At 36.1% G+C, this 144,179-nt stretch overlaps 1 protein-coding gene across 1 annotated transcript; it reads right to left on the bottom strand.

Annotated features, from left to right (window-relative positions):
- Window positions 1-43,333: 43,333 nt before the first annotated feature.
- Window positions 43,334-122,479, bottom strand: VWDE (von Willebrand factor D and EGF domains). Its single transcript, XM_064380360.1, has 31 exons — window positions 122,412-122,479; window positions 111,117-111,301; window positions 106,962-107,193; window positions 97,681-97,746; window positions 94,392-94,639; window positions 93,736-93,825; window positions 91,132-91,276; window positions 88,531-88,748; window positions 88,216-88,289; window positions 86,504-86,774; window positions 83,833-84,041; window positions 82,722-83,689; window positions 80,520-80,656; window positions 74,552-74,707; window positions 74,341-74,445; window positions 72,727-72,841; window positions 70,428-70,678; window positions 69,233-69,452; window positions 67,424-67,561; window positions 63,767-63,907; window positions 58,750-59,316; window positions 57,275-57,370; window positions 57,096-57,191; window positions 55,962-56,057; window positions 55,285-55,380; window positions 53,048-53,143; window positions 49,947-50,042; window positions 49,758-49,853; window positions 48,908-49,003; window positions 46,293-46,396; window positions 43,334-43,749 (listed from the first exon to the last, which is right to left on the bottom strand). The coding sequence occupies exons 1-31, from the start codon at window positions 122,440-122,442 to the stop codon at window positions 43,735-43,737; spliced, it is 5,454 nt and encodes a 1,817-aa protein (XP_064236430.1). The 5' UTR covers window positions 122,443-122,479; the 3' UTR covers window positions 43,334-43,734.
- Between the last annotated feature and the right edge of the window lie 21,700 nt (window positions 122,480-144,179).

The following is a 144,179-nucleotide window of genomic DNA, read 5'->3' as shown; positions in this document are numbered from 1 at the left end:
GTACTTTAAGTGAAAAACAGTTGTATGGATACTCGACGTACAGTTTCTACTGAACGTGTATTGCTTCTGTATCATCATCAATTTGAGGAACTGAACCATCGTAAATTACAGCCCATCTATATAATGACTTAAGTTCATTAGAATTTTTGAAATAAAAAACAAATAAATGTTAAGTTTGTGTTGTGCCTCTTGGTTTGTTATTAACAAAGAATTTGGGTTGTGACCTCAATTTAATGAATATTTAGGTATCAGAACTAGTTCTAGTGCTAGATTTAACAACATTTGTTACCCACCCCTAGCACTGGTGCATTTTTTTAAATATATAACTTTATGTTACTTTGATATTTCTATGAGTTGTATAGAAAAATATTATCATTAAAAACATTCTAGAATAGCAGTAAAGATCCCATAATCACTGGCGTGTTAGTATTTTATACAGTCAGTTCGATGGGTCAAATATATTGCCCTTTATATGTGACTAGAAACGCTACTGGATCCTACTATGAAGTACTCAAAATGAGGTGAGTTTAAATAACTTCCAATCTGAGCACATTCATAGAAACTGAGCTTCTATCCTATTACTTACATATCATGTATAAAATAAGTTACTCTGAATTTATGTTATCTTTATTACTTGACATTTTTGCATGTCAGTGTCTGTATAACACATTTACCATGCACACATTTTAACGTACATATAATATAGATTACATTTACTTTTATCATTTACTTCAAGAATCTCTCGTTTTCTCAATATAGCCAGGTTTTAAATTATTAGAGCAGTTCATATATGTCAATTTAAGATTTAAGAAGCTTACTTAAAGTTTAAAAGACCATTCTAAGGAATCATAAACAGATAAACAGGAACTCAGAAATAACTTTTACCTTTTTTTTTTTTTTTTGAGAGAGAGAGAGGAGGGGTCTCGCTCTGTTGCCCAGGCTGGAGTGCAGTGGAGCAATCCTGGCTCACAGCTCATGGAAGCTCCAGCTCCCAAGTTCAAGCGCTTCTCATGCCTCAGCCTCCAAAGTAGCTGGGATTACCAGCACGTGCCATGACACTCAGTTAATTTTTGTATTTTTTTGTGGAGACTATTTCGCCATGTTGATCAGGGTAGTCTTAAACTCCTGATCTCAAGCAATCCACCCGCTTCGGTTTTCCAAAGTGCTGGGATTACAGGCACAAGCCACCATGGATAGTCAACTTTTTCAAATTTAGTTAAATTCTTTTTTTTTTAATTGTGACAGAGTCACTCTGTTACCCAGGCTGCAGCGCAGCAGCACAATCTCGGCTCACTGCAACCTCTGCCTCCCAGGTTCAAGGAATTCTCCTGCCTCAGCCTCCAAAATAGCTGGGATTATAGCATATACCACCCCTCCCGGCTAATTTCTTGTATTTTTGGTAAAGACCGGGTTTTGCTGTGTTGGCCAGGCTGTTCTCGAGCTCCGGTCCTCAAGTGATCTGCCTACCTTGGCCTCACAAAGTGCTGTGATTACAGGCATGGGCCACTGCACCCAGCCAGGGTTTCTTAATCTGTGAAATTAGCTTTATACTCCAAATTTCTGACATATTTAGTATAAAGCTAAGAGTATGTTTCTTGACTGATTACTTTTTATCTATTTGATAAGTTCTTACACAATGCTTTTCAAGGAACATTCAGAAGACTAAATGACAGTGACACAATTGGCTTTCTCTTATGACCAATATTAATACAAGTCAGAAACATATTGCTTTGATATTATTCTATTTTGAATGCTTTAATATATACAGTAAATCAATTGATTTGTTTCAACTTATTAAATAAAAACTTTGATTAAAATTATATTTAATGATGCTGAAAGATTGCATTTTTTTCTTCTTGCTTTCTATGTATAATTATCTATGTGTATTCATCATTTCTGACTGTGTGTGTATAAAGGAGATGCACCTGACAGCAATAATTTAAGCATACCCTATAGTCTAAGAAGCGTGTTGGTTCAAAGTCCTAAGCTAAGGAACCCAGGAGCGGCCAATCTAGAGGTTTACTCTATGAAGGACATCTGAACCCCTGGTCCATTTTGTGGACTGCAGGATATACAAGGAATCAAGGGACCCCCTTGTTTTGAGCTAGGCGTGGATGTTGCTAGGTAGAGGGTACTAAATGAAAATCGCTATGCAAACTGAGTGCTTTTTATAAATAGTAGCAGTCTTCCTGTCTAGCCCACCACTCCTTGACTGCCCCGCTATGTAAGGCCTTAATAAACCTTACGTGTTTGTTCTCTGGCTCTGGGTCTCCCCTTTGGCCTCTTGGACATAGTGCCATCCCTACTGGAGGCAATAGGGGTTAGGCACAACCATGTGATGTTTAATTCATATTTAGATATAGTTTTCCATATTTCTCAATTAAATATATTTATAAACTAAATATTAAAAAATTATTAATCAGTAGAAATTAAAAGTAAAAAAAAAGCTATTAAAACACATTTTAAAGCTAAATACTAAGGTTACCATTTTTAATATAAAGATACTGCTTTTAAATATAAAATTTGATGAATTTATACAAAAATATTCAAAGCTTAATAAAACAAAAAGTTAACAAAAGTTATGTTCTATTAGAAAGCACAGCATAATTTAACAAAAATAACTGTCGTAAGTTTCTGAAAACTTTTCTAGGATTTTGAAACTTAATCATCAGATAGGGCTTCAAAATACAGAGCTTTGTATATGAAGTAGAAATTTATCCTGTAGATGAAGAGAACATCTGGGCAGACTCAGATGAAAACAGAATGCCACAATCAGCTTATAATACAAGCCAATTCAAATGGAAAGAGGCTATTCTCAAAAAAGAAAACCCATTTTGAGAATAAAGGAACATACTCAAAACCTACAATTTATTCTTAATGATGCTTCATTTTTCATTTGCTTTATAGCAGCCTTCCACCCCGGGGCAAAGACTGACAGTCTGTTCCTTGGTTCCTTAATTTTAGCTGTCCCCTTAACTATGACTCTGGGGCTGAAATACATAAACAGGACAATAAATCAGAAGGAACAAAGAACCTTTAAGACTATAAGGCAGAGAGGGGGGAGGGAAAGTATGCTGAACAGTTCCCTTTACATGCATCCTTAATAATTGATAACAGGTATCTAGTTTACTGAGTCGAGTTATACATTTTTTAAGACAGATCCATTGTTCATGTTTTTCCCTGTCTATCTTTAAGCATACAGAGTGCTGTTTCACATTCCCTTCATATTATACTCTAGTCAACTCACTTAAAATTAGAATAAATTGCATTTGGTTTTAGAAATATTCATACTTGCTATTTCCTCTGCACATTGAAAACAATATGTAATTTTGTTGGTTTGAAGTGTTGAGGCTCAAACAGAAAATGCCAATGCAAAAAAGAAAATTTTGACAGTGAAAGAGGTCTGACTTAACCGGCTTCATCGTGCTTCTAACCTTCAAGCTGTCCTTATTCATTCCTGGGTATAGGACAAACGAACTTTTGGAGGGACGTAGTTTATAGATTAACTTTGAAACAATGACAATAACAGCTTTTTCTCAAAACAAATCCCCTTCCTGACTGGGAACAAAACTGCCTTTGCAGGACTAACAAATTAGCTACAAGATTAGAAGTTATGATATAGGAGTCATGCAGCTCCAGGCTGCAAGGTTTTCAACCTCACTAAATTGCCGCTGGGGGTAGCATCACTATTGCTAAACCTAAGATCAGTGCTTGAGATGTTTTGCAGACTCTGAATTAGATGGATCAGCTGGCACCACTCAGATTGATAAACTGTCTCATCTGGTCTTGTGACCCCCACCCACGAATCGACTTATCACAAGAGGACAGCATTGACTCCCTTTGATGTCATCTCTGACCTGATCAATCAGCAGTTCCCACTTTCCATCCCCCTACCCACCAAATTATCCTTAAAAATCCTGAGAGCTGAGCTTTTGGAAGACTGATTTGTGCTGGGTGATGTACCAGAGCCCCAGCAATGGAAAGTGGCTGACTTACATTGTGGGTAAAAAGAATTTACCCACAATGATATAGGTTTGGGAAAAAAAAGTCTTATTAAAAAGAAAGAAAGAACACTGCAGAAGAGTGCAGCAGGGTGTCTCAGCAAGAGAGGACTGAGTGTACCACAGTGGATTTTTACCTGGTGGTATTTATGGACCTTAAAGTGAGAGCTTTAGGGCAATTTATACCCTATAAGCAGCAATGTAGGCCATGATAAGTGATTACACTTGTAGACATGTTAGTGCCTCAATGATAGCAATGGCAGAAAGATAAATTCCTAGGCAGATAAGCATGTTCCTGTTGAACCCTGACCTTCAAGCCAAAGACAGCCTGATGCCTAAAAACTGAGCTTCCAATTCTGGGTAGAGTCCACGACCAGAATAAGAACTTCCTTGATGTCTTTTAGCCAGTAGAATGGTGCTTTTTCCAGGCCTGCCCATGGACCAATCAGCATGCACTCCCCCATTCTGAGCCCATAAAATCCCCAGACTCAGGCTCACAGGCAGCTACCTGCTTTTGGGTCCCCTCTCACACACAGGGGTACCCACTTCCGGTCCTTCTTGTGTCAAGAACTTTCCTGTAACTCAGCAAAATTTTTCTCAGCCTTGCTCACTCTCTGATGTCCACATACTTCATCCCTCTTCATCATGGGGAAAGAACCCAGAACCCACCAAATGGTAGGTGTGAAAAGAGCTGTAACATGCACTCCCACTCACCAAGCTATGGGAGTGAAAAAAACTGTTGGGTGCCATATGCCTCCATTCCCTGAGCTGTGCAGGTAATGGGATTGAATGAGCTGTGGCACACCCCCATTCACTGATCAGCAGGCAGCAGGACCAAAGGACCTGTGATATGCCCCCATTCCCTGAGCTGCAGGCAGTGGGAACGAGAGAAAGCTGTAACATTTCTTGGAGACTCAGACCTCAGGACTCCTGTGACCAGAGCTGTAACACCCCTTGAAGCTCTAAGGTTGGCATATCCAAATTTGGGGGAACTACCACATTTCTCTCATCCAGATTCCAGTGTTCAAGGCAGAAGCTGGTCACAGCCTGCCCCATCCAGCTGTAGGCTGAATGTGGATCTCACAGCAAGCACAAGATCCCGGCCGGTGCATGAGTCAAGCTCAGCCTCCTGGGCTGAGTGGTTGGAGTGGGCCGGTAAGCCCCAGAGAGCCTCCAGGCAGAGGTCATGGCAGCTGCAGAGATTTGTGTGGCAAAGCACTGAAAAAAATCCTGTAACATTTCTGGGGGCTTATCTGGGATCGGCAGATAAGAGTGAAAAAGAGTGGACCTCTTTCACTTTCATCTGAAGTCTTCTTGTCCTCAGATTTTTTTCCCAAAGACAGATGAAGCACTGGGCCTCTGTTGGCCAGTTAAGAGCGAATGGCATGGCTTCAGAGGACAGGCTTGCTGGGGAGGACTTTTGTCAGTCACCCATCACCCTTGGGTGTTGGGAATGTTAGCTTTGTTTCAATCCAGTTTTCCTTCTTGGAGGTCTAGCCATTGCATGGAATTGGAAGAAAGTCCTGGGACAATTATCTGGCTGAGGCTACACTTTGATGTTACCCAAAAGGCCCCTGGACTGACCCCAGTCCCCAACATCCCATTAGGGTGTTGGCATTCAGACCTCCATTCTTTCTTATGGCATTATCCTTCTTTCTTTCATGGCTTCCATGGATTTTTATCTCTTCATTTTATATTAATACAATGTTAAGGGTATTGTTGCAAAGCACAGAGATAATATAAGTAAGCAGAATGTCCATTTGGCTTAGTCGTCAGGTGTGTAATTCAGAACACCGTGTTTTCTGTCTATTCTTACAAGCAAGGAGGATGTAACAATTAACAGTTTTCTTTCCCCTGTAGAAGAAACCCTTTAGTATAGGACAAGAGGCTACTCTCCCCCAGATACCTTCCCTCCCCTGAATTTAATGATTTTTTTTTTCCCACCACATCAGCAGTCAGCATAGTCCTGTGAATAGAGGGAGCTTTTCTATGTGAGTGATTATTTTTTCCCTCTTGGGAGGTATCTTATTAGGCCAGGTCCTCTATTCCTAGGACTTGCTTGCTGTCCCTTGTTTGAGGAGGATCTGGTTTCCCAGCTTCACTTTAGATCACTCCAGTGTATTTTCCAAGCTTCGGTTTGGAGCTCTAGAAAGGAAACTACATCTGAGGAACTCAGAGGCAGTCAACAGGAACAGACTAGAGCACAGTACAGGTGAGCATAACTATTCATGCCAACTAGGCCTTACCACTTCATAGGTGAAGAAATTGCAAACATCCATAACACAGATGAAGTCTAGAGAAACCAAAGGTTACTGACAGCAGAAGGCTAGGGCACAGCATAGGTAAGTGTGACTACCCCTACCAACTATGCATTCCCGCTTCATGGATGGAGGTCACACTTGCATTCATGAGTGGCACCTGTAGAAGCTGCCAAGACTCAGGGAAGGAAATAGTAGCACCTATAGAGGCTGCCAAGACTTGGGGAAGGAAAGAACACTTACTTTCCCTCACATACCCTGGGTATTCACTGAAAGACAGAAAGGAGCTAAGGGATGCCATTTCCCCTCTCTTTCAGATGAGTAACAAACTGTCTTCAGCCTGCCCTCCTTTTGAGTGCATCCTGAATTACTGGGACTCCTTTGACCCTCAGACTCTGGAGGAAAAAATATGCCTTATAATTCTTTGCAGAAGAGCCTGGCTAGGTTTTAAGTTGCAAAGGGCAGTTCCAAGAGACCATGGAAGCAAACCCCAGAGGTGCCTCCAGCTGGGGAGTCAGCTAAAGCCTTTAACTTAGTATTTTTTCCTCACCTCTTAGTTGTAGTTGAGGAGACCTCATGTTGACTGAAGCCTTTTAAATCATGCCTGAAAGCCCAACTCTTCTGCTAAGCAGGGATATCTTAGCTCATATGGGAACCACCATCCTTATGGCTCCAGGACAGACTCTTTGTCTCCTCCTAGTGGAGACCAATATTATAACTCAAGGGAAAATTGGCAGAGCCACAACTGCCATACTGGTCTGGATCCACCTTAAAGACCCTACCTCCTTCCCTAATCCGAGACAATATCCCTAAAACCAGAAAATAAAAATGGGCTAGAAGCAAACATTGATAATTTAAGGATGCAGGGCTTCCTCAAACCCTGCAACAGCCCTTGTAATACCCCAGTATTGGAAGTACATTAACCCAACAGGGAATGGAGATTGGTCCAGAACCTCTGCCTCGTTAATGAGGCTGTGGTTCCAGTTCACCTGGTGGTTCCCAAACCCTATGCCATGCTTACTTAAATACCTAAAGGAACTAGTGGTTCACAGTCTGGGACGTAAAGAATGTCTTTTTATGCATACTGTTACACCCCAACTCCCAATATTTGTTTGCATTAAAGGATCCCTTCAACCAGACCATTCAGCTAACCTGGACAGTGTTACCTCAGCAATTCCGAGACAGCACCCACTTGTTTGGGCAGAAGTTGTCAAGATATCTGAGTTCCTTTATTCTCAGGTTAAAGGAGATTTTGCAATACGTAGATGACATTCTCTTTTCTGCCCCAATTGAGGAAATCTCTCAGGAGGGCAGTAAGGCTGTTTTTAATTTTCTGGCTAACAGAGAATGTAAGGTCTCAAAATCTAAGGCTCAGCTATCTCAGACTTCAGTGAAGTACCTAGGTCTAGTCTTGTTAGAGGGGACCAAGGCAGTAGGGAAGTAAAGGATTATGCCCATCTCCTTTTATTCCCTTCCTCAAAACCCTCAAGCAACTAAAGGGATTCTTGGGCATTACAGGATTCTGCAGATTATAGATACCTGAATATGGTGAAATAGCTCATCTCTTATACCACCAAATAAGGGAGGCCCAGACAGCTGAGACTCACGCCCTAATTTGGGAACCAGAGACAAAAAGGGTCTTTGACCAATTGAAACAAGCCTTGCTTGAGGCTTCTATCCTTAGTCTTCCCATAGAAAAGATTTTTAATCTTTCTGTATCACAAATGAAGGAAATGGCCCTGGGAGTTCTAACCCACGCCTGAGGTCCAGCCTAGCAGCCCATAAGCTACCTAAACAAGGAGCTTGATCTGGTAGCTTAAGGATGGCCGCCCTACCTCTGGGCAGTTGCAGCAGTAGACTTGCTGGTATCAGAGGCTACTAAGTTAACCATGGGGAATAACTTAGCTGTATATACACCATGTAAGGTAGCAGGACCACTGTCTTCTAAGGGGAGTCTCTGGCTGATTGACAACTGCCTCCTCAAATATCTAGCTCTGTTATTAGAGGGCTTTGCAGTACAGTTAAGAACCTGTCCATCCCTAAACCCAGCCACCTTCCTCCCAAAGGAAGCTGGGGCGCTTGTACATGACTGCAAACAGATAGTAGTGCAAACCTATGTGGCCAAGCAGGACCTCAAAGAAGCCCTGTGAGAGAACTCAAACTGGACTCTCTTTATGAATGGAAGTTCTTTTGTAGAACAAGGAATCCATAAAGCAGGTCACCGTGAATGACATTACTGAAACTGCACCTCTCTCCTCAGGCTCAACTAGCTGAGCTAATTGCTCGCCTGAGGGTGCTTGAATTAAGCAAAGGGAAAGCAGTTAACATTTATGCTGATTCTAACTATGCTTTCCTAGTCCTCCATGCCCATGCCACTATCTGCAAAAAGAGGGATTTCCTCATGGCAAATGGGTCTTCCATTAAATACCATCAGGACATTAACAGATTATTATTCTCAGTTTTCCTCCTATGGGAAGTGGCCGTAACACATTATAAAGGCCACCAAAAGGGGACAAATGAAACAGCTAAGGGAAATAAGTTGGCAGACCAAGCAGATAAATTGGCAGTGAGAGGGCCCCAGATTTCTGATCCACTTGAGGTCCCTCTGATCTGGGAGGACTCCGTAAGAGAAACAAACCTCAATGTTACCCTGTGGAAACAGAACGAGCCACCTCATGGGGATACACCTCTCAGTCCTCAGGAAGCTACAGTCAGAAGATGGCAAACTTCATCTTCAGCTTCCAGCCAATGGAAAGTTCTTAAAATCTTTCACAAGCCTTCTACCTAGGTAAGGATAAAACCTATCAATTGGCCCAGAGGTTGTTCTCAGGTAACAGTCTGCTAAAACTAGTGAAGTAAGTCATTAATGCTTGTGAGACTTGCCTTAAAAATAATCTCAATTGACAGCTTCCCACTAGAACCCAAAGAATAGGAGGCTACCCAGGGGAAGACTGGCAGATGGATTTCACGTATATGACAAAAATAAGGGACATTCAGTATGTCCTGGTATGGGTGGATACCTTTACTAACTAGGTAGAAGCATTTATATGTCGAACAGAGAAAGCCACTGTGGTGATAAAAGCACTAGTTAATGTGACAATTTCCCATTTTGGACTCCCTGCATGCCTCCAGAGCGATAATGGCTCCTTGTTCAAGGTAGCTGTAAGCCAGGGGGTCTCAAAGGCACTAGGCATACAATACCACCTTCATTGTGCTTGGAGACCACAATCCTTAGGAAAGGTAGAAAAGACAAATGATACTATCAAAAGACAATTCAGGAAATTATCTCAAGACACTCATCTCCCCTGGGTTACTTTTCTTTCCAGAAACATTTCTTTGAAGCTAGGATTCAGCCTCTTATAAAAGATATATAGATGGTCTTTTCTTACGAATAATTTTTTACTAGATCAAGAATCTTCTGATTCAATTAAACATGTAATTTTGGTCCATTTCAAACAGGAACTGAAACAGCTGTCAGAGGCCCAACCACATGAACTAGGGCCACCTCTATTTAGCCCATGGGACTTGGTACTGATCCAGGTACTTCCTTCCCTTTCTCCCTCTCTGGGCCCTGAGATTGGGAAGGATCTTAGACTATACTTCTTTCTATTCCTTCAACAGTGAAAGTCACTGGAATAGATTCTTGGATTCACTATACTTGAGTAAAGACCTTGGAAAGTGACAGGTTTTTCTCTGTTGACCCAGAGGAACACTGGAAGCACCAGTGTGAAGAAATTGGAGACCTCAAGCTAAAGATTATAAAACATAAGTATCAAAAATTAACATTTTGTGGATATCCTCTTTGTAGTCTCACCTATGCTTGTTGTTCTTGCCTTCATTGTATTCTTCACCATGAAGCATCTTTGCCAAAGACCCCTTAATCCTGAATGCCTATGGGATTATCTACTCCCCTAAACAGCTATCTTTTTTATAAAGTTTAATTTCCCACCCCCCATTAAAGACTTAATTTCTTTCACCAGGGTGAAACAGTTCTGGCCTCAACCTTGTTTTCAGAATGATTAGTCTATTTTATTTCTTATTTCTGTTATCTTTGGCATTCGGTTTTTTCCTTCTAGCTCCTCTTTGTGTAATATTCTTTTTTGATCCATGCATACTTAACCTCCTTGTAAAATTTGTTTCTTTTCACCTAGAGACCATGAAACTCCAAATGGTCATGGAAATGGAGCCTCAGACAATGGCTCCTTTTACTGGGGACCCTTAGATACACCACTGAGAGACATCTGACTGCTCTTTTCCCAGAACAACACACCCTGTCAGCATGAAGCAGTTAGAGCTGGCACCATCCCTATCATAATGGCAGTTAGATGTACCTCTTCAAAGCGGGGATTGATAGTGACAGGAAACACAAATTCCTAGGCAGACAGATCATCCCCAGTGAAACATGACCTTCAAGCCAAGGACAGTAGAAAGTCTGAAATTTGAGCTTCCAATTCTGGGTGGAGTCCACAAGAGTTAGGACTTCCTCAATGTCTTTTAGCCAGTTGAATGCTACTTCTTCCAGGCCCAGTCATGAACCAATCTGCAAGCACTCCCTCATACAAACCCTGGACTCAGGTGGCTACCCACTACTGATTCCCTTCTCACCCAGAGGGCTACCCACTTCTGGTCCCCTCTCATGTCCAGCGCTTTTCTGTCACTTAAAATTCTCTGCCTTGCTCACTTTCCACTGTCCATGTACTTCATTCCTCTTGGTCACGAGACAAGAACCCACAATCCACTGAACAGGGGGTGTGAAAAGAGCTAGAACATACATTCTTGCTTGCTGAACTACTGGGATGAAAAAACTGCTGGGTGCCACATGCCCCCATTCTCCAACCTGCAGTGGCAAGTCCAAATGAGCTGTGATATGTCACCCTTCACTGAGCTGTGAGCAGTGGGACTGAACATGCTGTGACATGCCCCTGTTTGCTAAGCTGTGGGAATAAGAGAGAGCTGTAACACTTCTTAGACCTTCAGACCTTGGGAGTCCCTGGGCAAGAGCTGCAGCACTCCTCAGGGCTCTACAATTGCTGGCATCTTTGACATTTCAATTGCCACTGCATTCCCCTCATCTAAATGCTGGTGCTCAAGGTGGAAGCTGGTTGTGGCATGACCGGTCCAGCTGTAGGCAGAGTGACGATCCCATGGCGGGTGTGGGATCTGAGCCAGGGCACAAACCAAATGCAGCCAGCTAGGCCAAGTGGGCAGAGGCCAGACAGCTAGGCCAAGTGGGCAGGGGTCAGCCAGCTAGGCCAAGTGGGCAAAGGCCAGCCAGCTAGGCCAAGTGAGCCTGATGGGTCCAAGCAAGGCCCCAGGCAGAGGTCACAATGGCCACAGAGATTTTCAGCTGGCAAAAGCAGCACCCAAAGAATGCCATAACACTAATGTCAGCAAGGGTTGCATTATGAGTCTCAATGTACATGCATTCCAGAGATGTTTAGAAACTCTGGTTACTCACAAATTATTGGGAAAGAAGCCTGGTACCAGTTGCTGGCTTTAGATAATAGGGAAGTCTAATTACTGCTAAATTTTTCAGATAGGAGTTTTGACTTGGGGTGGTCTGCTTGATGGCCACCATGTAATTTTTGCTTTCCTAAATTTGAGTAATAATAAAACTAATTTTGTCTTTGGTACAGCTGGCTCTGAACGAATTAAACTTGTTCTCTATTGTAAATTTATGGTCTTGGTAAATCAGCTGTGTCTAGGCAGCGGGCAAGGAGAACCTGTTGGGTAGTTACAAAACCAATACCACAAAAAACGATGTTCTGACACACTGAACTGAAGAAGCCTCAAGGCGTCTCTGACCTCCCCCATTATTTAATCAATCGTCCTCATGTCAGTGACTTTCAGTGAAACTTCAGGGGGCCAAAGGCCATGGCCCCCACAGAAGCAAAGCTTCATTTAAACATTATCTTTTCCAAAGAAATACACTGGTGCTGTAGCCAACAATACCCAGAATTTAACGTTTCTCCTTAAATTTAAAACTTCTAAGACAAGCTTAATTTACCAACTCCAAAACATAGATACTAACTCTTTTTAGCCTCTTGGATTGTTAGAGTCAAGGTCTTAACTGGATTTTTTTCTTCCCTGATTTAAATGTTCTATAATTTAATAGCTGAACTATATGTTATGTGTGATAAAATATTGATAATTTAAGACACCTTCGACCTAACAACTAGAAACATGAATGTTAAGATAAACAATTGTCACATCAGCATTTATTATTATTTTATTTCTGGTCATTTTATTTATTTAAAAGTACAGTGAGGTCAGAAGGAAAGCTAGAGGATGGGGGGCTGGGTACAGTGGATTTTGGAGTGTGAAGGAAATAAAACTATTTTACCCCCAAACATATCCATTTGGCTTATTTTAAATGGCCCTGCAAAGCTGTCTTCTGTGGGGGAAATTTGCATTTGTATATCTGCAGAGAATGTACATTAATGCAGCCAGCCCTTCTCTTGTCCAGTTTAACTGAGAAAGATTAACTGAGAGTCTGACACTTTCAAAGATCTGAAAAAAGACTTCTACCATCCATTTTCTCAGAGGGCTGCTGCCTGTGAAGCTTCATCTGTGTAACAAGGCCACCTTTACTGGCTAAGCTGCTTCTTTACTCCCTCCAAGAATCTGTCTTGCCAGTGAGACTTGATTTACCAGCATAACCTGTTGTGGGCCATGTTCTCAGCCCACATTCTTTCTGCAACCTCAGGATGATACATAAGTATCTGTACCACACTAGGGAAAGGTCTTCATTCTGAATCCTCCTATGTATACATATTAAATAAATTGACATGCCTTTTTTAAATTTGCCCTTTGCAAGTGGGTTTTTTCAGCAAAGCTTCAGAGGGCCAAGGGTGAAGCCATCTTTACAAAAATTCTAACTGAGGAAATTATGACAATGAAAGAGTTCAGACCTAACCAACTCCATCTTGCTTCTGACCTTTAAGCTGCCCTTGTTCGTTCCTGGGCATAGGCTGAACTAACCTTGGGAACGAATTTAGTTTATAGTTTAACTCTGAAACAAAATCGCTAATAGCCCTTTCATGAAAAAAAAAAAAAAAAGAAAAAAAGAAAAAACTCTTCTTGCCTTCTTGTCTGGGGACCAGTCTTGTAGCTAGTAGGACTAACAAATTAGCTGCAAGATTAGAAATGAAGGTTTAGGGGTCACACAGCCTCCAGCTGCAACAGTCTGAACAGCCCCAAATTGCCTCTAGGAATAACACCACTACTGTAAACCCTAAGATCAGTGCTTGAGATATTTTGCAGCCCCTGCACTTGATGGATCAACTGACCACCCAGGAGGGCAATCTAGTTCAGCCAGTTCTATGATCCCACCTGAGAACAGAAGAATCAAGAAAAACTCACTTCAAACTCTGTATCTCCAATCTGACCAATTGGCATGCCCCGCTTCCTGAGCCCCTACCCACCAGATCATCCTTAAAAACTCTGATTCCCAATGCTTGGGGAGACCAATTTGAGTAATAACAAAACTCTGTTCTCCCACACAGCCAGCTCTGCGTGAATTACTTTTTCTTCATTGCAATTTTGCCGTCTTGATAAATCAGCTCTGTCTAGGCACTGGGCAAAGTAAACCCATTGGGTAGTTACAAGGCTTCCTTTTGGTCCCTACAATTGGACAAACTGACCTACTTATTTGCTATTTCCCCTCAAAAAGATTATTAAGTAAAACGTATAGGAAGCTATTCATTTGAGTTGGGCCTCCACACTACACCCAACAGGCCAAACCAAAATGAAGTTACTTATGCTGAAGTTCCAAGCCACCAAGCCAAAACTAAGTTGCTTATCTGATCTGCCAAGAAATCAGGAGAGAGATTATAGCTGCAGGGACCAGGGGAAAACTTCCCCTTCACCTTTTGAAGTTTCACTGAAAAATCAACTTACAAAAGACAGATTAAAGAAAAAACATACAGATTTCTTACCAATCATACAGGGGAGAACTACAGCATAATCACCCTACCCTGGAATGGCATCCAGACAGTTTTATATCATCTTGAGGTTTCAGAAATAACAGGGGCTTGGATTGATGGCAAAACAGGTTAAGGCAGTGATAGTGTGGCCCTGTGTCCCCACTCAAATCTCATCTAGTAGCTTCCATAATTCCAATGTGTAATGGGAGGGACCTAGGGGGAGGTAACCGAATTATGGGGGCAGGTCTTTCCCATGCTATTCTTGTGATAGTGGATAAGTCTTACAAGATCTGATGGTTTTAAAAATGAGTTTTCCTGCACAAACTCTCTTTCTCTTTGCCTGCTGCCATCCATGTAAGATGTGACTTGCTTCTCCTTGCTTTCTGCCATTATTGTGAGGCCTTCCTGGTCAGGCACAACTGTAAGATGATTAAAACTCTTTTTCTTCCCAGTCTCAGGTATGTTTTTATCAGCAGCATGAAAACAGACTAATGCTGGTGGGAAAACAGGTTATAAGAGGGGGAGAAAAAGAGGCCTGGCCAGCAAAGATGGCCTTCTTATGTAAATGAAACCTACCGTCTCTGAGGATAGCAGCCCTGAGAAAGGATAGATAGTACGTGCTTTAAAATTCTTTAAAGGTGTTGAACTCTCAGTTAATTTTTCTTAGATCCAGACAAGGAGAGGCCTCAGAGAAAGCCTGGATTCACTAATGTAGATATTCTACAGATGCAAATCTCTCCCACAAAAGATAGCTTTTCAGGGTTATTTCAGTTTGCTGTCTCTCTGAACAGCCATCTCAAAATATGTCAAAGAAATGTATTTTGGGTAAAATATTTTTATTTCCTTCATAGCAAAATCTCCAAACAGGCCGGTTTTAGCCAGCATGATAAGGAAGTACCCTTTACAAGGAAGCAACTTCAAAACACCAATTCACTTTTTGTTCTCTGTTTGTGCTATCTTTAGCACTTTTCTGTCTATAAAGCCCAACAACTTTGCTCAACTCATCAGTACATTCGTTTTATTTTATAGAATAATGTGTTGTCTGATTCTAAAATTGTAAATAAAAGCCAATTTAGGATATTTAAACTAAGTTTGTTGTAATTTTGTCTTTTGACAGTATCTGATTACCAGAAGAAGGGGAACCAAAATGCTGCTGAAAATTTATGAGACCTCTTGAGGAACACAGGAGAGATGCCACTGACCCCTTTATGGGTCCCCATTCTTCTTTATGAAGCCCTGAATGTTGCAACTTCCTTTTGGGTCAGCGTTTGACTATTTTGCATCGGGTGTCCCCCCTACTCAGATCTTTTTGACTTTTGAATCCAAGGTTAGATTGTGCTGTGAAAGTCAGTACCAACCTTGGGGTATGTTGTTGACAAGTAACTGACAACAGTGAAATTCACAACAGAAGCAGGACTGGGTTTCTGTAAGGAGGCCTCAGGTGTTTGACTAAGTCAGACAGAAACTAGCAGTAAATGGCAATCACCTCAGGAAGTGTGAACTTTGGCTTTTGAAAATTTTCAGAAATGTATTTTTTTTTCTTGCATTGTTGGGTAGACTATTATTAGCTATGTTGTTCAAGGCAATCTCAGAGCCAAGAAAAAAAGACTTGTTTTCAAAAGGCAAAGGAATTTACAAAGCCAAAGGGCACAGATTACAGTGAGCAACCTAGCTAATAATTGCTTGGGGCAATAATCAAGTAGTTCAATCAAGAAAGGGAAATGTCTTCCTTAACTCCTCATCTGCAATGAGTATAGCAGTCATTCTACCTGTTGCAAAAATTATACCTGAGGAAATTATGACAGTGAGGGCAATATGACATGCTTGACTCCAACTTGTCTTTAGCCTCATGGGTTGACTGTCTTCACTCATTCCTCGGGATGGGCCAAGCTAACTTTGGAATTAATTTATAGTTCAAATAATAGCCCTTTTGAAAATCAAAACTCTTCTTGTAAAACTAATCAACGGCCATCAGGCTAGGATAAGAGGGGCTGGAATTCTAAATAATTACTGGCCATTATTCTAGAAGTGATAAGATTTTCAACTTCCCCAATTATTCTTGAATATAACATCACTATTATAGAAGCTAAGATTGACCTTTTGAGATGTCTCTTCAGGGTTTTATATGTCTGACAACCAGATGGCTCCACCTGAACCTGCCAACCAGTCCTGTGGCTCCCAGCCAAGAACTGACTCAGCGTAAGAGGACAGCTTTGAGTCCCTGTGATTCATCCCCAAGCCAACCAATCAGCACTCCCAACTCACTGGCCCCCTACCCACCAAATTATCCTTAAAAAGGCTGATCTCTGAGAGAGATTGATTTGAATAATAATAAAACTCCAATCTCCCATACAGCTGGCCGTGTGTGAACTGAGCTCTTTATTGCAATTCCTCTATCTCAGTTAATCGGCTCTGTCTAGGCAGCAGGCAAGGAGAACCCATTGGGTGATTACAGCCAAGGATGAAACAGAGATTCTTAGAGTAAATAATTTTTGAAAAGACTGAATAGATTCTTAGAAGAATAGATGATGGCTTGTGACAAGGTCTTTCTGAGTGTGCTGAAGTCTCCTCTTGTATGATAACGTTAATCTCCCCTGGTTACTGGAATTCTCTGGTGAGAGAATTAATGACAACATAGTTCTTTTTAGAGGATTTGTCTTTCGGCAGGTGAGAGAAATTCAGAAAGTCCCACCCTGCATTTTGCTCAGAGACAGTGTGTATTCTGTTCTATGCTACAGAAATAAAGCAAGTATCACAATAATCAGTGATACAATTTTTTGGTTACGCAGTGTATATAAGTTATATTTATACTCTATTAAGTATACAGTATCATTATGTCTAGAAATAATGATACTATGTTCCTTAATTTAAAAATACTTTATTGTTGACAACATTTTAGCAATCATCTGAGTCTTCAGGAAGTCAATCTTTTTGCTGTTAGAGAGTCTTGGCTTGATGTTGATGGCTGCTGACTGCTCAGGATGGTAGAAGCTGAAGCTAAGATGGAGCAGAGACCCCATTTAGGGGTCTGCCAGTCCCCCACCAACCCCAAGCATGAAAATAAAGGAAAATTCTTGAATTCTTTCCAAGGAAATTCCAGCTAGCCTTGAGAAGTAAACAAAGAACCCAATAGAGAAGAAGATATGAATAGCTTAAACAAGCTATTTATAGTTTTTGAGAAGGGCTATTATTTAAACTATAAACTAAGTACCTTAAACAAGTCATCCAAGCAAGTCAAAGTCTCAGAGTGTTTTGGTTCTCTAGATAAACTAAAAGATACATTCATTCTTGAGTGATTCTTCAGAAAGCAGGATGTTCACCAGGTGGGAAACACTGACTGCTGTCACCTAGACCTCAGATAAGAGAAAACTGAGGCCTGGACTCCGGCTGCCATTTTTTGTTCTGAATTTCTTCTTGAGGGACCTTGAGAGAATCACAGCTTCAGGCTGTCAATGTTACTAACCTGCTCGCTCTGATCCAGTAAATTATGGCTTGCATTATGGCCTGACTCTGGCATGGCACCCTATAATGATTAACAGTTTCCCTTATCTTAACTAACCTATGTTAGGACCAAACCTTAACATTTCTTTCTGTCAATCACAAGTTTTTGAACAAAGCCTTGCTTTCTTAATCAATTGCAAATCAAAGAATCTCTAAATGAATCTTCCTGTAATCTATAAGCCCCTGCTTCACGATATCCTACTTTTTGGGACCAAGCCAACGTATAACCTAAATGTATTCAGTTATGATTTTGCCTATTACTTCTGCTCTCCTGAAATGTACACCTGCCTTAATAAACTGTTGCTTGTAATCCATCAGAGTTCTTCTCAAGCATTAGCTGCCTGTCTTTCTTGCTTAGCACGCTGAAGTAAATGCCCATCTTTCTCTAGCCGCAAACCTTGGTATCATTTAGCTTTATGGTGCCAGGGAAGCAAACACAAGTTCAGTTCAGTAACAAAGATTGGTGTGGCCGTGGAAATAAGACAACTATGAAGTCTGCCACTTTGATTGACCCTTTCATGCAATATTTCTCTGTAGCATATGCTGCTGTTTGACAGCATTTTACCTATAGCATAACTTCCTTCCAAATTGGAGTCAAGCCTCTCAAACTCTGCTTCTGCTTTATTAACGAAGATGTTGTAATATTCTAAATCTTTGTTGTTATTTCAATGTTTGCATCATCTTTACCAGGAGTAGATTTCCTCCTAAGAAGCCCCTTTATTTGCTCATCCTTACAAAGCAACTCCTATTTTTAAAAATATGTTTTATCATGAGATTGCTGCACATCTTCAGGTTCCACTTCTAATTCTAGTTATCTTGAGTGGATTTAGCACAATTCTTAAGGGCCCTAGGATTTTAAGAATGGGTAAAGAGCATTGGCTTCAACCTAAAGTCACCAGCTGCATTAGCTCCTAAGAAGAGAGTGCACCTATCCTCTGAAGCTATGAAGCCAGGCGTTGACTTCTCCTCTCTAGCTATCAAAGTCCTAGGTGGTATCTATTTTTAATAAAAGGCTGTTTAATCAACACTGAACATCTCTTGTTTAGTGTAGCCACCTTCACGAATGATCTTAACTAGATCTTCTAGATAACTAGATACAGCTTCTACCTCAGGGCTTGCTGCTTAACCTTGTCCTGTTATGCTATGGAAACAGCTTCTTTTCTTCAACAACATGAACTAACCGCTTCTACCTGGAAACATTTTGTTTTCAGTTTCCTCGCCTCTCTAAGCCTTGGAAGAATGAAAGAGAGTTAGGGTGTTGCTCTGGAGTAAGCTTTGGCTTAAGGGAATGTTGTAGCAGGTTTCATCTTCTATCTGACTCCTAAAACATTCTCACATCAGAAATAAGGCTTTGTCCTCTTCTCTTTATGCATGCATTTACCGGAGTGGCACTTTCAGTTTTCTTTAAAAACATCCTATGCAGTCACAACTTAACTGTTTGGCACAAGGCATCTAGTTTTTGGTCTATCCCAAGTTTCAACATGGCTTTCTCACCTATGCTTAATCATTTCTAGCTTTTGATTTAAGGTAAAAATAACTGCACCTCTTTCTTTCATTCAACATTAAAGGCCATCTTAGGGTTATTAATTGGCCTAATTTCAATATTACTGTGTCTCAGGGAAGACGGAGGCCTGAGAAAAGGTGGAGATGAGGAAACGGCCTGTCGTTGCAGCTGTCAGAATTGACATTTATGGATTAAATTTGCCATCTTATATTAGCGCAGTTTGTGGCACTCCAAAATAAATACAAGAGTAACATCAAAGATCACTGATTGCAGATCACCATAATAGATATAAAAATAATGAAATAGTTTCAATATTGCAAGAATTACCAAAATCTGACACAGAAACATGAAGTAAGCATATGCTGTTGGAAAAATTGTTGCTGATAGATTTGATGCAGGGTTAGCACAATCTTTCAATTGTTTTAAAAAAAAAAACTTTGTAAAGTTATATAGAGCAAAGTACAATAAAATGAGATATGCCCAAAAAACAGTATACCAAAATGACATATTTTGCATTGCACTTTCTACACTTCAATGGCTAGTTTTGTTGAAGAAGCAATTCAAGCATAATTGTTAAGAACAAGTAAATTAGGTTAATATAAATGGGGAAAAAGCTTATAAATGAAGTTGTCACAGTGGCAAACATCTTTTTCAGTAACTTGAAATCTTAAAGTTATGCTAATATATGTAACAGATATTCATGAAAAGTCCAAGTCATTTCTAAGTTAAACTGAAATATTAATTGCTGAATCTAAGTATAAAGTATATATTTTTTGGTGTTTTGCTTTTATATGATATAGAGAAGCTAAATATGTTTCAGTATGAAAATAAACATGAAAAAATTATTATGAGGAAGGATAAGAATTTTTATGGCTTTTAAAATTTGAAGTATTGCTGGTTCTTCTAACATTTTGTTTTTCAGATTTAAAAACCTTTTTTGAAAGCTATCTAGTCATGAAGTCTTTGCCCATGCCTCTGTCCTGAATAGTATAGCCTAGGCTTTCTTCTATAGTTTTTATGGTGTTACATCTAATGTTTAAATCTTTAATCCATCTAGAGTTAATTTTTGTATAAGATATAAGGAAGGGATTTAGTTTCAGCTTTCTGCATATGGCTAGCCAATTTCCCCAACACCATTTATTAAATAGGGAATCCTTTCCTGATTGCTTGTTTTTGTCAGGTTTGTCGAAAATCAGATAGTTGTAGCTTTGTGGTGTTCTTTCTGAGGTCTCTGTTCTGTTCCCTTGGTCTACAGCTCTGTTTTGGTACCAGTACCATTCTGTTTTGAGTACAGTAGCTGTGTAAGATAGTTTGAGGTCAGGTAGCATGACATCAATAATACATAATTTCCATCTTTGTTTTTTTTTTGTTTTGTTTTGTTTTGTTTGCTTAGGATTGTTTTGGCTATGCAGGCTCTCTTTTGAAGAAAGAGAGCCAAGACAATTTAGTCATGAAGTCCTTGCCACCTTAAACTTCCATATGACATTTAAGGTGGCAAGGACTTCATGATTAAAACACCAAAAGCAATGGCAACAAAATCCAAATAGACAAATGGGATCTAATTAAACTTAAGAGCGTCTGTACAGCAAAAGAAACTATTAGAGTGAACTGGCAACCAATAGAATGGGAAAAAGTTTTTGCAATCTACCCATCTGACAAAGGGCTAATATCCAGAATCTTTGAATAACTTAAACAAATTTACAAGAAAAAAAACAACCCCATCAAAAAGTGGGCAAAGGATATGAACAGACACTTTCAAAAAAAAGACATTTATGCAGCCAACAAATGTATGAAAAACAGGTATTCATCACTGGTCACTAGAGAAATGCAAATCAAAACCACATTGAGATATCACTACCTCAGGCCAGTTAGAAAAGCAATCATTAAAAATTCTGGAGACAACAGATGCTGGAGAAGATGTGGAGAAATAGGAATACTTTTATACTGTTAGTGGGAGTGTAAATTAATTCAACCATTGTGGAAGACAGAGTGGTGATTCCTTAAGGATCTAGAAATAGAAATGCCATTTGACCCAACAATCCTACTACTGAGTATATACCCAAAGAATTATAAATCATTGTATTATAAAGACACATGCACATGTATGTTTATTGTGGCACTGTTCACAATAGCAAAGACTTGGAACCAACTCCAATGCCCATCAATGATAGACTGGATAAAGAAAATGTGGCACATAAACACCATGAAATACCATGAAGCCATAAGAAAGGATGAATTCACGTCCTTTGTAGAGACATGGATGGAACTGGAAACCAACACTCTCAGCAAATTGACACAAAAACAGAAAACCAAAGACTGGATGTTCTTACTCATAAGTGGATGTTGAAGAATGAGAACACGCGGACACAGGGAAGGGAACATCACACACTGGGGTCTGGGGGATGGGGACTAGGGGAGGATTAGCAGAGGGTGGGGGGATTGGGGAGTGATAGTATTAGGTGAATTACCTAATGTAGATGACCAGGCTATGGATGCAGCAAACCAACACCATGGCATGTGTACACCTATGTAACAAGTCTGCACCATCTGCATCTGTACCCCAGAATTTAAAGTATAAGAAATTTTTAAAAATAATTAACAAATTAAAAGTTATCTATAGCTTATAGCAATTTGATGAGATATATCTTTGTGAACAAAAATAAAACCATTTACTTTTTCCTATCTAATCCCTCCAAAATCCAGAAACTGTTCATGAGTATTCTTACTTTATGGCAATGTATTTTCACAGGTTCAATTAAAAATATGCTTTTTTATAGTAAGATACAATTGGTAATATTGACTATATTTCTATGCCTTAGACCGGGATACCATATTTCAGAATATACATATAATAAATCTGTAGGTACTGCAGGAAAAGTCTCAAGTATGCATTGGTTTTGCTTTCTAGCCTCAAGAGGCCTTTAGAAGTCCAACCTGATACTGCTTATCAAAAGTTTAGCAAAGCAAACTTGAAGAAAAGGGTATGTTTTCAATTATTGTTCTTGGTGAACTTAAATAATTAGGCCACATTTGATTAAACTTATTTTGTAAACAAAATTAGTCTTACTCTAATTATGTCTGGTCTAAGTGAAGGAGATCACTGTTAAGAGAAATATTAAATTGATGAAGGAAAACTGTAGTGAACCTGTTATTAGATTGTATCCCTGTTTATTGTTTTTGAGTTTTTGTTAACTACCTGTAGACTAGACTGGATTCTGAATTCCATTTTCCTCCAATATCTAGCTACATCCGGTATCTGACTATATTTCCTCCAGTATCTGGCTACAACCCTACAAGAACTGCTCTGTTCCTGAATCCCTATAAATTGTAGTAGGACAACTTGATGTAAATTTCAAGGACACATCTCATGCTTGATGTGTGGACTACACAGATAATTTAACAATAACCACAGACATTCAGTCTGCAAACCAGGGTGAGATGTTGATGACTTCATGTTGTGGACAGCTTTTCCGAAGCCATGTTGAGACCAAAACCCAAAATGATGGTGATTGAGAGCAGCATTGATGACCTAAGTTTCAATCATGCTCTCACTGAGAATATGACAGAGGGAGGAGGTTTTAAGCAAAATTTATGGAAGGCAAATTGGGTGCAGTGGCTCACACCTATAATCCCAGCACTTTGGGAGGCTGAGGTGGGAGGAATGCTTGAGCCCAGGAGTTCAAGACCAGTCTGGGCAACATAGGGAGACCTTGTCTCTACAAAAAACAAAAAATTAGCCAGGCATGGTGGCTTGTGTCTGTGGTCCCAGCTTATCAGGAGACTGTGTAAGGAGGATTGCTTGAGCCCAGGAGTTCGAGGCTGCAATGAGCTATGATTCCACCACTGCATTTTAGCTTGGCCAATAGAAGGAGATCCTATCTCTAAAAAAGTAAATAAAATAAAATTATAGACGTCCATTTGGTTTGGACTAAGCTTCTACACTAGTCCCAACTCTGTTTGATTTGGGTCGAAGTTATGCTGAAGTTCCACCAAGCCAAAACTAAGTTGTTTATTTGACCTTTCAAGAAATCAGGAGAGTGAGAGGTAATAGCCAAATCCACAAATAAGCCAGTTTTAGTTGGGATATAAGAAAGTCCCTCTATTTAACCTGTATAAGAAAAATAAATTTGTAATGACCAATCATTTTTTGTTCTGTTTCTGCTTTTCTCAGCCCGTCTATAAAGCCAACTTCCTCTGCTCTTTCAACCATACTTACATACATATTAATATTATAGTAATTGCATGTAAGTCAACAAAGTATAAGGAAAAGTAACGTATTTGTCTGTTTTCACATTGCTACTGCTATACTTGAGACTGAATAATTTTTTTTAAAGAGGTTTAATTGGCTCACGGTTCTACAGGCTGTATAGGAAGCATATGACCTTCTAAGAAGGCCTCAGGAAACTTTCAATAACAGTGAAAGGTAAGGGAAAGCCAGCACTTTGCATGGCCTGAGCAGGAAGAAGACAGAAAGCGGGGAGGTGCTACACAATTTTAAACAACCAGATCTCTATTATAATAACAGCACTAGGGGGATGGTGCTAAACCATTAGAAACCACTCCATGGTCCAGTCATCTCCTACCAGGCCCCACCTCCAGCTCTGGGAATTATATTTCAATATGAAATTGGGTGGGGGGACATAGATTCAAACCGTATTAAGTAGCAATGCTTTTTTGTGATTATTATCCATCTCTATGTGACCAAGGGAAAATAACGCATTCACTCAAAAGTTCACTTTTTTCCTGACTGTATCTTTTTCCTTTTCTGAAAGCTTTTGATCACATTATATCAGTCTATAAATTTTTTCCTTTTTGCCATCAGATTCCACATCTTCAATCAATAAAAAAAAATACCAATTCTGTTACCAGATGTACTACATCTAAAAGAATTGCTCTGCCTCTCTTAGAGTAGAAAAGAATTCATTTATTAATTCTTTAACACTTTCGAAGCAATTTCACATAGAATACTCAGTGATGATGACCATGGCACTAATCAGAAGAAACAAAACTTATTATTTTTCATTTATTTAGGAATTGGTCTTGATTCTTCAGAATTACATTTCATCTTAGTTGAGGTAAGATATCCTTTTTATCTTTCATATATCAAAGAATAAATCCACCTTCACAAAGAAGTACAATGCTAACTCTATCAAAACGCGAGTGTCCTGCTAACACAGGGTGAGAGAAGGGACTAAACAGCCTGACGCCTTCCTCCCCCGGCTTTCGATTTGCTGTGGCTGACTCCTTTTGTTCTGGCCCTATCAGGGAGTCTAGAAGAGGCCCTCTATAAAGATCAGTGTGCAGGGCACAGCGTCAGGCAGAAAGTGGGCATGTGCATTCAAATGGCTAACCACCAGCACAGATGGGTTAAACAGCAGATTAGATACAAATTAAAAAGAGGATTAGTGTCTGAGGAAATTGCCCAGTAGCACAAAAAGACAGAGATTTAGAAAATAGGAAAGATTAGTGAATTGACATGAAGATTGGAATGAACAAATGTTTTATATTTCTAAGGCGCATTCTAGAGGAGAGACTACAAATAATGGGGGTGGTGGGGCAACATTAAAGGAGATGATAATACAAGTAATGATTGTTCAATAATAACGGTAAACACATACATAGTATTTACTGTGTGCCATGGCACTGGACATTAACTAATTTAATCTTTATAACAAACCTATGAATAGGTATGACATGAATCCATAGATACAGGAAATGCAATAATAATAGAGTATATAAATAATTGATACCTTGATGTCAAACTACAGAAAATCAAACAAGAAAAGAATGGAAAAATAGCTACAATAAAAGGTGGTAACAATGATTAGACTGATAACAGAATTTTCAACTGTAGACAATGGAATAATCACTTGGATGTATAGAAATAAAGAGCCATTGACCTAGAATTAGGTATCCAGCAAAACTCTTTTCGAATATGAAGGAATAATAGTAAGATTTTAAGATAAAAAATTGATTATTATCAATAAACTTTACCTAAAGGCACTTCAAAATGAATACACTCAAGGAGGAAGAAAAGTGATTCCAAAAAGTCAAGGGGCAGGAAGGAATGGTGAGAACATTGGATGACGCTGAACTAAATTTAAGCAAATTACTGCCTTTACAAAGTAATAGCAATAATTTCTAACTTAGGGTATAAATTACAACAATAGCATGTAACGTAGAAGAGGGTTGACAAGAGTTAAATGGTGAGTCATATTTTTGAAATAAAGAGAAACAGTGATTCACATTTGGTTTCTTAGTTATGAGAATTTCAAGAGTAATAACCAAAAGCCAGTTAAAGGAAAAAGATGAACCAAGAATCAAACAAATGTAACACCTCTATCAATCCAAAATAAAGCAAGAAAGGAGAAAACAGCAAAGGTGGAAAAGCAACACACAACAAAATGTCGGAAATAAAGTCAAAATGTATTTTTAACCACAATAATTTAATTATTTTCAGTTGAAGGACAGAACGCTCAGAACACAACAGCCCAAAGTAAGGTGTGTTGGCGTGCTAATAAGCACATTGAACAGAAAGGCTTTGGAAGGACCTCAGAAGCAAGGTTTCTCTGACCTTCTCACACTCTCCTGTCTCCAGCCCATCTTTATTCACCTAAGCAATTCATAGAAACCAGAATTCCTTTTCCTCAAAGTGAGTCATAGAAACTACAGCTCTTCTCCCCACACACAAACCATAAAACCCAGAAGGCTCACTCACACTTCTCCTTTCTCCTTTGAAGATCCTCATTTCAGAGGAGTCCTGTCCAATACTCAGAAGGAGGAAACGCCACACAGAGAGCTTAACCATCTGAACAGACAGGACTTGTTGAGCTTCTCCCTTCAGTTACCATGAGATTATACCCTTTTGTATTAGGTAAAACTCTTTTATCCAGTTACATTTCTACATTTCTGTTCATTTTTCATTGAACCTAAGTATAAAAATAGATAGTTTTTCTTGGGTCTTTGGGTCATCATTTCTGAAGTCTCCTGTGTCATGTAAACTGTAAATAACTTTATTTAATTAAAGTTATTATGCTTTTCTCTTGTTAACCTGTCTCTTGTTATAGGAATATTGGCTGTGACTTTTATGATTGGTTAGGAAAGGTATCACATCTTTCCATCCTAGTATTTACAAAGGAATTTCAGCTAGAAATTCAATTTAAGCGATACACATAAAACCTAAGATAAACAGGTTGAAAGTACAGTATAAAAAGATTAATTACAAAAATATTGTATGGAAAAAACAGGATAGCTATAGTAATATCAATCAAAATAACCTTTAAGCCAAAGTGTTATTAGGAATAAAGAGGTCAGAACATTTATTGATTTAGCAACAGCTTATATTAATATTAAATGCAGGTCAACCATTGTTGTAGGCCTACAAGCAGGCTTATAAGTATTAACTTATTTAATTCTCATTTCAATTTTATTAGGTAGTTATTATTTCTATCTACCTTTACATCTTTTCAGGGGAGGCAATGGATGAAGGAAGTTTAAGCAATTTGCTCACTCACACAGTTTATAAAGAGAGAAGCCTGGATTCAACCCAGAAGGCAATCTGGCTCCAGCGTCCTTGAACTTAACTGCTATGCAGTGCTACCTGAGAAGGGGCTTAGTTAACATACTATAAACTTGCATGTACATAATTTAATGGCCTAAAGCATATAAAGTAAAATTTGATAAAACTACAGGGAAAAGTAGACAAATATAAAATAATAAAGACCTATTTCAATACATTACTAAATTACTAAAAGGTTAGCCAGGCAAAAAAATTGCAAGATAAAGAGTTTTAAAAGTCCAAACTAGAGGAATCCAACAAGAGAAAGAAAGAGAGGAAATATTTCAAATTATCCTTGTTTGCAGATGAGATGATCTTATATTTAAAAAAAAAAAAAAAACCTAAAGACTCCATTAAAAAAAACTATTGGAACTATTAAATTCAGTAAAGTTGTAGGATACAAAAATCAACATAAAAATGAGTAGTACTTCTATATGCCAACAGTGAACAATCTGAAACAGAAATTAAGAAAATAGAGAGAGATCCAAGATGGCTGATGATTAGCAGCTCGGGCACGTACCTCCCAGTGAAAGCGCAAAGAACGAGAGGACGCCACACTTTCAGACGAATATTAGTTGCTCACGGACCACGAGATTCCCAGTGGAGGAGCTCCACGGGTCGCCAGGGCGACTCTTGTGGCCGGCGTGGCGGATTTGCTGGTGCCTTAGCACACCAGTTCTTGGTGCAGAGTCCGGAGATTCCGGGCAGAAAAGCACCATCAATCTTAACACCGCTGTTTTGGCCGGCTCAGTGGATTGCTCAGATTTCGGCGCAGGGAATCAACAAGTTGGACGTCAGAGACCCAGTTAGAAAGTCGGTAATTATAAAGACGACAGACGGACAAATATATAATGAAGGGAAGAAACCAGCGTAAAAAGGTAGAGAATACTCAAAATCAGAATGCCTCTCCCTCTACAGGGGATTGCAATTCCTCATCAGTAACCGAACAAGGCTTAATAGATTACACGTGTGTTCCAATAACAGAAGCAGGTTTCAAAACGTGGGTGATAAGAAACTTCTGTGAATTAAAAGAACTTGTTCTAACCCAATGCAAAGAAACTAAGAACCTTGAAAAAAGGTTTGACGAACTGTTAACGAGAATGGACAATTTAGAGAAGAATATAAGTGAATTGATGGAGCTGAAAAACACAACACGAGAACTTCGCGAAGCATGCACAAGTTTAAACAGTCGAATTGATCAAGCAGAAGGAAGGATATCAGAAGTCGAGGACCAGCTCAGTGAAATGAAACGAGAAGACAAGAATGCAGAAAAAAGGATGAAAAGGAATGAGCAAAGTCTCCAGGAAATATGGGACTATGTGAAAAGACCTAATTTACGTTTGATAGGTGTACCTGAATGTGATGAAGAGAATGAATCCAAGTTGGAAAATACTCTTCAGGATATCATTCAGGAAAATTTCCCCAACCTGGCAAGGCAGGGTAATATTCAACTCCAGGTAATACAGAGAACACCACAAAGATATTCTTCAAGAAGACCAACCCCAAGGCACATAATCGCCAGATTTATTAGGGTTGAAATGAAGGAGAAAATACTAAGGGCAGCCAGAGAGAAAGGTCAGATTACCCATAAAGGGAAACCTATCAGACTTACAGCAGATCACTCAGCAGAAACCCTACAAGCCAGAAAAGAGTGGGGACCAATATTTAACATCCTTAAAGAAAAGAACTTTCAACCCAGAATTTCCTATCCAGCCAAACTAAGCTTTATGAGTGAAGGAAAAATTAAATCTTTTGCGAACAAACAAGTACTTAGAGAGTTCACCACCACCAGGCCTGCTTTACAAGAGCTTCTGAAAGAAGCACTATACATATAAAGGAACAACCAATATCAGCCTTTCCAAAAATATATCAAAAAGCAAAGAACTTTAACACAATAAAAAATTTACATCAACTAATGGGCAAAACAGCCAGCTAGCATCAAACGCCGGTATTAAACTTATATATATTTTAATTGGATAAAAAGCCAAAACCCATCGGTATGCTGCATCCGGGCCCATCTTACATGCAACAATACACAAAGACTCAGAGAGAAGGAGGAAGATTTACCAATCGAACAGAGAGTAAAAATAAACTAATAAACAAAAAGCAGGAGATGCAATTCTCACCTCTGATAAAGTAGACTTTAAAGCTACAAAGATCAAAAGAGGCGAGGAATGACATTACATAATGGCAAAAGGATCAATGCAACAAGAAGAGCTAACGATTCTATAGATCAACGAGATAGAAAATTAACAAGGATATTCAGAACTTGAACTCAGACCCGGAACAAGTAAACTTAATAAACATTTATAGAACTCTCCACTTCAAATACACAAAACATACATTACCACCTCACACCTATTCCAAAGGTGACTATATAATTGGAAGTAAATCACTCCTCAGTAATCGCATAGCATTTCATAGGTTTAAATTAAATATTGGTTGGCTGTTTGTTTGTTATCTTCTTCCCTTATTCCTTCCTGACTACATCATTAAGTATAATCATCAGTATAAAAGAGGTTTTCAATACCCATTACTAAATTGCATTCTAGCCTGGGCAAGAAAGCAATACTCCCATTCTCTCTCCCTCTTTCTTTTCCTTCTCCCTCCTCCCCATTCTCTCTCTTTCTCTTCCTTTTTCCTCCTTCCTATTCTCTCTCTCTTTCTAAAAAAAAAAAAAAGAAAATAATCATATTTACAATTGCAACAAATAAAATAAAATACCTAGAAATAGATTTAACCAAAGAACTGAAAACTCTCTATATTGAAAACTATAAAATTTAATGAACAAAATCAAAGAGAACACCAAAAACATGGAAAGATATTTCATGGATTAGAAGAATCAATACTGTCAAAATGTCCATACTACCCCAGAAAATTTATAGGTTCAATGCCATCCCTATCAAAATACCAATGGTATTTTAATAGAAAAAATAATATGAAAATTTATATAACAAAAAAACCCAGAATTGTCAAAGCTATTGGCAAACAGGTGTATGAAAATGTGATTAACATCCTCAATCATCAGAGAAATGCAAAGCAAAACTACAATGAGATATTATCTCACCCCAGTTAAGATGGCTTTTATCCACAAGACAGTCGATAATGAATGCTGGTAACAAGGTGGAGAAAAAAAAAACCTTTGTACACTGTTGGTAGGAGTGTAAATTAATACAACCACTATGGACAACAGTTGAAGCAAAATAAGCACTCCTATGTTTATTATTGCAACACTATTCACAATAGCTAAGATTAAGAAGCAATCTCAGGGTCCATTAACGAATGAATAAAGAAAATGTGGCACATGTACACAATGGAGCACTATGCAGTCTTAAGGAATGAGATCCCATCGTTTGCAACAACACGGATGGAACTGGAGGTCATTATGTTAAGTGAAATAAGCCAGGCACAAAAAGACAAAATTTACATGTTGTCAATTACTTGTGGAAGCTAAAATTCAAAACAATGAAACTTACGGCGACAGAGTAGAATGATGGTTACCAGAAACCGGGAAAGGTTATGGGAGTAGGGGGAACAGGGATGGTAATGAGTACAAAAATATAGCTAGATAGCATGAATAAGATCTAGCATTTGACAGCACAACAGAGTACTGTCAACAATTTATTATGCATTTAAAAATAATTAAAAGAATATAATTGGATTGTAACACAAACGATAAAAATTTGAGGTGATGGCTACCCCATTTACCCTGATATGGTTATTACACATTATATGCCTGTATAAAAGTCTCTCATGTACCCCATAAATATATACACCTACTATGTATCCACAAATATTAAAAACAAAAGAATTGAGTGACACAATTTAAAGTTCTAATAACAATTAATACATTGTGCATTCTTTAACAAAACTTTATAAAAGGCAAGGATAATATATTGGCTATGTACTGCTGATGAACAAATTACTGCAAAATACAGTATCTTAGAACAACACACATTTATTATCTCACGATTCCTCTGGGTCAGGAATTCAGTATTGGCTTAACTGAGTGCCTCTGGCTCAAGCTCCCTCATGAGGTTGCAGTGAGCGTGTTGGCTGTGGTCTTATCTCAACATAAGACTTGGGTATGATCCACTGCAAAGTTACTTATGTGATTGTTGACCCGATTCTATTCTCTCAGGGTTGTTTGACTGAGGGTCTCATTTTTCCTGCCTGTTGGCTAGAGGACAGCCTCGGTCCCTTGCCTTGTAGGACTTTTATAGGACAACTTCAAACTCGCATCATGGCAACCGTTTTTCCTTAGAGCGAGCAAGAGAAAGAAGAAGTGAAAGTGAGGAGAGAGAGAGAGAAAAAAGAACGAGAGATGAAAGTTATAGTTATTTTATCATCTAATAGCAGTGGCATTCACTACTTTTGTTTCATTCTATTTGTGAGAAGTGAATCACTTCTAATAAGTCTAGTGTCTAGTTCACTCTGTAGGGAAGGAGATTACATAAGGCTGTCAATACTAGAAAGGGGGGTCATTTAGGACCATCTTAGAGGTTGCCTAGCACAGGTGATAAACACAAAACACAGCAGGACTCTAATAGAAACAAAGAAGTTATCGGTACAAGTGTATTGGCTTTGTCATATTTCTGAATTGGATGATTGAATTGTGGGTGTCCATTTTGTTATGCTTTATAAGTTTACAGATGGAATTCTTTTTTGTATATATAAAAATCACATATTTTTCCAAAAAGAAAGGTAGTTATTATCTTCTGAAATAAAACAGACCTCTACCTATATGAGACTCACCTCTTAACAACTATTTTTACTGAAAATTAACTATTGCATTTCATCTGATTTGTGAGTTGTTGGAAAAGTTGCATCATTCCCTGTGCACCTCAAATTACCTATATGAAGTGAACAGGGCATTTTAATTCTATCTTTAAAACAAAATGTTAATTCAGTTTGAACTCTCATAAACCTTTAAAAGTTTCAAAATTCAAGTCCTTTAAAAGTTTCAGAATTTTTATGTAAAAGACACTCTACAAACTTACAAGGAAGAATCATTATTTTTTGGTATATTTGTTCTCACAAATTTAGGCAAATGTGTGCTTTCTGCTTGAACTATTCAACTCTAAACTCAACTCTTTGTCATAAATGTGACCTGTAAATATTTAAATTAATGCAAACAAAAGAATTTGGTTTTACCATTTTGATACATTGTGTATATCTCTCTCCCCACCCTTGTCTGATGTTTTCAGAAATACAGTGTGATAACATGAATCAAGCTAATAACATTAGCTTATGACTGATTACCTGTCCAGTTTGGCCTGATATGAAAATTCTGTGTAATTAATTTTAATCTTACAATAACACTGGAGGGACTTCAGACCATTTCCCTTAATCTAAATACATAGTTCCCAACTTTAACGCATATGCAATAATGAGAAGTCAAAATCTTTTACTCTGAAAATACCATAATTATAAATACAACTAAAATTTTATACAAATAACATTAACTTTTGTATTAATTTTTATTGCCTCTTTTTACTTAAGAAAAAGAATGCAACGATTCTTTAATTTTCGACTCATTCTTAATGTCTCTAAACTGCTTTTTCCAGAAAGCTGAATTAAGGCTAACTGAAGATCTGCAAAAGATACATTATGAAAGTAATTTAACTATAAAAATTTTAAGTAGTAAAAACACATAGAAAGTAATATTAAAATCTACTTAAATCTGGCCAGGAGCGTTGGCTGATGCCTGTAATCCCAGCACTTTGGGAGGCTGAGGCAGGTGGATCACAAGGTCAAGAGATCGAGACCACCCTGGTCAACATGGTGAAACCCCGTCTCTACTAAAAATACAAAAAATTAGCTGGGCATGATGGCACGTGCCTGTAATCCCAGCTACTCAGGAGGCTGAGGCAGGAGAATTGCCTGAACCCAGGAGGCGGAGGTTGCAGTGAGCCGAGATCGCGCCATTGCACTCCAGCCTGGGTAACGAACGAAACTCGGTCTCAAAAAAAAAAAAAATCCACTTAAATCACCCCTAACCTCCCAATCCACTCCCTTGAGGTAACCAATTTTAAATGTTATCAGTCTTTTCAGAAATTTTCTATAATAATAAAAAGTTATGTGTATTTATATATGTATAGGGGCCAAAGACTCTTGGAAGTGTCTCTGAAAAATCAACTCAAAAAGGCAGATTTATAGAAGAAAAGGCATACAAACTCATTTAACATGTATACATGAGGGCTTTCAGAAGACTCAAGGACATGGAAGAAATTGTCCATGTTTATTTTAGGTTATGGATAGCCATGTAGAAACACGATTGGACAAAAACGGCAAGATGTAATGATGATGGACTGAGTGAGGAAACTGGCTGTCTAGATTCTTCTGAGCAGGCATTCCTTCCTTCCTGGTGTGGGGAAGAGCCTCTCTGGAATGGGAGTCTCATGATCTACAGTTAAACAAGGTACTTCAGATCATTTCTTTACAGCCAGTTTTTACACAGAAAGGCAAGGGGAAATTAATACTCTTAGGTTTTATGGCTGGTTTTGGAGAAAAGGGGTTCTGGTTTCTGTGACCTGCCTTGGGGAAGAGGCAATCTAGTATTTATGGCTAGCCTCCAGGGAGAACAGGACTGACAGACAGGGGACAAGAGACGGTCAGAGAAAAACTTTTGCTTCTTAGGCTGCTGCAAAGGCCTTCATTTTAAGATACTGTTTTCTGAGCACCATCATATGCAAACATATACATTTTTTTAATTAGAGTATACTCTATTTATTGTCTGTAAATACTGCTTTCATCTTTTTCATACAATGTAAGATATAGTTCTGCAGTATCATTGTTTTATTGGCTATATAGAAATCTCACGGCTGGAAATATAATGATGTAGCTATTTTCCTATTAATGATTACTTAACATATTTTATTATTAATTTATTTTATAATTGTTATAATTTATCATAATCATATCCTAGAATAATTTTACTATTAATTTTAAATTTTTAAAATTATTAAAAATTAATTAAAAATCATGCTACAGTAAATGTTGTTGGTGACAGAATCTTACTCTAATTAAGCATTTTCTCCCTTAATGGCCATCTCCAAATTTCCACTGATCCGTCTCCTTTTATAGCACTGCTCTTAAGGGAGAAATGATGACTCTTACTAAGTTTGGTCCTCAGTGAAAGGTTATACATCTTGATTTTATTCTGTATTTGTTAATCTAATTCAATTATCGTTAAATGGCAGCTGAAGTATTCAGGCCAACTTCAACTCAAATGAGCAGCTCAAAAGTAAGAAAAATGCTAAGAAGGTGGATGTTATGTGTTCTCACCATAAATACAACTCTGTGAAGTCATGCAGTCATTAGATTTAACCATTTCACAATGTATATATACTTTAAATCATGTTGTACATGGTAAATACATATACTTTTAAGTCAATTAAAATTTAATTTGAGAAAAAATAAAGTTGATCTTATAGTTTATTTCAGCACAAAAACTGTAAAATGGAAGTTTAAGCATTTTACTTTCTCTGACAGTTTTGTATAATAAAAAAATTTACCTTGTTTTTTAAAGAAAATGAGTAGCGGTCATTTTAATTAATCGCAATGTGCCTTTTAAAAAGAGCTTGAGGCCTAATTAGTTAAAATCTTACATGTGCACCTTCAGCATGTGTTCTATTAGAAGTAAAAACTGGTTTCTCATTTATCTTTCAACGATGCTCATCATTTTAGTATTCCCTGCTGGCGGGGAAATCTAACATCTAACATTCTTTTTCTAGCAGGTTGTGTTACTGGTGCTTACTAATAGGTACTGGCAGAGCCTGTAATCTGCCTGCCCACAAAGGTTGGAAATGAATTTTTGCATTTTTGTGGAAACTCAATATTTACTCACTTGGAAGACAATAATAGTGCTTCAAACAATTAGATCTAGAAATTTCCTCGTTTGGTTTAACAGTGGTCAAAGGTAAGTCATGCAAGCAGTGCTAACAGGTATTACTCTGAGATCCCTGTTCTCTCATCTGAAAAGAAAAAACAATCCTTGGCACCCTCTTCCTTTCTAGTGCAAATCTAAGATTGGAAGCTTTTTTGAACATATTACGCATCAGGATTTTATCATTAACTGGAATCTACCTTCCGTCCTCTCTAGTTCATTGCCTCTCTTGGTTCAACCACATGCAGCTAGAAAAATCCCACCCTTGCTCTACACACAGAGCCAGGCAAACAGCCCAGTGACAACCCTCAAAGTGAGCAATTTAGGTTTTGTTCTGGGAGCACAAAATTCCATTTCCTCTAGTTATTTTTTTCTTTTGTGGGAATAAAAATAAAACAAAAGTATATTTTTCAAAATATTTGCCTGTGATTCATGTGAGTAATTTTCTCTGTGAAACTGCCCACATATTAAAGCAAACTCTATTGCTGCCTTGCAGTATTTTCCTAGATTGAACCAGTCAGTGTCCTTCAAGTCTTTTACGTAGGCCACTCACTATTAGAAATGAGTGCTCAGAACAGATTTGTCTGTAATATTTAATTTATCTCCTCTGTAATGGTGCAGCCGCGGTATTTTATGGCCTTATACTGGAAATGGCTTGAATCCTTGATATGGGGAAGATAGATCGCAAGTCAAATCCAAGAAAGAATTCACTATTTTCACAAGAAGAGAGTTGAGAAATAATCTCCTCCCCTCCTACAGTCCTCAGAAAATATCAGCCAGCAGTAAGAATGTATCATCAGAGAATGCTGATGTAATAGGCAGAGTAGGGCGATGAGTATCAAACAGTCACCATCTCCATTAACTAATATAGGAGGAAGCATCAAAGGTGTCCACAAAAAATAATTGACAGGTCTTGGTGCCTAAAGATTTTGGGCCACGAAATAAGCAAGCCCTAAGAATTTCCTTTCATTTAGTAATCAGAGCCCTCAACTAAGAAAGGAACGTCTTAGCTCGGGTAGAATTGAAATGAAACAGTAAAGGAAGTACAGATAATTATACTGAGATCTTAGAAGAAGAAAGCAAACTAGACCTTAACGAGATCGCTTGACCATGTTAACAAGGATTATAAAATTCCGTGGTGAGGAAGATTAAAGTTTGATAACAGCATCTACTTTATATACATTGTCTCCATACCTACCTGTCTAATCTGTCATCACCTGCAGATCATCTGTCTATGATATTAGAAAATAAACTGAGATCATTCTTACTATAATGTATGTCTGGTAAGTTTTATTATTGTTCTGAAGCTCATAGTGCCTTAAAGTCTCTCTAGATACAGTCATGTACAGATACATAGTTGGGAGAAACATACTTATTTCAGACAAAACTATGGTGGCAAGAAGCAGCCACCAAGCATATTCAAGAGAGCGTTATCCCTTACAAACACTAATATCTGTCAGAGTGGGCTACATGCTGACTTATTTCTCAATGACAGGGGAAAAAGTATAATCTTGAAATACTTGAAAGTACTGGCTATTTTCACAGTTTGACTTTTTAAGTTCAATGTATACAGAAGTAAAAAACGTTTTCTGCCCAACCTAATACTACTCAGAAAAATTTTAATCTCAGACGGATTCAGTCAGTCACCAAATCTTTGAAGGAAAGCAGTATCTTTTACAAGCACAATGAGAATATTTAACTGCTCTCAGACAAGTGGCTCTAATTATTGGCAATTATCAGGTATACCTAAGACTCTAGGCTCACAGGAAAAACTGATGTCATGTTAATTATGGAGAATTTTATTTTCAAAAAATGTCACGTTTGCCTTAAATATTTAATATGTTCTCTTATCAAAATGTGTTACCTGGAACTGAGGATCTAGCACCATCTGCAGGCAAAATAAACTAATTTCATCTGGCAATAGAAACATTTTAAAGTTTAAAACAGCTTAAAATTCTTTCAACAATGATGTAGAAGTCTGTCTTTACAACTAAAAACAAACAAAAAAATGACATGTCATCTGCTTTGTCCTCCCTTTCTTTTATTCTCTCAAAGCATCTGCAGTGGCCGTTGAAAGAGCTCTGTAGTCTCTGAACTAGTATGCTTAAGAGTACAATACTCTTGCCAGAAAGGGCCCCATTTTGATCAGCGAGGGAGGTACATTGGCTATGGCCCACAGTACATTTAAAGGTCCACAAAAATGTTTTCGTGTGTTTTAAAATCAGTATTAAAAATGTTTAGGTCAAATAAACTATTTTAATATATGATACTAACATATTCATCTTTATATCAGCCCAGTTGTAAAATATACTCTCTGATATTTTTAAATGGAGAGAGGGATCTGTGAATACAAAAGCACCTAGGGCCCACTAAGGTCAGAGGGTCTTTTTTGGAGGCTGTTCGCTAGATGCTAAGGAACTACACAGCTGAGTACAGGGGGTAATCAGCTTAACCCTGGTGAACAACTCAGCACAGCTTGGCATGCATTCAGCTCTCAGTTTCAGTTATTCTATGCCAGCTGCCTTTAGCCTTCTTAGTCTGGTTGTTACTTCTTATATGCCAGAGTTCATTTAAAGTTTATGTTTGCATATTTTGTTTTGTTTTTAATCTCACTTCTTGTTTAACCAGTGCTTTCTAATTAGTGAACAAAAAATAGCAATATATAGTAATCACTGGAAAACTCTAAACTCCAAACACAGGAGTCCTCTTGTCATTTCTTCAGCTGGTGTGGCTGATACATTTTTAGCAATAACAAAAAATAATAAAACTCATGTGTTGGGGATTTAGGTAACAGTCACTGTGAAAAATTATTTACAACGGTATTAGTCCATTTTCACACCACTCTAAAGAACTACCTGAGACTGGGTAATTTATAAAGAAAAGAGGTTTAATTGACTCACAGTTTGGCATGGCTGGGGAGGCCTCAGGAAACAGACTCACGACAGAAGGCAGAGGAGAAGCAAGGACGCTCTTCTCAAGGCAGCAGGAAAATGTGGGGTGGGGGAAGTGCCACACTTTTAAACTGTGAGATCTCGTGAGAACCACCTCCACGAGCCAACTGCCTCCCACCAGGTGTTTCCCTCGACACCTGGGATTACAATTTGAGATGAAATTTGGGTCGGAACACAGAGCCAAACCATATCAATAATTATCTCATTTTAATTTCACATTACACAGTTCTCCTATGAAATAAGTATTTTTTATCCCCATTTTACTAATGAGGGAATTCATGTATAGAAGGAGGTAAAGCTCTCTGTACAAGTCCACACAACTGTGGTGAGGTGGAGCCACGATTTGGGATTGAATTAAAATTCAGGTGCACCTGACTCTGAAGCCTCAGATCAATTTGCCCTGCTGCTCACCTGCCTCCATTCTATTTCTACATGGTGATCTTAGCAGATGCCTCTCCATGTACAAATATATATCCACAGCTAGAACAAAACAAACTGGTAATTCACAAATTTTTCTTGAAGAGGGTTTTTTCAAAATATTTTTGTCCAACAAATTAAGAAATCAAATACCTCATTTTAACAGGCATATTTTAATTTCATCAACCCATAATATGGATCGAAAAGTGGACAGAAATATCTTTAGTAAATTATCAAGTGATCTTGAGCCATTAAAAGCTCTTGTTTTTTTCTAAAAATAGATAATATCACGCAGCTAACAGGCCTTGGTGTCAGATACGCATTCAAACACAGTCACGGCAAAGTGTAAGCAGCAGGGTATTTAAGAAACTATTGGGCTTTGGTGTTGTCATCTGTAAAATAGAAATCTCTTCTCTCAAAAGATTAATATTAATTAAAATCCCTAACATCATGCTCAATACATTTTGGTTTTTTTTTCTTCTAATTATCCTCACTTAGTTTATTAAATTGATAATCACATAAGTGATCTACTTCCACTCAGGAAAGCACTTCTGATTGTTATGGTGTGCTATTAAATAATTATGAAAATAAAGTGGAGGCTGAGTGAAGAGGTTATCATACCTAGCATTTCGACAGATATATTTCTCCATAGTTTTCATTTACCTGCCTTCAATAAATGAAATAAAGCAAAAATTTAAAAATCTTTGACAGCCAAGGTTTTTCTAGAATTACCATCATTTTATAAGAATAGAGGGCTATTCAAATTGGTCTAATTATTTACCTTGATCAATTTCAGTATCACAAAAGTCAAGCTCTGAGAACTTTCTGAATTTAGAACTGTTGCCTGTCCAACTCAGAACATGAATGATATGATTTGGCTGTGTCCCTATCCAAATTTCATCTTGAATTGTAGCTCCCATAATTCCCTAGTGTTGTGAAAGGGACCGAGTGGGAGATAGTTGAACCATGTGGATGGTTTCCCTCATACTGTTCTCATGGTAGTGAATAAGTCTCAAGAAATCTGATGATTTTATAAGGGGAAACCCCTTTTGCTTGGCTCTCATTCTCTGGTCTGCCACCCTGTGAGACAAGCTTCTCACCTGTGATTGTGAGGCCTCCTCAGCCATGTGGAACTGTGAGCCCATTAAACCTCTTTCTTTTGTAAACTTCTCAGTCTCAGGTATGTCTGTATGAGCAGTGTGAAAACTAACTAATACAATGAACTTCCCTGTAACTTAGCAAACAGCCAACTCCATCTGCCATGACTCTGCTGGCCCTGACCTGGGCTGATGGCCTGGGGACGGTCACTGTTTCACACCCATCCTGTAATACCAATCTCTCTGAGATTTTTCTCATTCAAGACCTTTGAACTAAATGACATGTTTTCTAGGCAACAGGTGGCAGTAATTGGAATAGAAAGATCATCACATTGATCTGGTGACCACATTGAATGCTGAGGAAAATCAATAAATAACAGCAATGAGCAAAGAGAATTAAAGATTTACAGAAAAACCAAAAAGAGACAATCCATGCAGCTCCAGAAAGAGAAAAGAATGAGTCTCTTGATTGCTTCCTGGCTCCCATTAGACCCAGCCTCACTTCTTGTCTTGATTGCTGTATCTTTTTAATCAACATATTTATTAAGTTGCATCAAAGAAAAAAATTCTTAATTTGATGGCTCCCACCCGGAAGAAGGGAGGCAATTTCCATTAAAGTGGGGGCTGTTAGAAGAAATATAGAAAAGGAGGAAAACTTAGGGTACTTTCCCACTCTTCATTGCCAGGGATAGGTAGCAATCCAACATACCTGTCTGCTGCAGACTTGTCCTGGCCATTACAAGCCTGATTGTTCCAAGGAAGCAGAGTGTTAAGGATGCTGCCCATAGTTTTCAGCATGAACAAAGAGTTTAACTGTTAGGTGATGAGGTCCTCATGAGGCAAATTGAAAACTGGAGGAAATAAACTTGACAAGAATTGTCAACAGGGTCAGTTTGTGCAGCTTGTTTTCTGAAATTAAGGGCTGAGTTCTGTGAAAAATAAAAGTCACCTGGGAATAAGTCTTACATCTTATTCAACTTTAAATATTAGTGATTTTAGCACACTTTACTGCTATTTACAAATATCTACTTCATAGACAAGGAAAATGTATTAAGACTTACGCAATTTCTTTTAAGAGATGGGATCTACGTTGCCCAGCTAGAATGCAGTAGCGATTCATAGCACTCACAGGTGGAATAATCAGTCACTACAAACTTCAACTCCTGGGCTCAAGTAATCCTCTTGTCTCCGCCTCCCAAGTAGCTGAGATTACAAGTACAGAACACTGCACCCACCTGACTTATGCAATCTTTAGGAATTTTATCAGACTTTTTTTTCTAGAAACAAGAATTGAGTTGATATTTTTAGTATCTTTTGCAAATGGTGATTGAGGAAATATCAGCTGCAGTGCTATGCAATATCCACTATATAAACATTGATGAACAAGTTCCACTTAGATTCCCTACTTTGCTTTCTGTGAACAAATAACCATTCTTCTCTTTTAGAAAGAACAGAATCTTTTAATGTTATTTATTATTTACTTCTTATTTATAGTTAATAACATTTTAGACACACAGTACAGTATATCTTCTTTTAGGTTTTCTGTAATGTATTTCTCCCCCTATTTAATATGTTGTTTAATATTTAGGCCACTGCCTCTCATTTTAGAAGTAACTGGCAAGCAAATTATAAGTCATAAACAAATTATTAAGTGGCATAAAGGCAAAATATTATACTAATTTGATTCATATAAAATAGTTGGTTTAAACTCTAGCACATAAGTTCATCAAAAATTACATAATTGTGATGGTTTTTATAAAATTGAAAAAAATACATGCAATATGTCTACATTGTCATTATGGGTTCCACATCTCCCCAAATAATTTTAACCTGAAATTTTAAATTTTATCATACATTTCATTTCAATGTTAGCATGAATAAATGCAAAACCATCAAACATATTAACTAAGCAAAGTCTATAGTCTGAATTCTTTATGAGAATTCAGTGTGAATAGACACTACACTCTAGCCTGGGCAATATAACAAGACTTTGTTCCAATTAAATAAATAAATAAAATTTATAAAATAAATATTGAAAGGTACATATTTTCAAGTACTTTTGCTTAATTTTTAAACACTCATTGTTTTCAAAGTATTTTCCAAATAGACTGTGAATAAAATATGTTTAAATTAATTGATGTGAAATATCACCAAGACATAAGCCAAAAGTTAAATCTCTAGCCATAAATTTATCAAATTATTTGCTTTTCTAAACTCACATTATATTTCTAACATTACTTTCATTTCCATGAGTCATTAGCTTTCATAAGGAGTGATTTTTACATGAAATCTGTAAACCATGGCATTTCTTCATTATTAACATAAACAGGTCCATTAAATTTATTATAAATGGTTAGTGTATTAATATTTTAATTTTATCAACATTTTTGATGTAGATCTAAAAACGTTTATGAAAAATTTAATGTACACTCATGCATCACTTGATGAAGGGTATATGTTCTGAGAAATCCATAATTAGGCAATTGTGTCTTTGTACTAACATCGTAGCATGTACTTAAACTTAGATGGTATAGCCTACTACACCTAGGCTATATGATACAGACTGTTGCTCCTAGGCTACAAACCTTTACAACATGTCACTGTAGTTCAATACTGTAGGTAATTTTAGCACAATGGTAAGTATTTGTAGATCTAAACATAGAAAAGGTACAGTAAAAATATGGTAATATAATCTGAGGGGACCAACATTATATATACAGTCCGTGATTAACTGAAACATCATTCATTATGTGGTGAATAACTGCATTAGTTTAGGTACCTCAGAATAAGCCTTTAAGCAGTTATAACTTTATAACCATAAAATGTTTATATTAAAAATCAATTTAATAAGGCTATTGATAAAATTGCTATGTGGTTGTGATATTGTGACATATATATTTGGTCTTCATCCCATTCCTGACATACAGCTCCTAAGATCCTTATAATCTCCAAGGTGTTAAGTGTCTTTTTGTATGTTCATGAGTTGACTGATGACTGGGGACTCCTGGATAGCCAGGTCATAGGAGGCTGGTCATAGGAAAGACCAAAACACCTTTAGGCATTTCATCCCAGCCCCTCCAACCTCTAGGGAGGGGAGAGAGGCTGAAGGTCAAGTCAATCACCAATGGACAATGATTCAATCAATCATGCCTATGTAATGAAGTCACCACAAAGGTCCAAGAACAAAGTTCAGATGAGCTTTCAGATAGCTGAATACACAGAGGTTCCTGGAGGAGCCCAGAGAGGGCATGGAAGTTCTGCACCCCTTCCCACATGCTTTGCCCTACTCACCTGTCCTCTTTGTAACATCCTTTATAATAAAGCAGTAAATATGTTTCACTGTGTTCTGTGAGCCGGTCTAGCAAATTAACCAAACCTGAGAGGAAGAGATTGTGGGAACTCCAATTTGTAGCCAGCCAGTCAGAAGCACAGGTAAAACAATGTACGGCATGTGACTGCCATCTGAAGTGGGGAAGTCTGAGGAATTGGGGGACAGAGCCCTCAACCTGAGGCATCTGATGCTGCTACAGGTAGATAGTCTCAGAACTGAATGGAATTAAGAGGACATCCAGCTTTTGTCTGCTGCAGAATTGATTAGTTATTGGGGAGAACTCCCCATAAACTTCTTGATGACCAGAGGTCACAGAAGTCTTCTGTGTTGACTGTTGTGCTGTGAGAGTATACTAGGAAGAAAATGAATTTGTTTTCCACTCATACAATTGTATACTGAGCAAAGCTGTCAAAATGATATAAAAGTTGTATCTATTTTCATAGTATTTTAATTCCAATAATTGTTTAAAAAGTATTCATTTTTATCTACAATACTCCTATTTTCACAAAAGCTGAAGAAACATTTAAGTATACACTAAGTGTTAACATTTATTTTGCATTTATATTTCTGAATGTCTGGTAACATAAAACAGAGTGAAGCAAGTTATTGTCAATGAAAAGAGTCAAACTCTGTAAAATATTTGAAGAGATTTATTTGGAGTGAAATATGAGTCATCATGTCCTACGACATGGCCGCAGGAGATGCTGAGACATGTGCCCAAAGAGGTCGTGCTACACCTGGGTTTTATATGTTTTAGGGAGGAGACATAATGGGTGAATTCAAGAATTTTCGGAATGGCAATTGGTTGAAAGAATTTATCTAAAGACCCAGAATCAAAAGAAGGAATGTCTGGGTTAAAATAAGGGGTTGGGGAGACCAAGTTGTTCTTATTATGCAGTTGTTCTTATTATGCAGTTCTTATTATATAAACATCATATATCAGGAAGATATCAAGTGGCTTCCATTATACTGACTGACTCCTGATGGTACAGACACAGTCACACTTAGGGCTGAGAAAATATTCAGTTTATTAAATATTGCAAATGGATGGAATATCAGATACATCATCTCAATATGTAAATATTCGATTCCATCTCAACATCCAATTTAGAATACCTGGATTTCTTCTTTGCTTTTCTCTAATAATTACAACTGGGATCATTATATATTTTATTAGTTTCTTCAGTCTTTAAGATATTTTTTAAATGATGGTCAAATAAACTTCAAGTTATCTCCAACTTTTTCTGAACAACACATTTCCGTTCTTAACATACAGGCTTTTAATTCACACACTTGATGCTACTCAGTGGCGTCTTATCTGCAGTAGGAAGAAGGAAATTGTGTTTCAATGAATAGTATAAAACCATTTAACTCTTACTCATTATTTATTACCTTCTTCTTGCTGACACAATATGTAAAGCTCTTTTGGTTCTGTTTGCCACTAGACTCAATACTATTTTCATAACATTGAAGTGTAATCAAGATATTTAAGGTCCAAGAAGTGATAACCAAATGGAGCTTGCATACCAGGTGACTCCATCTTGGCCAAGGGTTACACTTGAGAAACATCCATGCCCAATAAAGCTAATTAATTTTTTGATACCCCTCAGGAAAAAAAACTGTTGATATTCACAATGCATTACAACGTTTCTCTCATGTGCCTTTCCCCATCCTTTTTCTTCTCTACCTCCTACTATTCCTCTCTTCAGTGTAATTAGTTACAAACTCTTACATAGTGCTTGTTATATCCCAAGCACCATTCTAGGTACTTCACATATACTAACATATTGAATCCTTACAGTAAGCCTATGATTAGGTGCTACTATTAGTGCCATATTACAGATGAGAAAACTGAGACTCAGAGAGTTAAACTTGACCAAAATCACAGAGCAAATAAGTGGCAGGGTCAGAGTAAGTGCACTCAGCAGCAAGCAGGAGGTTACAACGCTTCCCAAAGCCTTTCATCAACTCATCCTCTTAGCACCTTTCCTTCCTTTGCTTATTTTCTCTTTCTCTGTGTTTCTTGTCGCTAGCCAGTAATTATCTTCTTCATTGAGATTCTAGCAATCCAATCAGTAACCTCCATTTCTTTTTTAACCCACTACCTCAGGATGCCTGAGTAAGAGCCAAGAGGTAGTTAGCCAGCCTGAACCCTCCTTTGGGGAAGGCAGGGAAGAGGGGAGCAAGGGATGGAGTTGGAGAAGGTTCTGTGGATACCCGTGGATTGTGGCTGCTTTCTTCCCCACTAAAAAGAAATTTATGTTTTAACCTGTGTGTGGGATCCAAAGAAATATCGAAAACAAATAATAATAATATCATCATAGAATACAGCCAGAATGAGATTGAAGTTATAAGCTTGGGAGGCCAGGTTGCACTAGAACAAGACATATTGTCCTCAAGCCTTCCCCCCAGTGGCCTTCTGACATTTTTTTCTTCTTAGTGTGATTTCAAATGCACTGTCAGAAGCAACATTAATGGGGATAAAGATGACTTGCTATTGATCATTTGAGGAAAGAATCAGATGGCAAATAAATACATAAAATAGAATACAGAGCAGCCACCTAAGTTTGGTACTGTCAAAGTGGAGTTAAAAAGCTTTGGAGGTCATAGGGTTTCCTGTGCCATAAAAATCTCACATCAAATCAAATAATGTATACTTAGGCTGCCTTCAAACCCAAGGGAGCTCAAGCTTTTATTTTTATTTTTCTCAAACAACATCTAATCAAATAAATAATAACTTTTGCTTTCCAGTTTTCAAACCATAGCCCTATTATGATCTGGTTATTTTCATAATGGGGGCCAATCATACAGGATGACACCAGTGCTTGGAGAATACTATACAAACATCCACTTTGTCTCTAAGTCAGATTGATCCATATCAAGCTACAAGAAGAAAATTTCTAATCAGTTGTCAAATTCTAGTACTCCAGTAGACTTTCATATTCATGACCTTGGGGCATTTTGAAGTGCTAAATAGCATATCATGACTTTTTACATTACAACTCTTATAGATTAAGAGATTTTTTAGAGGTTTGCTGCATTTATGTGTCTGTGTTTGTGAGAGAGATTATTAGAGCAACCCTTGTATATATAGGAATTAGGACTGAAATAATATCTCAGCTGTCAATATTTGGAAATTTAAGATTAGAGATCAAACAAAATGCACTTTAATCCTATATGAGGAAATAGTATCACAGAAACTTTTAAAAGATATGTTTTATAGCACTGGCCTTACAAATAAATGTCGGCAGTTTCAGAAACTCCAAGAAAGTTTATGATCTTTCTTCCCTTCCTTGATTTCTGAAATACAAAGAAATCCCAATTCTAATAATATCAAGAGTTTTCTACTGATTTCCTAGTAACGGATTTTAATAGGAAAAGAATACCTGTCAGGGAAAATGAATGAGAATAGACAAGGCCTTAGTGGCATGTGCCCCAGTGAAAATGATGAGAACCACCCTCAAGTAAATGAAGTGGTGATTCACTTATTTAAAAGTGGTGGATTTTTTGAGACAGGTGAGGGTAGTCTGCTGATCAAGTACTTGACCAAAACATAAATTAGTGGTGTCTTGAATTTATATTGTGGAATGTTTGCCGTCTCAACTCAAGTGTCATGAAATAGTGCATTACATTGGACAATTGTATCTATACATTGAAATTCCTTAACCACACATCAAAATTTTATATAATGACTCCACTGTAACATAAAAATGATATAATTTTTGATTTTAGAGGCAAATACTTTTATTCTTATTTTGGAAATAAAAGAAAATAAAACATTAATTGGTAACAATTACTAAGTAGAAGAGATATGCAAATGTCAATGTCTACTATTTATTTTCTTTTTAAACTTTGAAATACCTGTATTTTCTTCTCACATTTGACTCCAGCATATTCAGTGCGGCAGGAACACACATTGGGAAATATGCATCTGCCTCCATAAAGACATTTTGGGTTGCAAATTGCTGCAATACACAAAATTTTACAGTAACCATCTTTTGACATGAAATGCTTGTGATGTATTCTATTCCAGTTGTCTGAGGCTATGTGGTGACTGGACACTAATGCCATCACAAGAATCTATTAATGAACCATTGATGGATGGATCTAATCTATGCGCTCCCATCTTTCAGAACACATATACACATCAAAAACAAAACACCCAAAACTCAAACAATGCTTTTGGAATTTCATAAAGATATTATTAAAAGAAACAAAAATTTCATTGACTATATTTTAAAGTATTTGAAATACATCTCTTTTTTTTTGAGAAGCCCAAGTCATTAACAGAAGATAGCATTTATAATTTGCTTTTTAACATTTAGCAAACATTTAAAAGAGAAAACTCAATACTAGCTAGTGTATGGAAAAACTGACAATTTTTACACTACCATTAGAAGTTTAACGTAAAACAACTCTACTGGAAATTTCTGAAAAATACTCATACTGCCTATATCAGAAATTTCTTCCTTGAAATCTTTTCTAAGGCAATTAAAAATACCTATATCTATCTCAATATCTCAATTTATTTATCATCTATTTGTAGAAAGAAAATGTTTATAATACTTAATAATAACTTGTAAATAACTAAAATCTTAAACATAAGGGGGGAGGCTAAAGCAACTTTTGTAATATTTATATTGTGGAATTAATATATTGTTTAAAATTTTGTTTTTAAAGGACATAAATATTTTTAAGCAATATTGAGTGAAAATTAGCATATTAGCATACCATAAAATTATGTAATAGTTACTATTTCAATATCACATACTTGAAGCTTACACATTCAAGAATAATATGTCCTTTAAGATAAGTGCAACATTGACAGTATATGTTTTCATCAGGACTGCTGTATACAGTTGGGCAGGTTGTGTAATCAATCCACAAGGGCTCCACAGTGAAGGAAGCAGCATTCACATGATAGAAACCATAGATCTGAATATTCATTACAACAATTTTCCAGCAGATGGTAGTAACATATTTTGTTTAAGAAATATCAATATACTTTGGGAGGCCGAGGCGGGTGGATCACGAGGTCAAGAGATCGAGACCATCCTGGTCAACATGGTGAAACCCCGTCTCTACTAACACAAAAAATTAGCTGGGCATGGTGGCGCGTGCCTGTAATCCCAGCTACTCAGGAGGCTGAGGCAGGAGAATTGCCTGAACCCAGGAGGCGAAGGTTGCGGTGAGCCGAGATCGCGCCATTGCACTCCAGCCTGGGTAACGAGCGAAACTCCGTCTCAAAAAAAAAAAAAAAGAAAAAAAAGAAATATCAATATATTTGGACAGTTTCTCAATAGTTGGAAATAAAAAACTTGAAGTAGCATGACTTTTTAAATTCACATAAAAATGCTGCAGGGTACAGAAACAGGGCTCACAGCTTCAGGCTGTGCTCAGACAACCTCAATCTGCAACCACTGAAGCATATTTCTTCATTAATGTGTTTTTAACATCTTCTCATCCTTCTCTCTGAGGTCTACACAGAGCTCACTCCAGAACAAGCAGTCCACGTTGAGGTTGCTAATTCTTTTTTTTCTAGCATTTTATCACATCTAAATTCCAATTAGAATTATCAATTTTTGAGCATACATTTCTTATGTAAATACCAGCACTTAATAGTACTTTGATATGCCTTTCTAAGATAAGAATTGTATAAATTACAAGAGCATTTACTAGTAAAATAAGGTTTAAGTGTCACAAAAATTTCATGCAAAATTTCTGATGCATGGGAACAAGGGTGTGGTTCAAAAGACATTGAAATGGAAGGTACATTATTTCTAGTAAAAAAGCATGATCATAATAAAACTGTGTAATTTCAGTTTACAGTACACTTGGCCACCAATTTTGAAATTATATAATTATTAACCATTTGGAAATATTTTGAGGGACTTCCAGTTTTTCCCATTAAGTTAATCATTGTTAATATTTTAACATGTTATTTCAAGTTTCTACAAAAAATGTCAAAATTGCATAAAATTTGATCTTCCTCTACACCTTAAGATTTCATCTATGTAGAAATTTTTGACTAACATGGGATGGAAATATAATAACACTTTAAAAATGCAACAGAAATTAATTCTGGAAGGTGAAACTTAGAGTGAATAATTTTTAATACATTTCCATATTTTCTAAGGTGTCCATGATAAAGATGTATTCATCTTATAATATGAAATAATATTTAAACTTCTGTATATCAACACCTTCTTTGGTCTACCTGGGCAACTTTATTGGTAATCCACAGACCATAATTTGAAATTATCTCTGTCACACAAACTATTAATATATTACACTATACTTTTGCCTTTTAAATGGATATAAAATTTAGTAAGTTTTATTTCTAAAATCATTTTTTAAAACATATCAGCACGCTGGAGTTTTTTACCCCTATGGATTTGTCCTAAAGCTATACTTTAATTGTTATAATAGATTCCAATTCAGAACACATTAGTAAGAAAAATATCCTGTGGGCTTACGTATTTGACACTGCACTCCTTCCCAGGAGGAAGGACAATGACATATGCTGGGAGCAATGCATTCACCACCGTTTTTACATTTCTGCAAGCAGACAGCTGCCAATTGAAATAAAAACAAGTTAAAACTCTTCACTACTAGTCAAATCCTATCCATAACCCTTGAAATTTTTCGTTAGAGAAAGGAAAAGAAATAGTTAAAAGTCAGTGACTAAAGAAACTTTTTGACCCTAATATTTATCAAGAATATTCTTGAATGTCACTATATATTCTTGGAAAATGGAACCTTAACAGTTGCAAAATGTTCCATTGTTTGAATTCATCATGATTTAACTTTTCTCCAATTGTTGGACATCTAGGTTGCTTCTCATTTTTTCACTTTGATCAAAACACTCTAGTAATGACTAATTTAAAATAATTTACAGAAAGGAAAAAAAGAATGAAACATTTGAATGAAGACAGCCACCCTCAGGAGCTAACCAGCCTGAGTGGCACTGTCACCTCCTCTTGGAAAGGTTAGACCTGGATAGTTTGAGGTGGGGCCATGAAATCACTAATTTTTTAAAACCTTTCCCTGACCTCTACTTCAGGACTTAAGGACTTGTTATTTATCCCAGCAAGTGCAATAGAAAACCTGAAAAATATAATATATCCTCTTCTGCTAACCCAAAAGAATGAGTTCAGAAGAGGAGAAACTCTCTATTTCAAAAAGCTATCTCCTACAGTAGGATACATATGCCAAAATTTTAAAAAGACCAAGCAAAAGAAAGTGAAAAACAACATTCTCTGTTTTAAATTCTGCTTTATGTTCCCACGAAGGATGAAAGCTTTAGCATCTTAAGGTTCCTCTTACGTGTGTTGCATCGTTTCCCACTCCAACCAGAAGGACAAGAGCAAGTGTTTGGTCCCACGCATTTTCCTCCATTCATACACACAGGATCACAGATGCCTACAGGTAAAAGCATGAAAGGTCAGCCCTTACATTCCATAGTTTTGTCTTTGCTTTACCTGTAGTTGACAAATACCTTTAGCAATGTCTTACTTTTTTGGCATCTCCTACCAGTGTATCCTTCACGACAGACACACACATTATTTCTCATGCAGTGGCCACCATTCTTACAGGGAGGGTGACAGAAAGCTGAAAGAACACATGGCAGCAATCTGTGATTATTACACATTCAATTATTACATATGAGACATAACATCACGTGCTTGTTATCAATGAGGCCATAAGGCAGAGAAATGTGCTGTTCAAATAAAAGATCACCTATTAAACCTGTCCTTTCTAAATCATGAAATGTGATGCTTATACCTATAAGCTGCTATAGGGTTAGCACAATTTGAAATGTATTAAGTGTTCATAACAAATCGAGTCTTTGATATTACAATGAATATATTATAAATCTCATGTTTCACTATACAATAAGTAAAGCATGGAGTGATCTAGACAAAAACCCAGAAAATAAGTCAAAACCTAGCTCAAAATAAGAATGTACCTGTTCTTGTGGAAATCAGACAAATCTCAATAATTTCTACATATTTAGAAATGACTCAAATTAGCTTTTGAATACTTACTAAGGTTAGGAAGGCAGAGCTTTATATGCGACTTATTCCTGTGAATGCTTGGTAAAAATCCTTTTAACAATAAATTCTTGGCTTTGTTAAGAATATTTGTTAGATAATTTTGAATATATCTTACTGGCAGCCCCTATGTATATAATTCTGTTTTATGAAATTCAGAGGTTAAGATATATTAATTTTATGACATGGTTATGATTACTTCATGCTTTTTCCAGGTATGAAAATTAAATGCAGGCATTTCTTTGAAGTAATACACAGGCAAACCTGTCTAGAAAATTAAAAATTTAATTTATTCCTAAACAATAATTAAATAAATGTTAGTTTGTATTTTAAAAATTAATTTCAAATTAACTGGTATTAATATAGGACTAGTGTAGACCGACTCCCAGTTTGTATTAATAGATGCTTTATTTCCAAACACTGTAAGAAAAATTCTGTTTTCAAATGGATTTTTAAATGGAAATAATGTAGAACTTTATAATAATAAAACAACTGAAAGCTTTTAGCAAACGGATAGTTTCCAATATTTTAGGCTAAACTTTTTCTGGTTCATGCTTGAGTCTACTGTTATTTCTCTGACATTTTATTGATACTTCTTACTGGTGAAGAAATGTTCTTGTTTTCTGCTCCCTATCCTTCATACAATTTAAGATTATTATCATTTATTAGAAAAAGTATATATTTTCTACTACAAAACTCTATAGGAAATGCCTGTGGTTAGGAATTTAAAACTTAAAAAAGCTCCACAAATTATTTATGATGGGTAATCTTGCTGTAATTAATTATCCACAAAAACTTGAGTGTAGAAATAAATATTTATACAAAAAAGCACATACAATTAATATATACAAAGGGTGCACAATTTAGACTTGGCCATGTCTACCCATAATCCCACATTAGGAAAAGGAGGTTTATGAGAAAAATCCATCCTCCACATATATTTATGAGAATCTATGGGCCCCATATGGCTCTGTCACCAAACCCTAGAGTGAGCTAAGCAACTGGCATTCACTCTCCATGTGAAATCCAAGGGGTAGAGCAAATTTGAAGGTGTATTTCATCATCTCTCCAGCCATACATCCTAAGCCTTCCTTATTAGTTTAGTAGTTTAACTTTTTTATGTTGTTTCTAGCTCAATTTCTATCTTCCACTTTTAAAATTCTATAGTGCACACAGTATATGTTTTTCATATGACTTTATATTCCACCTAATTTTATTCAGTCACTTTCAATGTATGTGCCATCTTCCCTTCCCACCATTTAGGCTCACAGGAAGACAGATCTAATAAGAATTACAAGTCACAGCCACTGTCTAGATCATACTTGAAAGCCAGGAAAGTCTGAGGCATGGAGGCTTTAAGTAAATTTCCATACCAGCTCGAAACTTGTGGAGGTAAGCTAAATCTAAAACCTACTCTCTTCTCACAATGATAGTCTATTTTCTGACCCTTAATGCATGGAATATGTTCAATAGATAATTTTTAATTCAATTTAATAATTGAGAGATTGCTTCCTTTATCCACTTATACAACTGGCATATGCATTTAAAGAACTTTTCTTACTATTCTTACATCTACTTCAAGTACCATGACAGACGTGAGGTTTTCATTTCCTTCCTTATGCTCTCCATTCAAGCTACATATGTAACTCTTTAGCATGGATTTAGCCAGAGTCTTCTAGTTTTCAAGATTTCCCTTAACTTAGTCTTTACTTCTTTTTGTTTCTCAAACTGTTTCCTCAAAGGAATACGAATTTCAGGAACTCATTTCCATGATGGCATCTTTTCTGCTTTATTTTCATCCTACGAATTTTAGCCAACATCCAAAATAAAAGAAATAGAATTGCAAATCAAAGTGCATCACGGCAAGGAAAATATAAATTTTAGGAATTATGGAAATACTCTGACATGTTCTATAGCAAAACTCAACTCTACTTTTTTTATAAACTCAAAAATATGAAGATGCAGAAAATACACATTACATATTATTGATTGGCATTCATTCATACCCTCAAGACATCCCCATTATTCTGAAAATAACCTGTAACATTAACTATATGAGGGAAAGTGTTAAAACAATAAGCCGTGAAAGAGAGAAACAATGCATTTTTATGTATCTGTATCTTCTTGCATAGTGCTGTGCATAGGTGATTCTTCATAAATATTTAATGAAACTAAGGTGAAAAGAGATTACGGGATAATAGTGAACAGCAGATTGACCATAAATCAAACATTTTTGCTGTGTTGGCAACAACAATGATACAATTTCGTTACAATAGACTACAAGAGAACTTTGCTTGTTTCACATCTTAGTCCTATAAAACTGCACAGAGAGGTACCAAGGTCTGAGCTTCACATATATTGAGTAAATATAGCCATTTTCCATAATAACTTTGATATATTTTTTGTAAGCGAGTAATTTGGTGGAGATACTTGAAACATCACAAGAATTGTGGGGAAGATAATAGCATCTTTCCCTTTGAAACTTATCTTGTGTTTACTCAGAGCTCTGTCAATGTCTAACTTTCCATTCGCCCTTTTTACATACAAAGAAAGAATAATTACCATTCTGACACTGTGCACCAAAGAATCCATTTGGACAGCGGCAAGTGTTTGGCTTATTACACGAACCACCATTGAGGCAAACAGGGTCACACAAAGCTAATGAACAGCAGGAGGAAAAGAGACCATAAAAGTTTTATTATTTAAAAAATGAAAGCTGCACAGAAGTACAAAATGGTGCATAATGAAATATTTTATTTTTACTGCAAGTAAAACCTATAATTAATTAGATTTGGCCAAACGTAAGAGGAATGAAATAACTTGATAATTGCTTGGAAATGATATTCATTAAGTTTACAAATAACACTAAGCTAAGAATTGTGAAAGGAAAGAAACAGGAAAAGGTGGCTCGCCAATCAGGACAGATTTATTTTAGAGAAAGCAAACTTGAGAGGTGCCTACTGGCTGCGTTAGGTCAGAGGCTCACTCTTACAGGCTAAGAGTTTTTAAGGATTTTGGGAGAGTTTGTTACAGGTTTGGACTGCTTCTGTATCTGTTGTGCTTATCTGGGAGGGAGAGATGTAGGTCTGTTCCCATACATCTTTCTGCAGCTACAGGCGTATCTCGAGCATCTGCTTTTAGCTTTCCTGTCTTAGTGCCCCGGAAGAGGAAAAAAACTGTGCTTTTTAAGGCCCACTGTTTTACTGGGGCCCAGTGTATGAGGGCGAAGTTTGGCAGTTACTCAAGAGACTGGCCCCCACCTCCCTCTGTGCCAGAGCTGTCTTATTTGTGTTTTGCTATCTGCTCTTTCTGGCTGCTTGTAGTGAGAAGAGAAGTGATTTCCTTGAAATACATGAGACTAGAAAGGGAACTGGAATTTAAAGTGGCAGTGTTTTTTAGAGATGACGCTGCTCCTGCTCTACTAAGAATGTGGAGCCTGTGATGAGAATTCAGAATGCCCAGCCTAGTTGAATGCCCACTTGTCTCGTCATGTCAGTTTCATATTTCTTAGGTGCGTGTCTTCAGGACATTGGCATATTTTAACTTTTAATTGACATGTTCATTGAACATATTTCCAACTTCACCTTTACTAAGGTGGGTCCATACCAATAGATATTAACTTCTCTCAAGTCCTAGCACATTCAAAACATTCTTTGTTTTTGCTTCATTTTTGTTTTTCTTTGAAAGGCATGCCCCATTTCATTTTCTGCCCTACATCCTACCCATTCACCAACATCTACTACAAATACTGTTTTCCTCCTCACTCCACTTGCTAAATTAACTTCTCCCTTCTCTTATAAGGAACTGTGTTTCAATAACATTACTTATCATAACTCAACCTGTATCATAGTCTTTTTTATAATTGTATCCCATGTCTCTGTCACTAATAATATGCTACTTGAAATCAGGGCAAAAATCAAATAGATATTTGTTTCCATTTGTATCATGCTTCACAAATAATTGGCCAGCTATAAACACTGAATTACATTTTCGCTGAGAAAAAAGTCATTAGATTATAATGAATTATATCAAACACAGAGCATTGCAAACATTGCTGCCAAAGAAACAAGCCTAGGCAAGGCATGGTGGCTCAGGTCTGTAATCCCAGCACTTTGGGATGCAGAGGCAGGCAGGTCAGGAATTCGAGACCAGCCTGACAAACATGGTGAAACCCCATCTCTACTAAAAATACAAAAATTAGCTTGGCATTGTGGTGCGCACCTGTAATACCAGCTACTTAGAAGGCTGAGGCAGGAGAATCACTTGAACCCAGGAGGCGGGGGTTGCATTGAGCAGAGATTGCACCACTGCACTTCAGCCTGGGTGATGGAGCAAGACTCTGTCTCAAGAAAACACACACACACACACACACACACACACACACACACACACACACCCCAAGCCTAATACATGAAATGGAATAACATGAAGTGTGTCTACTTAATTCAGGATTGTTTAGATATTTAATGAAATACGATGTTTGTGTTGTGATGAAAAACTTTAAACAAATCTAGAAGGTTCAGCATGTTTCTCTTCACCATAAGGTATGTCAATGAGGGAAATATAAAAGGAAAAAAAGTATTGGTTGGCTAAGATAACAGTAAAGCTGTAAGACACTATATGGTTCAATGTAAGAAGAAAAGTAACGGAGAAGAAAGAGTTTTAAAAATCTGTCTGAAATAACAGCTTCATACCTGTCTTGTCAGGTCAGTTTTATATTTCTTAGGTGCACGTCTTCAGAACATTGGCATATTTTAACTTTTAATTGATATGTTCACTGAAAATATTTTCAGTTTTACCTGTACTACAGGTGGGCCCATACCAGCCAGGCTTGCACTGGCAAATATCTGGTGTGAGACATTGGCCTCCATTTTCACAGTGCCTGTTACAAACCACTGAGATCACAGAATAAAGAGAAAACAAAGATTAGGCTTGGTGTAGTCATATTGTTGGTTCTCAGCTAGCTAGCTCATAACTGCCAATCACATCTGCTAATGTGTAAGATCAGAGAGAAAGATAAAATATAATTTATACTCAGGCTTGAAATACTCTCTGATTCTCACATTCAGTTATTTTATTTTTTTGGTTAATAGAGATAGAAAAAATAGAAAAACATTCAGCCAAGTGGTAAACAAGAGTTGGCTATTTAGGAAAATTATTAGTTAGTGATGAAAGCAATCATAGACATAAATTTAAAAATAAATTTATATGCAATTTAACAAATTCGAATTCCTGTTATTTCAAAGAAAGGTCATGGATAGCATCAAAGTGATAGTTACTTCCAAAAACAAACTTTTTTATCTTAGTGCTGGCCGCTGTGGTTGATCCCAGTGCTATGCAAGATGGTAACTGTCGTCATCAGTCATCAGTGTGTGTTCTTTACTTAGAGTTAGGGTTCATTTCGTGTAGCATTAAGGCCATCAACTATTCAAAGAAGCAATTTTATTATATCAGACAGTAGGAGAGTTTTGCTTACTTGTTTCACACCTTGGTCCTACAAAACCATAGGGACAAGTACAGAGATTGCCAGCCATGCACGTGCCACCATATTGACAAGGTGGGTTACAACGTTCTGCAGATACAGATTATGTTATTAAGTCAGTTCTTAATTTTTAAAAAGTCAGTTTATAATTATAAAGAACCATCACAATAAAATCTTGTTGTAAGAACAATTTATAATATGTAGCTCGCTTTTACTACAAAATTTAGTTCCATAAAACTGACTATATTAATTCACACCAGAAACATTTACAAATCAGTAGCATGCTTTGATTACTTTTTGTTAACTGAAAGGAAATATAGGATCTAGCCTTCTTGTGAAAAGTGAGATTTGAACTTACATATTCCTGCCTTACAAATACAGCTTTCCTATAGTTCCATAGTTATTTTCCTATCCTAATTTGATTGAATGTTTCTGGAAGTTCAACCTAAATTTACTTTAGTTTGTTAATTTGTAAGTTGCCTTGCCATAAAAACATTTAACATGGCTCTCAGCTTATTCATAATTATATGCACCATCTACCAAACTATCTTTTAAAATATTATTTTAAAATAAACAACTTATTTCTTTAAAGTATCATCCACTTTAGGAATGCTATTTCATAATTTTCCACTCAAGATTTAAAATGAAGCAATGCAATTATATGGCTATAGATGTATTTTTAAAAATTCATATTTTAGGTTTCTTCTTACTACTTTACATTTTCTAATTATTTGGCATTTAACCATATTTTGTAGGTCATTCAACAGCTTTCTTTTGCTTAAAGCTAAAATATTCGTAGAGATATAGTACCCTATCACTTCTTGGCCTTTTGGCTAAATTCAAGGGTAGAGATATAGTACCTTATAACTAAACCTCAAATCATTTTAGAGGATAATTTTACCAACAACAAATAAGCTATTACTCCTTGAATCTCTGATTTCAGAAATTTAATTCTTTAGAATCCTCAAATAAATTATATTTAGTATTTTAAAACATAAAGTCCTACACCAGCTTTAATAAGTATATTTGAGTATATACACAGTAAAACTGAATTGTGTTATAAAATGATTTTTAAAGCTATTGTGCTATATTTTAGGCCTATATTTGATTTTTAATTTGAATTATCACCTTCATCACAGGTTGTTCCACCGTGTCCTGGAAGACACTGACAAACGTTAGGCTTAATACATTTTCCATGGTTTTTGCAATCAGGGTCACAAAGAGCTGTACAAAATAAAGCCCAGGTTTTAGACATATCAATTACCAAATAAAATTTATCATGCAAACTAATGAATGATGTTACCTACCAGTTTGGCAGTTAGAACCAATGTAACCAGGTTTACATTTGCATATGTTTGGGGCAACACACTCCCTACTTTTTCCACATGGATATCTACAAATGGCTTTAAAAAATCAAGGAAAAAAAGGTTAATTGCTAATACAGAACATACATGTTGCCCACAGACTTAGTTATAATAAAAGCAAAAGTCTCTGAAATTTGAATAGTATGATACTACTGTTAAACAACAACCAATACATTTACCCATAAAATTGTGTTTTTTTCCTTTATATTTGTTTTACTACTAGTATGATGGAGAAAAATGATTAATAAGGTAAGGAAGAGCCATCACATGTGGTAATGACTCCCCAAGCAGAACGTGATGTTGGAGATAGCAGCTAATCATACATGGGATTACAGTGTCTTTTCAAATGAAAGTTTCAATGGAATTTCAGATACTAATCTGCCAAATGTTGGCGAATGACAAGGATAATCAGAATTTCAAAGAGCAAGATGCCAGGAATGTCTCGTAAACTAATAGGTTACTATTTCCTAAACTTCTCTAATTACCTAATATATTCTAGTTAGCATTCTATACTTCCTGAGATAACCGAAATGCATCAGGTAATTTTGTTCTATTTGTTAATAATAAGGTGTTTTATATTATAAGCATGTAGGTATTGAGGGTTACTATTATTATTCCTACAGAAAAAAAGAAATCTTTAGTCCCTCTAGGTAATACTGAGAACATAAGAAATTTCCAACAACTCTCCGGCTTAAGTTTAGTCTCAAGCCAAAACACAAACAAAGCAAAACAATAAAACAAAACAGCTTCTAATTTGTCAAAGTCAAAAATTTGATTTTCATCAGAGAAAACAATGTTAATAATTGTGAGAAGACAGAAAAAATGCCGTTAAAATGAAAGTCATATACAATTTGCTATAATCTCAAAAGAGGTGGAGGGATTACAGAGAAACCTAGTTCATGCAAATAAGCACCTATGCCAGAATTAGGAATCTGAAGCACTAAACACCCACTGTGAGCTGAAAAGAACACAGATCACAATGTTAATCAGATCTATGTTGACGTCTTTTGCTGATTAATGCTGGGAAACTCAGTCGGCACTCCAAAGCTGTTTTCTCATCTGTACAACGGGAAAAATAATCCCCAATATGTGGGATTCATGTGGATTATATGACACAGTTGATACAAAATGTTTCCACAGACCCTGGAACACAGAAAGTACTCAAATATATTTGTAACATATAAAGTTGTGATACTCTATAATATTAACATGATTTTAGCGAAAAACTCAGAAAATCCACTTTTGTTCTTTCAAAGTATGATGAGAATACAGTATAAATGATCAATTAATAAAATAAACAGAAAAAAGTGAACTAAGCAGAATAAATAGAAATTAGTAAATTAAAAAATATATCTTTGTAATTACTTAAACTTGAATTAGATAATTTTGTTTTTGTCTTCTGAAGACTTCCATATTACCTCTGCAATTGATACCATCTCCATAATACCCAAAAGGGCAGCGTCCACATTTGAAGTGACCATCTGAGCTTGGCACACAGGAAACACCAAGGAAACAAGGCGAGTCTGCACAAGGTGATATTTTGGTTGATCCAAACTTTTCTGGCAAAATAGTGATTGTTTTGGTAACAGATGACACAAACTCCTCTTCATACTGTATGTCACCTGGGGAAGTCCTGCTAATTTGAGAATTATGCCCTCCTGTCTCTGTTTGGATGGTGCTCTGGATATCACCTTTTGCTTTGCCATGGGTGCTGTTTGGGCTCATGCTTAAAGAGCTACTGTTTTTCATAGAAACTTCCAACTCATCCGGACTGCGATTTGTACTGAGACTATGATCCACATGTTCAAAACCTGATATCTGATGGGAAACAGTCTTTATTGAATTATCCATTTGAGCTGTAATTGATTTTAGTGATGAGCAGGAGATGTTGATTGTGCACAATAACTTTTTGATAGTAGCGGGAGTGGGGGTAAATCTTGTACCAATTAGTGAATATTCTGTTGATGGTGGCTGAAAATTTATACCTGCACAACCAAAAGATTTTTTAAAAGTTAGCAGCATCTCTTAATAGTCTTCTCTACCTGATATATTTTACATTAAGTAATTCATTTCTTCATTTGGTATCTACATGTCTAACACTGTATGTCGCAGGAGCTGTATACTAATAAGAAATCATGACACTCTTTCTGCCTTCAAGGAGCCTATAATCTTTTGGGGTAGACAAGATAACACAGAATGTTAAACAGTATAGAAGTTAAAGTACAATCATTTATTTAATTAAGATTTTGAAATAGCTAATGAAAACTTGTTGATCACCTCATACACGTGAGCCTCAAAACAAAGGAAAGCACAGCCCCTATCCTTGAGCAAGTTAGAATGTTGTCAAGGATACAGACATGTGAGCCACTCACTAAGACACACAATCATTGAGAACTACTACAAGACCGACAAATATAAAAATGAAGCCTGTAGAAACACAGAAGAGTAAGTAATTTTGCCTATAAAGAAGACAGGAACTAAATGTGTAAGTAAAAATTGGAAAATTATATAAATGCTATTTTACATGAGAGGCCAACAACCATGGCTCTAATAATTTTACCAATATGATAAAATGAGATTTTATGTCTCCATCTTGGTTGCTCAACTAGAAATTAAAACATTTTTACACATCTTTTTTTAGGTGGTTACTACTTATTTCTACCTGCCAAAATACTTCATTTCCTTATAACTCATTTTTACTTCTTTGACATGGAAAAATCTAATGAGTTTTAGAGTATGAACACATTTTAAGCAGTGATTAGACAAGTTTTTCTTGTTATACTGTCTAATGCAAATTTAGGGCTTGATTTTGCACTGTCTTCATACAAAGCTCTTCTTAAAGGTTTTAAAATGTAAAAACAGAAAACCAAGCCAAATCACAAAAATAATCCTTAACATAGTTGGCGACAGATGCAATGAAAGATTTCTGAAAAATGTGAGAACTTCTTGAAACGTAAAAAGTATATGCGATCAGACTAATAGAAACAAGAGTGCACCAAATATAGCCCCAAACATAAATAAGGGCAATGAAGTGAGCACAAATAAGTCAACAGATGCAGCAAAAGGGTCCTCGACTGACAGTTCCCAGGAGAACTGCTTCAGATGATCCGCGCCGAGTCAGTGCCCCCTTCCACGAGCCTCTGCACACAAAGGGGACTCCTTCCAGAACCAAACTGCTTTACATGAACCTTCTCCTTAAGAAGAGTGTTTATTGTGAGAATTGGAGAAAGAAGCAGAGCAGAACTGCAACTCCAGATTGCAAAAATTACCACTGAAGAAAGTAAGAAAAGAGCATATGTTAGCAAATGAATGTTAGTAAATTACATTTTTTCTTTTGAAGTTTAATGAGTTGATGTTCCTATGAAGGTATAAATCAGAGATATCATAAAAATTGCAAAATACAAGAATCCTGAGAAGATATTTGCCTTACACATATTAAAATGTAGTATAAAGCCACACTAATCAAAACAATGTATTATTGGCATAGAAAAAAGACTATTAGAAAATAAAAACATAATAGAAAGCTCAGAAATATATCTTAACATATAAGGGACTTTAAATGAAAAATATGATATTTAAATTCAATGTGGCTTATTTTATAAATGATACTACATAATTGCTATTTATCTGGAACAAAAAACGTATTGGACCACTACTTCATATCATAAAATGACAAATTTCAAGTAGATTAAAAACTAAATATAAAATATAAAATAATAAATGTTCTAAAAGAGAATTTAAAGTTCACATTTATAACTTAAACCTTGAGAGATCCTTAAACTGAAGCTGTAAATAAAAGATTTTAAAAATATATTTATTTGATTACATAAAATTTTAATGCTTTCATATAAAAAGAAAACACAGATAAAGGCTAACCCCAGAGATAAACATGCTAATTTCAAGTACATATTATGTATAGGATCAGAATATATGAGGTGGTCACAATATATAAAGTACTCCTACAAATCAATAGAAAAGGCAGCAAAAGGATAGCGATTAGCAGAAAAACAAATCTAAATGATTATTTAAAAAAAGAAACCCAATTAAATAGATAACTTTTGTCAACTTCTATCTAGGAAAAATCAAAAACAATAACAGTGGTAAGATACAACTAAACAACTTTGGAGATGAGAAAATTGAAAAGCTATATACAAGAAGACAATTTTAAATTGTACAAGAGTACCACCTATAATTGTTTACAAGAATTTGAAATCTAAATGTGACAAATGATTTTCTGGCAAAATACAAATGAGTAAATTGACTCAAGAGGAGATATAAACGTTGATGGAAATAGAAAAACAATCCAAAATTACTCCCCCAAATTACGCTAGGACAGATCACCTAATGAAAAAATGTCACCACATAGTCAAGGAAAGAGTATTTTCAAAACTGCAGCAATGCACAAAAAGAGATGAAAAGTTTTATGAACACTTTATTAAAGTGGCATAATCATATAGTCAATATATTTGGGACATTATATAAAAAATTAAAATGGTATGCTAGCAAGTCTAAAGTAGCAGTGTTTTTACAGAAAATTATATCAGGGTTATACTTGTATCTATTAATATAATTATATCATGTAATTGCATAAAGACAAGACAGAAAATATAAAATGTTGAAATATAATATGCATTAATTACTGATTTTAAATATTGTGACAAAATCAGTCTAAAGAAACTTTGTTAATTGCAATTATGGTAAGTAATAAGTGATGCCAAAAAAGCATTTGATAACATTTATAACCCAATCCTGATTTAAAACTAGGAATTCTGAAAAGGCAACTAATAAAAGGAAAATTCATTAATTGGATAAAGGATATCTAATAGAAACTACAGTGATAACATGGTCAATAGTGTAACATGAGAATTCCCATACCATTAACAAAGCTCTCCCTTCCCGACAGGCTTTGTACTAGGGGTACACCATACTACAATGAGAGTGTAAGTTTGAGACCCTGGTCTCCTCAGTGAGATTGCTCTGGCTCAACTCTCTCTTCTGTTATTTAAAACTCCACAATCTGAACACATTACTTAACCCATCTATGATTCTGTTTAATCATCTGTAAAACAGAAGTAATAACAGTTGCTGGAAATAGCTATCATGAGGATTGAATGAAGTAAGACACAGAAAAACGTCTGCCTGGTGCTGGCACATTATAAGTATAAATTAAATCTCACTATTAAGACAAGGAAGTAAAAAAGAATAGCAAACAAAACTCCTCATTTTCAAAAAACAATTAGTCTGCCAATAAAATCAAGAAATATAATCCACTATAACCATAGTGTACATCGGAGTATTCAGTGAGGTAACAACAGAGGAACAATACTAAAATCAAGACTCATTTCCTATGTTCCAGGAATCAAAAATATCTTAAGAGATACCCCATTCATAACAACGGTTGATATTACAGAATGCAAAGGCATAAAGAAAGCCAATGTGAAATGTATGATAACTTTATGAAGACAATCACAGAATGTTATTGAACCAACTAAGAGCTATTAAGAAAGCCCTATGACACAGAAAAGGCCTTGTGAACTAGTGAACTTCTTATCACTTTTAGGGTTTGAGCAGATACTGGATGACCAGTTTCCAGGGATTTATAAAATATGTTTGAAATGGTCATCTCCAACCATAAGCTTCTCTGCAATCACTGTAAATGATGCTTTGTTTGGCCAGGTGCGGTGGCTCACACCATGCCTGTAATCCCAGCACTTTGAAAGGCTGAGGAGGGTGGATCACGTGGTCAGGAGTTGGAGATCAGCCTGGCCAAGATAGTGAAACTCCGTCTCTACTAAAAATACAAAAATTAGCAGGGCCGTCGTTGCAGGTGCCTGTAATCCCAGCTACTGAGAAGGCTGAGGCAGGGAATTCCTTGAACCTGGTAGGTGGAGGTTGCAGTGAGCAGAGATTGTACCACTGTACTTAAGCCTGGGCAACCAAGCAAAACTGCATCTCAAAAAAAAGATGCTTTGTTCATAAGAGGACATAAATGCATTTTTCTAAAACATAAGTCACACAGACACAGGGAGGGGAACATCATTCACCCGGGTGTTGGGGGTGGGGAACTAGGGGAGGCATAGCAGGGGGTGCGGAGATTGGGCAGTGACAGCATTAAGGAGAAATACCTAATGTAGATGACGGGGTGATTAATGCATCAAACCACAACCATGGCACGTGTATACCTATATAACAAACCTACACGATCTGCACATGTACCCCAGTACTTAGGGTATAATAGATACATTTTTCAAAAAGATGATAAGCCAGATGATTCAATAGATTAGCAAGAGAAAGGATAAATTTTAAACAGTTTTATATAACCCTTAGTTGATCTTTCTAAAAATAAATATACTTGAGGAATAAATATGTTGGTCTTCCAGAAAACGAATAGGAGGAATTACTTGTCATTAGATTTTAACTATGACCATTACTTACTAAGGGAATTTCCATTTGTTGGCTTAATATACCTCTTTCTCTCTTGGGCATTTTTATCATCCTCTTCCTTATTTACACTTTCATCAGATCTTGTGAGAACCACAGTTTGTGTAGTAAACTTATTTAAAACCTGTGTTTCAACTGTAAATGAGAACAAGGAAAACAGATTAGACTTAAATCATTATACAACCAAAGCACCCCAAATAAGAACACACACTACAACTGCTACTTGGGTTAAACTCTGCAATTTAGATTAAATAACTAGCTTAAATGTCATCTCTTCTGCACGCTTTTCTCGTGTGGACTGAATTATGTCCCCACCCCTCCAGATCCATGTGTTGAGGCCCTACTCCTAAATGTGAATGTTTGGAGAAAGGGTCTTTAAGGGAGCAAATGAGGTTAAATGAGATCATAAGAGTGGCACCCTATTCCAGTAGGACTGGTGTCCTCACAGAAAGTGGAAGAGATATCAGGAGAGCACACACATGCAAGAAAAACCTGATGAGAAGATAGCCAGCCTGCAAACCAGAGAGATCTCACCACAAATCAACTCTACTGGCCCCTTAATCTTGAACTTTCGGCATTCAAGACTGTGAGAAAATACATTTCTGTGTTTAAGCTACCCAATCTGTTATGGCAGCCCAAGTTAATATACCATTCTTCGGTTGCATTCACCCACCCAATCAATTTTGTCCATCTGGGTTCTCACACAGAAATTTGCCCTTTCTGCTATTGACTCTTATGTGCCCAACTAGTTAGCAACAACGTCAAGAATAACTGCTTTATTCGTGTTGATATTCATTGACTCTGGTACCTATCATAAAACTAAGAAAACAGCCAGGTGCAGTGGCTTACTCCTGTAATCCCAGCAGTTTGGGAGGCTGAGGCAGGCGTACCATGAGGTCAGGAGATCGAGACCATCCTGGCCAACATGGTGAAACTCCATCTCTACTAAAAATACAAAAATTAGTTGGGCATGGTGCTGTGTGCCTGTAGTCCCAGCTACTCAGGAGGCTGAGGTGGGAGAATCGCTTGAACCTGGGAGGCTGAGGTTGCAATGAGCTGAGATTGTGCCATTGCACTCCCCAGCCTGGAGACAGAGTGAGACTCCATCTCAAAAACTAAAATTCCTTCTGTATTAATAAATGCCTTCCTACACTACACAAGTTACTCTGACAATGTTCAGAAGCATATTTAGTCACTCATGTGTAAGGGGATTTCGTTCAACCTGTTTTTCTCTTAAATGCCACTGAATGAAGACTTTATTGAAGAAATGGGCCTATTTGGGAAAGAAAAATGCTAGGTCACTTGTTAGAGTGAAAGTTGTGAATATTAGGGATGTGATATTGAAGGGTAAATGTGAGAAGCGGAAGTACAGAATTCCCCTCCCCATCCTATACTGTGTCACTCATATCTGTGGGGCTAGACAGGCTTAGCCCAATCGGAAGCACAAGATGATGCTCTTTCCTTAGTACATATTTGTCATCAAAGAGCGTCCCATTCACTTAATTAAACCAATGGTATTGATCGTCCACATTGTCTTCTATAACTTAGTTTTTTCTGTTTTTTTTGAGACAGAGTCTTGCTCCGTCACCAGGTGCCAGGCTGGAGTACAGTAGCACGATCTCAGCTAACTGTGACCTCCGCCTCCCGGTTTTGAGCAATTCTCCTGCCTCAGCCTCCCAAGTAGCTGGGACTACAGGCGCGTGCCACCACGCCCAGCTAATTTTTGTATTTTTAGTAGAGAAAGGGTTTCACCATGTTGGCCAGGATGGTTTCCATCTCTTGACCTTGTGATCCGCCCGCCTCGGTCTCCCAAAGTGTTGGGATTACAGGCACCCAACCAGCTTTTTCTGTTTTAATCTTTTAAAATGTTGATGCCCACCAATTTTTTTTTTTTTTTGTCGGCTTTCCTCTAAATCTAAGAGTTCTTCCTGGACAATTCTAAAACATAGCTGATGATTCTAAGAATTACATTTTCAACTTAATCCTCCTTTCTGAGCTCACATGAGTATTCCATAGTAACCCTAGCTTCTGTGCATCCAAACTGAATTCATTCTAATTCCCCTTCAAAACAACTTGTTTTTTCATTACGTTGCATGTGTTTCTTAGTCAGCTTGAGCTGCCATATCAAATCATCACGGATTGGGAGGCTTAAACAACAGAAGTTATCTTGCCATTCTGGAGGCTCGATGGTCAAAGATCAAAGTGATCAAACTGGCTGATTGAGTTTTTGGTGAGACCTCTCTTCCTGGCTTGGAGATAGCCACTTTCTTGATATGTCCATACATCACAAGCTGTCTGGCGTCTCTTCATATAAGAACACTAATTCTATAGGATCAGGGTTGTACCCTTATAACCTCATTTAACCTTAATTACTTCCTTTCTCCAAATACAGCCACACTGGGAGTTTGGGCTTCAACATACAAATTTTGGGGGGACACACTTCTGTCCATAGCAATGCAAATGCAAATTCTACACACGCATTCACTAAAATTAAGCACTTAAAACTTAATGAATCTCTTTGTCTCATCGTACTAATCCCAATCACCGACAAAGTACTATCAATTTGCTCCTTTAGTATCCCTTTCATCATTACCTCATCTCAGGTTGGTACATCTTTATCTTTTCCCTATATATTTGAAATATTTTCTTAACTCTTCTTCCCACCTTTAGATTTACACGGTTGCTTACCCACAGGTGGTCCCTCCTACACACTACTCCTTAAACTATCTCACATGGAAACCGTATCGTGTTTCTCTCCTACTTCAAAGTTTTAACAGAGTCTCTCTCCATGGTTTTTCTGTGATCTCACTACTGGCTACCACTCCAGACCCAACTCTCGTAGCAGCTCCCCTTTCTTCCTATACTTCAGGCACGCTGAACTATTCACAGGGGCACAGCGGAGTGTTGTCATGTTGCCTGCCTCTGTCCCTTTGCTCCTGCTGTTGCTTTTACCTGAAATGCCTTTTTCTCTCCTGATCTATCAGATTCAGTTCTCATGTGTCTAGTATAGTCTAGTCAATTCCTTTTAAAAAAGGTTTTCATTATTTCTCCAGGTAGATATGATTCCCTGTGTAGTATTCCTATTAGCCCTTTTGGGAATTCTATCAAAAGACACAGAACACCGTATTGTACTATGTAATTACTAGTCATATTCCCTGCTACTACACTCTACCTGTTAAGTCAGAGGACATGTCTTATGTATTTTTGCATCCTCTATATCTAGTTCAGTGCATGACACATAATGCATGTAAACTGAATAAATACATGAGTTGAAGACAGGAACTGTGCAATTAGAATTAATTAAATGTGGCTGGGTGCGGTGGCTCAAGCCTGTAATCCCAGCACTTAGGGAAGCCAAGGCGGGTGGATCACCTCAGGTCAGGAGTTTGAGATCAGCCTGACCAACATATAGAAACCCCGTGGCTACAAAAAATACAAAATTAGCCAGGCATAGTGGTGCATGCCTGTAATCAACTCAGGAGGCTTAGGCAGGAGAATCACTTGAACCCAGGAAGCAGAGGTTATGGTGAGCCCAGATCGCGTTACTGCACTCCAGCCTGGCGACAGAGTAAGACTCCGTCTCAAAATAATAATAATAATAATAATTAAATGCAGAAAAAAAATCACATAGCACAAAGTAGGAACTTTTACCATGGCATATTTTTCCATCACCATAAAATCCTTTTGGACATGAACCACAATGATAGGAACCAAAAGTATTGAAGCACTCTACTCCCTCAAAGCAAGGCTTGGAGTCACACTCATCAACGTCTTCCTGGCAATGTTTGCCTATACAAAATATAGATCAAGAGCTTAAATTATTTAATTTGAAAAACATCATATGTCCAGTGGGCTCATTATATAACTTCTTCTGCTTTTTATGTCTGTCCTTCTAACTGCAAAAGAGCTGCTATACATTATGAGTTTAGAAGTATGCTGTTTTTAAAACTTATTGTATAATCAAATATAAATTCACTAATTATATTCAATTTAATATTAAACCAGACCGTCCAAGTACATAAGATTTTTTTTTTTTTTTTTTTTTTTGCAAATAAGATGAGTTAAGAATTCCACTAATATTTAAGGCAAAAAGTTTCATATTACAGCAGTAATTTAAACTTCAAAAATTCAGTGATTTTTAAAAGTTACTTTGGATGGCTGTCTGTTTAGCTTAAGGACAAATTGTTTAGTTATTGCCCTGGCTGTGAAAATTAATGAAAATTGTTCGTGTTACAAAAGTCAGTATGCCCTTCATAAAAGTTTTTGAGTTGACGTGGTGCTGTCCGAAATGCTGAACAACTCATCTGAATGAGTAAATTCAGTCATATATGGATGGTAGACCTTATTACAATAAAATTTATGAGGCAATCAACATATGAATTCTTTTAAATATAGTCTACAGTGGAGTAGAAAAGAGAGCTACATTCATAGTCCCAAATGATAAGATTTTTGTTTTAAAATGCTGAAGAAAATTAGAAGACGCATATATATGTTGCTTAGTTCTACTGCAATGTTAAAATAGATGTCTTCAGGAAAAATACCAGCTCAATAACTATATATTTACTTATTAAACATTTACATCTATTAAACATAAAGAAAATATTCATATGAGTTTTTAAAAAGCCATGGGAAATTAAAGGTTGGCAGTCATATATTTATTTCTGTAATCACACATTTTAGGACTATTAATGAGTTAGTGATATGCTAACATTTCATTTGATTTCAGCTTTTTACCATGATATTTCTAAGTCAATGAATTATTAATAAAAACTCTCTGAAGTGACAACTTTAATATTTTCCCTGGCATAATTCCTTTATTTTTCCAGATTATATCTTTTTTTTTTTTTTTTTTTTTTTTTTTTGAGATGGAGTTTCGCTCTTGTTACCCAGGCTGGAGTGCAATGGCGTGATCTCGGCTCACCGCAACCTCTGCCTCCTGAATTCAAGCAATTCTCCTACCTCAGCCTCCCAAGTAGCTGGGATTACAGGCGCGTGCCACCATGCCCAGCTAATTTTTGTATTTTTAGTAGAGACGGGGTTTCACTTTGTTAACCAGGATGGTCTCGATCTCTTGACCTCGTGATCCACCCGCCTCGGCCTCCCAAAGTGCTGGGATTATAGGCGTGAGCCACCGTGCCCCGCCCATATCATATCTTAATAGTAATACATTTTAATACATTTCTCCCTACCAAATATAGGTAGAAATGTTTAACAACCTGCAAAACAGGTTCCTACATTGTTATTACAGTTATAAAAATTGGCAAAATTATAATAGTGTATGGAACTTATAATTTACAAAAACAAGGGATATGGATAGTAATTATATTTGTAATAACTTTTATTAAAATTGTAAAGATTTGTACTAAAATCTTTAGGGCCACACATTTGCTTGAGTAATCTGTAGATGAGTGTTTCAAGGAGCTTTTCTTTCTAATTTTTTTATGAGAAGCAAAAACTTACCTTTGAGCTCAGGTGGACAATCACAGGAATAACTGTGAAAACCACTAATACATCTGCCAAGACCACAGGGGTTGGATTGGCACCCACTAATGTCCAATTCACAAAGACTGCCATGGAAGCCAGGCAAGCAGACACACAGGTACACTCCACTCCCTGGAGGAGATTTCCTATCAGACACACATGATCCACCATTCAAGCAATCACAAGACTTCACAGTCACCTGCAAAAGAAAAAAAAGAGAAATGTCTTATTTTTCAATAAAATTCTTTTCAGTTAATGCACCAGAAATTATGACAGGCATGTGTGTTTATGTACAAGTGTGATCAAATCACTTATATTTGCAATCGTTATCAGTTCTATTGTCATGTTAAATATACTGTAATATTAAATATATATACAAACACATACATGTAATATAAAATGGTATTAAAATAGTTTAATAAGGCAATTATGCCCACTCCCAGGTGCATAACCACAATATAACACTAAGGATAAATTTTCTAAAAAAATTATAGGAGGATCAATTTCTGTCATGCAAGTAGAACAACTTGAAAAAAATCATGAAAGTGGAAAGCAGTTAGTCACCTGGGTTATTCACAAATCTAGAGAGCAAATGATCTCCTGAATTACCGGGTTAATATGGCATAGTACACAGCTGCTCTTCATGATATTACTTCAGTGTAAAAGCGTGTTCCCAGTTTCAAATGAATAAAGGACACATAAACAGTGTGTAAGTATTAAGTGCTCATGACTGACATAATCAAAAGAAAAAGTCGATAAAGGAGGTATAGCTGCCAATTAGTTATCTCAAGTCATATTTATAATCTTGACTTCTAATTCAACATCTCAGATCCTTTCACTTGAAGGAAAAGGGTATAATTATCAATCTTAGATTAATCACAGATCTTTCATGAAGGTGGAGCTGAATGAGTTCTTTATCCTTGTCATAGTGAAGTGCCAAACAAAATAGTATAGAAATTATTAATTTAGATCTGTGCTTCTGGGCTTGAGACTCTCTCTAAGGTTTTATATTCTTACAAAGAATAGTCAAAGTTTTGGCAGTGTAATTTCCCATACAATGTTTAATAATTTTGTTGGTCTTTACAACTAGGAATATGGCTTGTATTTTAAATTCAAATAAATTCGTTAAAATTGCAGAATAATCCAGTGACACTTATGTAATTATAAAGATTACCTCAATCGTGACTCTAGTTTCTGCATCACAGTCATCATTAAGGCGTAGAGTAAACTGTTGGGGAGTTAGCAACTCTGTTTTCCACATAAAAAGCCCTGCAGAGGAGATGTTTGCTCCTTTAGGACCAGAGTCCAGTGTAAAATGGATGTCTGAACCTTCTGGATCGAAGGCCACGAACTGATACTCAAGGTTTTCACCATAAAATGTCTGCAATTTGTCTTGCAATGCTTGAATCACTGGGGGCTGGTTGTCTGTAACAGAGAAAACACTTAACTTCATACTGTGTGCTTCTGAGAGCTCCCACAGAGACGCATTTTGATAAAGACTGAACTCTGCTAAGTTCTGTTTGCCACTTTCATTTTTTAAAAAAACATTCTCAGTAAGTTCAATTCCACTGTTAGACATGTGAAAGTAACTGACAGGTGCAAGACCTGGAGCAGTGCTTCGGAAGTTTGAAAAGCGCCTTGGCTGCAGCACAGAATGTGTAAATACACATCCACCGTCCACACTGGGGGCCGCGCCTCTTCTGTCATAACTTACTTCTTGCTGTTGCCTGCCTCTCTACTCTCTTCCTCTCTCTGGCTGTGAACCCTTTGCCCTCTGTTTCTTTCAGTCTTACTTTCTCCCTCTACTCCCTTTCTCTATTCCTCCCTCACTGCCCATGATTGCCCTGTTTCTTTGGCTCCTCAGAATGTTTCTCTCTGTACCTGCCTCCCCAGCTGTAATACATGGGAGCCATTAGTCATACTCATCTTCTGCTCCTCAGAGGTTCATTCGGTGGCTGAGTGAACACACTAAAACGGTGACTATTTCAGGCTGGGCGTGGTGGCTCACACCTGTTATCCCAGCACTTTGGGAGGCCAAGGCGGGCAGGTCACCTGGGGTCAGAAGTTCCAGACCTGCGTGACCACCATAGTGAACCCCTGTCTCTACTAAATACAAAAATTAGCAGGCATGGTGGTGGGCACCTGTAACACCAGCTACTCAGGAGGCTGAGGCAGGAGAATTGCTTGAACCCTGGAGGTGGAGGTTGCAGTGAGCTGAGATCATGCCACTGCACTCTAGCCTGGAAGACAGAGTGAGACTCTGCCCATCCCCCAAAAAAGGGGGCTATTTTAGGGGACGGGCAGAGTTCCCTTTATACTCATGAAACAATTGAAAACCTCTTTTTACTCTTTTTATGTTGTCTTATATTTAAAAAAATGTCTACCTTTCCAGCCCCCTGGCTTAACAGTTGGAACAAATAGCCCCATTGCATTGTACTGAGTACAAACCCTCCGCCTGCATCCACGAAGCACCAACGTCAGGAGACTGTAGTTCTGGCTCCTGTTCTGTCCCTGCATAGCCTTACACAGGCAGCCTCATTTATTGATCTTAATTTCCTCATCCTCAATATGAGAGATTTAAAAGACATGATATTTTTATGACTCTTTATGACTTTGAACACTATGAGACTATTATGAATCAATCAGTCAAACTATAGCCATTAAAAAACAGAGGCACCAATTCAGAAGTTGTATTTTCATCTCTTGCAGTGTATTTTTCCTCAAATTTCCATTGCCTTTCCACAGCATTCCATGAGTCTTAACACCTAAGCAGTGAATCATCTGGTAAATGTAATGAAATACAGTAATGAAATATGCACATGCAATTATAATGATATTACAAAGCATTGTATAAATATAAAGTTGTATGACTCCCTTAAATAAAACTACATGGGGCCAGGGAATAATTGTGTCCTGTTGTCTCTAATTAATGTCTGGTCTCCCCATGAGGAAAGAGAACTTAGACATCTATACGGAACCAACATAGCTGTATTTATGAAAGTGAGGAAGTTATATGGCATATGACTATAATTTGGGATATTTTTTGAAACAAAGTATCTCAAAATTGTCTGTACCCAATATGATACTCATCACATCACAGAATGGTAGCGCTGGAAAACACTTGATAGATTACTGAGTCCAGATACCTGGTTTAACAGGTGCTGAATCTATGGCCTTTCAGCTTAAATGGTTAATAATGTCACAAAACTGAACAGAGGTAAGGCTAAGCATAGGTAATTGTGTGCAACTGAATTAACAATTCCCATTTCTTCCATTAATAAATCACATTTGCTTTCCTAATCAAATATTAAACTGAATATACTATACCCTCAAAGTAAATTTGCAGTTAGGAGAGATGCTAAATTAAACACAGAGGTCATTCATCTTAAACACATTTATATAACTTCTGGCTGAAAACCACTTTAAAAAATGTGTTGTGTAGGAAACATTTGAATTAATAAAGAATAACTTACTTTCTAAAAATGACCAAGTAAATGTTGAAATTTTGGGTCTACAAATGAAGCAAGGGCTGGTTGGACTTTTGTCTCCTTCAAAGTAGCAGAGTCCATCAATAATGCAAACATTTTTCTAATGGAAAATTTTTAAAAAAGAAAATATCAATAAAGTACAGCTATAGTTAGTATATTTTAAAAACTGTACATAGAAGGATAGCAGTATATGTACTGATGATCCCAGTGAAAGCATATACATCTATTTTGAAGATGAAATATTATTCCATACGTCATAATCATAAGTGCTTATTAGAAAATAAATTAGCTGAATATGCAAATATCTATAAAACTGATCAATTTGGAGGTAATAAAAATACATATAAGTTTTATCTCTGCAAAGTAATAGCTTATAATTTATAAATAACATGGGAGGAAATCTCTCATTTGGTATTTTCCACTGCTAAACTCATCCTGGGAGTGCTTTATTCAAAATAAAATAAAACCAACTTCTTTTTTTCCTCCACGACTTATAAAATCATATTGGCTTACAGTTATCTTCCACTACCCTAGCAGCCCACTACGTTCTATGAACATAGCCAACTAGACTGGATCCATGGCATAATTATCCACACTTAATAATCGATATCATTACACAAAACATTTGAAAGAGATGCCGATCAGCACAGAAAGAACATTAAATGGAGCAACTACTCTTGGGAGAAGAGTAAATTTTATTCAGGAGATACGAACTTAGCTCATTTTACAAAAATCTCCTTTAATATCCCTTGGAAAACACAAAAGTTAGAGTGAAATAGTCCAGGAGAAGAAAACAATCTTGAATAATAATATTTTTAAAGTACTTATGGATATATGGAAATAAAATATTTGGGAAAAAATAAAAATCACACAATTTCTCAAAGATTCGAGAATCAGATTTGATCTGATGGCTAATCTCAAGAAAACAAATTTTAAACTTAGTAAAAATAATGCCTTAAAAATTTTCATGTATATAAATATTATTTGTATGCAACTCAGCTTTGAAGAATCAAGTGATATTATATCCATAGTGTTTGTTAAGTCAGCAGTTCCCATGTGGGACAACACTTTTGATAAATACGATAGGCTGAATGTACATTAAGAAGAAGGTGACTGCAACTCAGCTCAGGCTGTGCTGTTCTGTAATCCATCAAGTGGCAGGTATTTACATGCTCCAATGAACTTAGTTGCCAGGAAATGCTCCCGATAAAAATACTAACTTTATACATTTTACAACTTTTCACCAAAGGTATGTCATTTGCTGCAAAGGAGACTGGGTAACAACATGAGGTATCTTATTAGAAAATCATTATTACTACTGAAAAAACAATGTAGGTAGGAGTGAAGTAGTCAATAATTCAGTATGGACTTCCTCTTACAATTTTTTAGAAGTAATCTGCCATTTCAAAATGTTAAAGGCAGGAATCTCTTCCTGCAGGCAGAGTAACAATTTCAATTACCTAATGTAAACTTGAGGAAGGCTTTTCTCTATTAGTCTTTCTGATAGAAAAGTGAAAAAACTACAATTAATGTGCCAACAGCATAACTGATGAAAATACCCATGATGTAAATGTGAAAATAAATGAGAGAAATACATACCTTTATAGTACATGAGTCATTTTTATAGAGACCACAAACTTGACAAGCACCATCATATATGACCATTATTTTGGGATTACTGAATTTATAACCATCGTTAGATACCTGTAACATAATAGTTCTATAATGAGATGATTTCTCTAAACGTTCTGAAATGTTATATGTATTTACTTTGTTTATAAATATGAAGATTTTTTTTTTTGTTTTTTACCTTCAACTGCCACTTCCCAATTGGTTTCTCACCCACCAGATCTATGGTATCAAACTGCTGAACATCAGTGGGCAGCTGACAATCAACAGCTCTGCTATTTTGGAAAACAGCCTGTGTATAGATGGATTTTCCAGGCATCCATTCACTGCTATTATACTGAAGACACAGTGAGAAAGCAATTAACCTCTGTTCAATTATGGGAATATTTTGCTAGTAAATTACATATAACCAAAACATTAATTTTAAAATATATGCCTATTATAATGTAGTAAATAACAGGGAAACAGAAGTCACATTGGGAGTGAGTTTTAGTCAGAATAATGAAAAATGTATATATATTAATATGATGTAAATTGCTCCCAATAAATCATGCATTTCTTGGTGGCTCAAATCAAAGAATTTGTCAATATTGGCCATATATAATGTTACCATATTATATATGTTATATACATGCTACCAATGTTACCATATTATATATGTTATATACATGCTACCAATGTTACCATATTATATATGTTATATACATGCTACCAATGTTACCATATTATATATGTTATATATATGTTACCATATTGGCCACTATGTAATGACTTTTGTAGCAAGAGGAAACACACTTGACTATATAGTTGACACATAGTAGATTGATTTTCTGCCCAGAAATTCCTTCATTTCTCCTGCAAAAGCTTCCATCACCTCATCTACTTGAAACTGTCCTTTCTGCCCTCTACACAGTTCCCACAGGGCCTCTCATATTCCTACATGACCAATCTCCCTGACCATGCTTAACTGGTACAGGGGCTGACCTAAGCTAGGCCAGTATTTCAACTACTCATGATATTTTAGCTTTATACCCACAAAGACGTCATGTCACTCAACCTCTGACGGCTTGAGTTGTAAGACACAAACTATGAAGTGGTTGGTGGCCATTTTCTCACTACAGAGCGAAAGCCAGTATATAGTGATATGAGAAAACAAAGTCCATAGACAAAAGTAGAATTGATACAAACATACACACACACAAAAATGCACACATACTGAGTCTTCATGGTGTTCAATCCCCAAGTTCAAAATTTTTCTTGAGAATTCAGCTACATTTTGGTTCTTAATTCTCTAAAAAAAATTATCATCACAACAACTATTTTTGCTCAAGTCAGATTATTAGCAATTTGAAACTAAATAAATTCCATCTAGTTCACCCTACTTACTAACTCAGTGACATATCATGCTTAAGCTACACTTTAAGTATTTTTTTTCAGTATTGAAAATGCATTGGTGTCAAAAGAGGAGAAGCCAAAATAATTTTCTGGGAACTGGTAACTACGTAGGAAACCAAAAGCTATATTTTGTTGCCAAAATTTAGATTTAGATTTTTCTTTGAAACTTATGACTGTAAAATGTTTTCAACCACTCAGAATTTGTCTTGGAGCGTGGTGATGCTTCAGTATTGTGGGTTAGCAGGAAAAGGAAAGGAAAACATGATCACTTTTGTCCGCAGCTAATAGAAATTACGTTTTTGAAGATTTAATGATCGAAAGAGTAAGCTGCAAATCTCCATGTTTAGGCGGGTGTGCAGGGTCTGGCCTGGCAGCACTATCAGTGGCTTCCCTCTTGTAGAGGAAGAATGACAACAATTTCTCAGGGTAGTCATGATCTACACTTAGGTGAATGTAGGGTCTCGGTTTCTTTTGTGGAAAGAAGACTCCAGCCAATGACTGAGAACATAGAGATTATTTCCACCTTTCTGTTTAGAGGGGCCTACCCAAAATGAGAAATATACAGCGTTCTATTTCCTTTTTATTCGTCGATATTTTGTGAGTCTATATTATGTGCGGAAGATATTTCATTGTAAAAAGAGATCACAAAGGAAATGACAAACAACGTACAATTTTATTATTGCAATAAAAGAGACTCAAATAAGATATAATACAAAAGAAGTTATTAAGTCTAACTAATTAGCACAGTCAAAGGCGGCTTCAAAACATCAAATACTTCTCTTCCTGAAAATAAAAAAGGAGACTGCTACTTGGACACCGGGAGCAGAAGCGGAGAGTGTGCAATTCACATGGAAGGAGAGAATGGCACGAGAAAAAGACAGGCATGTATGAAGTAGCATAAACAGTAAGTTCAAGCCTGCAAATAGAGACAAGAGCTAAATCATAATGTGCCATCCATTTCTTGGATAACGTCCTGTATTTAATCCTACAAATCAGCACCTTTAAAATTGGATTTTGTAGAGTCTCGACTGCTTTGTGGGAGGAAATGAAAGAAATGCTTGGGTGGTTGAATCTCTAGCAAAAACTTGCTTAAAACTACTAATACGAAAATAGAAAAAAGCATGTAACATATGTTACACTTCATATAAAAAAAGAGTTATCTATACATTTTTTTTGTAAGAAAGAAATATAGTAAGGATTAACCAGAAAATAATGAGAGTAGAAACATATTTCAATGCAAAGAAGGGGTGATGGAAATGGGTGATAGGGATGACAAGAAAGTAATAATTCTACGTGTATAGCTTTTACATGGCTTCAACTCTTAGTACTATGACATTTCATATACCCTCCAAATAAGTAAATAACTAAAATCAACCAAAGTGTGGAAGAAAGTAAAAATGGAATACAAATGTTTTTAAAACCTAATTGTATCATACATAAAACAGATAGTCACTCTAAACAGAGAAGAAAATAGTTAATCTAAGTCACTTTGGAAAGTAGTATTTGCCTATATATTATGACCTTGTTTCATAAATTTGTTGTTCACAGAGGAAAGGGTTGGAATTTCTGAAACTGACTTACACATACACTTAGACTGAGAAACTAAGTAAATAGATTGTGGATGATGAGAGCCAGTTTTTACTTATAAAGAAAAGGGAAAGGAGAAGGCTACAGTGAACCTTATGGTACTGCAATGAAATCAGGAGTATCAGTATCAACTCACAGAGATGATAGACAGATAGCTAAACAGATGGATAGGTAGCTATGTGTGTGTATGAGTGGACATATACAGATTTTCTAACTGTAGCCATTAAAAGGGCCAAGAAGCAATAACTACCCTGTAACAAGAAGCATACCTTGCACCCAAGTCTTGGACTTTAAATGACCCTCTTTGATAAATAAAACTAGATTCTTTGGAGAAACGGTTGATTCTAAAGTTGGAATAGGAGAAATATGAGTCTGGAATATTACATGATGCCAGAAAGCGAGAAATTATTCAAAAATTATGGAAGCAAGTTAAAAGGACATGAAAACCAATTTGTAATGGCTCCCGATGGTCAAAGCTGGAATAATTTAAGAGCCAAATAAAGAATGGTAACATTGAATTATAATTCATGAAATAAGTTTCTATTAGTCTATACTGGTATGAGTAAATAAATGAATAAAGAGACTGGAAACAAGGAACAGCTCTTTCTTTCAGTAGAATTCCAAACAATATATGTAGAAGAAATGATGGAAATAGAAAATCACCACTGGTAAATACCAAAGTAATAATTGCTACAAACAAAAATTATAGTTGGATACTAAAATTAGGAAGAAGTAGTCTGAGGAGCTATCATATATTTTCACAATCTAAAAGTGTCTCCCCACAACATATTTATTATTTACAATGGGAAAAACAGGAAGTGAAGACACATGGCAAAAGCCCCGTAAGTGATCAAAATTTACATTGCTAGGGATTAGATACATTGCATCGTGAAAGTATGCGCTGAGAATTGTACAACATGGTATGACCTCAATCTAACCATCAGACAAGGAACATTACACAAAATAACTGACCAGTGCTCTTCAAAAGAATCAAGTGTGCAAAAGATAAAGAAAGATGGAGCAGTATCACAATATGAAAGAGACAGAAGAAACATGACAACAAAATGCAATATCAAATCTCAGATTGGATCCTGAATCGGAAAAAGGGCCATAATTTTGGACAACTGGCAGATTTTGAACAAGGTCTGTAAATTAGTTAATAGTATTGTACCAAGGTGAATTTTCTGGTTTGAACAATTGTTTTATGGATATGGTTTATAAATATTAACTTAAGAGAAACTGGGTGAATAATTATTGGAAACTGCATTATTTTTACAATTTTTCTGCGAGTCTCAAGTTATTTCAAAATAAAAGTTTTTAAAAATTACTTCATAAAATGGGAAGTCATTAATGATTTTGCATGATCCGATTTCCAAAATGCTAGATTTTGAAGAGGAACCCAATTTTCAAGGGGAACTGAAATTTAAACGAAAAAGTTTAGCAGGTACAGACTCATGTTGATGGCAGGGCAAGCATATTCCATACAAAGTGAATGCAACGCTTTGATCAGGGCCCATGTTGGTGGCGTTGGGGATCCTAAAAGGGTGGCACATTAAACAGGCTTGACTGAAGGTATGACTCAAAGGCTAGAAAAGTCTTTAAAACCCAGCACTGGCAAGACTGGGGCTAGGAGAGACAGACTTAACTTCAGCATAATGTAAAATAAACGCGGAAATGCATTCTAGATTTGCTCTGGGCAAGCAAACGTATTTCTTTCTTTCTACAGTTCTTGATATGGTTCAGCTCTGTGTCCCCACCCAAATCTCACCTTGAATTGTTATCTCCATGGATGGAGGGAGGGATGTCGTGGGAGTCGACTGGATCATGAAGGCAGCTTCCCCTGTGCTGCTCTCATGATAGTAAGGGAATTCTCACAAGATCTTGATGGTTTAAAAGTGGCAGTTTCCCTCTTAGCTCGCTCTCACCTGCCGCCTTGCGAAGAAGGTGCCTGCCTCTGCCTTCCACCATGATTGTATGTTTCCTGGGGTCTTCCCAGCCTTGTGTAACTGTAAGCCAATTAAACCTATTTTCTTTATAAATTACCCAGTCTCAGGTAGTAACTTTATAATACTGTGAAAATGGATGAATACAGTTCTGTATAGTGTGTTAGAGGATTCCAGATCTTATTCTGTATTTATCACAAATTCAGAGGAAGTGGGAGGAAGTATGAGGGTAAATCACAACAAATAATGCATCTGAAAGTAAGTACAAGATGTGCTTTCCAAGAGAATATAAATCTAAAAACTTATCTCCTGACAAATCACTTAATTTTCATGTGATGTCATATGATTTATTCTGGCAAGACTAATATAACATCTATTCTCTTAAGTGATATTAAAATTACTTACATGTACCTTTCTATTGCGTCTTATTACTTTCTTGGGATTAAAATATTTCATGGCTTATCTAGAAAGGCTCTACCCATAAAATCCTGAAGTCAGCATACTTGTATTTAACTATTTGATAAAGACACATACAAAATCTATTTCCTCCTGTAATTCTCAATTTCAGAAACACATTTAGCTTCATCGATTTAGAGAAAAAGTAAGAAGAATATTAAAATATGATTTGCCATTTTAAGTTTTCAGCTTATCCACATATACTTTTGAAATTTAAAGAGTTATCCTTAAAATAAAATTTCCATTTGAATAAAGACGAAGAAGACCATTTAAATAATAATCAAAACTAAGATATAATTTGATATACTAATGTTCAAACTGATCATGTCTGTTTCTGTGGCCTTAAATACTAATTTTTTTGGAGGTGGTTATTTTCTGTTTAAAATCCATAGTAAAAATATATAAAGAATAAATATAATTAGTTCTCATTTTTTGGTTTGTAAAAGAGAAATGTTCATATCTAGTTTATGCAGGATGTCTTGGCTAAAAACAATCTCTATTCTTTATGTTTTCACATTTCAAGAAATACAGAGGCTTACATAAATCAACGTTGATATTCTTTTAGCTTTTTAACATAAGTGAAAACAGTGACCCGATACTTCAATAAAATGTTTATAAGATATTTCAATTAAGTTACCAAAGAAGCATCAACATTATGTAACTTACTCATTGTCCTGTTCAGCTCACTGTGGATATAACATCTTTTGGATTTATGTTGCTAATTGATCGACCATACTAATCCAAGATATCTCAGCTCTATCTACATACCTGTAGCTTAGTAACTTCACATTTAATTGAAGGTAATTCTTTGAAGCCTTTTCCAAAGACTCTCACCATCATACAATCATACTTTTGAACATCACAGAATCCAGCATTCCCAAGCTCTGTAATTTCAGGAGGCTTGTCTTTGGAAAACATATATATAACAAATATTATAGAATTTCTTTAATTTCAGAAAAAAACTAATTGTTTCAAAGCCCCAAATTAAAAGCATATGGAAAATAATATTTTAAAGTATACCTAAAATGCTATTTACACTAATTAATCCATTAAATATTAACAGTAATCTGGTATTAGAAGAGGCACTACCATCAAGTCAGTAATAATATATTACAGACCTTACCAGTCCTAAATACACAGGTTTCACTAATGTTTAATAATATTTAATATCAATTAAGGACAAGTATTATGAAATTACCACTACAGTAAAGTACATTTTGGTTTTGCCATTTTGGTCTGAGCCATATAGCTGGGTTATAGAAAAAACGCTTCTATAATAAAATATAGTAGTTGGTAATACAATGTATTAAAATTTCAAAACGTCATCCGTATCAGTAACATCTGGTTGTCAAAATGGATATTAGCAGTGTGTAAAAGTTATTAAACCTTTTGCCTAAGTACTGGGAAAACCTAAGTGAATACAACTTTACTAGCAGTAGGGTAGAAAATCACGTGTCATTCAGAACCCTAAAAATCGTGATGAAAATTTTTTTAAAACCATGGGTTACTTCAGTTCATACTTTCACCAATTCAACAAATGTTTCACAATTTTTATTTAGCTGTTGTTATTCTAGGCACTGGTGATGTAGTAATGAACAAAACAAAGTTTCTACCTTCATGTAATTTACATTCTAGCATGGGAGGATAAAAATAAATGAATAAAAAGATAAATATAAAATAGAGTACATAATTGTTTTCAGGAATATAGAAAAAAAGTATATTAACTATATTTTAAGGGAGATTAAGACCATGGAATTGTGTGAGAAAAGCAACTCTCTTTTGAATGACCACAGAAGATTTTTTGATAATATGACATTTAAACAGAGAAATAAGAAAGTCAGTCATAAAGATTTGTGGTGGGAGAATGCTCCAGTGAGAGGGAGTAGAAAGTGCACAGGCCCTGGGGTGGGAGCAGGCCTGGCTCCTTTGAGGAACAGCACAGCTGCCAGTGTGGCTGAAGAGCTCTAGATGAATTCAGCGGGAAAGAAACCTCAGACTATTTAGGATCTTCTACGCCATGGTAGGGACTGTGAACTTTACTCGGAAGGAGATGAAGAACCATTTGAGCTATGTAAACACACGAGCAGTATGACCTCACTCACATTTCAGTGGGGTCACTTTGGCTGCTGCTGCACAGAAAATAAGTTTTGGGAGAATCTAAGATGATCCAGGGGGAAAATAATGGTGGCTTGGACCACGGTCGTAGGAGGGAAAGAGATGAAATGCTTTTAAGCTGAAGCTGGATTTGCTGCTAATGAATTAAACTTGAGGCATGAAGGAAAAGGAGAGTCAAAAATGAGTACAAGTTTTTAATGTGAGTAAATAGGAATGAAGTTTGCATTTACTAAGAAGGAAAAGGCTGTAGGTGGAATAGGGCAAGATGGTAATAATGGGAGGGGAAATCAGGAGTTACTAGTTTACTTAATAAAAAAACAAAACTTTTTACAGTTTATTTGTCTAACATATTAAGACAAAACAGTTTGTATTCTATAGACAGATGCATTAAAGAAAAAGAGTTTTAAGCAAATTAGTATAACTAGCAAAACAATATAAACTCAGTGCTTTAAAAATACTAAATTTGAGTCCTAAGAAAATAATGATTCTCTACAGGTAGAGAGCTCAGTTGTGTGCAAAGGCCCTGAGGTCAAATGAACTTGGCATTTTCAAGGGACAGCTTAGAGACCAAAGGGGCTGGAGTGCAACGACAGGGTGACAGTAGTAGGGAACGAGTTTAGAGGGACACCGTGTGCCAGATCACACTGTGCCTTCTAGGCTGTTATAAGTAACTTCGGCTTTTACTCCAAATAAGATGAGATGCCATTGGAAAATTAGAGTGTATGAATTAATACGATTTGGAATAATAGAAAATCTGAGTAAACACTGTTAAGATACTGAGTGTGAAATAAAGATTTAAGACCTTTTATAATCAAATGTCATACGCAATGTCAAACTTAGAGAGTCTTTGCTTACCTTCAGAATCACTGCAATCATAGGAACTAAAGTTTGGGGAACATGCACACCCCCATTCCATACACTGCCCATTGCCGCTGCATAAATTGGGGCATTTTAACACTAAGAGGATGTCTTCAATTGACGTGCCATACTCTTCTGTGTTATATTTCCCCTCCTCCACAATCCTCTTTTCACATTCATTTTCTAAAAGGGCCACACCTGCTTCCGCCCAGCTAAGATCATCTTTTAACAGAACGTCCTTCACACACATATCTATAACACTGTCTAGTCTCTTGCCAAGAAAAGCAACACAGAGTCTTCCTATGCTGGAGTTGGCAAGAGTCTGCTGACAGAGGGTCAAGGTGCTGTATTCAGTGAGGCCAGAGGGTGTGGGCCAAGAAGGGACAAACTCTTGCTGTACCTCCTCAGCATGGTCTTCTGGGAAAAAATAAGTAAGTTCTTCCAGATCTGTTTGGCTGAGACTCGGGAGAGCAAACAAAGGAAGAAACTCATAAAAGTTCTGTGGTTTCCGTCTGTTTCGTTGATTCCACCTCATTTCTTGGCTCTGGCTTTCTTGACCTTCCGTATCTATCTTATTGTCCAAATATTTTAGTGCATCTTGTTTCTCATTTCCAGGATGTTTTTGTACATTTAAGTCTAGTTTGGTGAGGTTTATATGTTTTTTTCCTTGGGGAAAGAAATTTAAATGATATTCTTCTTGAGATGTATACTTGTTTATCTCTCTGACAAATGTGTCTGAATTAATATATTCAGAGGTGATATCTAGTTCTGGTATCAAAGAAGATAACCTGACATGACTGAAGTCTTTGCAACCCGAAGCAATTTCTGATTGAGAAACACTGTCCAGATCATCGGAAGATGGATACAGTGAAGCAGTGTCCAGCGAACAGCTACAATAAGATGGCTTTCCAGGTGGCGTCATAGAAATTGGCAGTGTGTCAAACATGATTTTTCCTGGTAAAATCCTTCCAGATGGAAAACAGGAAAGAATAGTAATTTGTACATAAACATTTTTTCCTAATACGTGTTGCAAAAAAGTAAGGTGTTGAGTCACACCCATTTTAAGTCTAATATTAATACAATCACAAGTGGAAAAATAGTGTCTTACCTCCATTCATTAACAAAAGCAACATAATTGTTAAATTTTTCATCAATTTGGATCCCATTTTTGTCATGGAAATCATTCTCTGGGTTTTCATCAAAGGTTCCACAAAGTCCCAGAGTGTTTCTGTAATCTACACCAGGGGCCCTGAGCGTCAGACTCATGCCCCATTCACTAAGATCGGCACGGATGAATGCCCCAGAAGAAAACCAGATCTGAAATACAGAAACGCACAGTACAGAAATAAAAGATATTGAAGAAATAGTCAATCTGGATTAAGAAAAATCTATTATTTAAAAAGTAAGAAATAGTTATTTCTTCAATATAAAAAGAGACTAAAATACTGATTTTTCTGGCTAAAACTTTCCTCTTAACGTTCTATGTCAGAATAATGGGTTTTTGCATTTTGCTAACCTGAAATTTGATGACCATACTGATCTTTTTATTGAAATATATTGCTTGCAACCTCTTTCTTTAAATAATTAAAACTAAAATGAGATCATTTATACAATTAATACCATTACAAATTTTGAGGAGGATATTTACCAAGTAATGTTTCTGATAATAATTATTTAATGCAGAATTAGATTGCCAAGTAATTAATTTACACAGATGAATATAATTTCAGAGGAGTACATATTTCTATGGCTAATTAGCATTCTTATGCTGCCAGTAGGCTAACAGAATCAGAAGCTCAATTGTAACTAGAAGGTAGCTTGTGGAGCTGGCAATCTGAGCAAGGAGAGTTTGCTCAATGACCCAAATAGCCTGTGGAATCTAACTGTGAACCACCTCTCCCATCACAGGAATTACCTCTTCCAGACCAGCTACTTTGATGTACTTTGTATGTGGAGAACCTATCTCTTTTAAAAATCACTGAAGATACACTACTCTCTTTGTTATTCTGGTTGTTTTTTCCTTTTTAAATTTTCTTAAAATTTAAAAATAGATTTTTTTCTCTTTTTACAAAAATGGTATGTTTTACTTGCATTAAAGTATTTTAAAAACAAACAAATTTTACATTCCAAGCCAACTTAAGGTAGCTAATATTAAGATCTTAGTACAAATTCTTCAAAACCTCTTTTATATTTCAGGCATATATTTGCCTGTCAATAAACACACACACCTACTCCATCATTTTCATGACTACAAAGTGTTCTATTATATTAAACCTGTTTATTGGTCACTAATTGTAACTTTTTCCTCTTACAAGGAAAGATACAATAAACATTTTGAGGGTATGCGCATCCTTAACTATTTTTTACAGTAAGTTTTCAAAAGTAAAATTTAATGGCAAAATAGCACACATAGGTGCAGGTTATATATATATATGATATATGTGTTCCCAGGAAAGACCGTTTCTAAATGTACTATCTCTACTCTTGCCAATATTGTATGAGAGCTGTTCAATCTTTATGTATTTATCTATCCGACTGCTAATGAAGCTAAAATTTTCATATTTTTGTTGGTTTTTTTTTTGTAATTTTTAACATAGCAGTTTTATTTCTTTTGTGAAAAGGCTTTTTATATTATTTGTTCATTTTAATTGGAGTGCTGATTATACATTAGTGATACATGAGTGTTTTTTATCTGACCTACGTTTTATGGGTAGCAAATATTTTCCCAATTTTTGATTTGCATTTTGGTTTTCAGTGATGAAATTCCAATATATAATGTTATTTTTTAAAATGATTATTTACATCGATAAATATTATACAAACATACACTTAAATTTTTAGTACTTTATTTAAATTTAAACTTAATTTACTTGGAATTACTTGTTTAAAAGGTGTGTGGAAGGTGGCCATGACCTGAAAATACAAATAGCTTACTCACAGATATGAAAGATCATCTTTAAAAAAAATTAGCTTGCCAGCAATAAAGAAAAAAGAATTAAAAATATTAGTATGTTGGCTGACACCTCTATTCCCAGCAATTTGGGAGGCTGAGGCAGGTGGATCACCTGAGATCAGAGTTCAACACCAGCCTGACCAACATGGAGAAACCCCATCTCTACTAAAAATACACAATTAGGCGTGTTGATGCATGCCTATAATCCCAGCTTCTTGGGAGGCTGAGGCAGGTGAACCACTTGAATCTGGGAAGTGGAGGTTGCAGTGAGCCAAGATCATGCCATTGCACTCCATCCTGGGCAACAAGAGTGAAACTCTGTCTCAAAAATATATATGTATATATATAAATGTAAATACATATGTAAATATGTATATGTGGATATATAATCTTGGGTTTGTTTCCTGATTCCATATTCTATTACACTTATCTACCAGCCCATTCCTGAGGTAGTACCACACTGTATTCATTTCAAAAACTGGTTGATTATTCCTAAATATTTATTCTTAATTATGTCTATCATCTGTCTAATATACTATTTATCACACATTGTCAAAAATAATTTTGAATAATCCACCAAGTTGTCATACTGAAATCTTAAATAAGGCAGTTTAAATTTTACATGATTTTAATTATGTTGTGCCTATTTGTGTGTGTTAAGTGGGAAAAAATGTATTCCTTCTAAGATGATAGTTAATATAAATGCTATTTTGTTAAAGAAACTAATATTGAAAAAGAATAGCTCCTAATTTAATAGAGATGAATAGATGTTTATCTGAAAGGAGAAAAAGGAAAAATACTTCTACTGTTAAAGAATCATACATACTGTGACTTTTCTTCCTAAGTAAGATTCACTTATCTTGATATTCCTGGTTACATCTTGGCTTTTTACGAGTAAATACGGTTGTGATTCATGTAGCTGACCACTGCACATATCAAAAGTAACTATATCACCTCCTTCTTGGGCAACAAATCCACAGTTACATGACACTGGGTAGTGAAGGCTTCCGCAGTCCCATTGACGTACGTGGACCTCAAAAGCACGTGACGTACTCTTATAAAGCACAAACGTTCCAGTCTTGAAATTATCATATACCCTATCATTAACAAAAGGCAATTGCGTTAAAAATCATGTAAATTATCACAATAGTATGTTACTTACTTGCAACAGCTTTCTGTATCATGAACATTTTTTTTTTATGCACTGAAGGAAACAAAGTTGCCATAAACACCTCAATCTCTCCCACACTCCTTTCTTCCCTTTCACCACTCCAATCAAGCTGCTCTCCTTGAACAGGGCAGGCTGACTGAATGGTCTTCTCCCACTAAGTGTACAAATGTGGCTATCTCCTTCAACTTTACATACATGTTAAACGTCACCCTCACCAAATGGCTTTTTGTGGCTACTCTAATATAAATTGCAACCCCTCTTTTCAGCCTTCCCTTTCCACCCAAGTTAGTTTTCTTCACAGCAAGTATCTCCCTCAGAAACCCTTTATATTTTACTTGTTAAATGTGTTTAGATCTCTATTCATCTTCTCAAAAGCCAGCTCCACAAGGGTAGAGAGTGTTTGTTTTGCTCACTGCCATACCCCCAGTACTTAGAACTTGGCTTTTCACCTAGTTGTTGCATAATTAATCTCGGTGAGTTATCAGATTAAATTCATCACTACTATGCTTTCTTGAGGTTTTTCCACCAAAACATTTAAGCCTTTAGTTATAACCATAAAGGATTCTTGCATATGGGGTCAGTTCCTTCATGTTCTTAACACCTGTTGACACCACTGGAATATAATTTTTTTATAGAACAGTTTCTACATGTCGAATAATTTTACTGACAATGATCATATTACAATTTTTTAAAAAACCATCAAACCACCAAACCACAAACCATCTTGCATTATGAAAAAAAGTTGATGCAACACTAAGACATTCTTATCACTTTCCTTAAGGACATCTCAGAATCATGAATCTCCCAGGACAATGTAACTGAGTTTAAACCTTCTATATAGATATTAATATCAAAATAGCTTAGATTATTTTTTGGTCCTTTGCTCATTTTAAATTCCAGAGGCAAATATTCAGGTATCTGTAACAGTTATAATAGATGTTTCCTGAGTATTCTTGTCAAGACTTAGAAGTAATTACTTTTAAACATAATTCTAATATGTTTAATCATTTAGCATAAAGTTAAAGATTGTTTTATTATCATATGAAAATGTTCTAAACATCTTTAGAGCAAATAATTTAATCATTAAAATTTAAAACCGGTCCAGGAAAAAGATTGTCTGCATTTGTAATAATCTTTATTTTTACAAGTTTGGCCTTGCAATTAATCATGTTTTTTACTAAGAACTATATTTTAAGGCCAAAAAATTCTACATAAATAAACTGTTCTCTTGAAACAAGCCAGTAATGCCTTTCTGTCTAACTTCAGTGACAAGAACTAAAAAATTATAAAACAATATGCTGTTTAAAATAAAACAATAAAATCAAAGCCAACAAAACTACTAAAAGAAAAAACTTCCAGGAAATTACCTGCCATCAAATGTAATTATATGTGGGTCAGTGAATGAATAGCAGTAAGCAGTTGGGACATCCTTTACTCTGATCTTAAAAGCAAAGATATTTTTGGTAAATATTACCATTGATTATATTTAGTTATATATTTAAAAATTGCTTAGCAATCTCAACAAATTTTCAATTAATTATTGTTTTTATCATAATTATTGAAAATGGAATTATTTAAAAACTAATTTACCAAAAAATTTTTTACATTTGTAAGACATAATGACAAAATACACATTTCTTTTTAAAGCTTCAACTGCAGTAAGACTTTTGTAATTTGTCAACCTGGACGCTGTCTGGAGTGTAGCTGTTCCACAGGAAATCCTCATTAACTATTGGTTGCACTACGATGCTTGTAACTCTATCTCCATCTCGAGAGAAATCTGTGACAGCAGCGTAGGACACAAAAGTGTGGCTACAGGTTCCATTAGCACAGGAAGATGTCTGGAGAAGGTCCGTATGACAGGAAGACAGCGCCAAATTTAAGCCTAGGTGCTCTTTACCTATTTAATGAAAAAATAGGTTTAAAATTTTCTGAGGGAATAGACTAACCAAGCATGTAACAAATTAATTAACATGAAACACTGAATTGTAAGATTATTCTCAAATTATGTTCTCTTCCTTAAAATATATGGTTGCCAATGTTGTTTAAATTAACCCAAAGCTATTGAATCTACAGAATTTTTCTTTTACATATTACATAGAATATATGTTACAATTTTACATATTACATACACTAATATTTTTTTGTCTAAGATTTGTGCCTTGGGCCCAGATACCTCTGTAATATTTCTTAGCATATGTATTCATGTTCCATCCATTGTTGAATAGTAGCAATGGCTTCTAATTATTGATAAAGGGTTTATCATCTCAAAAAAAGAGAAAAATCAAAACAAATGAAGATGATCTCACAACAGTAACAAGCTATATCTTCTTTCACCTCCCAAATGTCCCAATATATTCACAACCTTGAGATGCTCCCTCACTTCAATAACAAAGAATAAAAAATAATTTGGAAAGGAAATGATAACAAATAAAGAGAAAGGAACTCTAAAAGTTTATATAACTAAACACAAAGAACAGATTTGCCCCCAAAACTGGCCACAGAGGAAATATGCTATCATATTCAATTAATGATTCCAAAGTCCTCCTAAAAATCAAAAATGAAAAAAAGTTGTTAAAAAAAACTATCTTCTTTTTTTTATACAGATTTTTTAGGTATGAAATTATATTAATCAGATAGGCACACTGAGCTATTTTTTATAAATATATACTTTTCACATGTACATAAAAAATAACAGAAACATTCAAACTGTTAACCAACTTCCTAAGGTGAATACAGAGTATCTCTAGTTTAGATATAGCCCATAAAACATCAATTCCCCAAGACAATACATGACGGGTTGTCGCCTTTAAACCTGTGAATAGCAGCATAGTCTGTTTAGAAATACACTCAGACACCAACTAGTTCCCTATGAAAGCAAAGATTTAATGCTACTCTACTTAAAGAGGACAAGACAAAGAGTATCCAGAATGAAATCCAGATTTTTTTCTTCAGAAAAAAAAAGCCATTTTTAATTCTCAGAGAATAAGAATATGCAGGCAAACTTCTAAAATGTAGGAATATATTTAGGCTATTAAATTATTTTAGCAATGTTTGCTTTGTTGAAATAATTTAAAGCATGAAAATATATTTTGAAGTATACCTGTAGCTGAAGGAAATGTAACATGATTTTGGAAAACATCAATAACATCATCCTCTTTCTGTTCTCTCCATAAACTATAGTAATATTTGCATGACATGCTTTTCAGAGGTAGCTTGAAGTAGAATTCTGTCCAATAGTTCTAGAGAGGGTATAATGTCTGGGCTCTAATTCAAAGTATAGTGTTGCTTGTGGGGCTCCTGAAATCCGAATGAGTAGCTGGGTATTATCTGAGCCTGTTAACTGTCAACAATCCTAAGATGACCTCTCTTAATTCCTCTATCTCTTTTGCCATCTATTTTCTTAAGTGCCTCATTCCAAATGATTCTCTCTCCTGGCTTTTTTATTCTCTTGTTTCTCTGATTCAATTATTTATAATATAGACATGAAGGTCTATAGATACCTTGTGATTGGTATATTTACTGAAGACAATGTTATGTTCTATGGTGAAAATGTATGTGGTATGTCAAATTGCAATCTCTCTTAAAGGTGATATTTTAATTTATGTATCTGTTACTTGCTTTGATATCTGCATCAGAGGCTCAGTGGGAAAAAGAACATGACCAAATTTGTCCTTCCATATTCTACCTTGTTACGTGGGAGGATTTCCTCACGCTATCCACCGACACATAGGTGGCCATGTATTACAACATCCACATAATTAGTAATTGAAATAGAAGAATTTTAAGACACGAGATCCCAAACATAGACTTACATTGGGGAGAGCAGCTTGAAGGATGCATTATAAGATCTGTATTTCATAAGCTTGAACTTTTAATGTAACTTATCAAATGTCCCTCACTGGGGATGATTTGAACAATCTTAAAAGAGCAGTGTTTCCCTCAATTTCTATAAACTAAGTAAAGAGAGGAATAAACAGGAGACTGAGAAAACACAGGAGAAAAAAGAGGACTGAGAGGGAAAAGATGAGGTTGAAGAGGAGATTATTCACTATCGTTTTTTTCTTTTTTTTAATGTATGCTTTGAGCCCAACAAAAAGAAATGTGAATTGCTTTGGCAATCATCAATTTGGCCCAGTGTTAGCAATATGATTGAGCTAAAATTTGATGTCAACATGCAACATGATTTATTATATGAGTACACTCCAGTGGCTTTTCTTACAGGAAAAAAAAAATTATTGTTTGAAATCTAATAATAAGATTAAATGAAGTTAGTATATTACCTTGATCAATAGTTTTCAGTTTTAATGAGATTTTACATTCTTGATCAAGCTCACTAAATTCAGAACAAATAATAGGAACTGTGCTTTCTATCCTCAGGTAGTATTCTTTGCCATCCTCTGATATAGTGCTCAATTCGGGCTGTAGCTGGTACGAGAAAATATGTAGAAAAGTTATGTTAAAATATAACTTATTTCTAAGAAAGGGCATTTTCTCGACAGCACGTATTTTGCTTAAAGAGCTGGTAATAACTTAAGCCCTGGAATGTTTTAACTAAGCAGGACCATTAAAATCAAACCCATAAAAATACAGGCAGCACACACAGGAGTACATGGAGCTGCTGCACTGCTCTGAGTTTAGATTCAATTTGGCTCCCAACACTTTTGGCAAATCATATCCAAGCCTGCCTCAATGATTCTGGTTCTGCGGTAAGCACCGGAAAGTGAAAGAGAAAGAAATCTTTCTATAATCTTCCGTTTTATGCTAATGTTTACTGACATACAAACTGAAGAGTCTGGTTTTTCTTAGGGATTAATACTTCTCAATTAGAAATTTAAGTATTTTTAATATATAAATCAAATTACTGTTGTCACCTGAAATATCTCACCACTTAGCCTATTTCTCAGCATCTGATTTCCAGAGTTGGATTTCCTGAGTACTGCTGCAATCCAGGACTGGCCCTATTCTCATTCGCAGGCCAATCCTTTTTTGAGGCAGGAATATTTTCATGCAGTCTTGAGTCTTGGCTAGCTCTCAAAACAGATGTTTTGGCGGGCTGCAGTGGCTCACGCCTGTATTCCCAACACTTTGGGAGGCTGGGGCGGGTGGATCATGAGGTCAGGAGATAGAGGCTGTCCTGGACAACACGGTGAAACCCCATATCTACTAAAAATATAAAAAATTAGCTACGTGGTGGTGTGCCCCTGTAGTCCCAGCTACTCAGGAGGCTGAAGCAGGAGAATCGCTTGAACATGGGAAGTGGAGGTTGCAGTGAACCGAGATCGCACTACTGCACTCCAGCCTCAGCAATAGATAAGGACTCCGTCTCAAAAAAAAAAAAAAAGAAAACCCAGAAAGAAAAGAAAAAGAAAAACCGATGTTTCTTAGTACTGAATATTCTCCCTGTTACCCTAATCAGAAACAGTATGGGGATGGGGGCGCTGACCATTGACACCTGACATTGTCTGCTGAGTGCTAACTAACATAGAACCAAATGTTCCTATGTCCCCAAGGATTGACCTCTGCTTCCCCTCACACTCTAGTTATGCAATTCTCACTTCTTCTCCTGGTTCCTAATGTGTGTACATGCACTTTATTCATCAACAGGGTTTATCCTGGTCCAGAGTCCTATTCTCACAACCTTATCATTTATCCTATCTCGCCCTTGAACTAGAAATGAGCCCAGGTCAAACTCGAGTCCTGTGGGTGAGACCCTCCAGGTCCACAGGGCTTGCCTGCCTGGACCTTTTCATATTGCCCCTACTCCTTCCACTGCTTATAATTCCCTGTCACCTCTGTTCACTGCTTATAATTCCCTGTCACCTCTGCTCATCTGCTAGAATAGCTCTTCAGTTCTGGGATCCTGGTGCTACTGGCAACAACCAAATGTACTTCCCTGTTTAGTTAGCTCAGTCTTTGTGAGGGAAGGTGTTCTCTTTCCCGATACATGATGGGGTGTAGTTTTAAGGGCAAGATTTCCCAGCACCATGCCCCCCTCCCACCCCTCTCCATCCGGGAGATTTAACGGTTCATGTTTGAATTTCATGGGCACGGGAAGAAACTAAAAGTCAATCACTCCAGCGGAAGTTCTAAGGAACTCCTTTCATTGGCCAGAGGGACTTGGGAAGGTGAGAATCTCTCCCAGGATTAATTCCTCTGCTCCTTCACCCACACTGGATTTCCAGCTTTCTGGAATCTCCTCCCACATGGTGGGAGCTCCCTCTCCCCTCTGGGATTTCCCCTCTGGAATCCCCTTCCACACTCTTCGTGGAAGTCTTTCTCTTCTTCTCCTTTCCTTCTGTTTTCTCTACTTAAATAAAATCACGTTTCTGCAACACTTCTTGGGTCCGATATTTACTTTTACGAGCATACAGTGCACTTGCAGTGGTCCCATCGCTTATTCTTTAAGAGGTTGGAGACCAGGAACCCACAGCATTCTCTCAGGGGTGCTGTGCCTCACCAGCACCCAAGAAAAACCCCAGTTACATTTGCAGTCCTTAAAACTCAGAGCTCTGGGTCAATTCTACGCTAGTCAGAGACTCTACCTCTTGTCCTGGTATCTGTCTTCCAAAGTGCATGATAACTAAATATTACTAGGCTAACTTTAGTTACATGACAGAATGAATTAGAGGAATAGACCTTTTGCTTTATTCTAATTTGAGCTATTTCTTTAAATGAAAGTACATCTCAACTTTAGTTAGCAAGGGTCCTCAAACGTTGCTGTGCATTGGAATTATTGGGGGTTTTCTTCAAATACAGAAACTCGTGGGTCTCAACATTCTGATTCAGTCTGTGATGAGGTACAGAAATCAGCATGGACAGATCATAGTTTGGGAAAAATAGTTCCAGAAGAATAAGCTTTCTGATGCATCCCCACTGCTACATACCTTAATGCCCGCAAAAAATTCTTGGCTTTCAATGGCTATACTTTGTACATGTGGATTCTCCAAGAAAAAAACAGAAGCGCGACAGAGTATCTATGGAAATAATTAAAAAATAATCACTTAGCAATTCAATTTTGGAGAAAATGTGTAAATTATCATTTTTTAAATCCTAATTTTAATTCTTCATAGATAGTATATAGAGATAATATAATAACTAAATAATTTAAAAGCTTGCTTGAAATTTGAGAAAAATTCCATCATTATAAAATATTACTTATTCAAGCCTCAACATCAAGTATAGTAGGCTTTGTGTTTAGGATGTTTTAAAAAGTACTTAAAAAGTGATATCATCTTTTAAAAAATTAAAACATTTTTCTAGAACAAATGTATATAATTTTAAAACCTGAAGGAGACATATACATGTAAGGATTAATCAATAACAATTAGCAAGTTGCTAAAATGAGATATTCATAGTCACTAACATCACTGACACATCCAGCAATTATACTAAAATTAGCACAATTGCAAGAAGAAAAACAAAAAGAAAAACATTAGTGCTTTATACTCTGGAGACAAAATCTACTTTTAGGATTTTTTTTTAATTGTGTTTGAAAATCAATACATTCATGAAAATAAAATCCAACTGTTTATTAACATACCCTGTCTCCAAGTCTGAGGTTAATGCCATCAAGCTCTAAAAGAGAGAATGCCTGAACTGTGGTCTCTTGTTTCAGCTCCTCTTTGACTTCTTGAGAAGAAAGCCTAGACCAAGCTATGTAAAATCCCACTGAGTTGTTTGTAGGGGGAACATCAAAAGAACATCTACAGAAAAGCCTGGACTCAATCACCTCCACCAGAACCTCTGGACTTCCTGCAGGTGGAGGTGGAAATGGGGCAGCCAGGTGACCTGGAAGTAGAAAGTGCATAATTAGTAACTAGGAATCTAAGAGAATGGAGATGGGCCTATGGAAAAAGCACTCAAAGACTATGACTCTGGGCTTCATCTTAAGAAAAAGCAAACTAAATTCAGAAAAATGATTACTTCTAGCAATCAACAAAGTAATACATTCACATTCTAACCCATAATCACACACATATTGATAACCAAGCAACTTATCAGCTCAAGCTTATATTAATGTATGTTGAATATCTGCCTTTGAAAAGTCTAGCTCTTAAAAAGAAATTTGCATTGTTTGAAGCGATTATCTTTTCTAAAAGACAGAACAAACAAAATTAAGGTTTAGTACATTATAACTCCTTGTTATAATGAGAAACAGTCACAAGAATGTAAAATCAAATGACTTCCTCTTTTACTCTAATAGTTTTCTCTTATAACTCAACTCAACATTATACTGGGTTGAAAGAGTTGTTCATTGTGGAGGTGATGATACTAGCTCAGTGAAATATATCAAGTGTTAAACAGTAATCTTATTCTTTTCATTTTTCTGAAATTAAAGAAATCTGAAGTTTCCTCTAGGAACTCACAGGAAGATGTTATAGTTTTGAACTCCAGGTATTTGAAAAATCAAATCTGGGATCTGAAAGTTTTCTGAATAAGTTTTTGTTTAGTTTTGTTCTGTTTTAGAAAGTAGAAAAATACCTGAGTGGTAAACTTTTAAAAGAAGATTTTAAAATGTTCTAAAATGTTTAATTTTTCTATTGTATATATGCTGATTTTAGAACAATCACAAAACTAATCTTTCAGCCTTGCCATATAGATTTTGGAAAATTCTAGAAAGACCTTAAATATTTCCTCTGGAGAAAATGTACTTTTAGATATTTTAGTGTTATTTTATTATAGTCTCAATGACAAATGAATTATTTTCAAATTTACCTAGTTAACAAATATTTTGCTAAACATTTTAAACATTAGACCAAATCAGTATATTCAAACTTTTACGAAATAATAAACTACTTTTGAATATATATTTTATTTTTAAAAATTACGTATCTGAATAAAAATTTCTCTTTAAATAAATTAAGGAAAGGACATTTATTTTAAAACAGGGAAAAGCTGCCTATGGAAATGATTATTAAGAATAAGAGAAGACCAATGACTCAAAAAATAATTCATGACAAATAAAATTTTTGAATCAGTATTTTGAATAAAGAACTATATGGGCAGAATGATCACTGCTTGCAACAGTAAAGATCAAAGAAAAGTTGTTATATTTAAAGAAAAAGATTTAAAAACAACAAATTATTTCTTCTTAGAAAATCAAAATTATTATTCCTTTGTCAATTCTAATGTTATTATGTATTAAATATATTAATACACTTTCCATTTTGTCACGAAGCTTTATCTGTTGACTTTTGACTCAATATTTTATTTAGTGTTACTTCCCCAAATTGTGTACAATTTGCATAGCAGGGTTTCCCTTTTTCAATTAATTGCATAAATGTTCTAAAGAGCATAAGTAGGTGAAATTTATTATTTATTTAAGAGGAAAAAGTGATTTTGCTATAATACATATACATTATAAAGAGAATTTACATCTATTATGCAGAGTAGTCAAATAATTACATTTTATGTTTAATGTTGCTATTATGAATATTGTTTTATTGCTTTATGAACTTAAATCACAGGGCTTAATTAAACTGACCTTCAGATATAATAATACCTTATTTAAAATATACAGAAAAAAAGGGGCTAGAGAATCCATTTGGAATAGGACATGAAATGGAGCATGAAAAATCAATTTGGAGTGATAATTTTGCAGATTATTATAAAAGTCTTTTAAAAATACAAAGCATAATAATTTTTAGGCTTCATATTTGAACATCATATGATCTATCCTGATTTATTTTATGTATTTATGGCTTGTTCCACCATATAAAATACCTCTGCTAATTAAATTAATTATATGTCAACAGTCTCTCATGCATTTCAGATATCATATTTGTCTAACAGAAAATATAATAAGTCTAATAATCCCATACAAATAATTTTTCAGGGAGGGGAGCACTATACATGGGGGTCTGTTGTGGGGGAGTGGGGGGGACAGCGGGGGGGGTGGGGAATTGGGGAGGGATAGCATGGGGAGAAACGCCAGATATGGGTGAAGGGGAGGAAGGCAGCAAATCACACTGCCACGTATGCACCTATGCAACAACCTTGCATGTTTTTCACATGTACCCCAAAACCTAAAATGCAATAAATAAATTAAAAAAATAATAATAATAATTTTTCAATAAATAATTTCAATTTCTGCCCAACACAAGGTAGATGACATACATTTTATCACTTAATCCACTTAATTTATTTTAAAGCATATTATAGTAGGAGGATTTCTTAATATTTGAAAAGACTTTAAAACATTTAAAAAATAGAAAATAACAAGTATACATTGACAGGAAGAGAAAAATTTTGATCACTATTAACATCATTGATGTTTATCTTTCAAGATTTATTTGATACAAATACAATCATTCCCTTAAAAGAAAAAATATTGTTGTATTGTATAATGCACTCCTATATTTTAATGGTGTTTGCAAAATGTTTTGTCAGTATTTATGTATCAGAAATATTGAATCAATCAGTCCATCAGCAGTTATCGGATGTTTGCAGGGTTTTTTTTAACAATTATTAGACAAAGCTTGTTATAAATATTGTGCTTGCACACTTCCTTAAATAGCTCTCTGAGACATGTTTTTGAAAGTAGAATTTTTAGTTACAAGCACATACGGAGTTTTAAGAATGTTGATACGAACTGCCAAATTTTCTTATGAATGATTCTACCAATATGTACACATTTGCCTAACTCTCTGTACCTCTGCCAACTCAAGGACTATTTCTTAAAGGCGCGATAAAGTTACTTTTATTTTTGATATATACCAGACTTTAGTTATGTCAAATATCAACATAACATCCAAAGCTGCAGAATATAATGCCTGTTGAAACAGTCTAGTTTATAAATACATTATTAAAAAGTAAAATACGATACTTACCAACACAATCACCTCCTATTTCGGTTTCATCAGGGCCACATGGGGATAACTGTGCATCAGAAATAGCTGCCAAAGGTTAAGGTTTGTATATTTATTCAAGTGGACATGAAGATACAAATCTACATATATCCAAGATGACAATTTATTGAAGGATGTTTTAATACAGACTAAGACTTTCTTAATTCTTCTCTTATTTCATAACACAGTATTTTCTTTTAAGGGTGACAGCAAATGGATCATATTTCAAAACAATCAAAGCTTTAATATCTTATTTTCTAAGTATGAATCTGCATTTTTAAATAATGAAACACTGACAATATCAAGTGCTGGCAGGGATATGGAACAACATGTGCCAGTGAGACTGCAAAGTGGTACAGCTATTTCGGAGAACAGTTTAGTGGGTGCTTTCTGGAGAAACTAAACATATTCTTAGCAAATGACACAGAAATCATGCTCCTCTATATTTACCCAAAGGAGATGAGAACTTATTTCCATACAAATACCTGCATATGGAAGTTTATAGCAACTTTATTCATAATCGCCCAAACTTGGAAGCAACCATGATGCTCTTCAGCAGGTGAATGGATATGCTGTGATACATATAGACAGTATGGAATATTATTCAGCCTCAAAAAGAAATGAGCTATCAAGCCACAAAAAGACATGTAGGAAGCAGGAATGATTATTAAGTGAAAGAAGCCAATCTGAAAAGGCTACCTACTAAATGATTTCAACTGTATGAAATCCAGATAAAGACAACATTACGGAGACAGTAAAAAGAGCTGTGGTTGTCCAGGGTTGCGAGGAGGGAGGGGTGAACAGGCAGAGCATAGGGAATTGTTAGGGTTGTGAAACTAGTCTGAATGTTGCTATAATAGTAGATACATGTTATGAGAAATTTGTCCAAACCCATAGAATGTACAACATCAAAAGTGAACTCTAATGTAAACTGCAGACGAGGTGATAATGGTGTGTCAATGTAGCACTCTGGTGGGGGATGTCAACAATGGGGTTGGGGGACTATTCACGTGGGGGATTTATGGGGTCTATGGGAAATCTATAGTAATAATGAAACACAGCCAAGCGCAGTGGCTCACGTCTATAATCCCATAACTTTGGGAGGCTGAGGCAGTAGGACCACCTGAGGTAGGGAGTTCAAGACCAGCCTGATAAACATGGGGAAACCCCATCTCTACTAAAAATACAAAATTATCCAGGCATAGTGGCGCCCGCCTGTAATCCCAGCTGTTTGGGAGGCTGAGGCAGGAGAATCACTTGAACCTGGGAGGCAGAGGTTGCGGTGAGCTGAGATCGCACCATTGCACTCTAACTTGGGCAACAAGAGAGACACTCCATCTCAAATAATAATAATAATAATAATAATAATAATAATGAAACATACTATAGTCCCCAGAAATGTAAACAACAGTTGGTTTTATGCCAGTTCCTGGAAATCGATTCCCCTATATTCATTTACAGAATTACACCACTAATGAGCCAAGGACAGAGGTGGTGATATTTACCTGAATTCAGGTAATTGGTACAAGAGCAACTATCTGAACAAAGATAGGCTCATCAGATTGCTTCTTGAAAGAATTTAGTATTTAAACTAAAAGACAAGAAGTTGGAAGCTGAGTCAAGTTAATGATCGAGCTCTATATGAATGTCTAGATTGTTGTTGCCAATATCTGGAAGCTGATCTATTTCTCACTTTCTGAGACTTTCCTATGTAACTCTTCTTCAGATCCAATGACATATCCTACAACTCTTAGATGTGATTATCTTTTACATTATTTTCTGTTGTTTTTTTGTTATGTGTAAGCCAGACAGATTTGAAATAACCTTTACTATTAGACACGTACATGCATATATAAAAGAATGCAGCATTCCTATAAAACATGGACCAAAATATACTATTCCCTTGGCCAAGCACTCCTAAAAGTGTGCCCCGTCTGCATTTGGGGGTTTTTCTTGTCTTTTCTTCTTCCATTTGCTTCCTGGCTCAAGTATTTAATATTAGGATTAGATAATTAAGAATCTCAAGAAACATTAGCAAAGAAAAAAAGAAGCCATTCTGCTTAAAACCTTCTGTTTCTTCCTGATTCAACCATATGCCAATGATTAAACTACCATAAAGTAGTAGTTCTCAAGAAAGGAAGCAAACAAGCAGAAATCTAGTTTCAAAGCATGTAGGATGTGCAACATTTGAGGTCCTGTGTAAAGTAGGGGAACATTGCTGGGCTGCCCAACTAACTTGGGTTAGCACAAGGAACCTTGTAAAGAAAAGAGATGCCTGATCTCCATCATGAAGCAGTAAAGGTTTGTATGAGGTCCAAGCAGAGGGAGGAACAAGTATAAGATATGGAGAAGAAGAGGGCGGAGCAGAAAACTACAACAAGAGAGACATCAATAACAGGTTGTAGAGTATCCTCGTTGAAGATAATCAGGATACAGGCTCCCAGAGATCAATCTAACTTTACTAGTCACAACCTGCGATGTTGGGCAAGTGCTCATTTTCTGTGAGCGACTCTTTATGTCCACAGAATAGGGATTTTTATTGCATGCATCCTATTCTCACACAACGGCCTCATCTACATCCCTCCAATACGCTAGAAAAACTCCTTCCTAGGGGTCTTTGCTCTTGCTCTACTCTGACATGATGGCTATGTGGTGTGCTTAACACTGGGACTTTGTTTCCTTCTTTTTTAATAACTTTACTGAGGTATCGTTGACTGAATATATTTAAAGTGTAATTAATGATGTTTTGACATATGAATACGCCACTAAAATTTAACCATAATCAAGATAACAGTATTTTCATCACCTCCAAAAGTTCCTCTAACCTTTTCTAAACCTTCTGCCTGCCACTCCTCCACATTCATAGACAGCAACTTATCGGCTCTGTCATATAGTTCAGATTATATTTTCTCGAACTTTATATAAATATAATTGTACATTATGGACTTTATGTCTAGAAAACTTCATTCCACATATATGTTTGTGATTCACCTATGTGTTTGGTTTATCAATAGTTTCTTCTTTTTTCTTACAGTGAAACCATCCTACAAATATAGTTCTTCTTTTTTGTTGGAGACTAGTATTTCATTGTACAGGCTTATCATAATTTGATTATCCACTAACCCATTGATGGATTTTTTTTTTTTCAGGTTCTGGCTATTTTGAATATAGCTGCTTTGAATGTTCATGTAGAAAACCTTTTAAAAACATTTGCATTTATTACTCTTGGTAAATACATAAGAATGGAATGGCTATGTCATACGGAAGTATATGTTTACTTTCTAAGAAACTGTCAAATTATTTTCTAATGTTTGAATGTATCATTTGATATTCCCACTAGCAGAATACAACAGTTCTGGCTGCTCCACGGCCTCACCATCATGTGGTATGGTCAATCTTTTTTATATATAATGGTATCTCATTGTGGATATAAATCCATTTCACTAATGACTAACGTTTAGCATATTTTTATGTGCCAATGTTCTATTATTATGTTCTTTGGAGAAGTGTCTGTTCAAATCTTATTACAAAGTTGTTTTCCTATTATTGGGTTTTGAAAGTTACTCATATATTTTGGATCCAATTCTTCATCAGATATATGAATTGCAAATATTTTTCCCCAAGCTATGGCTTACCTCTTCATTTTCCTTTAGTGTCTTTCAATGAGCAGAAGAGCAGAAATTCACAATTTTGATCGAGTCCAATTTATATTTTTTAATGGATCACAATTTTGGTATTATATTTTAAAATTATTTGTCTAATGTAAGATCACAAATATTTCACCTAAAAGTGAAAGTATTCTCTCAAGTTTTGTATTTTTACCTTTTATAAGTGACATTTGAGTCTTTGATGATTGTGAGGCGGATTTTTCTTTTTGTTGTATGTTGATGAGAGATAGGAATCAAAGTTATTTTTTGCATATGGATATTCAATTTACCAAAAACACAACCCTTTTTTCTATAGAATTGGATCTATTCTTGTGTTTAAAATCAGTTACTATGTGTTGGTGTTTTTCTGGGCTCGCTATTCTTTTCCATTGATTTATTTATCAACCCTCTTGCAAATACTACATTGTCTACGTTATTGTAATTTTAGAGTAAGTTTGAACTCAGATAATATAAGTTGGCCAACTGTTTTCTTTATCAAACTAGTTTTAGGTATTATAGTTTCTTCATATTTCTATATGAGTTTTAGAATAAGTTTGTCAATTTCTACAAGAAATCTTGGTGAGATAATCATTAGGACAATTTTGGAACTATAGATCAATTTGAGAAGAATTGACATCTTAATATCATGTCCTTTGATACTGGTAATTTCTGACTTGTCTTTTTTTTTCTTTTTTTACTGATCAGACTGGCTAATTATTAATCTTATTTAATTTCTGAAATAACCAGTTTTTTATTCTATTGGATCTTCTCTGATGTTTTTGTATATTCTATTGTAGTTATTTTTGCTCTACTTCCTTTCATTTGCTTACTCCGAGTCTCATTTGTGCTTCTTGTTTGAATTAGTTAATGTACAAAGGGGTCTTCAATTTGTGACTTTTCTTGTCCAATGTAGACACGAAGTGGGTTTTAATTTTAATGAACTTGAATTTTTTCTGATATTCTAATTTTCTTAATTTAGGGCCGAGAACATGGTTTTTCACACTAATATTTTCATATGTACTTGTAAAGAACATCTATGCTGCTATTTTATGAAGTATTCTCTATACATTGTTTAGATCAAATTGGCCGAGTGTTCTGCTCCATTTCTGCTGTTTTAGTTTCTACATGCTTGATCAATTATTGACAGATGGGTCTTAATCTCCAGTAATAATTGCAAATTTGTTTATTTCTCCTTGCAGATGTATCAGTTTTGTTTACACACTTTGAATTTGTTATTGTTTAATCATTTAGAACTGTTGTAGTCTTTTATTAAATTGAACATTGTGTTTTTAGGAAATGACCCTTGTTTTTCCTAGGAATATTTTTTGCTTTTGAGTGTACTATGCTTAATATTAATATAGTCACTCTACATTTCATGTGATTAATGTTACCTACACATGTCTTCTTCTATCCTTATACTTTTGAACTCATTTTTCTTATATTTTAAATGAGTTTTCTAGGCATCCTATAGTTGAGACTTGCTTTTTTACCCAATTTGGCAATTTCTGCTTTTCAGTTGGGGTATTTAGATCATATATGTCATATATATATACACACACACACACACACATATTACTTTTGTACCAACCTAATATATGTATATATATATATGTCATATATATAGCAACATGGTAGAATTAAACCTTACAGTATCTACAATTATTTAACAATATTGTAGGGTTAAATCCACCAAGTTGCTATCCGTGTTCTCTTTGATCTATTAGCTCTTTGTTCTATCTTTCATTTTTATCTGCATTAAGAAATATGGAATATATTTTATGATTTCATTTTATACCCCTTGTTGGCTGATTAGCTATAATGTTTTTATTTTAGTGGAAGCTTTAGGGGATATAGTATACATTTTTAACATAGGCTAATTTTAATTGATATGATGCCACCTCACATGTAGTATAAGGATCTAACTAGCTTGCTAACTAGAAATACAAAAAAAAAAAAAAAAACAAATATGTATATTTCCATGGATTCTTTTAAAGAAGTAATATTGCAAATATATAGTCACCATTAGAGTGGCTGTGATAACAATCACGATCTGGAATTAATTTTTTTTTCTTATTTGACTTCTAGAAGGCTGTAGGGATAGACAAATTATGTTAATATACACACAAATATATGAATTATGTGAGAATCAAAATATCTTCAGGAGACTATGCTACTAAAGTGGAATTTTGCTCTCTACTATCTGCTGTTTTGGTGATTTTAAAGTTAAATATTATGACTCTTACTAGATAAGAGCTATTGTCTGTAGACAGCAACACGTCCAAGTAAAAAGTGACATTTCATAGACTGCCTTTGCAGATAGAGATAAGCCTGGGAATTCTTCTAAAGTAGTTATGATAAGAAGGCTTTTTCCAAATAAGCTCCTTAAAAGGGAGTAAGTTTCAGTAAGTAGAAGCTCTCTTTCACCTTTTGAACTTTCCCTTTTATCCTGTCTAAATGCAGATAAAAAGGCTAGAACTGGAGCTTCTTCCTGTCACCATGAAGGAAAAGATTAGTGACTCACAGAGACCTCAGCCTGACATTGTAAAGTGGCCAAATCGCCATCAGCAGAGAACACCTGCTCCAGATATTTGGTCAGCAAGAAAAAGAAACTCTTTAAGTAGATTAAGTGACTGTCATTTTTGTTAGCTATCTATGCAGTCTAATTCAAGTTCTAAATGGTACTTTAAGGCAAGTTTCTACCTGCAAATCAGAAAGAATAATTCATGCATATGTCTGGTTAACAGACATTAAGAGCAAAAAATAACATTTGTCTCCCAGAATTCCTTCTCCCTAAATACTTAGAGGACTTGACTGTGGAGATTATGAGGTACTTTTGAGTGTTCTGGGTTAGGAAATTGAGTGGATGGTCGTGATATTAATAAACAGAAAATACTTTAAATTTGTAGGGGATGTCATAAAGTGCAAATTTTAAATATTATGTTGTTAAATTGAGGGTAAAAATTATATTTCTGGTGAAGTGAGTATTTGAATTTTATGGTATTCCCTGGTGTGAAAGTTTTGTTTTCTTTTTTAATAGTTGTCAGTGCTTCTAAACTAATATAGATAAATCATTGGTTTTTCCATGAAACACAGAATTTTCCACAAATATTTGGTAATATTACAGAAAGATTAATAAAAATTAAGTATTTTTATGACAAGAATGCCAAAAAAAATTTTTTAACTTTTTCAAAAACTCTTGTCTTGGCCACCCAATGAGACTGATGCATCTCTCTGGATTTTCTCCTTCCTAATGAATGGCATTAGCTATACTAAACTGAGCAGATGCCGCCCTTTCTTAGTAAACAGACTGCCAGTCTTAGCTGGACAGCAGCTGTGTATGGAATGCGAAGGTTTACCAGCTCACTCCCTCAGGATAATTCTCCATAGACTTCTCAATGCACACAGAGCTCCCTAAATGATCAGGCCTTGCTGCCCTTTCAAACCCACAACGTGCTATGTTCTCCCTCCCTCACTGAGATCTAATATATCTGTCCGGCTTTCACTCCTGTGAGCACAACATATTCTTATTGCCTTAGGGCCTGTCGATTGCTGCAGCTGCTGTTTGAGCTGTTCTTCCCCTTACTTTTTGTCTGACCAAGGACAGTTTAACCTCCAGCTCCCAGCATCAATGCCCTTTTGTTAGACGTTTCACTGGTGACGCTTCATTATATATTTCATCCTCTCTCACCTTCAGTATTCTCTTCCATAGCAATTTTTAGTCTTTTCATTCATATCATCAACTGCAATTTACAATTGCATGAATACTCTGTGCTTTGAGGGCAGGGACCATATTTATTTTGGACACCCCTATATACTAAGGACATGCTGTGTTGGTTAGAAAATAAGCATGACTCCAATAGTACGTATGTGTAAAATAATTCATGTGTTATTATTATATTTGTGGAATACCAATAAATACTTATTTGAACTAATACATTTTATGTTTATTATTTTGATCTTATTATAATAATAAACAATAACTTTGCCTTAATCCTTTTTTAAAGATGGAACTACTGACTAGAAATTAATGATAAAGTATATCTAAACAATTCCATTTTCCATAAGTGTAGTATGTATTCCAAAACAATGAAATAAAATTATAAGTTGAGAACATTATTTTCCTTAGTTTCTATTATCATGTAAAGTAGATGATAACACCTTATTTGCTTAGAGATTATGGCCAATGATGATTCATTTATATCAACTTTAGAGGTCATTTGGAAATAAAAGGGTAGTTAATGACAGAATGTGAAATTGGAGTGTGTGTCATTGATTTCAAGAAAAAAGATTGCATTACAGACTCATCAAAATACTAAAATTTTTGTTTTAAATTTTCAACTCAAAGAAATAATTAGCCATAGGAGAAAACTTATTATAATTATTATTATTACTGCTGGCATCAAGTAACAGATTTCTGAAGATATGAATGCTAGAAATTTAAAGGAATTAATTTTTCTAATAATACTGATTTAAATTCCAAAGCTATAATGAGCAAAATAATTTTTGAGATTGGACATTTTATACATTTTTTTTTCAGATTTTAGCAATATCTAATCCAGGATATCCCATTGTGTTATTCATCATTTTCTACTCTGTGACAGTTTTTTATTCTTTCTTGTTTTGTGTAATTTTGACATTTTTGAAGTGTGCTATTCAGGTATTTTGTTAGTGTGTTCTTTAATTTGGGTTTATATAAACTTTCTCATGATTAGACTAGGATTATGTTTTGGGAGAAAGAGTACTACAAAAGAGAAGGGCTCTTGTTTTTGCATGTTTTCAGGACACACGTGATATCAACATGCATTACCACCAGTAACGTTAACTCTGATCACTTGATTAATGTAATGTCTGCCAGGTTTCTCCACTGTAAAATTGCTAGTTTCTTTCATTGTCATACACAATTATTTGGAAACAACTCAAATGTAACCAGCAATCAAAATGAGGGGAGTTATGCATAATATTTTAGGTAAAGTAGTAGCTACAAATAATTACGAATGAAGTTTCTTTAAAGAAGCTTGATTCCTTGCCTCTATCTTCTCACATATTCATATAAAGGACTTAGGGTTATTTATTTTAATCTTTGAATAATATTCAGTTTCTTTTTAGATATTGTCTGAAGCATCCTATTAGAATGTAAGTTTCATGAAGGCAGAGATCTCATTTATCTGGCTCATCACTGTAACTCTGAGGCCTTAAATAATTTCTGGCACAGGATAAACATTCAATACATATTGGTGAATGAAAGATGAAATAATATAAAATGTATATTTTTTTGATAACTTTTACTCACCCTTCTTCATCCTTTAATTAAAAGAGGAATAGACTTGAGAAAACCAAAGAATTTTTAACACACTCAATCATCATGTCTAGTGGAAAAATGTGAGATGTCTGCTTTGATGCTTTCACATAAAATATTTGGGGGGACTTTATGATCTTGGCAAAGAATCCTAAAGAAATCTTCCCAATCTAAACAGAAATTTAGCTTCAATCTATCAATAATGGTAGACCAAGTATCTTGCTGAGATTTGCACTAGCTCAATACAACCCATCCAGAGAATGGTACAAATGGCAGAGTTCCATGAGTAACAGTCACACAGATTACTGACGCTTTCTTACCTTCCGCACAATAGCCCATACATCCCTGAGTTGGTTGTAGTAAGTACACAAAAAAGTTCCCACAGTTTCTTACAGACACTGGGATCTGAAACAGACAGCAGTCTTTTCTATCACCGAACAAAAACTGCCATGTGGCACAAGCTGACAATTGCTTCATCTCCCCAGGAGGTGGCAGTGTTTCTGAATCTCTCAGAGACAGCCAGATGGGTGCCTGAGTTCCACAATGGTTCATCTTTCGCAGCAGAGAAAACAAGAGTTGAAAATTCAGTTTATTTTCATAGATTGTAGATATATTAACTTTGCATTTTCTTCTAATCAACCATTAAAATATTATTAAACATTAAAAAAATTATGACTTGCACCTATTCTTTACAAGAAAAAGTAGTTTTAAAGAATACTAAATTTGAGGGTAGTCATCTCATAATTAACATACTCATTCAACGTAAAATTAATACATATATTCCATTCATTATGTTTATATTGTAAATGAGAAATTAAATCTCAGATATCATACTAAAATAGCTGATACAGTCTAAAACATGACAAGTCCATCTGAAGTTATTTTAACACATAGCACACAAAAAAACCTGATCTTGGAAAGCTATTGCAAAACTGCTTGAAATAGTATATACAAGAAGTTAGTTCATAGTTCAGGAGGCAACAAAATCGAGGAGAAGGAAGGTATTGCTCAAAATCTGGTGATAGAAAGTTGTTCAGTAATTTAGAAATAATAAACTTTAAACCTCACTTGAAGTCAATTATCAAGTCATTTTCAGATGAAAAATAGAATTAAATAGAAAAATAACCCAGGAAAAACAAGAAGAAACTATGTATGACTTGGGAAGAACCAGGGCCCTTACTAAATGCATGATCATGGACAAGGCACTCAACATCCTTCTCTTTTACATTAGGTAGAACTAGTACCCACCTCAAAGGGCCATAGTGAGGTATAGATAAAATAATGTATATACTACAACTTCTACATAGCGATGGCTCAAAAATCATTAGCCAGGTTATAATTCTTATTATTATTTCTATGCTTAAAAGCAGAAAAGAAAGCCATAAAGGAAATATTGATAGATATGATTGAATTATAATTTTAAAAATGTAAGATGGAAGTTAAATAAGAAAATTACATGTAAATAGTACAACATTAAGTGTGTTATATTTATAATCATACTATTATATTTGTTATTTTAACCTTGTAATATTATCCATTTGAAAACTCTAAGACTACAAATGGGCAAAATGTACAAATACATAATTCACAAAAGAAATACAAATGCCTCATATATATGAGAATATTCAGTATTGCAAAAGGTATTTTTATGTGCTGCTATTGGAATTAAAAATTATTATTATGTTTTAAATGAACAACTATATGGATCAAAAGCCTCAAAAAGACTCGAACCATTACTAACTTAACAAATCAATCTAACTAAACACACACTAAAATTAAAACAATAATTACATGTACATTTGCTAATTGCAGAATTACTTATTATAGCAAAATCCTAAACATGCACACATATGGTGATGGTTTAAATAAATATGATACACGTATGACGTATTATTTTTTAAATTATAAAAATGAATTTATAATAACAGGAAAATGATAATGCTATAGCCCTAACTGAAAACAAATAGCATGTTTTTCCATTGAACATATAACATGAACACTACAAAACAATATAAATAAGATAAAACAATAGCAAAATGTTAATAATGGTAGTTACGACCATGTGGATAGATTATGAACAAATGTTGTTCCATTTGTGTTCCTTATTTCTTAAGCTTTCTGTAATACATGTGCATTATTTAAAACATTACCAATAGTAATTTATGTAAGTCCACATGTATTAACCTATAGAGAAAAAATTCTCTTGATTTCTGGTTGAATGCTTTAAAGCATTGGTTCAACAAGTGAATGAGAGGGTGGAGACAGGGAACACGTCCTCATGGAGCACAGCTCAGGTTAGCTGATCTCCAGGAAAAGAGCCCAGGAAACTGTCACCTTCACATTTGTGTGAGGGACTAGGAACAATTATAGTTAAAACAGCCTTAAGAGAAAAACACAAATATTTTTTAATTGGTGAAGGAAGCTCCTCCAATTTTCTCAAACTTTACTTTTAAATTCTGAATTTTTTTTAGTTCCTTTCAAATGAACTGTCACAAAAGTGACTTATGAGAAAATAAACAAACAAGAGAAAATGAGACTTAGCCACAATGCCTCACGTTACAACGAAATATTGTTAAAATTTCAATGTATTTCCAGAGATCTTTTTGTATTCGTGCTTAAAAAGGAAAATGATTCTTGGTTCTGCAGAATTCATAAAATGTGAATAACAATAAGGAAAACAAGCCTTTTGCTAAGACACAGTCTTAAATGATGCAGTCACTCTCCAGGGGCCAATAGTAGCCACACGTCCTCTAGGTTAAAAGAAAACCAATTCTAAGAATGAAATCATATCCAGTAAGTGTATTATAACTATGTAGGGTAAAATCGTGAATGATGACGGATACTTTAGTAATTTGGCAAGCATGACACAGACATATTTCTTGAATGATGCAATGTCTCTATTAGCTGCATGTCACACATGTCACAAGTGAACACCTGTTTATGCAGAACTCATTTGGGAAAGCAGTCAGCTGAGGAAGATGGGGGCTTGTGATAAGGACGAAGGCTGGAAACATGACTTTGGTCCTGTGACTCAAGCTTAGTGTCTGTGTCTACATATTTATAATAAGGTAACACTAGCTACCTCAAAGCATCACTGAGAGAACTAGTGAGTTTACATATGCAATAATTTCCACAAGTGCAGGGAATTTATAAGTTGCAAAATAAATGTCAGATTAAAAGCCTTCTTACCATTTTGATTATATAACTTAGGATGCTGAGTTAATGGGCTTAGTGTTTTGACAGATTTAGACTTAGTCTCATTCCTTAGATCACGTGGATAAAAATGTGGTAGCAATAATAGGAGTTGAACTGAAAGGGTAACTGGTCAAAGTATGATAAGTAGAAATAATGTCTATTTCACGACAGTATCATCAGATGAATGGGGACTATAAATGAATTAGGGGAACTTGCATTTGTAAGTCATGCTAGGGATTAATAGAATTGTCAATAAAAATTCAGAGTGGCTTGGATAAGTAATGCAAGTTAGCTGAGGGATTACCCAAGGAATCACACTTTATGTTTCTTCTTCTGCTTATTTTTTTAAAAGCATTTTAGAAGAAAACGTATTTGTCATATGAAATAAGAATGAAAGAAGCCACTTGGGCTAGTTCATTACACAAGACACTGCTATGATCAGAATCATCATATTGTGTGGCAAAAAGAGTGAACTTTATGAAAATTAAGTTGCAAAGAAACACATCTGATATGAGTTCATGCATAAAATTTCAGAAATGGACAAAATTAAACCTGATGTGTTTGAAAGACATATGCTTGTATGTTCACAACCATAAAGAGAAAACAGGTATGTCGGTTGCACAACTTTTGGGTTTGTGTAGGGAGCTTCAGTGAGATGAGGCCATATGCCTCCAGAGTACTGAATGCGCTGCAGGTGCACTGTCTTCCAACTGTGATCAAGAATTACCTGGAGATTTTACTGCCAGGCTGAGTTCTCATTAGTCTTAGAATAGGAGGTGCTGAGCCTGCAAGTTTTATTCCATCAGTTAAGAAAGGCAGTCACACACAACAACTGGCAAAACCTGAAGCACTTTAGACACACGGTATTTTACCGTTGGCAGGTAACATGGCTAAGCACCCGAGCCCTGGAGAATGACTGCCTGTATTCAAAACTCAGCTTTTTCACCTGCTAGCTGTGACTGTAGGAGAACTATGCCTAAGAATATATGTTTTCTGCACTGTTTGATGGAAATGATGACAGATAGTAGCCTAGAATTGTAAACTTATACAAGATATCATCAACAAAAGTGTTGTGGACTGCATGGAGTCTAACGTTAACTATTACTATCACTATTATTATTAGACTAGGTAAGTGGGAATAGTCTTTCAGATTAACTCAATCTTATACAAAATTAAAACAATATTTTTGCATGAGAAATAAGCTGGTTGTAAGAAGATAGAATTCTCACATGAATAACACATAAGGAATATCACATGTAGTAATTCGGGAATTGACATACCTCAACACATTTGGTTGGCATCTCAGCAGGTCTGTCAAAGATGAGAAATCTATACCATCCGGGGGAGAGGGAATGGTCACATATTAGGTCTTGAACGGCTGACTGCTGGAGGTGCCATGAGTCAAAATGGACACTTCTATAAGGACTCCGAAGAAACTGGTGTCCCCCGGGAGAGCACTCCTGAGCTAGTATGGAAAGACAGGTGTTTTTATGTAATACGTTTTGTTTGTTGACATAGTTCAGTCTTTAATTAAAATTGATTCCCAAAACAAAAAATAAAGCAAATAAACTCACTATTGCACAGAAAGACCCTCTAAAAGGTCAGGGTCTCTTAGTAAATCTTAAGTGACTTAACTTGCATGTTTCATAAATGCAATAAACAAATGAATAAAACTCTTTATAATGTAATTTTGAACCACTTAAGATTTAAGGACTTTATTTTCATTTCATTTGAACAACCAATAGAGCTGGTTTCTCTTGAGTTAGGATGTCAAGTCGCAGGACCAACAAGGATTTCTCTTGGGCCTGGTCCTCCGGATTTGAATATCACTACTGATTCTCCACAATCAGTTTCCCCCAAAGTAGCCACATGCCTCAAAAATTCAAAAATTCTATTTCTGCCAGGTCCTGGAAAGCAACAAACTGAATTAATCTTTTAATGCTAACTTAGCATGTGTAAAGAGCTTTCAAAATAGAGCTTTCAAAATAAAGCTTCCTGCATTCTTGGGTGCAGAAAAAAATTAAAAGATTTTAAAGTTATTTTCCAAAATTTTGGAAGTACCTTTATAAGTACTAAGCACAGGAAAATGCATGGGATGGAAGGGAGCAGGTTTGAAGGGGAAACAAGAAAAGCCCATGGGGAAAGGAAGAATTCTGTAGTCTTTTTAAGGAAACCTGTTGTCTGAGGAGTCTTTGGCCGAGAAGATACTTTTTCTGTGAAATCCACAAAGGCAGAACCCAAAACTCCTCTTTCTATAACTAAAGTAGAGAGAAGAGCAGGGAGTGAAACCGTTATCCTAAAAGTACAACTCTTGTTTGAGACTCCTGGGCTCTCAAATTACCCAATCACCACAAGGAACTGTCTGTATTTGAATATCAGAATATCTTGTCGACACAGTTGATAGAAATTCTTCAAGTACTATATATTGTATGTATTGACGGAAAACACTGTAATAAAGATGGCATCTATGAAATAGAAAGGTGAAAGAAATAATTCATCACTACTAAAAATGCCTCGTTGTGGAAAAAACTTAACTAACTGAAAAAATTATCAAATATTTATTATATAATTTTAAATTACACAAGTGTTTACAAATCAAGATCAATTTCTCAACTTAATAAGGAGAATAAAAAATCAGAGATACTAATTTACAAGTGAATCTCACAAGTGTAGCCTATGAAAAGTAAGTCATTATAATTAGAATTACGTTTCATTTTTTTGTAGTTATAGCAATTAAGCTATACAAAGATATTGTTTTCCAAATAAATAATCTCTCTACAGAATTTTTTATAATACAAGATTTTGGAAGTCAACACAAAAGGCCCCTCTTCGTTTTGTCTCTAAATCCTTCATAGTTGTTAATTTCCCAAAAGGCTCCAATGTCAACACGAGGTAAGTATTTTATAAAATTTGTGTAGACAGAAGTCCAGGGATGTGCTATCATTTCATCTAATTTTGAAATATCTCTAATACCTTCAAAACAAGGACATTGCACCTGGTTAGAATCTTTTAAAAAAGAGATTTTGCAAGATATTCCTAATAAGGTATGCATAAATTATTAAAATGGTTTTTTTAGTCTCTTTTTCTACAATAGAATTTTGTCTTGGGAAAACAAGTCGGTAACTCCATCTTTATTTTGTGTAGTATTTCTCCCAACCCAGCACCTTTGTGGTTGTTACATTTCCTCTAGCTTTGCTGCTTTGATAATTGTTTCCTAATACAAAGTCGAAAATGCAAGAAGTGTAATACAAATCACTGCTTGACATCCACAACCCTAGAGAAGTGGGTAACATTTAACTCAAAATTTTTATTTACTTTACTCAATATTTTTCTTACCGGATAATTTTAAATTCACATAACTAATAACAGCTTATATTTTATATCTTATTTCATAACTTTTTTCTAAAAATCTATTTATCTCTTTTACAGTATTCAAGGACTATATAGAAAGTTTAGAAATCTTATTAACAATAATCAAGCCACAGTTTCAAAACATTATTCCAGCCTTAGCTCTAGAATATATGATATAGTTAAGTGAGAATTATAATGATGGCTTGGGCTCCCATTTGAGGATATGAGGACTTAGCTCAACAAATACTAAAGAAATAGCTCTACGAGCCCAACTCATTCATCAGTCAAGTTCATGGCATGATATACAGAGCTTTATGGCAAAACCGACAATATAATTTTTCCCCTCAATAAAAAGCAGATATAAAATATAGAGTAAAATTTACACTTCTATTTATCCAGAATTCTTTCTTAAATGATTTAAGAAAGTTAGGTAATATATAATAGAATTTACAGTACTTGAATTTCAAAGACTTTGGGAGAATGTGTCAAGTTATAAATAATAGATTCATAGTGATAGCATGTGCAAAGGATTTCCTTCTTTTTGTTTTGTTTTGTTTCTGCATATGAGGTAATCTTTATTAGATTATTTTCTAGTTTAACGTAATGACCAAGACTAGAATTCTTCAAAATTCAGAACTGGTTGACAAACAACATATTAAGAAACTAAATGAATCATTTTATTTTTAAGAGATAAACATGCATAACACTTGATGACAGGTACTTGATAATAACTGAATTTGTAATTAGAAAATCTTCTGTATATTATCCTATAGGAATTCCTCATGAATTTTAAATATTTTTTTTTAATCTTATAACTTTCTCAAAGATTTGAGAAAGCAAAAAACCACTTTTGATCCCCAAATGTAATGAAACATAAAAAGTAATTTACTTTCTGACATTTAAAGTAGAATTTTGCTGGAAAATCATTCCATGTTCATGGATTAGAAAAATCAATGTCACAAAAATTGCCATACTACCCCAAGTAATCTATAGAGTCAAGATTATTTCTATGAAACTATCAATGTTGTTTCTTACAGGACATGGGCCTTGGCAAAGAACTTAAAACTAAGTCCTCAAGAGCAATTGCAAAAAACCTAAAACTAACAAGTTATAACTTATTAAAAAGTTTCTCCACAGCAAAATAAACTATCAATAGAGCAAATAGACAACCTACAGAATGGGAGAAAATATTTACAAACTATGCATCTGACAAAGGTCTAATATCCAGAATCTATAAGGAACTTAAATAATGCAACAGCAAAAAACAACCCCATTAAAAAATGGGCAAAAGTCATGAACAGATGCTTCTCAAAAGATGACATACAAACGGCCAACAAACATAGAAAAAATGCTCAACATCACTAATCATCAGAGAATCGCAAATCAAAACCCCAATGAGATATCATCTCACACCAGTTAGAATTACTATCATTAAAAAGGCAAAAAACAACAGATATTAGTGAGGCTGTAGGGGAAAAGCAACATTTATACACTATTGGTGGGAATGTAAATTAAATCAGTCACTGTGGAAAGAAGTTTGGAGATTTCTCAAAGAATTTTTAAAAAACTATAATCCAACCCAGCAATCCCATTACAGGGTATATACCCAAGGAAAATAAATAGTTCTACCAAAAAGACACATGTACTGGTATGTGTATCCAAGCAGTATTCACAGTAGCAAAGACATGGAATCAGCCTTGGTGCCCATCAAAAGGGAACTGGTTGAAGAAAATGTAGTATACCTGAAAATAATGGTGCAATTGTCCTATAGAACTGATGTTTATGGTTCCTTTTAAATAAACATCGAAATTGACCCTACCGGTCTTAAAACTTCAGAAAGTTACAACTGCTTATCTGAGTTCCTTTTTCAGGAAACCAACCATCTGGCCTCCCAGATGGTATCAAGGAACTGAAACTTACCAGATTGCCACATCTGGAAAATGAGATTCCGGACCCCTACCGATCATGATTGCTTCACAGACCATCAGCTTCCTGTTGACTAATTCATCTTCCTTATTCCTCCCTAATTCCTGTATTCCTACATATAGCTACGTTTCTCCCCTGCTATAGAAACCCAATTTTAATCAGTCAGAGAGATGGATTTGAGACTGATCTTCCAACTCCTCAGCTGGAGCACCCTATTAAAGCCCTCTTCCCTAGCAATACTCATTGTCTCAGCGATTGACTTTCTGTGCAGGACCTAGACTGAACCCCTGGCATTTCAGTAATATATATACACCATGGAGTACTATGCAGCCATAAAAAAGACTAAAATCATGTCCTTGGCAGCAACATGGATGCAAGTGGAGGCTATTATCCTAAACAAATTAATACAGAAACAGAAAACCAAATTCTGCATGTTCTCACTTATAAGGGGAAGCTAAATGTTGGGTACCCACAGACATAAAGATGGGAACAATAGACAGTAGGGACTACTAGAGGGGTAAGGAAGGAAGAGGGTAAGTGTTGAAAAACTACCTATTGGGTACCATGCTCACTATCTGGGTAACAATATCATCCGTACCTCAGACCTCTGCATCATGCAATGTACTTATGTAACAAACCTGCACATGTGCTCCTTGAATCTAAAATAAAAGTTGAGATTAAAAAAAAAAATAGATTTTAGGTTCTTTAGCAACCCAAAAGGTTGAAAAGCAAGGAAAAATAGAGAGTGACTAGTTTGCTAAATCACTTTACATTGGCCTTCTTTACATATCAAAAGACAAACTGAGGGCCTCTTCTGAATACAATTAGATTGACAGTAAAAAGACAGAAAATAATATATGCTGCAAGCAGCAACCAAAAAAAGGTGGTGTGGCTGTACTACTATCAAACTAAGAAGACCTTAAAACACAAAAATCTTACCAGAGATAAGAGGAACATTTTATAATGATAAAAGGGTCAATCCACGAGGAAGATATAGCGACTGTAAACATAACTGGATCTAATAACAGAGCGCTGACATATATGAGGCAAAATCTAGCAGAAACTCAGGAAAAAAATACACATTTTAACAATAATAATTGGAGCCTTTAATGCTCAACTTTCAATATCAATTTTAAAAACAGGCAGCACAATAAATAAATAAAAATTAGAACAATAATATAAACCAACTTGATCTAGCAGAAATCTATAAACACTATCCCTGAAAATATTAGAAAATAAATTTTCCCCATGTGCCCATGGACTATTTGTCAAAATAGGCAATCTACTAGACCATAAAACAAGCCTTGATAACTTTAAACAGAAAGCTGGGCATGGTGGTATGTTCCTATAAACTCAGCTACTTGGGAGGTTGAGGTAGGAGAATTGCTTCAGGCCAGGAGTTCAAATCCAGCCTGGGCAATATAATAAGATCCTACTTCTGAAAATAACATAAAATAAAAATGAAATTCAAAAAGATGAAATTCATATAAAGCATGTTCTCTGATCACATGGAATGAAATTAGAAATCAATAACAATGAAATTTAAGAAATTTTACAAATATGTGAAAATTAACCAAAATAATCAGTGAGTCAAAGAATAAATGAAACAGGAAAATTAGAAATACTTGGAGAAAAGTTAAAATGAAGACACAATATACTAAAATGTATGGGATGCTGCTAACGTAGTGCTTAGAGGGACATGTATTGACAGGAATGTTCCTATAGTACAAGAAAAAAGATATGAACATAACAAGTTAACCTTGCACCTTAAGACACTGGAAAAATAAGAGCATACTAAACCTAAAGGAAGTAGAAAGAAGGAAATTTTTTTTTTTTTTTTTTTTTTTTTTTTTTTTTTATTGCATTTTAGGTTTTGGGGTACATGTGAAAAACATGCAAGGTTGTTGCTTAGGTGCATACGTGGCAGTGTGATTTGCTGCCTTCCTCCCCTTCACCCATATCTGGCATTTCTCCCCATGCTATCCCTCCCCAACTCCCCACCCCCCCGCTGTCCCCCCCACTCCCCCACAACAGACCCCCATGTATAGTGCTCCCCTCCCTGTGTCCATGTGTTCTCCTTGTTCAACACCCGCCTATGAGTGAGAACATGTGGTGTTTGATTTTGTGTTCTTGTGTCAGTTTGCTGAGAATGATGGTTTCCAGGTTCATCCATGTCCCTACAAAGGACGCGAACTCCTCGTTTTTAATGGCTGCATAATATTCCATGGTGTATATGTGCCACATTTTTCCTGTCCAGTCTATCATCGATGGGCATTTGGGTTGGTTCCAGGTCTTTGCTATTGTAAACTGTGCTGCAATGAACATTCGTGTGCATGTGTCCTTATAGTAGAACGATTTATAATCCTTTGGATATATGCCCAGTAATGGGATTGCTGGGTCAAATGGAATTTCTATTTCTAGGTCCTTGAGGAATCGCCACACTGTTTTCCACAATGGTTGAACTAATTTACACTCCCACCAACAGTGTAAAAGTGTTCCTATTTCTCCACATCCTCTCCAGCATCTGTTGTCTCCAGATTTTTTAATGATTGCCATTCTAACTGGTGTGAGATGGTATCTCAATGTAGTTTTGATTTGCATTTCTCTAATGGCCAGTGATGATGAGCATTTTTTCATATGCTTGTTGGCCTCATGTATGTCTTCTTTTGTAAAGTATCTGTTCATGTCCTTCGCCCACTTTTGAATGGGCTTGTTTGTTTTTTTCTTGTAAATCTTTTTTAGCTCGTTGTAAATTCTGGATATCAGCCCTTTGTCAGATGGGTAGGCTGCAAAAATTTTTTCCCATTCTGTTGGTTGCCGATTCACTCTATTGACTGTTTCTTTTGCTGTGCAGAAGCTGTGGAGTTTGATTAGGTCCCATTTGTCTATTTTGGCTTTTGTTGCCAATGCTTTTGGTGTTTTGGTCATGAAGTCCTTGCCTACGCCTATGTCCTGAATGGTTTTGCCTAGGTTTCCTTCTAGTGTTTTTATGGTGTTAGGTCTTATGTTTAAGTCTTTAATCCATCTGGAGTCAATTTTAGTGTAAGGTGTCAGGAAGGGGTCCAGTTTCTGCTTTCTGCATATGGCTAGCCAGTTTTCCCAACACCACTTATTGAACAGGGAATCCTTTCCCCATTGCTTGTTTTTATCAGGTTTGTCAAAGATCAGGTGGTTGTAGATATGTTGTGTTGTCTCCGATGCCTCTGTTCTGTTCCATTGGTCTATATCTCTGTTTTGGTACCAGTACCATGCTGTTTTGATTACTGTAGCCTTGTAGTAGAGTTTGATGTCTGGTAGTGTGATGCCTCCTGCTTTGTTCTTTTTGCTTAGAATTGACTTGGCTATGCGGGCTCTCTTTTGGTTCCATATGAAGTTTAAGGTGGTTTTTTCCAGTTCTGTGAAGAAGGTCATTGGTAGCTTGATGGGGATAGCATTGAATCTGTATATTACTTTGGGCAGTATGGCCATTTTCACGATATTAATTCTTCCTAACCATGAACATGGAATGTTTCTCCATCTGTTTGTGTCCTCTCTGAAAGAAGGAAATTTTAAAGATTGGAAAGAAAATTGATAAAACTGCATGTAGAAAAACAATAGAGAAGGCCGGGCGCGGTGGCTCAAGCCTGTAATCCCAGCACTTTGGGAGGCCGAGGCGGGTGGATCACGAGGTCAGGAGATCGAGACCATCCTGGTCAACACGGTGAAACCCCGTCTCTACTAAAAATACAAAAAATTAGCTGGGCACGGTGGCGCGTGCCTGTAATCCCAGCTACTCAGGAGGCTGAGGCAGGAGAATTGCCTGAACCCAGGAGGCGGAGGTTGCGGTGAGCCAAGATCGCGCCATTGCACTCCAGCCTGGGTAACAAGAGCGAAACTCTGTCTCAAAAAAAAAAAAAAAAAGAAAAACAATAGAGAAAAAAATCAATGAAACCAAAAGCTGGTTCTTTGAAAGAATCAACAAAACTGCCAGACCCCTAACTAGATTTATTGAGAAAAGAAGAGAGAAGATTTGAATTACTAGAAGCAGTAATGAAATAGGGGACACTACTCAAACCTTATTAAGAAATACTATGATTGTTACATGCCAATAATTAGATAACATAGATGAGACTGACAAATTCCTAAAAAAGACACAAGCTACAAAAAGAACTAAAGAAGAAAACTACAATCCAAATACATTTATAACAAGTAAAAAGATCAAATCAGCCAAAAAACTACCCACAAAGAAAAGACCTAGCCCAGATGGCATCAATGCTAAATTCTACCAAACATTTCAAAAAGAATTACCACCAATTCACCTCAAACATTTTCAAAACATAGAAGATGGATCACTTCCAAGCCCATTGTATGAGACCAGTATTACAGCCATTTATTCTGGTTACCCTGACACCAAAGCCAGAAAAATACATAACAAGAAAAGATGATTATAAACCAATATATCTTTGGAATATGGATGAAAAAATCTTCAGTAACCCAAATCCAGAAATATTAACAACCAATAACCCCTTTTAAAAAGCAAACTACATCTATATATATATGCAAATTATGACCAAGTGAGATTGATTCCAGGAAAACAAGGTTGGTTTAATATCTAAAATTGAATTACTATAATTTATAGACAGCATAAAGTTAAAATCCACATGTTCATCTCAATAGATACAGAGAAAGCATTTTTTAAGAATCCAACACCTTTTCATGATAAAAACGCTCAACAAACTAGGAATAGAAGGAAGTTTCCTCAACTTGATAAAGGATATATACAAAAAGCCCACAGCTTACATTTTATGTGATGAAGAAAGAAGAGATGCTTTCCTGTAAAATCAGGAACAAGACAAGTATGTCTTCTCTCACCATTTCAATTCCACATTGTACTTCAGAATAGCTAATTCTACCCAGGGGGATTAGCCAAGATAAATAAATAAAGCATATCTAGATTAGAAAGGAATAGGTAATACTATCTCCACATAGAAAATTCTAAGAAATCAAATAACTACAGTATAGTAGTCCCTCAGCATCCACAGGGGATTATTTCCAGGACCCATAGAATGGGAAAAAATAATTGCAAATTACATATCCAATAAAAAAAATTATATCTGGAATATGCAAATAACTTAGACAACTCAATAAGAAAAAGGCCAGCTACCCATGTTTTTAAATGGCAAAGGATCTGAGTATTTCTCTGAAGAAGATGAGCAAATGTCTAAGAAGGACATTAAAATGCTTGATATCATTAGCCATTAGGAAAATGACAATCAAGCTACAATAAAATACCACTTCACAACCACTAGGATAGGTAGACTCAAAATGTCAGTTAATGAAAAGTGTTGATGGAAACAGGAAGAAATTAGAAACTTCATACACTGTTGCAGAAATATGAAACAGCACAGCCACTTTGGTAAACATTCTGGCTGTTCCGTTAGTTAATTATAGAGTTACCCTATGACCCAGTTACATTCCTAGGCATATATCTCAGAGATGTGAACACATACATCAAAACAAAACTTGTACCTCAGCTGCTTATAGCAGCATTATTCATAAAAGTCAAAAGGTAGAAACAACCCAAATGTTCACTAACTGATGAATGTATATACTAAATGTAGTACATCCACACAATAGAAGATTATTCCATTTTAAAAGGAAACGAAGTACTGGTGCATGCTTGAAAAAAATGGATGAACCTTGAAAACATTATGCTAGGTGAAGGAAGCCAGTCACAAAAGACAACCTATTATATGATTCATCCAGAATAGGCAAATGCAGTGAGACAGAAAGTAGATTCGTAATTCCTTATGGCTGGGGAAGAAGGGAGTGTGATAGAGGGTATGGGGCATATAGCCAAGGGTGCAGTAATTCTCTTTCAGTTGATAAAAATGTTCTAAAATAGACTGTAGTCATGGTTGCATGTATCTGTAAAAATACTCTGAATATGTACATATCTGCGAAAATGAAAAACCATAGAATTGCACACTTTCAGTGAGTGATTTGTATGGCACAGGAACATCTTATTAAAGCTATTTGAAAAAGAAAGAAGTGTCAATAAATGTACTTTCCATTCACCGTGTCTTCTAGTTTTACTCTATTAAACATAAGGAAGTTATCAATGTTACCTACGTTATGAACTTCAAACCTGGTAATGGGTAATATTTGTCTTCAGTAGAGAGATTACCCAAAGCTATTATATAGAGGCAAAAAAGGGTTATGTGGTCATGAAATCATCTTCCTTTATAAAAATTGGTCATTTTTTTCCTGGAAATATTTATCTAACTGTAATGAATAGATATATGTTATTACAAGTATTTTTTAAAGTTATTCATAAAGATTTAGTAAACCTGTAAGCAAACCAAAGAAGGACCAGAAAAAAATATTTCAGAAAATAAATTTGATTTTAATATTTTCTTTTTAAGTTTGACATGGGATAGTGTCTGTATTCCCCTTTTAAAAAGCAAACTTACATCAGTAAAATGGGTTAAGATCAACAAAAAGATAAGACAAAACTATACCCTGGACTGTTAGAAATGTTGTACATAGTATTTTTTCAAGCTGCAGAGAGCTGAACGCAAATCAGACTTATTTCCGAAAAACGTGAGGAAACTTGCAATATAAGAACAAATCACCTTTCATTAATATTTCCTATCTGTATGAAAACAAAACACAAGCAGGAAGGGCTAATGAATGTTTTGGATTAACTTCACCGTATTTTAAATTAAGTGTTCTTTGTCATGGATTAAAGAAGTAGGAGGGGAATATCCGCTCCATAGAGATCTCTTTAACAGTAGCAAAACTGATTCTAACATATAGACAAAAACCACAATACAGTACAATATGGATATACAAAACTTAACTTGGTGATTTTTTTGTAGGGATAAAATGTTCACTAGCGAATTATTTCCGAGGGTCGGGGTAGAGGTGGAATTAGTGTAGTTTGGAACTCAACTCTGTCCTGAGAATTCAGGTCCACTTGCGGCTAGAATACCTGGCAGATGCGGCAAAAGTTTCCTACAGTAAATTGAAAGGACCTTAAAGAGCTGGATATCAGCAGGAAACAACCAACCAAAAACAGAACCGAGGGTTGTAAGAGGAGACAACAACCGCACGTGCGCAAAAGAAAACTGAAGAGTAACAGGCTGGAAATTGACCATTTCAAAGACCACAGACGAATGGAGTGGAGGCCAGTGAGGAACAAACATCGCAAGCGGCCTTAAAATGCACGGGACGCTCCCCACGACATCCCAGAAGTCAGGCCCCGTCCCTCCACCGCCCAGGCAGCACCCCTGCACGCCCGCCCCCGCGCGCCCTACCTTGCAGACCTTCTCCCGGGGCCAGGAGCATCAGCAGCGCGGTCGCCAGCGCGCAGGCTCCGCCAGGCATCGCTGCTTTCCTGGGCGGGGTGGAGGGCTTCGCAGACCCCGGGCCGCGGGTGCTGGGAGGATGGAGCCACCGCAGCCCCTGGGCCTCCTTTCTTAGATTTTATCCGTCCACACAAAATATATATTGTGGGATGTTCTCAGTCTGTTCCCGCTTGGAACAGGGAAGCTCCGCGTCCTGGTTTGGGGCGCAGCCAGTCCTTTCGTGGGATAGAGCCTTCGCGCGGTCCCTCTGCGACTCCTCCCTTCCCATTTAGGCGGCCTACGGACCTGAAAGCCACGCCCAACCTGTCCCCATAGCCCAGCGTGTCCTAGCAGAGGCTCTGCCGCCTTGGATGTCACCGTGCAGTCACACAGCCAGGAGTCAAGCTACCGGGAGGTAGCTCTCCGCGCTGCGTCTTGCTAACAGAGGCTGTACGAAAACTTGGTAATCCTAGAAACTGCTCAGATGGACCTCCAATAAAAGAAGCCTCACAAGGTTCCGTTGGAAGTGGCAGTTTCCCGTGACTGTATCTGCAGACGGATTCCTAACTGCAGAATTGGTGCTGCTGGTTTGCACCCGAAGGCGAAGGCGCTCAAGATGCTCCTGTCACCTTAGATCTCAGTGATGAACGACGGAGGAGGGAGCAGACACTAACGTTACAACAGTAGATGCCCTTTCTTCTGCCTCTGTGACATGTTTTCTGAAGTGGAAATAACTGCGTTTAGACACTAGCCAAACCATGGGGTTTGTCGCCTGTATTTGCCAGTGATTCCCAGAGCTCTTAACAATTGTCCAGTGGTGACCCAGTGACCCCGGATCCTTTCAGCACATAGCCACACGACTCCCAAGGTTGACCTGGGAGTCATTAGAGGATCAGGAGGCTCTAATATCTTCCCCGCAACCTCCGTTTTTGTTTTGCTTTGTTTCATTCGAGACATCGTCTCACTCTGCCACGCAGACTGGAGTGCAGTGGCACAATCACAACTCGCTGCAGCCTTGAACTCCTGGCCTCAAGCGATCTTCCTCTCAGTATTCCAAAATGCTGGGATTACAGGCGTCAGCCACCGTGCCAGGTCTAAGGTCTTCAGAAGTGTGGTTTCCTCTGCAGAGGAACAGGGTCCTTTTTTCAACGGATTCTACATCTTTTTATGTCTGGAAATGAAACCTCACTCTCCTAGTTTTTCCCTGGCTGTCTCATTCCTTGAGTCTCCCATCCATCACCTTGTACTTCGTTCTCACAGAGCCTTCACCTGAGAGGAAAGGGGACACTGGTCAGCAGAGGGTAGTTTGGGGGTCCAAGTGGGCACCAAGATTCCGCCCACAAATTTGGAGGCTCAAGGTCAGCCTAGGCATGGAGGTGGAAACAGGAGGTATCCAAATGCATAAAGATGTTAGTTTTTAAAATTATTTATAATTCTTTATTTTTAATTTGAAAGGTAAATTACCATTTAAAAGTTTAAAACCGATCATCTCCATAGTAAAAATATTAACCCATCTTGGAAAATAATTTATTTTTGGCACACAATACTTACATATAGCCCTCTTTCAAATGCAGAAAGGGCACCCAGTTTTCTGGATTAAAAACAAAATATTACTTTTTGGTGGAAGGTAGGCAGGTGATTTTTATCTTAAAGCCGAAGTGTGGAAGGGCAATATGATGCAGGCACGATGAAAACCCAGAGATTTCTTAGTGTACAGTATGTCTTTTGTTTCTGCTTATAAAATTCTAATAAAACTGAGACAAGAAATTCAATGTCATTTTCCTCAATCTATCTGTGAAATCACCAGGAACAAAGTAATTTGATGAGGATGAAATCATAGCAGGTCTTTTGTGAATTTATTTTCTAGCAGTATCTATACAAATGTAGTAACTTTTATACTTTCTTGGAGGACAACATTACTTATCTGACTTCCATCAAAATACAATTTCAAGTATTGTGGACCTTAGTTTTTCCTTTGGTTTTTGATTGATGAATACCAGTTAATGAGCTTATGAGTTTACAACAGACTTGTACCAAAACCCAATTTTTCTCCATGTGAGTTAAGATCTAAAAAACTAAAAGCAACTTAAGAATTTTTTTTCAAGTCTCAGTGGAAAATATATCTAACCTGTCTTGGATCTTCAAGAATGTATTGATTAAATGTTAGTTATATCATGCCTGTAATCCCAGCACTTTGGGAGGCCGAAGCAGGCGGATCACCTGAGGTCAGGAGTTCAAGACCAGCCTGGCCAACATGGTGAAATCTCGTCTCTACTAAAAATGCAAAAAAATCAGCCTGGCGTGGTGACGCTCACCTGTAGTCCCAGCTACTCGGGAGGTTGAGGCAGGAGAATCATTTGAGCCCAAGAGGCGGACGTTGCAGTGAGCCAAGATAGCTCCACTGTATCCAGCCTGGGCAACAGAGCAAGACTCCATCTCAAAAAAAAAAAAAAAATTAGTTATAGAACTGTGTGTAAAACAAAAAGTAATAAAAATGATGTTTTAATCTAAGTCTCATGAAGTTAATCAAAAATTGGTACAAGATTCTGCTTTATATTTATATATATTTGAAAATTAAAAACAATGGATATATGCTACCCCAATTATAGAGACTGACAGTACTTGTAAAATGTGGTAAATATCACTGAGAGAAACAGTAAGAATGTCTGAGGGAAGAAAAAATGAAGCCAAGTGCTGATAAGTACAATATAGCTTAAATTAAAAGACTAACAGGAGAAAATTTTCAAATGATAATTTTCTAGGAAAAGGAAATAACTGAGTTCTTGTCAGGTTCATTTACAAAATGATGGGCTTGAGTGAAAAAAACAAAACAAAAACAAATTCAGGGGGCATGAAAACCCAGTGATTAAGTTCACAAATCCTAGGTTTAAAATACCTGGGCTGTAATTCTAGATCTGCTACCTATTTATTAGAAGTATAACCTTGAAAGCACACTCAACTCCGATTAACCTCATTTTTCTGTACAATAGGAATGATAATAATAGTACCCCACAGAGTCGAAGAATCAAAAGTGTGTTTGCATGCCTGTGTGGGAGTGTGAGTGTGGAAGAGGGTCTGCAGAAAGAACACTCAAAACAGCGTTTGGTCCAGAGTAGCTATTACGACTGAATGTAACAGTTCACTGTTATTACAACAAGGGTAAAATTCTACGCAATTATACTTCTCTTGCATCTTATTATACAAAGGTGGATCACTTCTCATCACTACTCTATTAGTGTCTTCACAGTTTGGAGTAACCTTCCTGGAAAACACGTATTTATGTAACATATGAATTCCTCATCCCATGTTTTCCCATGGGATCCCATGATCCCATTCATTTCCCATTTAGTAAATGAATGAGCCCTTTCCCAGAAATTTAAGATTGGCAGGATTGCTTCTGGGGTTTACTTGAGCTGAACACAAGTACACTCAGAAGCAGAGGACAAAACATACAGCAGATCCATGGCTGTTTTAATGTCATTTTGTTATAACATTGATGGCGAAAATAGATATCCAGCAGGGGCCAATGTCTACGTGGACTGGCATGTTGTTTCCATGTCTTTGTAGGCCTTCTCTCTTTACCCCCATTTCCTTCCACTTCTCAGAGCTCTGAGTATTAGCTGAACCGGCGTGTCTACGTGGGCCCTGTCTGAGCAATTGTGGTTGGTTACATGAATGCGCCCTGCAGTGGGATGGTGTCCTGTAGAGAGCTGGTTTACACCTCAGGCCCTGAGCTGCTGGAATAGGATCTGGCCACCTGTGACTCTGAACTGAAGTAAGGAGGTAAATAATTATCCTGTTTTCATTAATCCTCATTAAATGTATGTATAGTTTATTTGTTTGATATTAGAAATATTTTGGTCTTTATTTAGAAGTTGGCGATGTTTCTGTGACCAGAAATAAGGTATAGTAATTTAACTCGTGTTAATATCTATTAGCCTGTAGTAAAACTGGTTTCATTGTATGTTGTTTCACTTTACATTGCAGTTTGCAATAACCTATGGACAACGTTGAGGACTCACTGTATGTGGCTAGAAGTGTGGTCAAGTGATGAAAGCTGATCAACTGAGGGAGGAAAAAGATAAAGGTGGATGCCCAAAATGAAGGTGAGGTGAGAAACGTGAGAATAATAGAGAAACAGAGAAAAGCACCCATACACTTGCACACGTGCACACACACACACACACAAAGAGACAGAGAGAGGGAGAGACAGACAGACAGTGACAGAGAGAGATATGCTAATTCCTGATCGCTTTCCACTCAACAGCTCCAGAATCTTTTGAGGACTGCCTATGTTTCCTGTCTTGGAGTTCCATGAAATAACCCCAAAACACTGCGCCTATAAATTAAGGTTAAGTGACTTTGAATTTCTTTTGCTGCTATTGTTTACAACCAAAAGAATATTGTCTAAAACTATTTGAAAATATAAGCTGCATAAATTACTAAATATTTGGTTGTGCTTATGCATTTGCCAGAAGAAATAGAAAAATGCACTTGAGGTTTGTATTGAAGCATTATAGTGGTTTATTTAGGAAGAAATGGACTGGTCATTTGACCATACAGAAGCTATCCAATCAAAAAGTTTCAGGGAAAAGTATAGTGTGTTCATTGCAGAATGAAAGAAAATCAGCAGTTAAGCTGATCGCGTTATGATAAGCTTAATATATTTCACAAGAAGAATGATTCATTAATATATTTCACAAGAAGATGATTCAGCACTAGAAAGTCTAGAATACCAGTGGCTTTTCCTTCCAAGTAGCCAGAGGACCATGTATATGTGATTAATAATTTCACTGTAGACAGTTATAGAGATTGTAACTGAAAACAGCTACAGAAAAGACAATGCTTCAGTAGTACTGAAGCCCCACAAGTAATACTTTCCAAATATACCCCATCTCTAATTCTCATTCATAGGCTGAGCTTCCTCTCTTGCTTCTTTCCTTTTTCTGTGTTTAAAAATTATTTATTTTTTAAAGTGTTTAAAATGAATGAGAAAAAGCTGAAAAGGAATGAAGAGAGAACCAGCTTTGTTTCTTTAAACATAGTAATAAAGAAAAATAGTCGATAGTTGAAAAGAGGATGCCCTAAAATCCACATTATAAAAATGTTTTACCTGTGATATATATTCTTCATATGCATCAAGAATTAGGGGGAAAATGTAATTTTTAAAGGAAAGGAATTAAAGCAAATCACTTATTTATTTGTCTTTAGAAAGCTCCTTTAAACCTGGTTGCTCTTTTAGTCTTCCCTGTTTTGGAAAATGGCATTATTGAGTATCCCTCGTCACCAGCTAGGAAAAAGGTAAGAGGCTCCTCCCTTCTCTCTCATTCATGGCTCCCCCTTTGTACGCAATCCATGAACAAGGGGTCCAAAGAAATCTCACACTCATCGGTTGCTCTGTGTCATCTCTGCTACTCCGCTGGTTCAAGCCTCCTCCCTGGCTCACGTGGATCACTGTGGAAAATACCATACTTGGTCTCTGTGCTTCACCCAGGCCCCATCCAATCTACATCTCTGCCTTGTAACAGTGCAGTGAGCTTTCACATTGTAAATCACACTATGTCCCTGCCCTAAACCCTTTCACTGGCCTCCCATAGAATATGGGTAAAAATACCAGCAGACTGTTATCTGCAACAGCTAGCCCCTGGCTACCTGTTCAAACTCAAATGCTTGCTTTTCTCCTACTCCCGCTCTCCCTCCTCGGCTCTCACATGTGCTGTGCTTCAACTCACTAGCCATGTGAACATTCCTAAAAGTTCCTAAAAGAAGGCAACCATTGTCCCTGGCAGGGTTGATTGTTTATCCTACAGATCTCAGCTGAATTTCACCTCCTAAACACCCTGTTTACATTGGCTCCTTACCCCAGGTCATTCTCCAGCATTACACGATTCGATTTGTTTCCATTTTAGAACTTAAACTAAATATTTAATCTGCACCCTTGTTTATTATCTGTTTTTCTGTTTGTTTGTTTTTACTAGAATATAACGTCTATACAGATAGTGGTCAAGTGGTTCTTGTACTCACCTTGCAGTATCCCTGACATAAACAAATCTAAGATTAGTATTTTTTAGGTATAGAGTTCTAAAACTGTCCACATTAAAAGAAGAAATGAAACTCTGACTCTAATTTTACTTCTTGTACTTTAAATTAACGTATCAATTCAACAGAAACACCCCAATTGACTTGGTTAAAAAAAATAAGCATTCAGGATATATTTACTATCTTAGACGGTGGTTCTTAGTCCTTCAAACACTATGAGTAAAAAATGTATATATTTACGTTGGACAACACGACATTCCTATAAACATGTACACTGTGAAATGATTACAGAATCAAGTTAATTAACATATCTATCACCTCACTTAGTGAACCTTTATGTGTGGTGAGAACACTTACGACCTACTTTCTTAGCAAATTTTAAGTATACAAAATAGAGTATTAGTATATTACAGTATATTACCTATAGTCACCATGCTCCCTCGAATTTATTTATCTGGTGTAACTGAAACTTTGTACCCTTTGACTAACATCTCCCCATTTCCTCCACCCCAACAACCCCTGGCAACCAGTATTCTACACTCTGCTTCTATGAGTTTAACTGATGTGTTTAGATTCCACATATAAGTGAGATCATGCAATATATTTTTTTCTGTGCCTGGCTTATTTCATTTAGAATAATGTCTTCTGGGTTCATTCATGTTGCCACAAATAATAGGATTTTCTTCCTTGTTAAGACTAGTATTTCACTGGGTGTATATATATGTATATGTATATGTATATGTGTATATATATATGTATGTATATGTATATATAAATATATACATGTATATACATATTTTTTAATTTATTATTCTGTTGATGGACACAGGTTAATTCCATATCTTCACTATTCTGAATAATGCTGCAATTAACAGGGGAGTGCAAATATCTCTTTGAGATACTGATTTCATTTCTTTTGATTATATGCCCAATAGTGAGATTGCTGGATCATGTGGTAGTTCTATTTTTAATTTTTGAGGAACCTCCGTGCTGTTTTATATAATTGCTGCACCAATTCAAATTCCAACCAATAGTACACAAGGGCTTTCTTTTCTCTGCATTCTTGCCAACACATTTTATGTTTTGTCTTTTTGCTGATAGCCTTTCTAACTGATGTGAGGTGAAATCTCATTGTGAATTGGATTTGCCTTTCCCTGATGATTAGTGATGTTGACCATTTGCATGTCATCTTTTGAGAAATGTCTATCCAGATCCCTTGAATTGGGATATTTCCTGTATTGCTATTAAGTTCCTTATGTTTAGTATATTTTAGATATTAACCCTTTATCAGATGAGTGGTTTACAAATATTTTCTCTCATTTTTTAGGTTGATTCTTTACTCTGCTGATTATTTCCTTTGCTGTACAGAAGGCTTTTAGTTAATGTAATCTCATTTGTCTATTTTTGCTGGTTTTGCCTGTGCAAAAATGAACAAATTACTTTTCGAAGTCATAGGCAAAAATTTATTGCTCAGACCAAATGAAATAAGCCAGACACAAAAAGAAAAATACAGCATGATCTCACTTATCTGTCATATCTTTAAAAAAAATAGAGACATAGGATAAAACAGTAGTTATTAAGGGCAGAGGGGAGCATACACAGATGTGCAGATCAAACGATACAAAGTTGCAGATATGTAGAATGAACAAGTGTGGGGATCTAATGTACAGCATAAGGACTATAGTTAATAATACTGTTTTGTCTTCAGGATATTTGTTAAAAGAGTAGATTTTAAGTGCCCTTGCCAGAAAAAAAGGTAACCTTGTGAAATGACAGAGGTGTTAAATTGCTTACTTACAGTAACCACTTCACTATGTATATGCATATCTAAACATCATATTACACACCTTATTTACAATAAGAAAGAAACTTTTTCTCTCTATTTTCTTCTAGTAGTTCTACATCTTAAATCTTTAATTCATTTGAGTTGATTTTGTGTATGCTGTGAGATAAGGGTCCAATTTATTTCTTCTTCATGTGGATGTTCAGTTTTCCCAATATCATTTACTAAGATGCTATACCTTACCACTGTGTATTCTTGAGACCTTTGTCAAAAACGAATTGACTGTAAATGGTGGATTTATTTCTGGGCTCTCTATTCTGTTCCAATGGTATATATGTCTGTTTCTGTGTTAATAGCATCCTGCTTTGAATACTATAGCTTTATAATGTATTTTGAAGGTAAGCAGTGTGATGCTTCCAGCTTTGTTCTTCTTGCTCAATATTCCTTTGGCTATTGGGAGGTTTTTGTTGTTCCATATAAATCCGCTTTTTTTCTATTTCTGTGAAAAATAGCATTGCATTGAATCTGTAGATTGCTTTGGGTACTATGAATATTTTTTAAATATTAATTTTTCTAATTCATGAACTTGGTATATCTTCACATTTGTGTCTTCTTTAATTTCTTTTATCAATGTTCTATAGTTCTAAGCATACAAGTATTTGACATCCTTGATTAAATTTCTAAACATTTTATTTTTTGATGTTATTGTAAAATGGATTTTTAAAAACTTTTTTCATACATTGTTGGTATATAGAAACACAACTGATTTTTCTATGTTAACTTTATATCTTGCAATTTTATGGAATTCATTTATTCTAATAGTTTTCTAGTAGAGGTTTGGGGATTTTTTTATATAAAATGTGTCATCAGCAAACAGATAATTTTACTTCTTCCTTTTTTATCTGGATGCATTTTATTTCTTTTTCTTAACTGTTCTGGCTATCAATACAATACTGAATAGAAATGACAGAAGTCAGTTTCACTGGGCTAAAATCAAGGTGTTAGCATGCCTGCATTTCTTCTGAAGGCTCCAGGGAATAAATTCCTTTATTTGTCTTTTCCAGCTTCTAGAGGCCTCCTGTTTTCCCTGGTTCAGAGCCCCTTCCTTCATCTTTAAAACCAGCTATGTAGCATCTTCTCTTCTCTCTGATCTCTGTTTTATTCCTTAAGATACTCTTGGATGCTGATCCTCCTTTCTCTCTAAGGAAACGTGGATTAATACTGTGCTTATCTGGATAATCCAGGATGATCTTCCCCTCTCAAATTATTAACTTAGTCACATTAGCAAAGTTCCTTTACCATGTAAAATAACATTCACAAACTCCTGGGATTTACACCTTGACATATTTGGGGCTAGAAGGTCATTATTTGATTTACCACAGCTGGGCTTTCAAAACCCCAGCTATATAACACAGACACATTAAGGTACTAGTATTTAGCTAGCCCAAAAAGTAGAAACATAAATTTTATTTATCAGAAAAAAATTAATAGAACCCTTAAATGCATTGTTTCTCACCAGTAAAATAATTGTACTACACAATTGCAATAGGCTGCTATTACCATAAAATTGGAGGATTTGAATGTGGAAAAATAAACCCAATGGTATCAAATATTTTGCAACAGACTAAGAAATTACTTTTCAGACATTTTGTTTTTGACATTTTTATTTAATAAAAGCAATTTTTAAGTGGCTAACTTGATAAAGAAATTAACTTATTTCAACTTGGTATTTTCCACATTGTGATTTTAAAATGAGATTGGAATACTAATGTTCCTTTGAATGGAGATAGAAAAGATGTATATTTTCCCTTTCAACAGCCATCTCTGTATGTACTCAAAAGTAACACTTTGCATCTTAAGTATACGTTAGAAAATGCCTTTGAAATTAAAGTTTCTGGCAAGTAAGTGCCATGGCTTTATTCGAATGTTATTTACTCTTCTACAAGTCTTAAATAAAACATTGTAGCAGGTGGTAAAGCTATGTGACATTTCTGTTTTTGTTTATATGATTTATGTATTCATCACTTTCTAAATCACAAAGCATTTTGAACTTCATAATTATAACTTGTAATATAATGGATAGTTTGCAACTAGAAATGGATAGTTATAGTTACAAAACAATCGCATAAATATAAGCGTATTTAATTTTGTCCTGCTGGCCCCAAAACCCACCCTAATTCAATTTGAAATGAGCCAGATATTTTAGAATATACATTCTCAGTTTTTAAAAGTTCTGTTGAGATGTAGTTTACGTAAAATAAAATTTACCTGTTTTTGGTGTATAACTCAATGAATTTTACATACTTACACAGCTGACCACACATGACCACAATTTAATTTTAGAACATTTTTGGCTGGGCCTGGTGGCTCATGCCTATGATCCTAGCACTTTGGGAGACAGAGGTGGGCAGATGAGTCCAAGAGTTTGAGACCAGCCTGGGCAACATGACAAAACCCTGCTTCTACAAAAATTACAAAAATTAGCCAGGGATGGGCCATGTGCCTATAGCCCCAGCTACTTGAGGGGCTGAGGTTGGAGAATCATCTGAAACCAGGAGGTCGAGTTTGCAGTGAGCCCAAATTGTGCCACTGCACTCCAGCCCAGGCAACAAAGTGAGAGCCTGTCTCAAAAGGAAAAAAAAAGGAACACCTTCAGCACTAAAAATAAACTTCATGCCAACTTGATTACTCCCCATTCCAACCTCCAACACAAGTACTCTCTCCTTCTTTATATATTTGCCTTTTTTTGGACATTCCATATAGATGGAATCACACACGTTCTTTTGTGTCTGGCTTCTTTCACTTTTTGAGATTGTCTATGTTATAGATTTACCAGTGCTTTATTCCTTTCTATTGATAAGTAACATTTCACTGTATGGTTAGATCACATTTTGTTTATTCATTCATCAGTTGATGAAAATGTTGGATTTCTTTTATTTTTTGGTCATTATGAATAATGCTGATATAAATATTTGAATGTAAGTCTTTGTGTGGACCTATATGTTTATTATTTGGGGTAGATTTATAGAAGTGAAGTTTCTGTGTCATATGAAAAAAAAATCTTTGCTTAATTGTTTAAGAAACTTCCAGCTGGGCACAGTGGCTCACACCTGTAATCCCAGCACTTTGGGAGGCTGAGGTGGGCGGATCACTTGAGGTCAGGAGTTCAGTAACAGTCTGGCCAACATGGTAAAGCCTTGTCTCTACTAAAAATACAAAAATTAGCCAGGTGTGGTGGCACATACCTGTAGTTCCAGTTATTTGGGAGGCTGAGGCAAGAGAATCGCTTGAACCCAGGAAGCAGAGGTTTCAGTGAGCCAAGATCTCACCACTGCACTCCAGCATGGGCAACAGAGCAAGAGTCCATCTCAAAAACAAAAAACAACTTCTATAGTGTTTTCTCAACAAACTTGTTTTTAAACTTGTTGTAATAAGGAAAAAATTTTGCATATCACACGTGTTCTCAGCTTGTAAGTATTCTTTTTTAAAATAAAAATTCCTCAGAAATGGTTTTACTAAAACATTAGGTATCTTGTTTTTTTCTCATGGTTTAATTTTGAAACTATATTAGCCACAATGTTATATTAAGTATTTTTTTAAAAACTGATTACCTCAAAAATATCAGTGTACTCCATATGATGTTTTTTGTTTTGCTCTTTTTAATTGATTGATATATAATAAATGTACATATTTGGAGTACATATGATATTTTGATACATCATGTAATATATAATAATCAAATTGGGGTGTCCATTTCCATAAACATTTGTCTGTCTTTACGCTGGCATATACTAGTTTTACACTCTACTAGCTATTTTGACTAGGTTATTGTTAACTATAATCACTCTATTAATTTATCAAACACTACGTACATTCTTCTACATGCCTGCATTTTGTTTGTTTGTTATGAGACAGAATCTCCTTCTGTCACCCAGGCTGGAGTGAAGTGGTGCGATCTCAGCTCACTGAAGCCTCTGCCTTCCAGGTTCAAGCGATTATCCTGCCTCAGTCTCCCAAGCAGCTGGGATTACACTATCTGCCTGCATTTTTGTATTCATTAATGGATGAATTAATTGATTCATTTTCTCTTTATTCATTCCCCCCTCTACCTTTCTCAGCCTCTGGTAACCACCAAAATATCCTCTGTCTTTACGAGATTCACTTTCTTAGCTCTTACATATTAGTGAGAACATACAATAGTTGTCTATATGTTATTTCATTTAATATAATGACCTCTAGTTCCATCCATGTTGCTGCAAGTGACAAGATTTCATTCTTTTTCTGGCTGCATAGTACTCCATCATGTATATATACCGCATTTTCTTTATTCATCCAGTGATGGGTTCTTGAGGTGATTCTAAATATTGGCTCTTGTGAATTTTTGGCTACAATAAATATAAGAGTAAAAATATCTCTTCAATTTATAAATTTCCTTTCTTTGGGATGTATATCCAGCAGTGAGACTGCTTGATCATATGGAAGTTCTGTTTTTAGCTTTTAGAGAAATTTGTATCTTGTTTTCCATAGTGGTTGTACTATTTACATTTCCACCAGCAGTGTATAAGAGTTCCCCTTCTCTCTCCATTTTTTGTCTCTTTGATAATAGCCATTCTTACTAAGGTGAGATGATATCTCATTTTGTTTTTTTTAATTTACATTTCTCTGATGTTTAGCATTGTTGAGCATTTTTTCAAATTCCTGTGGACCATTTGTGTGTCTTCTTCTGAGAAACGTCTCCTCGGGGTGTTGTTGGTGTTGTTGTGTTGTTGTTGGTGGTGCTGTTGTTTAGGCTCATTTTTAATCAGACTTTGGTATTTTTTTGCTATCGAGTTGAGTTCCTTATATTTCCTGGCTATTAATCTTTTGTCACATGGATAGTTTGCAAATATTTTCTCTCATTCTGTAGGTTTTCTCTTCACTTTGTTGTTTCCTTTGCTTTGCCAAAGGTTTTTAGCTTGAGGTAATCTAATTTCTCTGTTTTTCCTTAGCTTGCCTGGGCATTTGAGGTTTTACTTAAAAACTATTTACCCAGAGCATTGTTCTCAAATATTTTCTCAATGTTTTCTGCTGGTAGTTTTATAGTCTTGAGTCTTAGATTTAAGTATTTATTCCATTTTGATTTCATTTTTGTATATGGTAGGAGAAAAGGGTCTTGTTTCATTCTTCAGCATATGGCTATCCAGTTTTCCCAACACCATTTATTAAACAGATTTCCCTTTCCCCAATGTATGTTCTTGGCATCTTTGCCAAAAAAGGAATGGAATGTAATATAAATGTATGGATATTTTTCTTGGTTCTCTATTCTGTTTCATTGGCCTATGTATCTGTTTTAATGCAAGTATCATGCTGTTTTGGTTACTATAGCTTTGTAGTATCTTTTGAAGTCAGGTAGTGTGATGCCTACAACTTTGTTCTTTATGTTCAGGATTGCTTTGGCTATCTGGGGTCTTTTGTGGTTCCATTTGATATTACATGAAATAAAGTTAAGTAAAATATTTTAAAGATTTCTGTTTGTGTAAAATTTGACATATTTTGAAGTTAATCTCTAAAATATTCTAAAACTCTTATCATAAATATTGCACCCGAATATATTGCCAAAATTGTGGCAATTTCTACTTTTCTACATGAATGACTTGCCCATTAGCAACCCTTTCAGACTTCTCATACTACTTATAACACTCAAAGAAAAACCAAAGGCTTTAGTGTGTCTAATTAAATTACTGGATTTCCTAATATTTAGTGCATGCATGTTAATACTCATGAGATGAAAAAAATTACTACACTGGCAAATCTGAACTTAAGATTGGGATCTAGTACTTTAAAAACTAGATAACTTTAGGCAAGTTATTTAACAACTCATAAAATTTATTTCTCGATTTGTAAAGTAAGGCTCATAACCAATTAACACTGAAATAGAAGTGTTCAAGATAATCTAATTAATGGCCATACTCACCCCTGTAGCATAATATTTTGAATCTAATATTGTGAATCTGTTGGCCCTTAGTTGCAACTGATTGGACCAGGGATCCCTACATGATGCACAGGAAGGGATTTGGCATTAAAATTCTACCCAATAAAAGACTTTAAGACAGATATTGATTCTCTGAACCCAACGTGTCCTCATATTTAGAGAATTTGAAATCTCAGCATGAAAAGTCAGCTTCCAGGTCTCCATTGCTCTGAGGGCTACTGCACTATAATGAAGAGACTGAACAATGTGAGGACGTTCAGTGCAGTGGTCACAACCACGAGTCCTAGAATCAGACTGTTTTGTTTTGACAACTGGCTCTGTCACTTTTCATCCAGGTACAAGATACTTGATTTTCATTTGACTTCTTTCTTTATGTGTAAAATAGCTAATAACAGTACTTGTCTAATAAATTTATGTTGTGGATTAAACCAAACAATACAAATAAAGTTGTAGCATGTATAGTACAAGGAACTTGTCCAATAAATGGCTGAAGCTTTTGTTATTGTTAGTGTTATTATCTTTCATGTACCTGTCAATGAAAACCCAAATAAATTACAGGAAATTTTCAGGAAACTTAGAGATGACATATGACCTTTACAAAATTTTCTCTCTCTCTTTCTCATGCTCTTTTCTCATTGTTGCTGTCATTCTCTCCCTCTCTCTATGTGTTTCTCTCTCCTCCATTTTCTCCTACTCACCCCTTATAATTTAGTCAATACATCAATTCTAGCAAACTATTCTGAACATAAAGCCTGGGTAAGAGCCCCCTCCTATCATATGCTCTCATGACTCCCTACCTTGTTTCACTGATGCCCAGGTGTAAATGTGACATTAAGCATGATATGAAAGCTATTAATACCTGAAAAATGAAAATAATATACTGGTACTTATCACTGGTATGGTATAAAAGTTAAATAAAATTATCTATATATAACATATATTTATGTATAATATTTAGCATAATGCCTGTCAACTACTGAATAGTTGACAGATACTTTCTGTATATCTCTATATTATTTACAGACACAGTGACTGAAATATCCTGCCCAGTTGTTTGTGACAGAGCAAATATACCAACTAGAATATGAGATCTAAATAGTCAGAATCACCATCTAGTCATCACTTAGCCCTAGCAAATCTAAATACTTAGTCCCCAACTAGGTCAGAACCATTGATCTGTGGGTACTGCCCAACTTCTTCTCTCTGTTTGGCAAACTTCTTCTCCAAAGAGCCAAATAGTAAATATTTTAAGTTCTGCAGACACTATAGTCTCTGTTGGGGCTAGCTTACTCCGTCATTGTAAACACAGTCATAGTCAATCCATAAATGATGGTATGGCTGTTACCATAAAACTATTCTCAAAAACAAGACAGTGGTCAATTTGACCTGTGGGCCATAGTTTGCAGATCCTCCATGGATGCCTAAACGATTACTTGCCTTCCAAAGTCAATTTTCTTCCTTAATTTCCAAATATATAATCTTATTTTTTTAATTAAAACTCATTTCAAACCTACCTTAATATTGCATTTTCTGATCTGTCTAATAAAAAATAGTTAAAAAAAATTTGTGTGTGAACCCAAGTTACCTATTTTAGAGCTAGAAAAGTCATCTAGATTAATTTTAAGATTAGGAATAATCTATGCAAAAAAAAAAAAAAAAAGTGTATGTATCAAACCCTTTGCCAGCTCTGCAGAAACAAGTTTGAAAAATGGCTGGAGGGTAGAATGGATATTTAGATTTCCACAGAGGCAAGTAAGGAGAAAAATGTGTGGCATGGTTTGGTGCAAGGCAACTGGGGGAGGTGGGGACTATGGCATGAAGAATGCATTGGCCATGTAAGAAGAACAGTTGCTACCACATGCTGATTGATGTACTGACAGAATTTGGGTCTATTTTGCCAAATAATCTTTTTTAAGTAAAAGCCAAAACTTCTTTTTCTTTTTTAATGTTTTACATTTGTGAAAAACTCCAATTGCAAAATTTGGCAATTAGTTCAAAACAAAGAAAAAATAAATGCTCAGACATAAGAAGCAACTCTAGGGAGCAGCTGCCAACTAGCAATCTCTGCTCAAAACCAAAGCCCTCATTTTACTGGTAAGAGATGAAAGAACAGAAATTGTCATGTCTTTCTATGGTTGTTATTGTTGCTTTCTATTTGAATAGTTTTTTGAGGAACAGGTGGTCTTTGGTTACATGAATAAGTTATTTAGCAGTGATTGCTGAGATTCTGTTGCACCCATCACCTGAGTAGTGTACACTGTACCCAATGTGTAGTCTTTTTTCTCTCACTCCACTCCCACCCTTTCCACCAAGTCCCCAAAATCCATTGTATCATCCTTATATCATCGTGTCCTCTAAGCTTAGCTCCCACTTATGAGTGAGAACATACGATGTTTGGTTTTCCATTCCTGAGTTACTTCACTTAGAATAATGGTCACCAAAGAAATTGTCATGTCGTGAATAAGGCTGCCGTTTGATCTCTGACCCCACTGTCGAAATGCACTTTCACTAGCACAGTGTCTTTGATTTGGGAAGAAAACTGGGCTAATTATGTAGCAGTTATGGGTGTGCTGACTTTGCCTTGGGCAGACCTCGTCTGGAAATGTCAGCTCTGGACCCTGTTGTGTCTCAGCTTCCTCACTTCTAACATAAGGGAAATGAGTGCAAACCTCACAGGACAGTGGTAAGGATTAAATGGAATAGTGAAGGAAAAGCACTTAGCCCAGTTCCCGGCATGTGGTAATCACTTGATAAATAAAGCTATTATTAAATTTTAGCTTGAAATTAAAAGGTTGATATGAGGTAGGGAGAAAAGTGCAGGTCTAATTAGCTTCACCGGGTACGTGTGACCATGCACATATATGTAGTTTGTCTTTCTGAGTCTATAGAATAAATATCTCCAAAAATTTTTACATAAATCAGAACTATTTCTAAATTTTTTTTAGCTTACAATCAAGAAAAAATAACAACATGAGTTTCTGTGGTAGTGTCCAAGGACGAGATTGCAGCTCTCCGTGTGCAATCAAATCATATAGGAGTGCCTATCTGCCAGGTGAGCATGAAGCATTTTGTATCTCAGTTTCACCTTTAGTTTTCTGACACAATCCCAAGGAGGAAGAAACTATAACTCAAAATAAGCAAAGAGATGAACATAATTTACTATAAAATGAGATCAAACAAAATTGTCATGTTGAGGAAACATGCAGGTTCTTGTAAACTGTCATGTTGAACAACAGCTTTAATGACAGACTTCAAATAAAATGAAGCCTTTGAAAGACCTCTTTCTTCCCCTTTAACTACCAAAGAAAATTCCTAGTCTTGCACTAGGGAAATGAGTTTCCTGTTCATCATTTTTTTAGAACCACAAATTGTTTCTATTGAATGATAATTTCCACTACAGGCTGTCATGAAAAAGCATGTGTCACTAACATATTGTAATAAAAGGATTTTGTAGATGATAGAGGATATTATCTGAATTAAATGAAGAAAGGTTTCAAAAGAACATAAACTATTGTATTCAGCTTTCGTTTCTTAAATTAAATGTGTGACACACTAGGAGCAGGATATGAACAAGAAGATTCCTAGGAGTACTGGCAGAAAAAAAAAATCTCTTTTAAAATAGTTATCTTTAAACCTCAATTCCAAACAGTGATGAGCTCTAATAAATCAGTATGACCTATTTCTAATGATAATATGTAAAAGCAATAGCGTAGGTGCCAAACTGGACACACAGTTACATTTTTACCTCTCTAAATTGCATTAAAATTGCAAATAAACTGAAATATTAATATTTTTATGTTTTGCTTAGTTAGTTATGCAGGCCACGATTTGTTCAGTACTGCCTCAGTACTGAGACGGAGATGATAATGCATGAGTCACTTAAAAATAGCGAGAAAGCTGTGTTAGTCAAAGTTCCTGTAGGAAACAAACACTGTGATATTATAAGTAGAAAGGGATTTAATAGAAGGATTGAACGATCATGAAGTTATTGCAAGGACTGAGAAACATAATGTAGTTTGAGTTCCAGGCATTTCAGAGCACAAGGATCTGAGCTGATATGAGAGCTACTACCTCTGCGCTTGTCAGGAATGTGATGAAACTCAGTGCCCCTGCAGACAGACGCCCACACAGCTCTCTCAATGGCTGCAACATTGGTGAATGGAAAACGGAACGGAATCTGGCCACCACCCTTACTAAAATGCCCCTAGACATACATGAAACTGAAGGCGGTGCACTGGAATGCAGCACTAATACAGAAAACCTACTTTTTCATAGTCTTTTCTGTGTGGAGACATAAAAGCAGCAACAAGATGAGCATGGCTTCACATGTGCCTCTCAAATTCCACATGAGTGAGTCAAATGGTGGGAATCCAATTTGCACCTGGAATACTACCGAGACCAGAGAGTAGACACAAAGTATTAATTGTTTCAGCTGCTGTGGTACAACAGAGGAGAAAAACCGCAAGTGGGAATAAAAGGTGAATGCCAGCTGACAATACCCAAGACAAAGTTAAGGAGCCAGCTAATCCCACGAGCAAAATATTAGCCATACATAAGAATCATCAGTTGCCCCCACCTTTTTTCATTTACCTCTTTGTTCCTTCTGCTAATTGATCCTTTTTCCCCAGCAGTGTTCTCTGTGTCCTCAGTAACCCCATATCATAATTGAGTTCATTTACTCTCAAACTCTTCATTGAATTTTTACTGTACCTTCTTGTCTTATCTCTGTATAGCACACTGTTTATGTGGAAAGCATCTGTGTTGCAGTTCTAAGGAAAGCATTCATTAGTCCAAGTTTGAAAAGTTAGTGTCAGCATTCTCTTGAATTTTCAATGTCTCTCTTATCCCATTTTTCCTTTAAAATATCCCGATTCCCAACTCTGATGATCATGAGATCTAAACACACTTTTTACCCCTTCTCATTACTGACCTTCTGCCTATTTACATTTGTTAAGGACTTGAGCATCTGGACCACAGGTTTCTGTCCTTGAATCTGAAATGTCTCTAAGTCATTTATATAGATTGTGAATGACATTTCTTATATTGCTGAATTCATCTTTTCATTCCCCAACTTTAGTGACTCACTACCACTCTATTTCAACACATTCCAATGTCAAATTGCTTCTTGATGAGTTGATATTTTAATCAATATATAATATCTTTCTTTGTAGCTTCTAACATATTTTTGTTTTATGAGCATTTTGTCTGATAATGATATTGCTCCATTGTCTGGGGAAATATCCAGGGTCCCTGGTCTCACACAGAGAAAATTAGCAATATGGACACACATGGAGTGAATAAAGTAACAGAAAGTTAAATAGGCAAGAAAGAAGAGAACAGTTTCCCTGTACAGAGGGAAGAGGGCTCCGAATGGAATAACTGTGCATGCCAGCAGAAAGGAGGCAGTTATATTGGGAGGCTGGAGGAGGTGGTGTCTGATTTGCATAGGGCCCAGGGAACTGGTTTGACCAGGTATGTCATTCATGTAGCCTGCAAAAAAACTGGCCCTCCCAACCTAACATTTTAATATGCAAATGTGGCTACCTGGTTGAGTGCCATGATGGCCACACAAGTAGCAAGAAAGAAAAAGTAGCAAAACCACCATATTGGGTGGACCTGGCTCCTAGCCACCTGCATTTACTTATGCAAATAGGTCTGGCTTTTCAGGTTGATTTCTGTTAGAAAAGAAATGTTTTGGGGGCTGCTTTTTTTATTAAAAGAAAAAGCCTTACCAAGGACTCTTTTACCCTTTCTAGCCGCTTAAAATAATATCTTGATATGCCTGTAATGAAAGTATAGCCACTGCAGATCTCTTTTGGTTACTAATTGCATGAAACTTGTTTTTAACATCCTTTCACTTTCAACCTATTTGTTGCTTTGAATGTAAAAATGAGTCATGTGTAGATGGCATGTGCAAGGTTCTTTGAACTGGCTGCACAATGGACTACACCATGGTGACTGCTGTGACCCACACTTACACCTCCAGATGGACCCCCAGAGCCAGAAAGTCTGAGTCAACCTTGTGACACTGGACCCTGCAGCCTGCTTACCAATCTTGCAACAGTCTGCCACTGTTGCTGCCTCAACCGTTTCTGCCTCAACTGATAAGCCAACTTCATGACACTGGACCTTGGACCTTGTGACACCAACCCCCAGCAACTCCCCCACCCAGCTTGCAAAAACCACCCTGAACTGTAACTTCTGTAACTTTTCACTGTCTACCTCAAACCCATAAAATCAGCTCCTATCTCACTGCCCTCTACTGACTCTCTTTTCAGACTCAGCCCACCTGCACCCAGGTGAATAAACAAACTTGTTGCTCACACAAACCCTGTTTAGGTTGTCTCTTCATTCAGAGCACACTTAACATTTGGTGCTGAAACCCAGGACAGGGGAGACCAGTGCCCGGTCCCCACTCTTCCTCCATAAAGAGACCCACCTGTGACCTCAGTGCATCAGACCAGCCCAACAACCTTCTTGCCACCTTTAGATCGGGTGAGCAGTCTGTCCCTCTGTCTCTTCCTTTAAATCCTTCACTTTCTAAGTAGAGACAGAGAAGACAAGTCTCTCCCTCTCTCTTTTTTCCTTTAAATCCTCTTCCTTCTAAGTAGAGATAAAGAAGACATTCTCTATCCCTGCACTCAAATATTCCAAGGTTGGTCACCGACTTGGAAAGACAGTCTTCCCTTGGTGTCCGGTCAATAGCAGGGATGCCTGCCTTAATCACTCACCCACGTTACAGCTCAGGACTCAGCCAGGGACGCCTGCTGAAAACCCTGGTAGCTGCTCTCCTTCTGCTAGTCTCCACTTCTCTCCTTAAAACTTATTGCCTCCACCCTCTATTCTTCTGTCTTCACCTCTAGCCTGCATCCTGAAAAACCTAAAACCTCTTCAACTGTCACTCAATCTGAAACCTAAATGTCTAATTGTTTTCTGTAATGCAGCCTGGCTTCAATACAAATCAGACAATGGTTCCAAATGACCAGAAAACAGCACTTTTAATTTTTCTGTTCTGCAAGACCTAAACAATTTTTGTCAACAAATGGCAAATGGTCTGAGGTGCCCGAAGTCCAGGCATTATTTTACACTCCAATCCCTCCCTAATCTCTGCTGTCAATGCAACCCGTCCAAAATTTTCCTTCTCTCCCTTCCGTCCATCCCTCCTGCCTCCGCCAGCAACACAGAATCCTCCTTGTCCATCAATCCTTCCGACCTTTCCCCTCCCCACCTGTCTGAACCAGACCCTAATCCAGGCCCAGTCGCCCCCCTCCCTGAGCCTCTCTCCTCTTCCTCTGTCCACAACCCACCTCCCTCTGCCCCTTCTGTCACCTCCCCGCCTCATTCCCAGTCAAGTTTACAGTTTAGTCCCGTGGCTAATGCCTCTGCCCCTGCTTAACAACTCCCCCTTTGAGAGGTGGCTGGCGCCGAAGGCATAGTTAGAGTGCACGTTCCTCTTTGTCCAAAGGCTCCTTTTCATCAGATTCTATTAAATATATACAAAAGTTTCAATACTTCATTCAGCCCTATAGTCTTACATGGAGTAACTTAAATGTCATCCTGACTTCTACTCTCACCCCTGAGGAATGCTTAATATACGTTTTTTCACCCAACCAGCCCCTAACATTAAAAAGGCTACAGAAATCAAAATCTGGCCCTGAAATCCCACAATAGGAATTAATCAACCACACCTTCAAGGTGTTCAATAATAGGAAAGAAGCTGGCTGGTGGCAGCGCATCTTAGAACTACAGAGGCTTGCCTCTGCTGTAAGACAAACCCCAGCCACACCACCGGCACACACAGACTTCAAAGCGCCCAGACTGCAGCATTCAGCCTCCCCTCCCAGAGCTTGCTTCAGTTGTCAGAAACCTGGCCACTGGGCCAAGGAATGCCTGCAGCCTGAGATTCCTCCTAAGCCCTGCCCCGTCTGTGCAGCCCCCCACTGGA

This window comes from Aotus nancymaae, unplaced genomic scaffold (genome assembly GCF_030222135.1).
Source record: "Aotus nancymaae isolate 86718 unplaced genomic scaffold, 86718_ANA_hifiasm-v0.15.2.pri h1tg000025l, whole genome shotgun sequence".
NCBI classification, from domain to species: domain Eukaryota; kingdom Metazoa; phylum Chordata; class Mammalia; order Primates; family Aotidae; genus Aotus; species Aotus nancymaae.
This window is presented reverse-complemented; position numbering and strand designations above follow the sequence as displayed.

What these genes read in the sequence shown, in the direction of transcription:
- VWDE (XM_064380360.1), bottom strand. Translation starts at nt 122,442, where the DNA reads ATGCTCCTGGCCCCGGGAGAAGGTCTGCAAG. An exon ending in CCCGGGAGAAGGTCTGCAAG is followed by an intron (nt 111,302 to 122,411) that starts GTAGGGCGCGCG and finishes TTTCCATACTAG; the next exon opens with CTCAGGAGTGCTCTCCCGGG. An exon ending in AGGACCAAGGTGTGAAACAA is followed by an intron (nt 55,381 to 55,961) that starts GTAAGCAAAACT and finishes CTGTGATCTCAG; the next exon opens with TGGTTTGTAACAGGCACTGT.